Here is a 127402-nt window from a genome sequence, read left to right as displayed (position 1 = left end):
CATTTTGTTTTTTCATTTTTTAAATAATATTTTAAATAAAAGAGTCCAACATTTTTTTCATTTTTTAATAATATTTTAATGAATATTGAAATTAAGTTATTTTTAAAATAATAATACTATTTATTTTTAATAATATTTGTTGTAAAATTTTAACAAAATTAGAAAGATATTGAATTAATTAAAATTAAAAAAAAAGAGTAACTGGACTGTGAGACCCATAAATAATGAAAATTGATATTAAATGAATGTGAGTGTGTGTTAATAATGAAAAAGTGTTAATGTAATGAATATGTGGCTCGTGGACCCCATAATTTTTGAGGAGATGGAAAGTTAATAACATAGATTAATGTGGACGGATACGGATGCCCTAATAGGTAAATGAATTTTTCTTAATTAATTAGAAAATTTTCAACAAATGTGTTGAATTAATTAAAATGTTTTCAATATAGTATGTCGATAAATGTTTTTCCATATGAGTTAATGATTGAGTTCTTACAAACATTTAAAAAAATGTGTCTTTAGTTATAGTAACAGTGTCTTATAATTTAAAATATTAAATTAAACAAATTATCAAGGTAAAAAATTAATTAGGAAATTCAAGAATATGTGATTACTCAATTAGTTTAATTGACACGCTCTTTAGTTTGCTGATTTAATAGATGTTAAATCAACAATCACTGAGTTTGGCAAGAATTCTTGTAGAATAAAATACATTTATAATAAGTTACTTGATTGTATATGTAATAAAATTTTGTATATTTCATATATGTTTGATTTATTTCATTTATAAAATTGAAATTTTATATATTACGATATAAGATTTGTTATGCATCTTAACATCGATAAATTCACTAAAAATTTATATATTAATTTTCGCTATCATATAATTTTGGTTTCGCCTCAGACTTTTGTGTATTCGTTTGTTTGAATTTATTATTCATCGTTTCACCAAGACCCATAATATGTCAAACATAAAATTGAATATTAATTTAAAGAGATGGTAATATTTATATATTGTAATAAACATATTTACCCCTCGCGATATTGATAAAACTAATTTAAAAATAATATGTTGACGAACATATTGTCATGAATCTAAAGATACAACTCAAATGTCAACTTTCACATTCAATTTTGAGTGACTGCCAAAATGTCTCAACAACCCACAATTTTTAGACAAGATATTAACATCACAATTTTGAAATAAAACTGATATTTTCATTTTATATCAAGATTTCATGATTGAAAATCGATAATATTAGATATACAGATATTTAATATAAACTCGTGCGAGCTCATTTAGGCTCACCTTTAAATGAGTCGACAAAATTTCAACCCAACCCACTTAAACTGTTTTGCGGTACAAGCCAAACCGATAGACCCAACCCAAATTGACGCATCAAATCACAACGATCTTTTACCGTATTTTATTTAAATAATTTATAAATATAAATCGCAATAGCAAACTGTCACACGAGGACATGGAAAAAAATTAATAAGACACCAAAGAAAATTCACAATTCGATAATGAGTTATTTCTAAATTTTAATTAATTTAATTTACATAATGAAAAGATAGATAAAAATCTAAATCATTGGATTAAAAATAACTTATTATAATGTGGGTAGACATAAAAAATTAAATATTAATAATCACACATATTTAAAATATGAATAAGGAGAAAGAAAAGACACATTTTAATAAAGTCATAATAATTAATAAGGGTGTGATATCTATTATATATAATAGATAATGAAGTCACAATTAATAAGGGTAAGGGTAAGGGTGTCAAATAAAGTCACAATATATAATAAAGTCATAATAATTAATAAGGGTGTGAAAGTAAATTCACAATTGAAGTGACATATTTATATATATAATAGGTAAATGAATTTTTCTTAATTAATTAGAAAATTTTCAACAAATGTGTTGAATTAATTAGAATGTTTTCAATATAGTATGTCGATAAATTTTTTTTTCCATATGGGTTAGTGATTGAGTTCTTACGAACATTTAAAAAAATGTGTATTTAGTTATAGTAACAGTGTCTTATAATTTAAAATATTAAATTAAACAAATTATCAAGATAAAAAATTAATTAGGAAATTCAAGAATATGTCATTACTCAATTAGTTTAATTGACACGCTCTTTAGTTTGCTGATTTAATAGATGTTAAATCCACAATCACTGAGTTTGGCAAGAATTCTTGTAGAATAAAATACAGTTATAATAAGTTACTTGATTGTATATGTAATAAAATTTTGTATATTTCATATATGGTTGATTTATTTCATTTATAAAATTGAAATTTTATATATTACGATATAAGATTTGTTATGCATCTTAACATCGATAAATTCACTAAAAATTTATATATTAATTTCCGCTACCATATAATTTTGGTTTCGCCTCAGATTTTTGTGTATTCGTTTGTTTGAATTTATTATTCATCATTTCACCAAGACCCATAATATGTCAAACATAAAATTGAATATTAATTTAAAGAGATGGTAATATTTATATATTGTAATAAACATATTTACCCCTCGCGATATTGATAAAACTAATTTAAAAATAATATGTTGACGAACATATTGTCATGAATCTAAAAATACAACTCAAATGTCAACTTTCACATTCAATTTTGAGTGACTGCCAAAATGTCTCAACAACCCACAATTTTTAGACAAGATATTAACATCACAATTTTGAAATAAAACTGATATTTTCATTTTATATCAAGATTTCATGATTGAAAATCGATAATATTAGATATACAGATATTTAATATAAACTCGTGCGAGCTCATTTAGGCTCACCTTTAAATGAGTCGACAAAATTTCAACCCAACTCACTTAAACTGTTTTGCGGTACAAGCCAAACCGATAGACCCAACCCAAATTGACGCATCAAATCACAACGATCTTTTACCGTATTTTATTTAAATAATTTATAAATATAAATCGCAATAGCAAACTGTCACACGAGGACATGGAAAAAAATTAATAAGACACCAAAGAAAATTCACAATTCGATAATGAGTTATTTCTAAATTTTAATTAATTTAATTTACATAATGAAAAGATAGATAAAAATCTAAATCATTGGATTAAAAATAACTTATTATAATGTGGGTAGACATAAAAAATTAAATATTAATAATCACACATATTTAAAATATGAATAAGGAGAAAGAAAAGACACATTTTGATAAAGTCATAATAATTAATAAGGGTGTGATATCTATTATATATAATAGATAATGAAGTCACAATTAATAAGGGTAAGGGTGTCAAATAAAGTCACAATATATAATAAAGTCATAATAATTAATAAGGGTGTGAAAGTAAATTCACAATTGAAGTGACATATTTATATATATAATAGGTAAATGAATTTTTCTTAATTAATTAGAAAATTTTCAACAAATGTGTTGAATTAATTAGAATGTTTTCAATATAGTATGTCGATAAATTTTTTTTTCCATACGGGTTAGTGATTGAGTTCTTACGAACATTTAAAAAAATGTGTATTTAGTTATAGTAACAGTGTCTTATAATTTAAAATATTAAATTAAACAAATTATCAAGATAAAAAATTAATTAGGAAATTCAAGAATATGTCATTACTCAATTAGTTTAATTGACACGCTCTTTAGTTTGCTGATTTAATAGATGTTAAATCCACAATCACTGAGTTTGGCAAGAATTCTTGTAGAATAAAATACAGTTATAATAAGTTACTTGATTGTATATGTAATAAAATTTTGTATATTTCATATATGGTTGATTTATTTCATTTATAAAATTGAAATTTTATATATTACGATATAAGATTTGTTATGCATCTTAACATCGATAAATTCACTAAAAATTTATATATTAATTTCCGCTACCATATAATTTTGGTTTCGCCTCAGACTTTTGTGTATTCTTTTGTTTGAATTTATTATTCATCATTTCACCAAGACCCATAATATGTCAAACATAAAATTGAATATTAATTTAAAGAGATGGTAATATTTATATATTGTAATAAACATATTTACCCCTCGCGATATTGATAAAACTAATTTAAAAATAATATGTTGACGAACATATTGTCATGAATCTAAAAATACAACTCAAATGTCAACTTTCACATTCAATTTTGAGTGACTGCCAAAATGTCTCAACAACCCACAATTTTTAGACAAGATATTAACATCACAATTTTGAAATAAAACTGATATTTTCATTTTATATCAAGATTTCATGATTGAAAATCGATAATATTAGATATACAGATATTTAATATAAACTCGTGCGAGCTCATTTAGGCTCACCTTTAAATGAGTCGACAAAATTTCAACCCAACTCACTTAAACTGTTTTGCGGTACAAGCCAAACCGATAGACCCAACCCAAATTGACGCATCAAATCACAACGATCTTTTACCGTATTTTATTTAAATAATTTATAAATATAAATCGCAATAGAAAACTGTCACACGAGGACATGGAAAAAAATTAATAAGACACCAAAGAAAATTCACAATTCGATAATGAGTTATTTCTAAATTTTAATTAATTTAATTTACATAATGAAAAGATAGATAAAAATCTAAATCATTGGATTAAAAATAACTTATTATAATGTGGGTAGACATAAAAAATTAAATATTAATAATCACACATATTTAAAATATGAATAAGGAGAAAGAAAAGACACATTTTGATAAAGTCATAATAATTAATAAGGGTGTGATATCTATTATATATAATAGATAATGAAGTCACAATTAATAAGGGTAAGGGTGTCAAATAAAGTCACAATATATAATAAAGTCATAATAATTAATAAGGGTGTGAAAGTAAATTCACAATTGAAGTGACATATTTATATATATAATAGGTAAATGAATTTTTCTTAATTAATTAGAAAATTTTCAACAAATGTGTTGAATTAATTAGAATGTTTTCAATATAGTATGTCGATAAATTTTTTTTTCCATATGGGTTAGTGATTGAGTTCTTACGAACATTTAAAAAAATGTGTATTTAGTTATAGTAACAGTGTCTTATAATTTAAAATATTAAATTAAACAAATTATCAAGATAAAAAATTAATTAGGAAATTCAAGAATATATCATTACTCAATTAGTTTAATTGACACGCTCTTTAGTTTGCTGATTTAATAGATGTTAAATCCACAATCACTGAGTTTGGCAAGAATTCTTGTAGAATAAAATACAGTTATAATAAGTTACTTGATTGTATATGTAATAAAATTTTGTATATTTCATATATGGTTGATTTATTTCATTTATAAAATTGAAAGATTTGTTATGCATCTTAACATCGATAAATTCACTAAAAATTTATATATTAATTTCCACTACCATATAATTTTGGTTTCGCCTCAGACTTTTGTGTATTCGTTTGTTTGAATTTTTTATTCTTCATTTTACCAAGACCCATAATATGTCAAACATGAAATTGAATATTAATTTAAAGAGATGATAATATTTATATATTGTAATAAACATATTTACCCCTCGCGATATTGATAAAACTAATTTAAAAATAATATGTTGACGAACATATTGTCATGAATCTAAAAATACAACTCAAATGTCAACTTTGACATTCAATTTTGAGTGACTGCCAAAATTTCTCAACAACCCACAATTTTTAGATAAGAAAATAACATCACAATTTTGAAATAAAATTGATAATTTTCATTTTATATCAAGATTTCATGATTGAAAATCGATAATATTAGATATACAGATATTTAATATAAACTCGTGCGAGCTCATTTAGGCTCACCTTTAAATGAGTCGGCAAAATCTCAACCCAACTCACTTAAACTGTTTTGCGGTGCAGGCCAGACCGACAGACCCAACCCAAATTGACACATCAAATCACAACGATCTTTTACCGTATTTTATTTAAATAATTTATAAATATAAATCGCAAAAAAATATTTGTTGCAAAAAACTTTAAATTAAACACATAAATTCTAGCAAACTGTCACACAAGGACATGGAAAAAAATTAATAAGATACCAAAGAAAATTCACAATTCGATAATGAGTTGTTTCTAAACTTTAATTAATTTAATTTATATAATGAAAAGATAAATAAAAATCTAAATCATTGGATTAAAAATAAAATATTATAATGTGGGTAGACATAAAAAATTAAATACTAATAATTACACATATTTAAAATATGAATAAGGAGAAACAAAAGACACATTTTAATAAAGTCATAATAATTAATAAGGGTGTGATATCTATTATATATAATAGATAATGAAGTCACAATTAATAAGGGTAATGGTGTCAAATAAAGTCACAATATATAATAAAGTCATAATAATTAATAAGGGTGTGAAAGTAAATTCACAATTGGAGTGACATATTAATGAAGTCACAATTAATAAGGGTAAGGGTGTCAAATAAAATAACAATATATAATAAAGTCATAATGATTAATAAGGGTGTGAAAGTAAATTCACAATTAGAGTGACATATTTATATATATAATATAATAGATAGATATATATAGTGTGGGGACCCGGACGCTAATCATCTTATTAATCGTCATTGGGACTATTTTAATTAATTATAATAAATAGGGTCTAAATTTTTTTATTTTTTTTTAAATGCGGAACGTAATGACATACATCTTAACATACACGTCAGTATTAAAAGTACAAATCTTGCACTATATACAATCAGTCTCAACTAAGGTTTAACAACTATATAACAAGTGTTTAAACCCTAACTCTAGTCCAAGTCCGTAGTCTCCACTCTAACTCGATCTTTCTTCACCTCTGTGACCCTGAACCTGTCCCACCTGTTGCCATGCACACATACAGACAAGACAACAGCTGGATAACTCTGGTGAGATATAAATATCCCAGTATAAACAATGTATCAATGCAATCATATAAAACATATATAAAAGCATAAACAATCATTAAAACATGGATCCAATCTGACTACATGAACCAATACGAATCTGTATTTAAGTCAATGACTTATTATCTTATCTCAACTTATTTCTAACCTAGGGATCCCGATCTAATTTAGACTTTGGTATGCTGTATCGAATGTCTACAATAGACGTCGATCTACATCTAAGCTCATCGATACACCGTAAGTCTAGAGTCTTCGCGGTTCTGACAAAGACTCGGCGGTTCTGCCCTAGCTAGGCTGATCTGCCCTAGACTCAAACTCTGGCTCTGCTATAATTCAATAGACTAAACATATCAATCTGATAATCTGCAAATATCAATGCAATAAAATAAAGTATGTGATTTTGGGAAACTCAAGTCAAACCTAACTCGAGTTGTGCAGTCCCGAATCAACATTTATTTATACCTTTTATTCTGTCGCTCTGATACAATTGAAGTCTCGACTCAAAGCCTGTCAATGTTCAATCTGGCAATGACAATATCAATATACTGTATCAATATTTTATTCAAATCAAAACATCCCCGTCTTATCAAATTCTGACGGTACAACAGTACAATCTTGCGATACCGGTGATACCACACCAGTATATACTAATTCCAATAACTTATAATCAACCACCGTACGAATCTGACATCACATCTCAGTCAATTTAACTCTGAAATTCATAACAATTCCATAATCAATCTGTTTCTTAATCTGACTTTGATTCTACGATGTCTACTATGTCAAGAACACTATATATGAATCGTATTTGATTCTGGACATAGCATAATTTCAAATCTTAACAAAACATAACAAAACTTACGTCCTGTAGTAGCTGTCGTTGCTAGGAACACGGTGTCCTACTCGGATTCAAATTTGGACGGCCGGATTGATCATAAATCAAACTCTGAAATCAACAAGCAATTCCCCCTCAACATTCGTTTTTTCTTTCTTCTGAGGAAAGAGTTGCATGTGTATATATATATGTATATATATATATATATAATATATATATATACCAACGTTGCATAATACACCACATGTCGATTTTTCCTTTTGCATGACTCGCGCATATACGCGGCATTACTGGCGCATATACGCGAGACCTACTGCTCTCGGCCTTGGCAGCTCGCGCATATGCGTAACATTACTGGCGCATATGCGCGATGTCTTCTGGACCTCAATTGCATAGGCTCGCGCATATGCGCGACATCTTCCGCGCATATGCGCGAGGTCTTCTGCCTGTTTGGCGCATGTGCGCGCATCCGGTCGCGCATGTGCGCCAATGCTACTGTCCTCGCACATCAATTTTCACACGCGATCTCATTTCGTGTCTCGGTTAGCCCTTTCATAATTATCTCGATTAAAAATCAATAATCGTAATTTAACACGATATAAAATCTTGGGCATTACATATAGACACATACAAGTTACATGTATTACAAGGTCTGTGGGGACCCGGACGCTAATCAAGTTCATAATCGTCATTGGGACCATTTAATCAATTATAATAAACAGGGTCTAAATTTTTTTTTTTAAATGCGGAACGTAATGGAAATCATACTCGTACACATATCAGTATAACATGAGGTACAAGTCCTGTACAGCATACATTCAATACAGACGAAAGTTCAACAACTAGCTATCAAGTGTTCAAACCCTATCTACAGCAACGTCAAAGTCCGTGGTCTCCACTCTATTCATGATCTCTCGTCATCTCCTCGACCCTGATCCTGTCCCACCTGTTGTCATGCACACATACAAACACGACAACAGCCGGATAATTTCGGTGAGAATATAATCCCAGTATAAATCAACGAACATGCAATCATATGATAAACATAAAAGCATGGACATATAACAGCAATATGTATCAAAATCTGAAACATAATCAATATAAAACTGTCAACAATGCTCGTGACTCCACGACTCAGACTAGACTCAATCCTAGTCTAGGGATCCCGGTTTCCAGACGTTGGCATTCCTATATCGACCAACAGTAATAGAAGAACTCCGATTCTATCCACGTCGATATAACCAAACATCCAGTGTCTTGACCTATCCGTCACAGACTGTGGCACAATCGCCAACACACTATCTCGTGACATCGTGCAATGTGCCCGTGGCGATCCCACCACAATCAGGCACTTATATCACAAGATCACTCGTCTAATAGTCATCTATTACATGCTTCCTATAAATCAATAGAACATCATATAATAATCAAATCAATGCATATAATAACAATAAGTATGTGATTTCGGGAAACTCAAGTATATCCTACTCGAGTCATTCTCCCAGTACCACATTGACTTATACCTTTCTTTTATTGAAATTCTGATGTCGTTCCTGTATGGAATTCAAAGTCTGTCAACCCTCAATCTGGCAATGACAATATCAATAGTACCATATCAATATACTATTCCAATCAATACCAACTCTGATCAATCTGGATTTAATTCAAAATCAACTGCATAACGGAACAATCTGAATATCCCCGTCAATACAATCTCAACATATATTAATTACAAATCATAACTCATGTCCAATACCATCTGTAATCAATCCGTAATTCAAATCTGTTCAATTCTCAATCAATATGATCAGAAAATCATAACAATTCCAAAATCAACTTGTTCTTCGATCTGACTTCGATTCTACGATGTCTCGTATTCCAAGAACACATAATAATGATCAAATAATAATTTCTCCAATATCATAATTTCAAATGATAACAGAGCTCAATAAAACTTACGTCCAGTTGTAGCTCGTATCGAGAGGAGTACAGTACTATGTCCGGAATCAAAATCTGATAATCGAACTCACACAATCAAAATTCTAAAGAAAATGATGCTTTGAGGGAATCTCAGAGAAATTGTCTCGTTTCTTGCTGGAGGAAAGTGAAGGGATTGAAACTTTTATATGTCAAAGCATGACAAGTGTCCCACTCAAGTCATAATTGCACTTTAGCCCCTGCATTCTTCACTATTTGCAATTTGGTCCTCAAAACTCTTTTTAATTCCATTTCAATCCTAATTAATTACAAAAATCATGGAATTTAATTCATCATTCCAAAATTCATAAATTAAATAATCTCGGATTAAAATGGTAATATCTCGGGCCTTACAATTCTCCCCCTCTGAGACATGATTTCGTCCTCGAAATCACAGGCAATCAAATCGTATCAAATGCAATAATCAGACAAAATTAATGGAAACTGAAAATAGAAGACTCACATCAGTGAAATAGCGCTGGGAACTCCTGCCTCATATCTGATTCAGTCTCCCAAGTAGCTTCTTCAGTTCCATGACGAGTCCATTGCACTTTCACAAGAGGAATAATCTTTGTTCTGAGTTTCTTTTCTTTACGATCAATAATCTGTATCGGTTTCTCAATATAACTCAGACTTTCATCAAGTTCGGCCTCATCTGGCTGAATAATTTGAGAATCATCAAGGAGATACTTCCGCAACATATCTACATGAAAAACATCATGTATTCCAGATAAAGAAGGCGGAAGGACAAGTCGATAGGCACGATCTCCTATCTTCTCAAGAATCTCATACGGCCCAACGTATCTTGGAGATAACTTTCCTTTCTTGCCAAATCGGACAACTCCTTTGAAAGGTGAAATCTTCAGAAATACTCGGTATCCAACCTCAAATACCAACGGTCTGCGTCGAAGGTTGGCATATTTTGCCTGTCTGTCCTGAGCTGTCTTCATTTTCTTCTGAATCAGCTTTACCTTCTCAGTCATATCTCTGATCATGTCAGGTCCAATCTCAGGAACCTCAGAGATATCATCTCAATAAAGAGGGGATCGGCACTTCTTTCCGTACAATGCTTCAAAAGGTGTCATCTCAATACTCGTCTGATAGCTATTATTGTACGAAAATTCACAGAGAGGCAATGCATCCTGCAAACTAGTGCTAAAATCAAGCACTACAGCTCTCAGCATATCTTCTAATGTCTGAATCGTCCGTTCTGACTGTCCGTCAGTTTGTGGATGATATGCGGTACTCAGATGTAACTTCGTACCGAGAGCTTGCTGCAGGCTCTGCCAGAAGTACGAAGTAAACCGAGGATCACGGTCTGAAACAATCGACTTCGGCACTCCGTGCAATCTGACCACTTCTCTGACATATATCTCAGCCATCTGGTCATATCTGTACGTCATCTTGTACGGAATAAAACATGTGGATTTGGTCATTCTATCAATCACCACCCAAATCGCATCAAAACCTCTGGAGGAACGCGGTAACTGCGTCACAAAATCCATGGAAATGTGATCCCATTTCCATTCAGGAATAGACAAACTCTGTAACAGTCCTCCGGGTTTCTTTCTTTCCGCTTTCACCTGTTGGCAATTCAGACATCTGGAAACAAATTCTACAATGTCAGTCTTCATCTGTTTCCACCAAAACTGTCCTTTCAGATCGTTATACATTTTTCTGTCACCAGGATGGATACTGAATCGACTGCTGTGCGCTTCAGTCAATATCTGCTGTCTCAACTCTGAAACATTCGGCACAACAATACGATTATTCACATACAGTACATCCTCACGTACCTGAAACTCTGATTGATGACCTGATCTGACCATCTCAATCGATTTCTGAACTTTCTGATCAACTTTCTGAGCCGCTTTAAGTCTTCAAAATCAGCTCTGGTTCAGCTTGAATAGCATATAATCTCAACGGTCTACAATATGTCTCAAATACCAATCCAGACAAACAGCAGTCTTCAATCAAATTTGAAACACCTATTGTCGATAAGGATAAAGCACATACCTTTCGACTCAATGCATCCGCTGCTGCATTGGACTTCCCCGGATAGTATTTGATTTCACAATCGAAGTCTTTAAGCAAATCAAGTCATCTTCGCTGTCTCATATTCAACTCTGACTGTGAAAAGAGATATTTCAAGCTTTTATGATCAGAATAGATTTCAAACTTTTCACCGTAAAGGTAGTGTCGCCATATCTTCAAAGCAAAGACGATGGCAGCCAATTCAAGATCATGAATTGGGTAACGAGTCTCATGTGGCTTCAGCTGTCTCGAGGCATAAGCAATAACATGCCCTCGCTGCATCATTATACCACCCAATCCTCGATGAGATGCATCACAATAAACCACAAAATCATCTGTACCTGATGGAATCGTCAAGATCGGTGCACTGGTCAGTCTTTTCTTTAATTCAAGAAAACTGGTCTCACATTCCTCAGACCAAACAAATGGAGCATTCCTCTGAGTCAACTGTGTAATCGGTTTGACAATACTAGAAAAATCTTTGATGAATCGACGATAATATCCTGCCAAACCCATAAAACTACGAATCTCTGGCACTGATGTCGGTCTCGGCCAAGAAATCACAGCCTCAACCTTGCTGGGATCAACTAATATACCATCTCCGGATATGATATGACCCAGAAATACTACATGTCTCAACCAGCACTCACATTTTGACAGTTTAGCATACAATTTCTCAGTTCTCAGAATTTTCAACACAGTTGTCAAATGTTCTGCATGCTCAATCATATTCTTCGAATAAATCAAAATATCATCAATAAAAATAATCACGAAATCATCGAGATATTTTTGAAATACACGGTTCATCAGACCCATAAACACAGCTGGCGCGTTGGTCAAACCAAACGGCATGACAATAAACTCATAGTGTCCATACCTGGTTCTGAACGCTGTCTTCGAGATATAAGAATCCCTGACTCTCAGCTGATGATATCCAGATCTCAGATCGATCTTGGAATAAATAGAAGAACCCTGCAACTGGTCAAACAAATCATCTATACGGGGCAATGGATATTTATTCTTTACTGTTGCTTTGTTCAGTTGCCGGTAATCAATGCAGAGTCTCATTGAACCATCTTTCTTCCTCACAAACAACACGAGAGCACCCCAAGGAGATACACTCGGTCGGATGTATCCCTTGGCCAATAAATCCTCCAACTGATCCTTCAACTCTTTCAGTTCAATCGGTGCCATTCTCTACGGAGCTCTAGAAATCGGAACTGTACCTGGCATCAACTCAATGCTGAAGTCTATCTCTCGAATCGGAGGCAATCCAGGAATCTCGTCTGGGAAGACGTCAGCAAACTCACACACCATTGGAAAGTCCGTCAATGATGGACTCGACTTCAGTAAATCAACTTGAATATACAAGGAATCCTTCCGCTCCTTTCTGCAATAATCGAGTCATAGATAATACGGATATCAAAGGAATTCTAGCTCTCGAACCCTTACCGTAAAATTTCCACTCATCAGCCATCTCAGGTCTGAATCTCACTATCTTGTGGAAACAATCAACTGTAGCCCTGTACTTGGTCAGCATATCGATACCGATAATACAGTCAAAATCAGACAGCCCAAGCACAATACAGTCTAGCTCAATCTCATGCCCATCATACCGCAGTATACAAGATCTAACAGAAGTCACTGATACAAGACCTTTCCCCAAATGAGAAGAAACAGATACTACAGTAGATAGGGACTCAACAGGTAATGCATGCATCAATGCAAATCTCTCAGAAATAAATGTATGTGATGCACCAGTATCAATCAATACATAAGCAGGGTAACCAGAAATAGAACAGTTACCTGCAACGACATCATCAGGTGCATCTTGTGCCTGCTCCTCAGTCAAAGCAAAAACTCTGGCCTGCTTTCTCGGAGGCTGGCTCACTGTCTGGCTTCCTTCTGGCCTCTGCTGTGACTGGGTAGACGGTGCTGGCTGGAAAGAATGGACACCAGATGGTCGTCTCCCGGTCTGAGCCACTGATCCAGATGACTCTGCTGCCTGGGATCCCTGTGCACCTCTCTGGGGACATACTCGGGCAAAATGTCCCTGCTGTCGACATATACGACAAGAGCCAAACACTCCTCTGCACTGCTCTGTGGAATGCTTCCCTCCACAAGTGCTGCAATAGGGTCCGGTATAACTCTGGCCCTGACCAGTCTGTCTCGAGCCACTAGAACTGGAAGAACTGGTGCCAGACTTCTTGAACTGCTTTCCCCTAGCTTTCAGGAAGTCTTTCTTTCCACTACCACCGCCACTCTCGAATCGAGGAGGTGGTTGTTCTGATCTCGGTGCTGGAGGCACAAACGAAGCTCCTCTCTATCTAATCAGACCGACTTCGGCTCCCTTTGCTCTGTTCAGGGCGTCAGCAAAGTTGTTTGGTCGCCCAGTGTTCACCAATGTAAATATCTCCGGATTCAAGCCATTGATGAACTGATCAGTCACCGCTTCTTCATTGTCGGCCACATGTGGAGCAAATCTCAGTAGTGTAGAGAATTTAGACACATATTCCTCAATGTTCAACTGCCCTTGTCTCAGATTCGCAAACTCAGCACCTTTATCCTTTCTGTATGACACATGGAAGAATCTCTGATAGAATTCGGTTTTGAAGACATTCCAAGGTAATAGGCGTACCTCGATGCTCCAAGGCCCTCTTGGTCGTAATCCACCAGTTCTTGGCAACATCATGCAACTGGTGTCCTATCAGTTTCACTCTCCGCTCATATGTGTAGTCCAAAGAGTCAAACAGCATCTCTATGTCGTCTAACCAGCTCTCACAATCTACCGAAGTCTCAGTACCCTTCAAAGTCGGTGGATGGAATGACTGAAACCTTTTCAATAATGTCTTCATAGGAGTGGCTGTAACGTCCATCGGAGGATTCGAAGTACTACCCTGTTCTGGTATTCTTCTCGGAGGCATATCTGATAATCAAAAGGATTAGTAACCCCAAACAAGAATCTATTTCAGTCCTCCTCCGATCATCTTACTGCTGATCCAGAATCGGTGCTGATTCAATCTCAATAAAACATATTACTATATCAAATCAGATAAGCAAGTAACATGTATTAAAGCAATAAGACATGCTAGCATTCAAAAGCAGGAAAGAAAACTCAATCTACCCCGCTCACTAGCTCCTATCTCAATCTAAAGGATCTATCGCTCTGATACCACCTGTTGTGGGGACCCGGACGCTAATCAAGTTCATAATCGTCATTGGGACCATTTAATCAATTATAATAAATATGGTCTAATTTTTTTTTTTTAAATGCGGAACGTAATGGAAATCATACTCGTATACATATCAGTATAACATGAGGTACAAGTCATGTACATCATACATTCAATACAGACGAAAGTTCAACAACTAGCTATCAAGTGTTCAAACCCTATCTACAGCAACGTCAAAGTCCGTGGTCTCCACTCTATTCATGATCTCTCGTCATCTCCTCGACCCTGATCCTGTCCCACCTGTTGTCATGCACACATACAAACACGACAACAGCCGGATAATTCCGGTGAGAATATAATCCCAGTATAAATCAACGAACATGCAATCATATGATAAACATAAAAGCATGGACAGATAACATCAATATGTATCAAAATCTGAAACATAATCAATATAAAACTGTCGACAATGCTCGTGACTCCACGACTCAGACTAGACTCAATCCTAGTCTAGGGATCCCGGTTTCCAGACGTTGGCATTCCTATATCGACCAACACTAATAGAAGAATCCGATTCTATCCACGTCGATATAACCAAACATCCAGTGTCTTGACCTATCCGTCACAGACTGTGGCACAATCGCCAACACACTATCTCGTGACATCGTGCAATGTGCCCGTGGCGATCCCACCACTATCAGGCACTTATATCACAAGATCATTCGTCTAATATTCATCTATTACATGCTTCCTATAAATCAATAGAACAACATATAATAATCAAATCAATGCATATAATAATAATAAGTATGTGATTTCGGGAAACTCAAGTATATCCTACTCGAGTCATTCTCACAGTACCACATTGACTTATACCTTTCTTTTATTGAAATTCTGATGTCGTTCCTGTCTGGAATTCAAAGTCTGTCAACCCTCAATCTGGCAATGACAATATCAATAGTACCATATCAATATACTACTCCAATCAATACCAACTCTGATCAATCTGGATTTAATTCAAAATCAACTGCATAACGAAACAATCTGAATATCCCCGTCAATACAATCTCAACATATATTAATTACAAATCATAACTCATGTCCAATACCATCTGTAATCAATCCGTAATTCAAATCTGTTCAATTCTCAATCAATATGATCAGAAAATCATAACAATTCCAAAATCAACTTGTTCTTCGATCTGACTTCGATTCTACGATGTCTCGTATTCCAAGAACACATAATAATGATCAAATAATAATTTCTCCAATATCATAATTTCAAATGATAACAGAGCTCAATAAAACTTACGTCCAGTTGTAGCTCGTATCGAGAGGAGTACAGTACTATGTCCGGAATCAAAATCTGATAATCGAACTCACACAATCAAAATTCTAAAGAAAATGATGCTTCGAGGGAATCTCAGAGAAATTGTCTCGTTTCTTGCTGGAGGAAAGTGAAGGGATTGAAACTTTTATATGTCAAAGCATGACAAGTGTCCCACTCAAGTCATAATTACACTTTAGACCCTGCATTTTTCATTATTTGCAATTTGATCCTCAAGACTCTTTTTAATTTCATTTCAACCCTAATTAATTACAAAAATCGTGGAATTTAATTCATCATTCCGAAATTCATAAATTAAATAATCTCGGATTAAAATGATAATATCTCGAGCCTTACAAGGTCCGACTTAGATCAAGTGTTACAAAATACAAATACTAAAACATCAACACATATCAACTTGGGGGTGCCTTACCTGCCCATAGATGGTTCCAGTAGAATTATTATGTTCATTTGAATCCTTTTTTTTTTTTTAAAATTATCCATTCTTTCGTTTTAACTACATTTTTTTTAATGTATGACAATAAAAATCCTACTAATGTGCTGGGTTCTAATAACACTAGACCTGATTAGGATCGGGAGTTTCGTCTTGGAATGCCTGTTTTTTTGTTTGTCTTATTTACTTTTCTCGATTACTTGATCATCGGAATTAATTATACGGTTTTATTTTCCAGAACTTCTGCGGGAAAATAAGAGAATGCTTGATAAATCAATTAGGGAAATAGAAAGGGAGAGACAAGGGCTACAAAATAGAAAGGGAAATAGAAAGGGTTTTATTTTTGATGCTTTGTGTAAAGAATTGTGTGATTGTATTTGTTTGCAGACTTCTTCCCCATGGATATTTTGAATCTGATTTTTTTCCTTGGACTTGGTGGAAATATGAACGGGACCAACATCCATATTGTTGTTCCATTTTCACCTTTCTGTTGTTTATGCGTTCTGCACCTTTGGGGATCATAGTTGCAGAGAACTACATGCAACTGAGTGCAAGTTGTATTAGGCCAACTACTCATTTGATTTGTAAATTGTAATATAATTGGTATAGGGAGCTGTAAAGGTGATGGCCAAAGATCTTATTAGGACTTGACATCAGATTGAAAAGTTCTACAAGCTGAAATCTCAACTTCAAGGCGTGTCCCTAAGAATTCAGGTCCGTATTCTGAATTGATTACTCTGTATAGATCTCCATATCTTTAGATATTTGGTCAATTTTTTCAGATGGACTTGATTTTGGTGAAATAAGAACTGTTTTAAGTTTCCATCAAATTTCACTTCTTTGTTTGTGGCTCTACTTCCTCTGGAAGATGTGGCTTAGTTTGATCTGAAACTTCCTGCTACTGACTTTAACTGGGGCACGTATGTTTCAAGTCAAAATAATGTAGATATTGCATGATTTCACAGCATATTCTTGCTTTGTATTTTGCAAGATTGCACCAGCAAATGCTTTATGAAATGTTGTTTGACAAAAGTCACTCATCGATTTCACTGATGAATGTAATTATATTTAATTTCAGACATTAAAATCGACACAATCAATGGGGGAGGCGATGAAAGGCGTCACCAAGGCAATGGGGCAAATGAATAGGCAGATGAACCTTCCATCACTGCAGAAGATAATGCAAGAATTTGAAAGACAGAATGAGAAAATGGAACTGGTTAGTGAGTTGATGGATGATGCTATCAACGATGCATTGGAAGGAGATGAGGAAGAAGAAGAAACGGAAGAGTTGGTAAATCAGGTTCTTGATGAAATCGGCATTGATACCAACTCTGAGGTACAATTTTACGTCTTTTAGTTCAATCCTTTTTTAATTGTATGCGCACAAACTCCTTTATATTGATTGCTGAACTGACACAGATCCTACTTATGTTACAGCTTGTTAATGCACCTTCTGCCACAGTCGCTGAATCGAATGCAAAGAATAAGGTTCCACAAGCTGAGGCGACAGGAGATGATGATGATGGAATAGACAGTGACCTACAGGCCAGGTTGGACAATTTGAGGAAAATGTGATTGGCCTGTAAAATAGGATTCTGTGAGATTGGTATTGTTTTGTGGCTATGTAACATATGTGAAGATACTAAAACTTATGGTTGGATACGGCTTGGATTCTTCCGATAAAATTGTTTCGGGCTATACATTACGCGTTGTTTTTTAAGCTGAGTCAAGCTGCGTGTGGTTTTGCTCTTCATTAATGGAGCCATAGGTTTGAAAGTTAACCTACAGGTTTATCAGTACAGTTAGTGTGTACAAGTTCGTGTTTTTGCTTTTGGCCATCGTTTTTATGCAATTTTCTAAATGACTTCTTGTAGAAGTTTAAGGGTTGAATAAGCTCCATGCTTATTAGTTGAATATATTTATCTTTAAGCTTCAATTGCATTAAATATAAACTCTATATACTAAAAAGACTTGAATCAAGAAAGTTAAGTATCATTAATTTTTTATGCGGTATGTTCTCTCTTCCTTCGCCAGTTGGTTGCGCAATTTTTTTGGTATTATTCGAACCAAAAAATGAAAGGATAACGGAAAATATTGAAGAAATGGTACGATGAATTCGATTATTGCCTCGTTGTGTCAGTCGTCCAGTGGTGTCAATCACTTTGTAGCTCAGTAAAGAAACTCACAGGGAAGATGATAGATGAATTGCTCTCGCAAATATTTTTAATCAAATTTCACTGTTTAATAAATTTCTGCCTGTGACAGTGGACACGAACACAAACACATCAATTGTTATAAAATACATGATATGGGATTGCTTGAAAGTATCAGAAACTTACAGTTTACCAAGCTTCTTTAGAGGATTATACAATCTGTCGGAATATTAATGGAGATGAACACAGGCCTGGAATCGGACAACCCAGAAAATGGCGAATGAAGTGATGTATTGAGGTTAACAGAAGATCTATATAAAGATGGAACATAAAAATCTCCAAAAATTTCAGGTGCAGGTCTTCACAATTTGGTCACGAAGATACTTCACCGTTAGGGACGCTATATGTTCTTTAAGATTGTATTTGGATTGATTGAATTCAAATTCATGAATTTCAAATATATTTTTGTTGACGGACATGTTTAAAGGTGGAAGCAATTCTAACAAAACCGGATAATTAATCACTCTATTCACCAAAAGTAGCACATTACGTCCATACACATTAGAAAAATAACAACGTACTACAAATATCGCTTCTCAGCTCCGCTTGACAGGATCAAAGTTGGATACACCAACCACCGCCCCAACTATGGCAAATAGGACAACACCACCAGCCACAATGCTCAGCAAGAAGTTCTTCAGTGACGGCGAAACGCCGCTAGCCGCCTCCGCCACGTCGGGTACGACCATCGAAGCAGTCAAAGCACCTGCTGTGAATCCGGTTGCCACCTTCTCCTTCCATGAAGCATTCAACTCAAATTTCCCAACTCGCTTCGACACCGTTGCACCATTTGATGATAGTTTCAACGGCAATGGCTTCAAGAACCCATCGGCACTTGGCGGCTGTCTCTTTAGGGTGGCACCAGTGAGTGGCACCGCCATCGACAAGGTGGAAGTGGAGGTGGAGGCCATTTTTTATTTTATTTTTTTGCAGTTGATTTACTAGGGGAAGTCTTCTTTATCTCTGTGATTCAATGAGTATATGTTCTGGATTTGAATGTTATTTGCATAGATCAGAGGATGAGGGTGTCTTGTAATTTTCCGACATGGCACCTCGCCACTTGGTATTGGTGGATAACGTTATCTATTTCACAGCCACAATTTCCTATATCATCTGATTGTCTAATCCAAATTTTCTAGCATTTTGAAAAGTTCATCATGCTTTCGAGTGATTTTAATTAAAAATTTTATCTATGGTCCATATCATATCATCAAACTTCAATCGGTTTTGAACGCTCTCACAAAACTATAATTATTAATAATATGTTACAAATATATTCAGAAATTATATAAGTCATGACAATCTTTTGTTCGATACAGGTCAATTTTAAGCTTCAAGATGACAACGGGAATAACTCATTTTTTTTTATTTGGAATCTCATCAATAAAATTCAAGCTCAATGAAAAATACGAAAATTTTACTTATTTTTTTAGCTTCAAAACTAAATATTTAAAGAACTTTATAATGCAGATACATCCTCAGTGATCTGACAACCAATGCAAGCATGCCAAATGAGAACGAGAACAATCGTTCAAATCAAATGCTGACAAGAAAATTACTCGATGGAAAACAAAACTTTAGTATTGTGACATGAAAACAGTTCAACACAAGTCTCCGCGGTTTTCATCTGTCCAAGGACGGCTGATGCGCTCAAGAAAAGTTGAGAAAAACCACTAAAAGGTTCAAACTTCAACTTCGGTTGTTTGAACTGTGGCTGGCCTGAAAACTTCTTCTTCCTTTGGTGGATGAATTGTGACAAGGTCAGGTAGAGGAGTCATAGGACCTTGCTTTCCTTTTGGATCCCAGTCGAGCATGATTTTAACCTTGATACCGAGTACACCCTGAGCAATCAGAAGTCCAAAATTTTTATTAAATTCAGAAAAAGATTCCAAGATAATGGAACCAAACATAATCGCGATAATTCTACTCTAAAAGCATCACCAAAAGAAGAACCGACTCATACCTGTCTAAGCAGAACATGTCTCACAGCAGAGTCAATGTATTCTTTGACTGGCTGACCAGATGAAATCATGTAGCCATCTTTGAACTTCATGGATTTAGCACGTTGAGCCCTCAATTTTCCACTAACAATTACCTGAGACCCATGACAACAATCTCATAAATATAACAAATACCAAGCAACGAAGTCTGAAGAATTAAGAGAGTACATTAGTGTACCTCACAACCCTTTGCTCCACTCTCCATAACAAACCTTAAAACACCATAGCACGCCCTGATGAATGTAAACATGAACTGTATGACTTTCCAGACACACTATCGAACATAGAAAAGAAATGAACAGGAACTAACTTTTCAAATAATGACCCCTTCCCTAGTCTCCACAGAATATATTTCAGAAATTTAAAAGGTTCAAAAAAATATAATTTTGAGAACTGAAAGAAAGATAAAATTGTAGAGCTCGCAAATTATACAAGATAAACTTAGTTGCTAACTTAAAAAATCACTTAAAACCCGTGACAAACTTTTATCAACAAACATGCAATCAACTTAATTGGTGCGCCACTTTGTTTTATGGATAACAGAGAAGCATTTAGAATTTTAAAATGGTTGATTACAGAAATATAAAATCTTTCAATCCTTAAATGATAGACTTGAGGGGATAGAGAACCATCATTTGATGTCTCATCTCTATCATTTAATGAGCTAACCAATCTTCAGAAAAGAAATATAAATCCGAACAAACAGAACGTGGCTGTAGAGAATATTAACAGTGGAAAGACATTAGAGTAAAATCCTTAAACTTAGCGGCTACTCAATAAGATCATCCATCATCAAATAGCATCTTGGCGAGTTAAGGAAGATGATAAAAGCTTACTAAAGCTCATAGCTTTCGAAAGCATCAATCAGATTTACTGAAAAAAAATGCACATAAGATTCACAAAGAAATCACTAAAAATACAAAGAACAAGAAAATACAGGCATGTTGACTATTTTTTAGGGGAAAAGACTTGTCAAGAATGACATATTCATTCATACCGCCTGACAGCAAGGCCACCAAGGAGCTTATACCGAAGGGACTCGGCCTGCGCAATGGCACATAGCCCCCTGTTGTTCACTTTCTCAGCATACAGCTCAACGCTGTTCTCTGGAAACTTGAACCTCTTCTGTACTACAGAGGTGAGCTCCCTAATCCTCCTCCCCTTCTCGCCTATCGCGTTAACAGCAAAAAATTCCAATTAACTTCCCATAAACACAAATCAAATCAACCGTATGATAAATAAGGAACAGCCAATCAAATTCTTCAAAGAGGAATTGTCAAACAAGGAACTTTTTCATATCTTAAACGTGCACACCGCACAACATAAAATAAACCATGATAATACATAAATATCACCAAGAACATTCTGTGTGCGTGTTGCACGGATGATAATCTCCGTCCTCATGGGAGTAACTCTGACCTCTACCCCAGAATATCCATCCTCGGCCAGCTCACGCATCAACACCTCGTTGAGCTCCGCAAAGAACACTCCATCAGCCACAAACTGTACCCAATTCAATTATCACACAATAAGACATAAATTACGCAAATATTAGAGACTAGATCGAACGAAAACCTTTCGCTTTTTGCTCATCTGAGTAGCCATTTTCGTGTTTGCAGAGGACGATCAAGATCTGCTGTTTAGTGAGGCTGCGTACGTCAGGAATTTAGGGTTTTCGTGTTGTTTAAACGGCAGATTATAAATGATGGGAGAATTGATCCGACGATTGAAATTGGTGCGATCAAAATGGGCTTCCATTGTCGTTAGACCATCATATAGTTATATTTATTATATTTTTATATTATTACTTTTTATATAGTATTTGAAAAGAAAAATGTGTGACATGCCAAACATAATTTATCCTTTGATTATATCTTTTTTAATAATATTGTGCATACAACTGTTGAGTTTTGATTTTTTAGACTAATGTTATTAGTAGATATCTATTCAAGAAATAATATTTAAGTCAAAGAGACCCTATATAAAAAAGAATAGAGGCTGCAAAATTAAGAGTGGGAGACGTAGCAAGTGAGATGGAGCATGGTCAGGAAGCGATGATTTAATCTAAAAAAATCAAGTGCTCGAGTCGAGGCGTATTGCTATGTTTCCAATGTTGAAGAAACTTAACAACACCTAATCGAAGTGTTGGTTGAGAGTTGTTTGTTGAAAAAGATTTCGGCTTCATAGATTTTGCATTCATAGTTGTTTGATTATTTTGGTGAGATATATTTTGGATACACTTTGTTCCCTTATTGTGTTAAGAGACTTAGATTTTTGTTAATACACTAGTATTTCATTAATGTAAACTGACAACATTTTTTAGTGAATCTTTTGCCCTTAACCATCACCGCACAATCATGTTCACTTGTACATAATTCTCCGCGGCTTGATTTATTTACGTAAGTTTTGCGTATTGAATTATTTTCTTGCACGTTGTGTTAGGTGCTACAACATCGCGCTCAACATTTACATGTAAACATACAATTTTTCAATTAAATAGTACTTTTCTGTTAAAAAATATCATTTCAGTATTATTTAAAAAAAATTAAAGATTCATATATAAAATAATGATGGTACAAAGGCACATCCATTAAGTCTTAAGAGGGACAATAAACTAGTCGCGAATTCTGGCGGAAGAAGAGGATTTGATTTGATTTTTGATGTTATAGTAAAGTAGTTTTGGAAAGTATTTTGTATATCTATTTTGGTATTAAAATTATTTTTCAATTTTGAAATATAGTGTTCAGGGTGGTAAAATAATATAGTATAATGATATATATAATTATAAAAAGTGATACAAAGTTAAAGGAGTAGTTATTTGTGAGACGGTCTTACGAACATTTATCTGTGAGACATGTCAACTCTACTGATATTCACAATAAAAAGTAATACTCTTAGCATAAAAAGTAATATTTTTTCATGGATGACCCAAATAAAAGATCTGTCTCACAAAATACAACCCGTCAAACCGTCTCACACAAGTTTTTGTCAAGTTAAAAATGATTAAAAACTTGATGAAAAATGATTAAAATCATTCGTATTTTCGAAATTTTAATATAACCATGTGACTGCATATATACATGTGAATTCTGATTGTGTGGTTGAATGTATACTATGAATATGAAAGTGTAAAGTATGGGGAAGTGAGAGTATTAGGGAATTTCTCAGTCAAATAAACTGAGTAGTGGACGACACGAGATAATTTGTAAAATCAATAATGCCATCATGATTTTGAAAGTGATGTCTTTTAGGAACGTCAATTCAAAGATACTAAAAGAGCAATTAAGAGATGCTCGAATTGATGGAGTAAATGAGATTTTAATCAATAATTAGCAGTTTGATTCTCTTTATCAATATTTTCTCGGACGAGTTTGTCACACATGACTTGTCAAATGTGATTTTTCTCGGACGAACTAATCACACAGAGTTTGTGCAACGTGATTCGGTAGATATTGTGTTAATTCAGAGATATACTCAATGCACATCAAAATATAACGGCTACTGCGGATTCTCACGTCATAAAAAAAAATTAGGAGGAGATTCCATATTTGGAATGAAGAGGGCTAAAATGAATTATTGAAAAATTAATGCATAAAGGCACTACCCCCAACTCGATGTCATTAATGTGGATCAAATGTTTTGGTTAGGTCCCACCGGTTTGTTCGACACTACCCACATGAGTAGTGTCCCAAAACCATTGAGGAGTTGACATTTGTCAAATTTTGACACGTGTCAACTCTTCATTGTATGGAGTTGACAAGTTTCAACTCTTCAATGATTTGGGTACACTACTCATGTCAACTGGTCTTACCGACAAAGTCACTTGTTCAATCAAAGAGAGTGTGATTTAGGAACAAGTGTGTGGAGCACGATCAGACAATTAATATAGGAACCACTCTAGGAAAAAGCTTATTTGGAGAAAGAGAATAAAAAGAAGTTAGATATGTATAGCAAGCTATATTTATATAATCGGTTACTGGTATTTTACGGCAGGGTATTTATTATTCTCACGACATATCTCACTAGTAATTTACAAACCACTACAAAGTTTGAAAATGGCGAAAACTGTTCTACATAAAATTATAATTTCCCTATACAATTGTACTTGAAAGTAAAAACCAGAAAAGATCACAAAAGTAGAGATAACAGGAAGGGATAAGAAGAACACAGTGAATAAGTTGAAGAACTTGCTTAAAATGGGGCCCTTGTTTAGGTTGGTGGAGTTCACTGTTCAGTACATATTTGGAACTGATTGCTTTGTTTCTTGACTACTCAAAAGTAGAAGTAGAAGAAGAGGAGGAGGAGGAGGAGGAGGAGGAGGATTCAAGGGGAAAGAGATCATGAAAATCTGCAAAGATACATTTTTGAAATCAGCCGTTGATTTTGACAAACAGAAAAAGCATTTAAAGCTTCCTTTCATCAAAATCTAAGTAATGGGACATCAAATTCTACACACACAAGGTAGAAAATAGAAAGGAAAGATGTCAGAATCTTATTTTGTATTTCACATGAATAATTAAGCAGTGGTAATATTCGGCATTTTCCACAACCCTTTTCCATGATGCGAAGAAATTATAATCCAGAAGATTATAAAAAGACTCGGGCTTTTACTTTCTCCAAATAATCTTTCATGTCTGTTTCCGAGTTAAGCAAGTTATTCCCAGCTCCTCTTCCATTTGATTCTCCTTGATCAACTGAATTAATCTCGGTCGTTCTCGTTAAATTATTCGAGAGATTGGAGTAAAGATCAACGACACGTCTGACGTTGTCGTTGAGTTCTCGAATCAAACGCGCATTCCTGTTCAGATCATCAGGAATCTTGGACTCCTGGTTCTGACTAATTTCATTGATCAGTAGCTTGTTTTGATCCAATATGTTCTGAACTTGCACGATGCTCTTTTGAAAAGTCTGCAACATTTCGCCATGTTCAGATGAAAATGCACCCCCCTCCATTTCTGGGATCTCGATCAACTGAAAAAGTTGCTCGGGCAGATGGAGATGCAATTACTGGAGGAGACTTGACTTCAGATTACAAGGGAGAAAGAGGAAGACTTGACATCGAAGAGATGTGTGATAGTGAGGTATGGGAACTTATGGAGAAAAGATGCATGTGAATAACGAGAATTAGAATGTAAATATCGTTGATTTTAATACCAAAAGGAATGCCCATCCTATCATGTTTTAGACATACAATATCTTCTTGAAATAAATTTACCGAACAACATATTTTTGTCAAAAAGTATTAATACAATGGAAGCCCGAAAATTATATTTTTGGTCGTAGTCAGGTTGTCGGTTGATTGATGATCTTAGTCTAATCTTAGCCGTTTTTTTATGGGAAAGTTGGTGAAAAATCCCCAATCAGAACATTTCTTTGGGTTCACTCCCTACCCACAAAATTGTGGTACTATGTCATACAAAATGTGGTACACTTCATATGGAAATGTGGTACTAAAAAAATACCCAGGAACTGAACTCAAAAAAAATCGATAGGCCGGAGAACTGAAGGCCAATTTCTCCTTTTTTTTGTTGGAGTGCAGATGAAAATCCTGACACGGCTACACACATTGCCAAAAAATGACTAAAGTTGGAGAGAAAAAAGGAACCATAACTTAACCGGTTATAATATTAAAAATGAAAAATATGTAATTTACAATCGAAAAAAAATATAAGCTTCGGTATAGTACTCATTAATGTGTAAAAACGTGTCAACCATAAAAAAAAAACATAATATTTGGTAAAACATTTATTATATTTTTTAAAATATATTTACAAGGCTAATTGTATCACTGTTTTAACAGTGTGGCTTTATTTATTTATTTATTTATTTACGAGGCTTCACGTGAAAATAGCAAATTAATAATGTTATGAATTCAAGAATTGAGTTCCAGAGCACTGTTGGCCTTTTTATTTCCTTTTTCTTTTCTCCCGCATGGGATTAAGCGTAGATTCCATTTTTTCTTTTATTATTATTATCAATTGTAGTGATTATCAGATTTTTAATTTGCATTGGGTGATCAAGATCAAGACCAAAACCTCACTGTAGTATCTCATTAACAAAATCAAGATCAAAATATCTTGTTCGAGACGAAATCATCTACTACATTTAATGTTTCAAACCTTGTTATGCTTTGCTCAAACTGATGCTCTTGAAGCAAAAATGTAACCGTAATAATGAATTGAAATGTAAAGAAAAGTGTGGTGCGTGTGTGCGCATGTCTGCCTGTCTGCACTCACGTTATTAAAAATCTTGTAAAATACATTAAAATAGTCATAATTATATCAAACCATTGGTAGTTGGAAAAACATAATTTGCTGGTGATTTTAATTAATAAATTGTCATTGTTTTTGGAAGAGGACAAAAACTGCCCAATATCAATATATATTAGGGCGAATTTAGTTAGAAATTTCAATTTGATTGAGACACGAAAACTTTTATCGACAAAATATATTTAGATTTTTTTTTATGGATTAGGCACAATATTTAATGCGTATGGACCCATGGTACTTGCATGAGTTCCTAGAAGAATGGTGGCAAACTTGAGATTGTAATGGCAAACTTGGTTGGTTATAAGTGACACTATACACTTACCGATCATAGTTTGGGTTATGACTTATATATTAAACTATGGTTTTGGCGTATTAATTTTTAATTTATGATTATTTTGAGTTTATAGCTGACGTGACATCAGATATGTCAATATTTTTTGGTGTTGTCATATAAGTATTTTCTGATATCATATCAGCTAAAAAAATCAAAGTTATGTAATGTAACAAAAACAAATTTTGAATAATTATTATACCCAAACCGAAATTGTGATATTTAAGTGGAAACAAAATATTTTTCCTTAATTTTAATTGAATATTGACCAAACTAAGCACAAATTTTCGTATTAAAAAACCCATGAGATAAATTTTTTACAAAACAATTTAATTTATTTGACTTTAAACCAAAAGTTGTCATGTTCAAGGCCCAAGCCCATGCAATCTCGATCTAGAAATATTTTGTGAAGAACGTACAAATTTTTTTTTTGGATTTGTCCAAGATTTTTAGAATTCATTTATTTATATCCGGGATGGCTTACTTTGCTTTTGGTGCATTTCGTGTAATGTGCTTGTATGGTCTTAGAATATGAGTGTCCGATCCTTAGGTCTCAGTGACCAGACCCGAGGGGTCGTTTACCAAAAACACATGTTTTCGTAAAGTCGTAAGACCATGTATGGGGGTTGACGCCTACCCAGGGAAGTTGGTGACTGATAACAAAGAGCCGGAACTTCTATTCTGTTTTATCGATATAATAATTAATTTGTATTGATCATCATTTCGAAAAAGTTATTAATCCAACTGCTGTAAGAGCTCAAGAAAATCTCTTATATAACATATAATTTTCCTTGATGTGACCTAATTATTTGATCCACCAGTGCAAAAAATATTGAGGTGATTTCTACAAGTTTTAAAAATCGTTCTCGTAGTGTAGCATTTTCTCTCCATATTCTGACTCCAATACCATAGTATCACTACCCTCGCCCAAGCTTGTGCAAGCGCCACACAAATGAACTTTTATAACAACTACTCCATACTCATCATTGCTTTATAAAAATTGTTAAATAAATTTGCTATATATATGAGTCAACGGAAATACTTATAAACATTTTAATAAAAATTGTTAAATAAATTTGCTATATATATGAGTCAACGGAAATACTTATAAACATTTTAATAAAAATTGTTAAATAAATTTGCTATATATATGAGTCAACGGAAATACTTATAAACATTTTAATAATATAGTTTCAATTCATGTGGGGAATGACGTACTACAAAATTAATCTCATTTCGTCAAAATAATTTTTTTTTTCTTTGAATTACTTTGGCATGTTTAATATAAATTTTATTTTATCATTATTCTAATATGATATAATATTGATTTTGCATTAAAATTATTTATAGTTTGGTAATTATTTTAACTTTAAAATGTTTTATGCAAGTATTATATAGTTATTCACTTCACTGTGAATATGTTAGACGTAAGTTAATTAAGAATTTGTAATTGAGTTTATTAATTACTTGAACATATTTTCATTCTTATTTATCTTCAAATAAGAGGTACTACAAACGCAACTTATAGAGGGGGTTATTATTTTGCAGTGAGATATCCGCTGAGCAAACGTTATCGAACATTGATCTGATAGTGATTCGATTGATTCTGATACATACTCAATGATTGTGCATGAAGGGAAATAATATTTTCAAAATTAATTGATATAATTCCTTAGAGTTAAATTATTTCCCTAAAATCATCTTTCCCTTGTTAAATTGATTTCATATACTATCTTGTGAGATTTTGTCTTTCTAGATAATGAGATAATTATACAAATATATTCTATATATGATATTTATAATAATGATATGATATCAATGTTTAAACAGAGTTTATTTCTAATTAAACTTTTACATTCCTTATGAAATATGTTTCCTTATGGAGATAAAAGTCTACATCTTTTGATATCTTTTTTTGTGTAAGAGGCCTTGACAACTCCTATGTCTCTTTTTGTACATATTTATCAGTTCTCGTCTCAACATCCAAGGCTTAGCTAAATAGCTTGAGATGTTAGTCGATGTGTTTCGCTTAATCGATGGCGGTTGTGAGACAGATATATTATTAGTAACCTCCAGTAGTCGAGTGCAGGCAGGCTGGCCTATACTATATTATACTAGCTAGCTAATGTAGTTCATTTCTAGACATATAACTCCTAATAAATAATCATACAAATATCTAGTTAATTATATAATTACCAAAATATATGATTTTTTCATTTATTTCTTTTTTGTTAGTGATCGATCTATATTTAAAACGAAAAACAATATTTTAATTAAAAAATAATATTTTCAATATGCATCGAATCGGATCGATAAATTTATTTTATAAAATGAACAGTTTAAAAATCTAAATTTTTTGTATAAACAAATTAAGATTTTGCCAAATGTCTGTACACCTCTCTCTCTCTCGCATTGCGTGTGTGTATATATATATATGCACACACGATTACGTATGTTTTACTGTGTAATTCTTCATGTGTATATCAGTCGGTTTGATCCAGGGCTTCCATTTTGTGAAGATTAAGGGCTGATTCATTTGTATACTGTGATTCGCTTTCAATGCGCAGTCGAATCGCGTTTTTGGATTCCAATGACGTCAGCGGTGGGAGCTGCGGCACCTGCTGCGCCGCCACCACCACCACCGAGTCATCGCTGTCTCCGCCGCGTGTTCTTCCCCCGGATGTTGCCGCACTTTTAAGCGTCTTTCCGACACGCTAGAATCGATCTGCTTCCACACGTCATCGCAGCCGGACTTTGACTTTTTTGCGGACGCGAGGTTGATCGCTGCATCTGGCAGGGAAATCCCCGTCCACCGGTGTATATTGGCTGCTATGAGTCTTTTTTTCAAGAATTTGTTTGTGGATAGGGAGAGAAATGCGAAATTGAACCTCAAGGAGGTGATGAAGGAGTATGATGTGGGATACGATGCGTTAGTGACGGTGCTCGCCTATGTTTACAGTGGAAAAGTTCGGACTCCGCCCAAGGATGTGTGCGTGTGTGTGGATGACGAGTGCTCCCATTTGGCTTGCAGGCCTGCTGTGGCGTACATGGTGGATGTTTTGTATGCATCCTTCGTGTTTCATATTAAAGAGTTAGTTGACAGGTTCCAGGTATTGATACGGTTTCCTGTGGTTAATCCTTTTTCTCTATCAAGGAGATTGTTTTATTTTATTTTTTGAATTGTCACGTTATTCATGTTCATAATGTTTGTGAGTGACCTATTTGGTTTCGGTCTAAGGTTGATGTTGTCATGACATTGGATTTATATTGGGAGAATTAGGGAAAAGTGTGATTTTTTTTAAAAAAGATCTATAAGTAAATTTACCTTTATGTCCCAATGTTTTAAGTTTAAATTCGTTAAACACACGATTAAATCAACAGATAGCATAAATCTTTGCAAAATTGTAACACAGAACCCTCTCTCCCACCCTAAACCCTCCGTTCCCAGAAAAACCCTTCCCTCGAGGCTACGCAAACTCAATTGAAGGAATGACAAACGAAAATGTGGTAATTTTCACGTTTATGTCGATTTGTTGCTTCTGGGTTTTTGTCGATTTATGTTTGCTGCGTGTGGTGTGTGTCGTGTTGAAGATCGACAGAAGCTAGATCGACTGTGCTTTTATGGTCGACCTAGTGGAAGAATGAACGCTTTGGTCGACCCAATCTTTTTGGTCCGACCCAATCTTTTTGGTCGACCAACTTTTTTGGTTTGGTCGACCACATGCTTCGAAATTCTCCATTGATTTTCCTAACTTTACTAACGTATTTATTTTTTGTCACAGGTCTATTTGCCGAGAAAAATATGCAAACTGACAATTCAATCGAGATATAAAGAGTTTGCGGAGAATATTCATCGTTATTTGAACAATGATGAGAGAACCCATTTTTTCGAGCAGTCGCCTTTTGGTAATTTGGTTAGGTATTATAGAGATTTTAACATTTCCAATCAAATTCTATGGTATTTAATGAGTAATCAGATAGTTGATAGTAGTAGTGATGATTTGTGGATGGTGGTGCGCAAAAGGCCGGTTAGATTTTCTTTATTAGAGTATTGTTTAATAACGGGTCTTGATTGCGCTATAGAGCCCGAAGATTTACCAGATAGAGGTGTATTTGGCACCACACACTTTGCCGGTAAGTCTGAGATTGTTTTGAGTGATTTGGAGGGAAAGATTATTGTCCAAGAGCAGAATGAGACTGGTATAGACGTGGAGTAGATAAAGATGGCTAGTCTATACTTCTGTTGTGCCGTATTCGGTGAGGCGACTAGGAAAAAGACGACGAATATCGACCCTAAATACTTGAGGCTTGTAGATGATTTGGATAAGTTCAACCATTATCCCCGGGGTAGAGTAGCCTATCGGGATGCGGTCCGCTGTTTGAAGAAAGACCTTTTAGGGTGATATAATTACCTCACCGAGGCACAGGGTTGGAAAGAAGTTGACGGCAGCTTCCTTGTCGGTGGTTTTGTTCTGCCTCTGTAGGTATATTATTTTTTGAATGTTAAAAAGTGGATTTGTTATCTTTATTTCTACTAGTAACATTGTTTGAAATTTATGTTCTTATGAATGTTATCCGAGCGTGGCACAAAAGTTTGCAAGTAGAAGAGATGCGGACGGTTTGATGTTGCCCATGATGTTTCAGTGGGTGACTAACACGTGGCCGTCAAACCGTGCCCCAACTGCTGTTGATATTACTGCAGCCTTTGGTGATTGTGCTATAGATGTAAGTAATATGAATTGATTTGATATAATAACTGTGGACATTAATTTTAATTAATCTGATCTTTTATTATTTATATGCAGGATTGTCTTGGATTTTTTACTCCTACTCCTGAGGAGCTAGTTTCACCGTATTATACGACCAGGCTTTTTGTTGATTCTGCGCCTGATGCGGTCATCACTTGGGTACTCGAGCTCTGGAGGCAAGGTCAAACAGTCATATGTAGCGAGCACCCTCTGAAGTCTCCCTCAGTCCAGCACACGCCTTCTGCACATTCAACTCCGGATGTTTCCGGCACCGTTTATGGGGATATCAGTAGATCAGTCCAGCACACGCCTTCTGCACATGCATCTCCGGACGTTTCCGGCACCCGTTCTGATGATCTCAATAGATCCAGCTCTAGCACCAGTTCTCCTATGCGTACGGGTCCTAGAGTCCACTTTGGACTCAATCCTTCCCGCCACCCATCACCCTTGGAGCATCGTTTCGAGAGGCGGTTGACTGCCTTGGAGGATTCCGTTACGTCTATGCATGTTAAGATGTCAGCAGGATTTATTGAGACCAGGGCGTCTATCAGGAATATAAATCTGGCTTTAGATGAATTGAAATCGAGTTTTAATCTTGGTCTCGATGAGTTGAGATCGAGTTTGACTGAACAGATTAGAGCTGGTTTTGCTGAGATGAGGTCTAACATGCCAGTGCATCAGGACAAAGATTATAGCATATCCTATAGCAGAGGGCGGAAGAGGAAAGCATCCGAGGCAGATTTTGGTGAGTTAATTTTATTAATTATATTTATGTTTATGTAATAGAATGATTTAGTAGAACTGTCATTATTATTTTAATTTGTTTAATGTACGCTGTTGGTGTGGATGATAATCTGGCTAGGAAAATTGGCAGTAGTAGCCAGACACAACATATATTTGAGCCTAACCTTGCAGTCATTACAGAAGAGTCCTCAGAAAGTGAGGTAATGCACTTTTTTGATCTCAACTCATCCAGACCAAGATTAAAACTCGATTTCAAGTCATCTAAAGCCATATTTATATTCCTGATACACGCCCTGTTCTCAATAAATCCTGCTGACATCTTAACATGCATAGACGTAACGGAATCCTCCAAGGCAGTCAACCGCCTCTCGAAACGATGCTCCAAGGATGATGGGTGGCGGGAAGGATTGAGTCCAAAGTGGACTCTAGGACACGTACGCATAGGATAACTGGTGCTAGAGCTGGATCTATTGAGATCACCAGAACGGGTGCCGAAAACGTCCGGAGATGCATGTGTAGAAGGCGTGTGCTGGACTGATCTACTGATATCACCATAAACGGTGCCGGAAACATCCAGAGTTGAATGTGCAGAAGGCGTGTGCTGGACTGAGGGAGACTCCAGAGGGTGCTCGCTATATATGACTGTTTGACATAGGGATGGCAATGGGTAGGGTATGGGTCGGATTTCATACATCCATCCCCATACCCATTTATTAAATTCATCCCCATACCCATCCCCATACCCATCGGGTATTGAATTTCATCCCCATCCCCATACCCATCGGATTATCGGATACCCATACCCTACCCAAATACCCTATTATCATATACAATTGAATTTTTTCAAATTTAAATTGTTTCAATGAAGTTATGAATATTTAAAAATTTATTTAAATGAAAAATAAGAAAAATTATTAATGATAAAAATTTGCAAAATAAACTTTGTAGAAAAAATAACAAAACATTAAAAATAGCCCAAGTTAAAAAAAAAAAAACCAAAACCAATAAAAAAACAAAGTCACGTACATTCCAAACTCCCAAAATTAATTGGTTAAAAAAACCCTAAAATGAATTGGGAAATATGCAAACAAAAAAGGAATACAATGAACCATAATCAAGAAATAAAGTATTTTTCAATTTTTGAAGTCAAACATTGAATAAACTTACCAGTGGAGAAGATAAGAAATTGAATGCAAAATAAAAGAGTGGTAAAATCTTGAAACGTAAAAGTGAAAGTAAAAGGGAAGAGAAAAGAAAAAGTACCGATTTACTTGGATTTGAGAAGATGAATTTTTAATATAAATAAATATAATTAATATATATATACATATATACATACATATATATCTATATATATATATATATATATATATATAAAATTAAACGGGTATTCGGGTCGGGTGTGGGTCGGATTATGTCAAACCCTCCTCCATACCCGAACCCGAAAATCCCCATACCTGATTACCCAATTATTTAATCGGGTCTAAAAATCCCTCCATACCCTTTTCTATTCGGGTCGGGTATCGGATCCTCCAACGGGTTCGGAGGAAATTGCCACCCCTAGTTTGACATTGTCTCCAGAGCTCGAGTACCCGAGTGATGACCGCATCAGGCGCAAAATCAACAAAAAGCCCGGTCGTATAATACGGTGAAACTAGCTCCTCAGGAGTATGAGTCAAAAATCCAAGACAATCCTGCATATAATTAATAATAGATCAGATTAATTAAAATTAATATCCACAGTTTTTATATCAAATCAATTCATATTACTTACATTTATAGCACAATCACCAAAGGCTGCAGTGATATCAACAGCAGTTGGGGCACGGTTTGACGGCCACGTGTTAGTCACCCACTGAAACATCATGGGCAACATCAAACCGTCCGCATCTCTTCTCCTTGCAAACTTTTGTGTCACGCTCGGATAACATTCATAAGCGAGGATCTGTAACATAAATTTCAAACAATATTACTAGTAGAAATAAAGATAACAAATCCACTTTAACATTTAAAAAATAATATATTTGCAGAGGTAGAACAAAACCATCGACAAGGAAGCTGCCGTCAACTTCTTTCCGACCCTGTGCCTCGGTGAGGTAATTATGTCGCCCTAAAAGATCATTCTTCAAACATCAGACCACATCCTGATAGGCTACTCTATCCCAGGGATAATGGTTGAACCTATCCAAATCATCTACAAGCCTCAAGTATTTAGGGTCGATCTTCGTCGTCTTTTTCCTAGTCGCCTCACCGAATACGGCACAACAGAAGTATAGACTAGCCATTTTTATCTTCTCCACGTCTATATCAGTTTCATTCTGCTCTTGGACAATAATCTTTCCCTCCAAATCACTCAAAACAATCTCAGGCTTACCGGCAAAGTGTGTGGTGCCAAATACACCTCTATCTGGTAAATCTTCGGGCTCTATAGCGCAATCGAGACCGTTATTAAACAATACTCTAACAAAAAAAATCTAACCGGCATTTTGCGCACCACCATCCACAAATCATCACTACTACTAGTCTACTATCAACTATTTGATTACTCATTAAATACCATAGAATTTGACTGGAAATGTTAAAATCTATATAATATCTAACCAAATTACCAAAAGACGACTGCTCGAAAAAATGGGTTCTCTCATCGTTGTTCAAATAACGATGAATCTTCTCCGCAATCTCTTTATATCTCGGCTGAATTGTCAGTTTGAATCGAAAAATTGCATCCCTGCCTAGTTTTCTCGGCAAATAGACCTGTGAAAAACAATAAATACGTTAGTAAAGTTAGGAAAATCAATGGAGAATTTCGAAGATAGAGTTCAGTCGAACGACATGGTCGACCAATCATTTTGGTCGACAACAAAAGTTGGTCGACCAACTTTTGTGGTCGACCAAAGCGTCCATGCTTCCACTAGGTCGACCATAAAAGCACAGTCGATATAGCTTCTGTCGATCTTCAACACGACGCACACCACACGCAGCAAACATAAATCGACAAAAACCCAGAAGCAACAAATCGACATAAACGTGAAAATTACCACATTTTCGTTTGTCATTCCTTCGATTGAGTTTGCGTCGCCTCGAGGGAAGGGTTTTTCCGGGAACGGAGGGTTTAAGGTGGGAGGGAGGGTTCTCTGCTACAATTTTGCAAAGATTTATGTTATCTGTTGATTTGATCGTGTGTTTAAAGAATTTAAACTTAAAATATGGCGACATAAAGATAAATTTACTTATGGATCCTTTTTTTTAAAAAAATTACAGTAGAGTCCCTTTTTCCTAATTTTCCCACATTTGAGGTCGCATGCGGTTACTCTTTTGAACTTTGAGCACAGACTGCTCAGGCCGTTGATTACTAAATTTGCTCCTGCACTGTTCTTTTAGTTGGATACCTCATGCATTGTTCATAAGTTTATTGTGTCGAATCAAGTGTATCCTTTCAGGGGAACCTGATGGATATTATTGACAAGGCTGAGGCAGATGATGTGTTGATGGTTATATCCATTGCGAGCTTGTGTGGCGCAGCTTGTGAGAGTTTGCTTGTGAGGTCCATTGAGAATATTGTCAAGTCTGTCATTACTCTTGATAGAGCATTGGCCCCTCACCTTGTGAAAAAATAAATGACTCACGCATGGAGCTTGGCCTACAATCACCCAAGGACAACGGTTTCCGTGATAAACATTTTAAGAGAATACACAGAGCTTTGGAGTCCGATGATGTTGAGTTAGTTAGAATGCTACTTAAGGAAGGGCATACCAATTTAGATGACGCGTGTGCTCTTCATTTTGCTGTTGCTTATTGTGATGCTAAAACCACCACAAAACTTCTTGACCTGGCAATCGCTGACATTAACCACAGGAATCTGAGGGGATACACTGTGCTTCATGTCGCTGCAATCAGAAAAGAGCCCAACATCATCGTGTCTCTGTTAACTAAGGGAGCTAGGCCATCTGATCTTACTTCAGATGGCAGGAAAGCCCTTTAGATTTCAAGGAGACTTACGAAGGCTGTTGATTTTAAAAAAAGTACTGAGGAAGGGAAAGCCACTCCAAAGGATCGGTTATGTATAGAGATTTTGGAAGAAGCAGAGAGAAGAGATCCCCTATTAGGAGAAGCTGCAATGTCTCTAGCTATGGCCGGTGATGATTTGCGCAAGAAGTTATTATATCTTGAGAATAGAGGTAAATCTTTCCGGCACTTTTCATTCTGTTTAGTCTTGAGATTTGTTGCATGCTTTTGACACTCGTCTTTTAACTTCTCTTTTGAACAGTGTAAAAATTAGTTCTGCAATCTTTGTTGCTCTAAAATCACTCACACATTCAGTCAGTCTCTTGGATTAAATGGTTCAGGCACAGAGTTTAACTGGTGTGACTAGGAAAAATTATTTATTTCCACACAGGTTTCAGCTGAAAAACTATAGGAAGTTGTGGCATATGAAACTGGTCTGAAGAAGAAGTAATTCATTTGAAGTATGATACGTTGGGTCTCAAAAATATGCAAATGAAATATTATCTATTTTATTGGTTTTTTTCTTCTTTTTCCTCAGAAATGATGTTTTCTTCACAAGGCAGACTCAGTGCTTGAAGTGTGTCTGTCATTCATTCTCCTTCAAAATAGTTTCAGTAAGCAGAAATTCTTGAAGTGAGGCATAATTCAATTTTTAAAGCATATCATAACATTCACGAAATGCTTAGAAGGAAAATTTGGAGCATAGCTTATCTAATTTTACCTTCTCTTTTGCGACCAATCAGCATTTATGCTTAGAATGCCTTGAGATTGGCTGATCTGGTTCCAAATTCATCAAATAATGAGAGATGCTTCGGTATAATCTTCAACACTTGCTTCATTTGTTGAAATGTAGACGAGCTATTTATAGTTTGTCCATGTTTGGACTTTCAAAGGTTTAAAACAATTGTCTACAACATCGTGGTTGAATTTTACTGGTTTTTTACCTTTCAGTTGCGATGGCCAAACTTCTATTTCCCAGGGAACCTAAAGTTGCCATGGATATTGCTCAAGTAGATGGAACTGACAACTTCCTTTTAACTGGTATGAACGAGAATATGACTGATGCCCAGAGAACATGTGTTGACTTGAATGAGTCACCTTTCAAGATCAAAGAGGAGCATTTGAATAGGTTGAGAGCTCTCTCAAAAACCGGTACAGAAGCTTTTTGTGTTTACTTGTCTTTTGGCCCTTTTTCTTGTTTCACTGGGTGTGAGTGTATTAAAAAGTTTTCCTAGTATTAAGAATTTTCCTGCAAAAGTTAATTTACTTGAAAAGCATTAGGCCATATCCTCATTTACCAGAAGTCAGAACAAATATTATCTACTTAGAACACGCTAGTGCATTGGAATAGTTGACTGAATTCGTTATACAGTCAGATATTAGAGACAGGGACCTGCTGAAATCAAGTTTTCTAGAGTCACAGCATTTGTATGCGATCAAGTATTCATCTTATCATCCACATCCTCTATAAGTGCGACTGACACAAATGTATTTGACGCCAATTTTTCAAATGTAATAACTGCTAGTGCACAAAGTCTTCATCTTCCCCTATGTTCCCAGAGAAAAAAGACTTCATTTCAGATTCCATTTTGATAACTTAGATGGTAAAATTCTTAGGCTTGCATTAAATTATCATTAAAAGTTCTCCACCGAGTCTACCATAACATGATAATGGAATTGGTGTTACATTAGCAAGTTTTGCTTTTAATTGAATTTGTCTGACAACTTATTTTTGTTGTGATGACAGTGGAACTAGGGAAACGCTTCTTCCCTCGTTGTTCTGCCATACTAAACAAGATTATGGACGGGGATGATTATCCCGAGATAGCTAAGCTGCAGATTGATTCTCACGAAGAGCGCCCTTCCAAAAAGCAAAGGCGGATGGAAATTAAAGAAGATTTTAGCAAGGCGTTTACAGAAGATAAAGAAGAAATTGACAGTACAATCAACTTTTCATCATCTTCGTCATCGTCATCTATTGGATTGATGAAACCTAATGGTAAACTTACATTTAGAATGTAAATTTCAGGAAATTGATTGGGAGAATTATATTTTACAAGAACTGTATACATCAGTTTTCCAACTCTTTTTTACAGGTGTACCATAGTTTTGTAACTTGGTTGATTTACATGAATATGAACGATTACATTTATTGTGTTGTAATGAATATTGGGAAAATAAAGAAGCTGTAGGTTCTGGGTTATATCCCATTTGTTTGAAATATTTTTGGTTGAATGGATGGATGCCTTTATTAAATGAATTAGTAAGCTTGAAGAGTTTTACTCCACAAAATATTTTCTATTTAACTTGGCAACGTGCTAATTTTAGATTATACCAGATGAAAATATATTAATAGAATACAGGTTTGTACAATCAAAGAAAATTGAATGGAGTCGGGTTATATATTCGGCTCAATAAATTGGATGGATCAGGTAGAATATATGATTCATATAATACAAATTTATATTACAATTAAGTAATATTTTTTCATAAGATGAATCGGATCAGATATCCATTTTACAAAATTGAGCTGTGAGATGTTTTCACATGAGTTTTATGTTATATAAAATATATTGTGTTATAAATTATCTGAGTTTTATATATTTTATTTATAGATACGGAGAAAAATGTATTAAATTTATAGTTAATATATCTACTACAATATATTAAGAAGATATTTGATAGAACAGAATGAGCTGAGAATGAAATGAATGTTTTCATCTCATTTCTTATACATATGATTCGTATGACATTGAAATGAGAATGTCCATTTCAATGAGGATAATTATTCTCATATAGATGAAAATAGTCATTCCATCCATTTTAGTTATGAATTGTTATTCTCATTCTTCATTTTCTACATTTTAAAAATATTTTTTTATTTAACTTAACCAGTATAAATATCTATATCTTCACCACAACAATAATAATAATAACAATAATTTATTATAGTTATAATTAAAAAAATTAAATACCAAAATAATAATTATGAAAATAATATATTATCGAAAAAATCACTATTGTTTATATATATAAACTAATGATAATAATATTAATAATAACTTAATGATCATGTAATATAAAATAAAATAATTTTTAAATAATAAGAATTATTATAAAATTTTATTGAAATTCAGTTATTTAGTAAAATACTAGTTATGAAAATAAAATTAAGATTAATAGTCATATTAGTTTTATGATAACGATAATTAAATATTAATTAATAGAGTATTAATAATTTTATTATTTTTTTAATAATAATAAAAAATAATTTTGAGCATTTTGGAATTTAATAATCCACAATTCATTCTCACGATCGTTCAATCTCATTCAAAATCATCCAAAAAGAATGTTTTGATAAAAGATCCTTATCAATTTTATTTTTATAAAATTCTATTGAATTTATATGTTTATATTTTGTGGACATTCGTGGCGTGCGGGTAGGACTCTTGTGAAACGATCTCTTTATCTTGTGAGACGGATCAACCCTATCGATATTCACAATAATAAGTAATACATTTAGCATAAAAAGTAATATTTTTTCACATATGATCTAAATAAAATATCCGTTTCACAAAATACAACCCGTGAGATCGTCTCACGTAAATTTTTGTCACACGTGAAATGATTACGTGGTATCGCTACGGTAAATCATTTATTAATTTGACTGTTTATCTGTAAAAAAAATTTATCGTCCTTTCTGTATATTTCATTCTTGGATTGGAGTGCTTAAACCTTTGAAAATCCTTGCTCCTCCACTCTCTGAATCTGCAGAACGCTTCGTCTTTCACATGTTTTGTCTCCACAGCCACAGCCTGCAGGTTTCTTTCCCTCAATTTGGGCAACTTTTCATGATGTCCCCCCACCTCCCTTGTTTTCTGATTTCATGTAGAGGATGTATATGTGTGCATCATTCAATATTATCATCTTAATGAAAATTTATGATCATTTGTTTGTTGTGTTTTTGGAAGCACTTGTACATAATCGTTACCAGAACTAAGAATTAGAGGCGCCCAATTTAGGAAAAGCCTCGTTGGATAATTTAATATGTGGCTTTTTTGGATGATTTGTTTGTTGGTTAGTTTTTAAAAATTATTTGGTCTGCGACTTTCCTTGAAAATTTGAGGAAACCAACCTCATAATTAGCATCATGGTTTTATCTTTATGCTTTTATTGTTCATTTTTGTGCAAGGGTTGGAATTTGGTTTGTAGGTTATGAAAAGGTGTCACAGTACTTTCTTGTCTTGTTCTTTTTCTTTTTATATTTTTGGCAGGAATTTAGGAGAGTAAAAGGTGCTGAGTTTCTGTAAGACGATGTCAGTTCCTGCGTTGCCAATGATTCATCATCAATGTTCCGTTGTTTAATGGTTGTTTTAAGTTTAAGGAAATCGGTTATCATGGAAAGATAAGAGTTTGATTGTTGATATTGGATGACGTGCAATTGTAATCTGAGTGGTTAATCTGCAGGATGCAGCCTCTAGTCATCTAGTAACTCTATGGAATTCAGTTGGAATAGGAAGACTTTATCATTGAAATCTTGATTGATAGCATTTATATTTATGATGGCATGCAATCCACATTTCTGATTGACGAGGTTTGGTGCCCTGATCATTGTTGTTTGGCTGTTTTGTGTTATAACTTATAGTACTAGTTTCCCATTCTTTAGAGCTGCAATGGATATTTTGGCTAGAATTGCGTATCATCTCAAATAAGCAGAGTTCATATCCACATATACATGAGTACAAGAGTTCTAATAAATATAATTGTACGTTTATTGAATTGATTTTATTATCATGTATTTGAATATGTAGAAAGTCGATATTTACACTTTATGGTTGCATTTTATGATATGCAATATGCTGCCATAGGTCAAGCCATGGATAAAAGATGGATGGATGCAAAAGGGTTATCCAGTGCAAGAAACTTAAACTTATACGTCAAGAGCCAGAAAGTTGTGCTTGATCATCTACTTCTTAGTGGAATAGACAGAGAATACACTGGATGGATATATCATGGTGAATGATACAACCGCAAAGTTCCAAGTGGCAATTTTGATGATGATGTTACAGATGATGACTCAACCACGATGTTTTTGACTGATGAGGTGGTTAAAATTTTGCGAAGAAACAATAATTAACTCAACGGAAAGTCCTATCAGACAGTTGATTAATCTCAATTGCCTTCTTAGAGACCTCACTCGAGCGGGCCAATTTTCCGACTCCCTCAATCTCTTCCAACAAATTCACTCATCCCATAACTTGAAACCTGACCAATTCTCGGTGTCGACCACCCTAACTGTGTGTGCCAACATCCATGATGCGTTGATGGGTTCCCAACTCCATGCGTACTCCATTCAGTCTGCCCTGAACTTATTTCCTCATGTCAGTAATAGCCTCCTTTCATTCTATACGAAGTCTCAAGACTTAGTTTCGGTCAAAAAGGTGTTTGATGAAATAAAGAAACCTGACATTTACTCGTATACCACATTGATCTCAGCTTGTGCAAAGCTTGGAGAATTTGATTATGCTCTTAGCCTTTTTTGCCAAATGCCACTTGAAAATGTGCCTGTATGGAATGCCATAATCTCCGGGTGTTTAGAAAATTGGCATGATGAAATTGCATTTGATGTGTTTCACAAAATGCATAGCTTGGGTATAAAAGCTGATAACTATACTTATGCCAGTGTTTTGAGTTTGTGTTCTTTAAAGGACTTTGGTTTCGGGAGGCAAGTACATTCTGCAGTTGTCAAGACTGGATACTTCGCAAGAACTTCGGTAATTAATTCATTGCTTACCATGTATTTTAACTGTAAATGTGCTGAGTGTGCTTTTGCTGTATTTGAGGAATTGGACCACGTGGTAAGAGATGAAATAACATACAACTCAGTAATAGCCGGTTTAGGGAGCATGGAAAGAGAAGATGAGGCATTACTGATGTTCAAAGATATGCAAAATGTTGGCCTAAAACCTACTGACTTAACTTTTCTTAGTGTTATGGGTGCGTGCATGTTCTGTAGAATGGCTGTTCAAATACATTGCCAAGCAATAAAAATGGGATTCGAATATTTCACTTCAGTCTGTAATGCAACGATAAGCATGTATTCTCGTTGTGAGGAATTGAATGCAGCTTGCTTGGTTTTCGAAGGATTGGAAGCAAAGGACGTGGTGTCATGGAATGCTGTTATAGCAAGTTACTCTCAAGAAAATTTGGGTACAGATGCCATTTTCGCTTACATGCAGATGCAAAAGAATGGCATTGAACCAGATGAGTTTACGATTGGAGGCTTACTAGCAAGCTTAGAGTGGGGAGTTTTGGTTGAGATGATTCAAGCCGTTGTAATAAAAAACGCACTTATCTTGAAACATGAAGTTTCAAATGCCTTAGTTTCTGCATTTTCAAGCTGTAATGAAATAAGCCAGGCTAACAAACTCTTTTGTGATATGTACTCCAGGAACTTGATATCCTGGAATGCCATGATTTCTGGATATCGGTTGAATGGATTGCCAGAACAAGGTTTGCAGCAATTTTTTGAACTGCTCCATTCAGGAATGAGACCAAACCACTACACACTTAGCATTGTATTGAACATTTATGCAAGCAAGTCAGATCTTCGGCATGGAAAACAGATGCATGCATATATTCTGAGATTCATGCATTTCTCCCACGTGCTAATTGGTAATTCTCTCATAGCATTCTATGCTCATGTTGGAGCTCTACATTTGTCTCTGAGAGTGTTTCAAACTATGGTCCACAAAGACGTTGTATCTTGGAATTCGGTGATATCTGCATATGCACAGAATGGAGAAGGCAACAAAGCTATGAACAGTTTTCATGATATGCAGTTTTGTGGTAAAATCAGACCCGATAAGGCCACCTTTACTGCAGTACTCACAGCTTGTAGCCGCTCTGGTTTAGTTGCCGAAGGCATCCAGATTTTCAGCGTGATGGTAAAAGATTATGATATGGAGCCTGATACAAGCCATTTTTCTATCATTGTTGATCTCTTAGGTCGAGCTGGATATCTTGACATAGCCGAGGGACTAATCAATAGCAAGGACATCAACGTCGACTCCTGTGTGTGGTGGACGTTGTTCAGTTTATGTACAACACATGGTGATTTCCAGTTGGGAAGTATTATCGCGGGATATCTCCTGGAACTTGGGAATGAAGATCCAGCAGTTTATGTTCTTTTGTCGAATATCTATGCCAATGCTGGAAAATGGGAAGAGTCGGCTGATGTGAGGGAATTGATGAAGAAATATGGGGTAACGAAGCAACCAGGCAGCAGTTGGATCGGAGCATAAGTCTGGTCACACACTCAACGTATTTTATCTTCTAAAATCGAACATTTTGCACTGAAGATAAGATTAATATTCAACTTTGCGCCTCACAGAGAGTGGAGAGCAATTTGTTCTGTATTTCTAGTTTAAGGTATTGTTTTTGGTTACTCTCATTTGGTTTGAATCATTTTTGAAAATTAATATTAAAATTTTGTGCTATAAAAGTTTAAGGTATTGTTTTTGGTTACTCTCATTTGGTTTGAATCATTTTTGAAAATTAATATTAAAATTTTGTGCTATAAATTCAAGAAAATGATGAACAGAGAAGATATTGCATGCATTGGAATTTGTATATCAAATAATTATTAATGGTGCACTGCACACGAAATGATTTTTTTTTTTTAATGTAAACTACTTGCATAGTTTTAATCGTACTGAAAAATGAATAAATTTCAATATTTAATTTAATTTTTTTTATTAGTGAATGAATAGTAACTTACGCTCGAAGTATAAATCTATAAACACATAAAAATAAAAAAAAAATTCTTTGGGTTAAAGAATAGATTATACCTAAAACAGAATGCCAATTAGATAAAATATATATATATATATATATATAATCCATCTATTAAATTTTATAAAACTGTTATAATATATTTTAAGTGAAATTTGTTTTCAATTTGGACCATTGGATTGAATAGAAATCCTTTTATTTCTAACGTAATCGAATTATTATTTTATATAAACGTATTAATTTTGTAGTGTTTTAAGAAAATAATTTTGACTACAGTGAATTTTGGTCTCTCAATATTTTTTGCTTAGGTTGACGAAAAAGTACTTTGAGAAAGAAGACTATTCAATCCAACTTTAGACCACTACACACCGGAGAGTTGAAGCGAATTTCGTGTGTAAAATGGTTGATGATGTTAGATTATCTGACAATTTTCTTTGTTTTTCTGCTTCTCGCTTAACCTCAGTCTCCTTGTCTTTAAATTCTGTGCGTTGGTCAAATACGAGGATTGTTCCTTTTTCAGAAGTATTACCTGTTGGTTTTAATTTCATTCCTCCAATTTCCTTTACTACCCGCAAGCAACTGACATCTTTTAAGGTAAAGTTGTCAACTTTCTTGAATTTAATATATTTTTGGATATGGGAATGTGCTTTATTTAATAAGTGCTTTTGCTTGCTGATATTGTGGAAAAACTCAACCAAGAATTGTTTCTCGAAGCTTTTGATTTCTATTGTTGTTCCCTCGCCATGTATTTGATTACTGAATTTGAGTTTGATTGACAATATTGGACTAGATTCTTGACTAGGTGAATTAAGTTTAGGGGCTTGGAATACGATGAAGTCGTCATTGTATTCCTCTGGGGTTTCCTAGGAAGTTTTTTGGTTCTACTCTCTTATGTTTGGAATCCCAGGAATCGTGCAATACCAGAAGGGATTAAATAAATGGAACTTTTAAATAAGTTAACTGATCAACTTAGAATGTCATGTGACACATTTACTGTCACTGGTTCTTGTAGGATCTATTGGTTCTCCAACATCTAGAGAATTGTGGCCATTGTTCGGTGTTTAGGTGATGACAATTTTGTATTGTGATTTAGGGATGTTCTTTTGTGGTACATTGTTAAAGTAATCCTTAAATCTGACCGATTCATCTGTCAACCCTGTCCATCTTTTAAGATCATAAACAAGTTAGAACTCAGAAGATCAAGTATTTCAAGATAAGTACAGCACAACGCTTTCTTATGATGAAAAATGACGGAAGTACTCACCTAACATTAAATGATACTGGTTTCTAGCACATCATCAAACTTTCTATCTTATTACAATTTCAAAAAATGTGTTAATAAATTTATTAATAATTAATCAAAGTAGTTACTCACTCTTTGGTCCTTTTCTTCTAAACGGTAGTTTCCTTAGGTTAATCATTTTCGATCTGAGTTTAGTGAAATATCACTTCTTTTTTTGATACTTGGTTTCCAACCTTCGAAATTTAACACACGGCGTCATTGAAATATGGTTATTTTCTCTTCTGGATCTAAACTTGAGTGGCATTTTTTAATCCATCCAGACTCCCAAAGATCTGGGAGCCAATAATTTGTTTTGATTATAATTTTACTTGTTCTGATTCATTTATTCTCACAATACTCTATATCTGGCATAATAATGTGTATATAGCGTGGCAGACGATACTCAGCAGCAAATTTGTTCTTTGGGACTCTTTGAACAAGTTAATAATACTAATTTTTGGGAATAGAAAAATGAAATAAAAGGCTTGCTGTTGTTTTTGTCAAAATATTCTTTTGCTTTGTTCACTGCATGAATATACACTGTATTTGAGTAACTAGTAAGTCTGATATTCTTTTTTATCCAGTGAACAAATCACGTTGTCTAAAAAGATTATGATTTTTGCAGTTTGCTATTCTGTTGTTCAGTTTTTCCCTCATAGAAAACTGCTTGTTGAACTCTGTTTTTCTGATTCATCAGCTGATATTTGGTATTAGATTCATGCGAAAGTAGCTGGGACTGAGCCGCCCAAATGGTGGGAAAGAAATGCAGGCCCAAATATGAAAGACATTCACTCCACACAAGAATCCTTGAGTGCCTTGAGTGAGGCGGGAGATAAATTAGTTATCGTTGGGTTCTATGGAACATGGTGTGCTTCTTGCCGAGCATTATTTCCCAAGGTGAGTTTTTTATTTTCCAGTTCTTGTATTACCTGATTATCAGATGGTCTACTGAAAGATTATTTAATGGTCATCGTGTTAAAAGTTCTCCACATCGAGGTACGTGCCATTGATGTAAATGATCTGAATACCAAATACTTGTTGCGTGATACGAACAAAATTTCTAGCGACTCGAACACAAATAAAACTCACAATTCAATCCAATAATCTGAGTATTTCTACTCAGCCAAGAGTTTAATCCCTTTACAAGAGAGATGGACTCTTGGCCCTAGCACAAGCTAGTCTAACAACGAAATAAGCGTGAATGCCCTCTCCTTAACAACTCCTCACTATTTATTCCCTCTCCTCAATCTCGACTCTTCCAATTGTTTTTAGATAAGGGACTGACCCTGCTTTTAGGGTTGGTTTGGTTCATAGTTGTCAAAGGCGAGAGGCGAAAGGTGTTGCGCCTGGGGCAATCCCAGGCGCAACAATTTACAAAGGCAAGCCCAGGTGCGCCTTGGAAGGGCTCTCGGGCGCGCCTGAGATTGCTTTTTTTTTTAAATTCAGTAACAGAGAAATTGCATTTGGATGATTGAAGAATTTTAATCGTGTTACTTATTATTATGAACTTATTAATTATTTGTTGTTTTGTGTGACATTGTGACTTAATTATTTCATATTTTAATATATTATTCTAAGATAAACATATTTTTTAAAAAAATTAAAAACGTGCGCCATGCTTCGGTAAGGCGCGCGCCTCGCCTTGCGCCTTGCGCCTCAGGCTCCAGAGCCCTTGTGCGCCTCGGTGCGCCTTGCGCCCTTGACAACTATGGTTTGGTTTAAGCCCAATGTAATCGTGTCCGTTACATTGCACGAAAAAAGCTTCATCGAACACAATGTTCGATGATACACAGCAGGAAAGGAAATTTAGACACGTAGCGGAGAAGGAAATTTTTGCTGAGTTAAAGCTTTGTCACATCATCGAGTACTTGGATTTTTTAACAACATGCTGAACATCACAGGGCATTTTGTTGCCAATTTGGGTTTCTGCTATTTTTGAATATCAGATTTCGGCCAGAGAACATTTTACTCTGTATCGGTGGCACATAATGAAATATACAGTGAATATATAATAGAAACAACATCTAATGTATACTTCTCTCAGTTTCAGAAAATAAAAGATGCCATTGAATTACATAATACAGCTCGCTGTAGCATCGGCTTCCCGAAAGGCGTTGGAGATCTCAAACTTGAAGGCTCCACGGCTCCGAAGGAGAAGTAAGCGAGATCGACTGGAACGTAATTCATTAAATCCTACCAATTGTTTATCGCTACGGATTTGTTGTATTTTGCTAAGGAGGGATCCTTTTGTAAAGTGCTTGTACAGCGGTCGTAAATAGCGATAAAGTTTCCTTAGAAATTTTACGAGTTTGGAAGAAAAAATTAGTTTGACAATCTGAAGTTTAGTAGAATTACAGTTACTCCTATATGTTCTTGGTTGATTTGAGAGAGTTTTCTTGTGACAAAAATGAAATGGCAGAGCCATGATAGCTGCTGTAAAAGTAAATTATAAACAAATAATAAATGCCATAAAGCAAATAAATAAAAAACAAAAAATTAAAATAATCATATTAAAGTTATGTAAAATCAAAAAGGAAGTAGGACAGTCTATAAAATATGTAGAGTGACGAACTCTCCACTTGGGAAAAGTCTCTGATGATTTAAAAAAAATTAAAACAAATCTTTACTCACCATATATCACTGTTTGGATATGCTGAATTATCAAAGAGCCAATTTATTACTTGCAGAACATTGTATAAATTTATTATTTTGAGAGTAATTTTTTCCCCTCTGAATATTTAATGCACTAATATAACACCCTGACCCGAAGGCCGAAGTGCTCTCTCGGAAAACAAACACCGACTCACAATTTTTCATACTTTACGTATTCATGCAACATGGCAGTGACCCTGAATTTCGTAGCCTTGATGTGCTCCATCCCCATAATCTCCTCCGGCATATGGCTCGCTTCTAAGCCAGGTGACGACTGCATCCACTGGATTTGATGGCCTCTCCTTTTCATCGGAATCGCATTCTTAGTTGTGTCCCTTACCGGACTTCTGGGTGCCAATAGGAAAAAGGAAGATAGGAAAAAGGAAGGCTTGTTGGGAGTGTACTTGGTATGCATGGCTATGCTCATAGTGGTGCTTCTCGTCCTCCTTGTGCTGGCCTTCGTGGTCACACACCCTGATGGAGCATACTTAATCCCCCAAGTGGGATTCCGCGAGTACAAGCTGGAGGGTTTTTCGTCTTGGCTTCGGGATCAGGTTGCAGGCAATGATAATTGGGGGAAGATAAGGGCTTGTCTGGCGCATACTCAGACATGTTCTAAGCTTGCCAACAGATATTTCTCTGCTGCTGATCGAACAGATATTTCTCTGCTGCTGATTTCTTTGCTGGTCATCTGTCTTCTATGGAGGTATTTAATCGAGTTCATTAGTTAATACTCCATATAAATCTAGTATGGGACTCACGTATTTGAATGCGTCCTAGCATATAAAGTCCATGTTTGTTGTTTGTTCATTAGTTTATTACAGGAGAAAAGAAGAATATTTTAATTCTTCTTTGGTGAAAAAAACAGAGAAGATAGTGTGAATTGACATTTTCTGATGTTAATTATTTTGCAGAGTGAGATTGTAGGAGTTAGTTAATTAGTTCATCGAGATGTAAGAAAACTAGCATGACGTGTTGTGACATCACAAATTAAAGTTGATTTGAGCTATGAACAGTGGGATGAATGAAATATTTAAGGGGCAGTAGTGTTGATTACTACACAAATGGATGCTTGTTCCCTTGTTCTCTCTCAATGTCTTCATATATACGGACTACAGTTTAGTGTTTCTTTTTAGTTGGTGGAAGGCGTGACTAGAACCGAACTGCGAACTAACCACTGACCATTAGCATTGAATGCAGTTGATTGGCCAGAAGATGGGTCGAATGGACTCAGACTAGAATGTAGTTTAGGGGTTAAGGCTCGAGGGTTTTGCTGAAATGAACTTCACTTGGTTTATGAAACACTTTCTATCATTATTTGTTTGTTTTCTTGACTTTGATATAACAATGAAAACCATATATAAATTTATGAACTTCATATCCCCACTTTGGGTTACCTATCGAATACGGGGTGCAGTTTGTTTTCTCCTACTTCTGATCAATTTTTGAAATTTCGATGTTGTTCAGAACATTCTTTTTAATCTACAGATGAATCAATAAAGTGTTCAGAAATGTTTGCCTACTAATCCTTATACGATGAATTACAGTCAGGATGCTGCAAGCCTCCCATAATACGTGGGTTGCAGTACTCGAGTCCCACGACTTGGATCGGATCCACGAATGTAGCAGCAGACGCGGCGGATTGTGCTATTTGGAACAATGATCCGAGAACATTATGCTACAACTGTGATTCTTGCAAAGCTGGTTTGCTCGAAAACTTGAGGCAGTAATGGAGGAATATCAGCATTATACTGATCATATCATCGGTGTCTCATACAGAAATGTTAACAATGAGTCCCACTAGAACTATTGTTGATCATTATTTTGTCAAATGTCGCCTTTTAGTTACAAAGTAATTAGGAATATTTAATAATAAATATTATATATAGCTCAAACCTATGAGCAGAGTTAGGCAATTTGTTGTCCTGTCGAAAATTCGATTTTGGTCCCAAGGCCAGCATCATGGCCGCCTGATCAGTGATCAGTCCCATTTGGTAAAACTTGAGCCTTCAGATATAGCAGATTAGGGATTACAATTTTTCTCATGGGTCCTGAACCCTACGAGAAAAACCGAAACAAGGACGGAGATTTCCGATTGTTTTGGGTTAGGTTTTGTGGATGTTTTTTAAATCATCTAAATATTTCGAAGCGGATATGAGGATATTATCCACCTCTATGAACTCATCTCGAAAATAATAACATTAATATTATCATTAATAATAATAGTATAATAGTAAGTTTGGGTTCAAGGAAAACTCGCCCCGCCCATCGCATTAATATTTTGAAAAAAGAATGGAGGTGGGATGTGAATTTGATCTTCATGGATTCGAGTTCGAGAATTCTCCAAACCCGAAAAAGTGGATAGGAAAGCGAGTGTGAAATTTTAGGACGAAAGTGGGGATGACAAACCGACCCCACCCTGTCCCGTTGTCATCCATTCGGCATATGGGTGCAGCATTGACTTTTCCGTCGTAATATGAGCATGTGAAGTTACTACAGGTGAAAGAAGAATAAAACAACATTGGAACTGCATGAAACTTCCAACATTTCATGTTGTATTATTATGAAGTTCGAGTGTTTGGGTAGGTATGTTTTAGAGTGTTTTTGAATCAACTTCTAAAATTTTTAGTCAGACGTTAGAAGTAAGATTGAAATGTTTTTTTATTATTATTTTGTAATCGTTTAAAATTATGGTTCACTACAACAATAAATGACTATTGTCACGGTTTCAGATTTGTCCGGCCGCTTCTCATCTCCGGTAAGTTCCGAATCCGGTGTTTTGTAAGAGATTTTGGTCACGGTTTTTTATAAGAGTGTTCGATTCATTGAGAAGAGGTTTACGTGATTCGCTCGATTGATTTATTGAGAATAGAGGAGTGTTCGATTTGGGTCACAATTTTTGTGATTACAAAGTTGATTCATAAAATAAATATTGTTCTGTGTTCTTCTTTGTCGCTAAGTTCTGTTATTCGCTTGATTGGTTTATGATATCTCGTTGTTACTTGCTTGAATTCTCATTACTAGATCGATAATCTGCAGTATGTGATAATTCTTTGTCTAAATATTTGAATATATCAGATGTAAACACGGTTTGGGTCTTTGATTTTCTGGATTGTATTCCTTTTTTTTTTCTTTCTAAAGGACGTGTAGTTCAGCGTTGTAAATCTGAAAGAACACAGAGTTGTGAAGACATTCCAATACAATAGCTCAGAACACAAAACAAGAATTATTTATAAACTTACTTTCCTATACAGAGCCATGAGGTTGGGCTTGTCGAAAGGAAAATATCCAGCCATTAAAACAAAGAGAATAACTCCGCACGACCATACATCTGATGCAGTACCATCATAGCCTTTATCATTGAGCACCTAATGAAAAGGCATCTTAAATAATAGCAACAACAACGTGCGACATCATGGTTCCATAAACCGCAAGTGGTACCTCTGGTGCTACATAATTTGGTGTGCCACAAGCTGTGTGTAGCAACCCATCTTCCTACAGTAAGAATATTCATCATGAGATTTCCTTTGTTTTTCCTCAAGAGAGGAAAAAACAAATACTAGAAATGAATGAAAAAACAAACTTTTGATTCCAAACCCTTTTTAAAGTACTCATGCAAATAATTTATTTTGTACAACACACGGTTAATAAAGATGGATTAATTATAACAGCGTGCGAATCCCAAATCTCTCGCGTTCAAATGATGGAAAAACATTCAAAAGCAAACGTGTCTTTCAAACTTGGCACAACAAATATTTTATTCAAAAGCCTACATTTTTTTTAATCTTCCCACCAAGTAAACGTTTTACTTCTTCCTTTGGTTGGGAAGAAGAACATGTTGAAATCAAGAAGAGCAGTTCAAAAAACAGGCCAAAGTAAATTCAGTAGGTTTCAGTGTTTGACAATCAGAAGACAACAAAAAAAGTTGTTCACATTGAAATCGTGTACATAAGATAACCCATCACACATCGACAAATGATGGAAAAACACGCCTAGGTAATGCAAAAGAAGATCAATGTTTTTTAAAATATAAATAATTAAACCACAAAAAGATGCATTTCATTTTAAAAACAAATATAAGAAATACCGTTGTATTGCATCCTCTTATCTGTTTACATAATTCTAAGATCTAAAGAAGCATGTTATTTTTGAGTCATTCAAAAAAATAGTAAGAATAACAAGTTATACACAATGAATACAAGATAGATATATGAATTGAAAATACAAGAATAAAACATTCAAAAAATAATTACAGAATGCGTAAGTACCATTGGAGGAGATAGAGGTAGACTGAAGCTGATCTGCTACTTTATCAGCATGTTCCGCACCAGCGTCTGAAACAAAAACAACATATTTAAAAAAAAACAGCGCGAAATACGTCCAATTAAAGATCATATACGTGCAATTAGGGTTTATAGGGACACCTTTGACAAGATCTGGATAAAGGTCGGGGGCGTTTTGGATCAACCATGGCTTGCATTTTTCGAAATCGAATCCAAACTCACAATACTCAGCAGGTAATCCGCAAACCCCACAGTATAAAACCCTAACCGGGTCAGGATTCTCGGAAATAACTGCAAACTTTTTGGCACTCGCGACGGTTATCGTCTGTGGTATCCTCAACGTCACACGACGACGTTTTCAAAAGGCTGTGATATATGGCTTTAAAAAGTGAGGGAGGATTTATAGGTCAAGCCCCATCAAAAATATCAGAAATACCTTTTGCTTTTTGTCGCGCGACCGCGCGCACACATGCATGGCCAGAGGAGCAGCACCTAGCGCGCCACCGCGCGCACCTCTCGGGTCATCTTCTGCTTCTGCGCGTGCGCTGGTGCGCGAGATGTCGCGCGACCGCGAGCAAGCTTCTGCCCTTGTGCATTATCTATGCGCGCGCGGCTGCGCGTGAAGTGGTGCGGTCGCGCGCGCCCTTCTGGTCTTGGCAATATTTAAACTCGCGGCTCGATTCTGTTTTCTTGGTCCACTTGGTTTCGTGTCCACTATTTTCTTCATTCCTGAAATGACAACAAAAAACAAACCAAAAACGCGTAATTCTGTTCGAAACAAGCATAATTCAAAATGAATTTAAATGTAACTTAAGTGCAAATCTTGCATTTATCACTTTTATTTTTTTTTCCCATTTTTTATATTAATAATATTTGAATCTTAAAATATTATTAATTATTAATTTATAGAAATATTATAACGTCCCGAAAATTTGAAGGTCCACGTGGACCATATGCATGCAAGTTATTAAATTTTTTTAGTATTTGATTTAATTATTTTAAAGCATTAAATGCATGTTTATTTCATTAATAAGTGTTTTTAAGTCATGGTTTGTTTAAAGTTCATGCATTAAGAATTTAAGTTGTATTTCGCGCTCGAACGAGGAACGGAGGTCGGAAAATTATCAAGAAAATTATTTTTATTACATGATTAAATTTTATTAATTAATATAAGATGCTTTAAATGTATATTTCAAGAAATGGGCTTTATTGAGTATTTTTACCCGTCAGAACATAATTTTTATCGGTACACGAATTTTATCGAATCGGGAGACTTTTTAAGTGTTCGGCTAATATTTTCAAAATATTTCAAACAAAAAATATTTTTCGGGAGTGTGTTTGGAGTTAATGGCCCCACTTTTAAGCTTGTTGAGCTTAAATATCTTTTTTTTTACCTTAATTATCAATTAAGGGCCCATTAGTTAGATTTTTAACTATTTAAATATTATATGATTACTCCTAAACCTAAACTAATCCCACCCAACAGCCGACACCCTCCCCCAGCTGCATATTCTCTCGGCTTTCAGAGCATTCATCGAGGAAAGCTTCGGTGGTCAATTATTTTGCAAAGGAAAATGATACGTGTCAAATGTGCCAAATATAGGTGTAATATATTTAACCGAATACTTGGTCAATGGAAGTTGAAGACTTGGTTATTTAATTTCAGCAGTTGCTTTGTATTAGTTTCCACACTCATCCAATCGTGTACATAGTGGGGGCTTAGTGGGAAGAAATGAGTGGATATTATTTTTAGACAATTTCTTTGCTTGTAAGATGTATAAAAATGAAGAATGTAATCAGAAAGGGTTATGCGAGAAAAGTACAAGCTCTATCTCCCTCTAATTCCTTCTTCTTGGTTGTCCTCTTAAAATTATTCTTATCATTTGGTGCGGTGAACGTGGAACTCAACCATGGACGCTCGGGGTAAAACAAATGCAGAATTCCGAAATGAGGTCAATGAAATTTTAGCACGACATGAGTCAAGCTTTGATCAAGTAAATGCTACCTTGCAAACCGTGTTGACAGAGCTTCAAGCTCTAAGGGCCTTTCGAAATACACCACCGGGGCATTCGGAAATCAACCCTTTTGCCGTTGGATCATCATCTTCTTCATTCAACCACCTTCGCTCAAACAACTCCGACCAACAACACCAGCATCTCAAATTGTCTTTTCCTAAGTTTAATGGGGAGGATCCTACAGGTTGGATTTACAAGGCAGAACAATATTTTGAATTCAAAAATATCACAACCGGCCAACAAGTTCAACTTGCTTCTTTTCATCTAGAAGGGCTAGCTTTACAGTGGCATCGGTGGTTAGCAAGGTTTCATGGCCCACTTACATGGGATGAGTTCACCAAAGCGATTCTTCACCGTTTTGGTCCAACCGACTACGAAAACCCATCAGAAGCACTATCCCGACTTAAACAAACTTCAACTGTGGCTGCCTACCAAGAAGCTTTCTCACCAAGTTGACGACTTACCGGAAAATTTCCTCATTGGTTGCTTCATTGCTGGCCTTAAAGTTGAGATACGCGTAGATGTGAAAATTAAACAGCCCCGAAGTTTAGCGGATACGATAGGAGTTGCTCGCTTAATTGAAGAACGAGATCAATTAACAAGGCGACCCACTCAACTTCCTCGTTCTGAAATAATACCAGCGGTACAGAATTCGGGCCTTAAATCAACTGCTGGATTGCTTGGCCCCCCACCAAATCAGAGAGGGAATTCTAGAACCACCCCAACGACATTTCGACGAATCACCAATCAAGATGCACGAGAGCGTAGAGAGAAGGGCCTATGTTATTACTGTGATGAAAAATTCATTCCGGGCCACCGCTTTGAACGTCCACAACTATTTATGATCGCAGATTCTCCACCTCCATCCTATGACAATGATAATTCTGCTCGACTAGAATCAGATAGGAATGAAGCACTGCCTGAAATTTCTTTTCATGCGATTGCAGGAACCAATCATCCACAAACAATACGTGTTATGGGAAGGCTGAAAAATAAAAATATAATTGTGCTCATAGATGGTGGAAGCACCCACAATTTCATCAACCAAGCGACGGTTACTAAATATGGGTTACCGGTGATTCGGAACAAGAAGCTTCAAGTCACAGTGGCCAACCAAGAAAAAATAGTGTGGGGGTCAGTGCCCATCGCTTACCATCATTATTCAAGGTCATTCCATCACTGCGGATTACTATGTTCTTCCGGTTGCAGCATGCCAGTTGGTTTTGGGTGTACAATGGCTGGAAACGCTTGGACCTATTGAGATGGATTATAAGCAATTAACTATAACCTTTAATGTTGGAGGAGTTTCTCACACTTTGCAGGGATTGAAGAATGCAGACATGGGCCCCCTAACAGAAAGAGAATTCAACACTATTCAAGGTACTGGATTTTTCTTCCAAATTAATTCCATAGTAAGAGATGGTGAACCCAGCCCTTACCCATCAGACGTGGCCCATCTTCTTGCTGAATTTTCTCAAGTTTTTGCACCAACTACCAGTTTGCATCCAAGGCGCTCACATGATCACCGCATTCCATTACAACCAAATGCGGAACCGGTGAGTGTGCGGCCATATCGATACCCGTACTACCAGAAAAGTGAAATAGAAAAAATGGTGAAGGAGTTTTTACAATCTGGTTTGGTACGACCCAGCAACAATCCATTTTCCTCACCAGTTCTTTTAGTAAAGAAGGCAAATGGGGATTGGCGATTTGTGTTGACTATCGAGCCTTGAACAATATTACAATCAAAGATAAATATCACATTCCGGTGATCGATGAGCTTCTTGACGAGCTTCATGGAGCAAAATTTTTCTCAAAATTGGATATGCGGGCCGGCTATCATCAAATACGAGTGCATGAAGAAAACATCCCAAAAACCGCATTTCGAACGCATGAAGGGCATTATGAGTTTATTGTGATGCCATTTGGGCTTACTAATGCACCAGCAACCTTCCAAAGCCTTATGAATGACATATTCCGTCCCTATCTCCGTAGTTTTATTTTGGTTTTGCTTTGATGATATTCTCGTGTACTCAAAATCGTGGGATGATCATCTTTCACAATTGCAAATTGTTCTAAAGATATTATCTTCCAACAATTTGTTTGCGAAAGAATCAAAATGTAGGTTTGGAGTTTCACAGGTTAACTACTTAGGCCATGTTATTTCTGAACAAGGAGTCGCAGTTGATCCCGAAAAAATACAGACAGTACTTCAATGGCCTACACCCACAACAACCAAGGGTGTCCGTGGGTTCCTTGGCCTAGCAGGCTATTACCGGAAATTCATCCGGAATTTTGGGTGCATAGCTGCTCCTTTACATAAAATTTTGGCTAAGGATGAATTCACATGGGACGAGACCACTGAGTTAGCTTTCCAAAAATTAAAATAAGCATTGACATCACCACCGATTTTGAGCCTCCCAGATTTCTCCCAGTCATTTGTTATTGAATGTGATGCAAGTGGAAATTGGTATCGGTGCTATTCTTTCTCAACAAAATCGTCCCATAGCCTATTTTAGTGAGGCTTTGAAGGGATCAGCTTTATCTTTGTCAACTTATGAGAAAGAAATGATGGCTATTGTAAAATCGATTCGTAAATGGCGTCTCTACCTGCTTGGCAAACCGTTTATAGTCCGAACCGACCGCCAAAGTCTCAAATATTTGCTGGAGCAGCGAATCACTACCCCAGCACAAACTCGGTGGCTTCCAAAGATAATGGGTTATGATTATGTTATCGAGTATAAGAAAGGAACAGATTCTTTATCTCGTATGGTGGAATTCCAATTTTTGTCCATTTCTAAGCCACATTCAGATTGGTGGTCAACTTTACAAAAAGAAGTAGAACAAGATAACTTCTATGCTGACTTGGCAAAAACACCATCTCACCACCAGCTGATTCAACGAGATGGTGTGTGGTTCAAGAAAGGAAAAATTTATTTGAGTCCATCTTCACCTCTGATTCAGACCATCATCACAGAATGCCATTCATCACCCATCTGTGGACATTTTGGATTTCACAAGACTCTCGCCCGCATCAAGCAAAGTTTTTCTTGGTCCAATATGCGACAACTGGTGAGAGAATTCTTACGACATTGTGATATATGCCAGCGCTACAAAACTGATTGTATGAAGCCAGCCGGATTACTTCAACCATTGCCTATCCCTGTCCGACTTTGGACTGATGTTTCTATGGATTTTATTGAGGGCCTACCACCATCCAATGGACATACGGTTATTATGGTGGTCGTCGACCGATTAACAAAGTATGCCCACTTTGCAGCCTCGAAGCATCCATTTACCGCTATGACGGTTGCCAAAACATTTGTTACTACGGTAGTTCGTCTCCATGGTATTCCAACATCAATTGTCAGTGACCGAGACAAGGTGTTTACCAGCTCTTTTTGGCGAGCCTTGTTTGAGCTACAAGGAACCAAGCTTTGTATGAGCTCTAGTTATCACCCGCAGTCCGACGGCCAAACTGAGGTAATGAATCGTATCTGGAGCAATATTTAAGATGCTTTGCTGGTGAGCAGCCACGTAAATGGATTGATTGGATTCCTTGGGCTGAATTTAGTTATAACACTTCAGTTCATTCGGCTACCAAAATGACTCCTTTCGAGGCCGTCTACGGCATTCCACCACCAAACATATTGACTTATGTTCCGGGCACCTCACGAATCCAAGCTGTTGATGAGTATCTCCGTGACCGTAACTCCATTTTATGTGAGTTACGCCGCAATCTTTTACGAGCCCAAGATCGAATGAAAAGCCATGCCGACCAACACCGCAGCAAAGTTTCTTTCAATGTGGGAGACTATGTGTATTTGAAGCTACAGCCATATCGACAAACATCAATAGCTTTTCGCAAATCATTGAAGCTTGCCCCACATTTTTATGGTCCATATCAAATAATTGAGAAAGTGGGGGCGGTAGCTTATCGATTGGGCCTTCCCTTGGGATCTTTAATTCATAATGTGTTTCATGTTAGTTTGTTACGGAAACATTTGGGACCAATCACAACAGCAGTAGCTGAACTACCACCAGTCACAGATGCCTCTATGATTCTTCCACAGCCTGAAGCGGTCTTAGATCGTCGTATTATTCAAAAAGGAAAATACCGTCCGAGGTCTGAAATATTAGTCAAATGGAAGGGGACAGCAACTGAAGACGCAACCTGGGAAAATGAATGGCGCTTTGCTAAATCTTATCCTACTTTTTTCCTTGAGGACAAGGAAAGTCCAGCCGGGGGGAATTGATACGTGTCAAATGTGCCAAATATAGGTGTAATATATTTAACCGAATACTTGGTCAATAGAAGTTGAAGACTTGGTTATTTAATTTCAGTAGTTGCTTTGTATTAGTTTCCACCCTCATCCAATCGTGTACATAGTGGGGGCTTAGTGGGAAGAAATGAGTGGATATTATTTTTAGACAATTTCTTTGCTTGTAAGATGTATAAAAATGAAGAATGTAATCAGAAAAGGTTAAGCGAGAAAAGTAAAAGCTCTATCTCCCTCTAATTCCTTCTTCTTGGTTGTCCTCCTAAAATTATTCTTATCAGAAAATTCATCAGGGTTCCCTTGTGTCGTTCTTGCACTTCAAATCACCAAGGCACGCATTGTATCTATTGTTTTCTCATCACACATGTCTTATATACTGTTGAATGTGTTATTGTATGATAAAACTTTCGATCCAGCATGGTAAAAATAAGTTTTCGATTTTTGGTTCAAGTTCTTGCATCCTTTACATTTAACTCACGTTTTATGGCTTGGTTTTGCAAAAGAGGCTGTCGACTTGCACTATCAGGGGCTGTACACGACCAGGTTGGAAGAATTTAGGTGCTGGAACCACGGCTTAGTCGGGTGGGTTGGTTATAAGATGAAAAGGGCATCGGTGAGGCATGTAAGGAGTAGATCGAGGGTTTGTGCATGGGAGACTGTGCATGGCTTGATCCCAGCCAAGGAGCCGAACCCCTGGGGTCCGTGACTGGGCTAGGAGACGGCTGAGAGTGGCTGGTCCTGACCCCTAAGTGGTCCGTAGGATTTTTTTGGCTAAGTGTGCTCGGGTGGGGCGAGGAAGGGGTTTGTTGGAGAGATGCTCACGTCCGAGAGTTTGGTAGCTTAGGGTGTGTTTCGGCAAGTCCAGTGGTGAGCCCTCGAGTGTTGCACGGTCCAGCATGGGGCTGGTTCAGATCAGGTTTAGTCTAGAGGGGGCTAAGATCGCGTTGGCTAGGTTCGAGCTTAGGGTGCGAAGTGCTCTTAAATTTTTGGTTATGTCCAGCAGCTTTTCGGGCATTTCGGGGACCTTAGTGAATCTGGTATGCGTGGTTTAGGGGCCTTTAGATGTTTATAAGATGTGTTAGTTAAATAGTTGGAAAAAAATTGGGTAAGTTTCGAGTCGATTCGGGTTAAAACCGGGACTCCGGTCCAAGTTTTTAAAACGAATCGGTTAAGTTACAAATTTGGCTCGAGTTTACGTCTAGAGATGCTTTTAAAAAATGGTTTGGGACATTTTAAGGAGTTTGGTAAGCTTCGGGTCAATTTTAGATATCCAGGGGTGAAACAATAATTTTTAGGTTTCTAGGTGCAAAATGGTCATTTTGCACCCGGGGTGAGATTTTGGTCCTAGCAGCGCCCTGAGCACAAATTTATGATATTTTAAATGTTTATGCATCATGATCACGATTTTAAGATTTTATGAAGATATACGTCGCACGCTTGGATTTAAGAAAAATTGCATTGGTGCATGATTTTTATAAGTGATGAAAATGATAATGTTTTGAATGACGGTAATTAGTTGTGGCTATCAGAATATATGTATATGTTTAAGATGTATATGTAAATGCTGATGATGAGACCTAGGCACAATGGATAGGTAATCATGTCACTAAAATTTTTTTGCTTGACCATAAAATAGCAACTTTATATATCTCTAAACTAAACAATTTCCACGAATTGAATTGAATTTTAATATTACAAATTAAATTTGAAGAATTTTTTTTTTTTAAAAAAACTAGGAGTAAAATTCGTTTCGCACATAAGAAATATACAAAAAATCGAAACGCATGTGGAAATGTTTCATGTGAAAAACAAATTGTATAGTGGACAAAGTTTTTCATCAATTAAGAAACTAAAAAAAAGTATTGGACACAAATATTTTTTTCCCAATTTTATTAATTTCTACTACTTTATTTGGACATTTGCATTTTAAAACAATATCAAATTAAATTAAACATTCTAAACATGCAATGGCAACTCATTTCTATACCTACCATATATTAATTATTGAATAAATACACCAAACAAGGCGAATATATGAGACACAAACCCCGTGAAGTATTTGAAATTTAATTAATATATCCGGAATAATATTGAAACTTAATTTCTCAAATATATTCATAAAAATTTCAAAATATTTATATATCTCTCATCTCTATTAATTAATTAATTAATTATCTAGATCTGTTTATATCTAATGAACCCGAAATTCAACTTCGGCCTTCAACCAAATTTTCTTTATTTATCCAGATCCAAAACGCCCCGGACCTTTATCCAGATCTTGTCAAAGGTGTCCCTATAAACCCAAATTGCACGTATATGATCTTTAATCGGACGTATTTCGCTCTGTTTTTTTTTTAAATCTGCTGTTTTTGTTTCAGAGGCTGGTGCGGAACATGCTGATAAAGTAGAAGATCAGCTTCAGCCTACTTCTATCTCCTCCAATGGTACTTACAGTCTGTAATTATTTTTTTGAATGTTTGATTCTTGCATTTTCGGTGCATATATCTATCCTGTATTCACAGTGTATAACTTGTTCTTCTTACTATTTTTCTGAATGACTCGAAAATAACGTGCTTCTTTAGAGCTTGGAATTATGTAAACAGATAAGAGGATGCAATACAACGGTATTTCTTATATTGGTTTTTAAAATGAAATGCATCTTTTTGTGGTTTAATTATTTATATTTAAAAAAAACATTGATCTTCTTTTGCATTACCTAGGCGTGTTTTTCCATAATTTGTCGCAGTGCATTGGTTTATCTTATGTACACGATTTGAAAGTGGACTATTTTTTTTTGTTGTATTCTGATTGTCAAACACTGAAATCTACTGCATTTACTTTGGCCTGTTTTTGAACTACTCTTCTTGATTTCAACAGGTTCTTCTTCCCAACCAAAGGAAGAAGGAAAACGTTTACCTGGTGGGAAGATTAAAAAAAAGGTAGGCTTTTGAATAAAATATTTGTTTGTGCCAAGTTTGAAAGCCAGAAATGTATTTGTAAATTGTAATGATTGGTTGCATTGTTGGTTTTCTTTTAGATTTGTGCGAGGTCTTTTTGAATGGATGTTTAGCTTGGTTTTCTGCATTCAACTGCTGATAAAACGGTATAAAATCAGATTTGCAGGAAGACACCACCAAGATTCATACTTTCTTTCTTTTTTCTTTACTTTCTAGAGTAATTATGGAAATGTTCTCAAGTTGTATTTTTTGAATTGAGACTACTTTTGGCAGAAATTGATCTGAACATAATCTATTGTAGTATTTAATTACGATAAATATATCGGTATTTGATTAACATAGCATCTTGGAGCATATTGGTCCAGACATTTGAATTCCATGCACAGTGGAAGTATTGAAACTTATAAGTTCTGCAGGAGAAGCCGGAATTAATCATTGAAAAGATGACTCGTAAAAAGAGGAAATGCATCACCACTGTTAAGGGCCTCGAACTTGATTTTGTTATTTAGAAATTGTGAAATTTATTTTTCTTAAAATTTAAAAGATTTAATAAATCTATCTAATCTACTAAGTTTGTTTAAAAAAGGGGTAATCTATAAATATGTATAGTTTACTTGAATTTACAGTTTTATCCCTCGTGTGCTCATTAAACCCTAACCCCGCCATCCCCTTCAACCGCCTCTTCTCTTCAGTTTCCCTCCCAAATTAAAATATCAACAGATTCAGAACTTTCACCATTAGAGCACAATCCTGCGGCGCCCTCAGTATCTCCCTCTTGCATCTCCAAAGGGCGCTCCAGTTTTGCTTTGTCGTGGGTATCTCTATTTTATGATTTACACAGTCGTTTCCGGAACAAATCTCGTTGTAATATTCGGGCTTGGGTGTTCATGATGCGGCAGTTGGATAATCTGGACCTTGGAACAGATTTGACGAGGTTAGCTTTTAGTTGATGGCGGTATTGTTTAATTCTTTTTGTGTAATACCGGGTGAAATATAATATATTTTTGTGATTTGTAACGTGACAGGGCGGGATATGGTGGTGGAGATATTATCATGTTACCAGGAAAGAAAAAGAAAGAAAAGAGGGTGAAAAAGCAGGTGAATGCATTAAGCTTATTGATTATGTTCTGCATATCGGATTATATTTGGTTGTAAGTTAGTTGATGGGTTTTATGATGAATAAGCCTAAGGAGCTAAGCAAATGCCAGAAAAGAAAGTTAAAGAAGCTCGAGGTTCGTGTGCTTGTGTATTCCTTCTTTCCAATTATGTAGTCAAATGTTTGTTTTGCTAGTTATTGGTGGCGTTGGTTTTGAATGAGTTTAATTCTAATATGCAGGAGGACAAAGAGAAGGAAACGCTTCTCGAGAAAAGCATCGATATTTTAGAGTAACATTTTATTCACCCCTCTTTCATTGTTGAATATAACGAAATTAAATTTGATGTTGGAAAGTGTATTCTAATTGCTTTCTTGTATTATTTTTCTCTCAGGAGGTACAAGATTCGAGATGATGTTTATTCCCTTATGTGCTCTTCAAGGAATTTGGGTCAAGTTTGTGCTTGTCTTATGATGTATTCTATTTAGGTTAGAAAAAATATCCGAAATTCATGTGGTTAACTAATTGATCATAGGTTGAAACAGCTCTTGAAAAGCGTACAAGGGAAGCCAACTTTTTGAAAGCAGGTTTAGAATTGGCGGAGAGTGATCGACCATTAAAGAAGAGGACCAGTGGTGATCCATCTTTTCATGTTGAACAATGTGAGAATATTTTAATGCCACAACCAATCAACGACCTGAGCAATTTGAAGCGGTCAACAGCAGAAAAGGAGGCGATGTATGATGCTACTGTTTCAGCCAAGAAAATGGTTAACGAGACTATTGAACCATCTAGGACAGAACTTTCACAAAAACCTGTTGCTTCAAGTTGCAGCTATGAAGAAATTATGAAGCTTGAGTTAAAGCCTGTGGTATACTTGATAATCTTTATAATCTTGTTGTTTAAGTGTCATACTATTAAAATCTATGTTTTGAAATATGAAAGCATGTGTGGCTGTGTGCATTATTGGACGGTTCCTAGCCACTTCCCTTGATTATACATATTTATGTTTTTCATTCGAATACAAGTCATCTTGGATATCGTGCAGGATACACTGCACAGGGATCCAAAAAACAGTCTTGCTGGTCCAAGTAATCAAGACAACTGTTATTTTGTAAGAAGTCTCTGTACTCCAACTGTGGTGCATGTGTCAAGGCCAAAGGAGGTGGAAATGACAAGAAGGGATCTTCCTATTGTCATGATGGAACAAGAAATAATGGAAGCTATTAATGATCACAATAGCGTTATTATATGTGGTGAGACTGGTTGTGGTAAGACCACCCAAGTTCCTCAGGTTAGTATGTTTTAAAATTATTTCCTAATATTTACGTTAAAATAATTGTTTGTAGAGGGTTTATCATATCTCGCTTGTTTGATAATTTTCAGTTTCTTTATGAGGCTGGTTTTGGCCCAAACCATGTGCATACTCGTCGGGGAATTATTGGCGTCACCCAACCTCGCCGAGTTGCAGTGCTTGCAACTGCTAAGCGTGTGGCTTTTGAGCTTGGTCTTCGTTTGGGTAAGGAAGTAGGTTTTCAAGTTAGACATGACAGAAGGATTGGAGATAATTGCTCAATCAAGTTCATGACAGATGGAATCTTGCTTCGAGAAGTGCAGGTTTTTACTTTGTTCTTTTTTGTGATAATATATGGAATATTGCGTTTTTATTGAGAGTTTTATCGTGTGATTATTTGGGTTTTATAATGCAATAACATACACACCCTATTTAGCTAGTTAACAACTTGATGAAAATATATGTAATACTTGAAGTGTTAGGATGTTTAATTTTGCTAGATAGGTTTGCAAAATATCTGCACTGATAATTGCTCTTCTATTAACGAACATGTGTGTGTGGGACTTGAGTGGTGGGGTTGGCAATTGAGCCCTCAACTTCAATTGCATCTGTATATTAGAGATGCATTATTATTTTCAAGTTCTTTTGTTGTCGACAAATTTTCCATTACCATTTCTCTCTTTCTTTGTGACTTCATCTTATGCTAATTGCAGTTATTCTTTGTATTGTAGAATGATTTTCTATTGAAGCGCTACTCTGTTATAATTTTGGATGAGGCACATGAGAGAAGTTTGAATACAGATATACTCATCGGGATGCTTTCTCGAGTTATCAAAGAGCGTCAAGTAACCTCATCTGTCTTTCTATGCTAAATTTTGTGGTAAAATTTTTGGTGAAAAATTTATGCATGCATGATTAATTATTACCTTGTATTTTCTTGCAGAGGGAATTCGAGGAGCAACATAAGAGAATTATTTCAGGGGAAACTATTGAATTTGAAAATAGGATATATCCGTTGAAACTCGTTCTAATGAGTGCAACACTGCGGGTAGAAGATTTTGTGTCCGAGAGAAGACTTTTTCATGACCCCCCGCCTATTATTGAAGTTCCAACTCGACAGTATCCAGTCACCATACATTTCTCAAAGAGAACAGAGATTGTAGATTATATTGGTCAAGCTTTTAAAAAAGTTATGTCAATTCACAAGAAACTACCACCTGGCGGCATTCTTGTTTTTGTGACAGGACTGAGAGAAGTAGAATACCTTTGTCGGAAGTTACGTAGGTCTAACAAGACATTTTCTGTAAATGAAGAGAAACCTTATGAAGAAATTGATATGAAAGAGATCACTGATGCATTTGATTGTCAAGGAGATTTTGGTGATGAGACTCCTGATCATTTTAGCGTTCACATGGAGGAGAATCATGGCAACTTATTGGAAGATGAATATGATAACACCTATAATTCAAGTGAAGAGAGTGATCTGGAATTTTATAGCGATGATGAGAATTACTCAAAATCGACTTCTGCTGAATCTGATGGTAAGCTTGTGGATATTTTGGGAGTGGACGGAGGCATTGATTCTTTGAAGGCTGCTTTTGAAGCCTTGGCCAGGAAAAATGGTCCTTTACTGGACAATACAACCCAAAATGTTACCAAAACACTTGAAGGAGGCCCAAACCAATCTAGTTCCATTGCTGAGAAAAGTGTGGAGGACAAGGTTTTTTGTACTGGTGCACTTCGGGTTCTGCCCCTTTATGCCATGCTTCCTGCACCAGCCCAGCTTCGTGTATTTGAAGAGGTAAAGGAAGAAGAGCGTCTTGTTGTTGTTGCAACTAATGTGGCTGAGACCTCTTTGACCATTCCTGGAATAAGGTATGTTGTTGACACTGGAAGAGAGAAGGTCAAAATATACAACTCTTCCAATGGTATGGAAAGTTATGAGATACAGTGGATAAGTAAGGCTTCTGCAGCTCAGCGTGCTGGGAGATCTGGAAGAACCGGACCTGGACACTGTTATCGCCTATATTCTTCTGCAGTCTTCAACAATATGTTTCTGGACTTCTCAAGTGCTGAAATATTAAAAGTTCCAGTTGATGGTGTTGTCCTCCTTATGAAATCCATGCATATTGGCAAAGTAAGTTTTTTGTTGTATCAAGGGATTTGAATAGCTTTTTTTACTTGTTATTTTGGTCATCATTACGTAATAACCCTTGTAGCTTTTGGAATTTGTCATGCCCTTTATCGTTGTTAGAAAGCATTGCCATTTTATTTGGTTTGCCTCTTTGCCATGTACAATACAAAATCTTGGGTTTGTCTTCTATTTATTTGTTTTTACTCCTTATGTAGTTCTATGCTATCTATAATTCCAGGTGGCTAATTTTCCTTTCCCTACACCTCCTGAGACCAATGCTTTGGTTGAAGCAGAGAATTGTTTGAAGGTTCTTGAGGCACTAGATTCGAATGGAAGATTGACCCCTCTAGGGAGAGCTATGTCTCTCTATCCTATGAATCCTCGTCATTCCAGAATGCTCCTCACTGTTATTCAAACTATGCAAAAGGTGAAAGATAGTAGTCGAGCAAGCATAGTTTTGGGTTATGCAGTTGCAACAGCTGCGGCGTTGAGCTCGTCAAATCCTTTCATCATGCAGTTTGAAGGAAGCCATATTGATACAAATGATTCAAAGCATGCCGAGAAAGATGGTTCTGTAGAAAGTGAGAACATCCATGACAAAGGAGAGAAGGCAAGGAGAAAGAAATTGAAAGAAAGCGCCAAAGCTTCTCGTGAAAAGTTTTGTAACCCAACTAGCGATGCTTTGACCATTGCCTGTGCACTTCAGTGTTTTGAACTTTCTGAAAATCCGGTTGAGTTCTGCAGTGAGAGTGCTTTACACTATAAAACAATGGAAGAAATGTCCAAGCTGAGAAAACAGGTTCTTCAACTAGTTTTCAGCTCAAGTACGAGTGATCTGCAGCGAGACTTTTTGTGGACTCATGGTACTCTCAAGGACGTGGAATGTTCTTGGAAAATTCCCTCAAATAAACATCATCTTTTGCTAAATGAGGAGGACATCTTGGCTCAGGCTATTTGTGCCGGTTGGGCTGATAGGGTTGCTAGGCGCATTAAAGCAGCTTCTGTTGTGTTAGATGGAGAGAGAAAAATTAAATCAGTAAGGTATCAAGCTTGCATGGTCAAAGAAACAGTTTTCCTCCATCGTTGGTCCTCTGTTTCTAAATCTCCCCCTGAATTTTTGGTTTACAATGATTTACTGTATAGTAAACGACCATTTATTCATGGTGCCACAAGCGTGAGGTCAAATTGGCTTCTTAAGTATGCCCAGCCACTGTGTAGTTTCTCTGCATCCCTTTCTGATCCAAAACCATATTATGACCCAATAACCGATCAGGTCTTCTCTTGGGTGACTCCTACCTTTGGTCCCCATCTGTGGCAGCTTCCTCTGCATGGTTTACCCATCAAAGACAATTTTAATCGAGTGGTGGTGTTTGCTTGTTCTTTACTCGAAGGGCAAGTTTTGCCATGCCTAAAGGCTGTCCGTAAATACTTAGCTGTCCCACCTTCAAGCATTTTGAAACCAGAAGCATTGGGCCTTAAACGGGTGGGAAATTTGTTAAGCAAAATGAGTTTGAGAGGAAGAGTCATTGACAGTTGTACTAAATTAAGAAATTTGTGGAATGAAAGTCCAGCAGAGTTATTTCCTGAAATTAGAGATTTATTTCAGGAAGGATTCCATATGCAGTTTGAAAAACTCTGGGTTGAGATGCTCCATCAGATCAACTTAGATCAGGAAGAAAGATTCCCTGTTAGAGCCAAGGGGGAGAAAAGGAAGAAATTGGACTTTCAGGTAATAAAACCGATATTTGTGTGTCCATGATCCATGATTTGTTCTTTACTGATCTTTTATTCGATGCTTTTTTCTTTTTTCGTTATTCTTATTCCTTCTTTCGAAATGATATTTATAGTAGTGACACTCAAAGATTGAAACATTTGTGTTCCCTTTGGAAACATTTGGGACGTGAAAAACTTGACGAGTCACCTTTGGAACCATGCCACTCACTGATATCTCATATAACGGTACACTTCTCCCTTTTGCAAGAATGATATTTACATTTCTGCGTTAATGTTATGCAATACTAGAAGCTTCTGTGGTAATGTAACTAAGGTTGATTTATTGATTATATAACGTCTCAATATTTAATGATAAATTTAATTCTACTCCAGAAAATAACTTTGGATAATTATGAGAAATCACGAGATCAAATGCAAATTATGACATTTTGATAAATTTTAAGAGAACAATTTTTTTATAAATCTTTTCTTAAAAATGAGACAACAACTCTTACGTGTATTTGTCATAAAGATTCTTTGTATCCATTATTTGAAATTGGAATTTCATATATGGAAAGCACCCCACATCCCATTAGACCGAGCTCAACACAAAGGCAGGTCTAGGGCAAGTTTCTGGACTTGCAAGAGGACTACGAGAACCCACTCATCCATTTCTTTTAGCTGGGGAAGGAGTTTGGATTTTTAACACTAAACCTTGTCCTAAATATTGTTTGATGTCAAATGGAATACAAGTCATCAGCCCGATTCATCAATTTTGAGAGCTTTTTTGAACCATCGAAATGTTTAATTTTAGGTTTTGGTACAATAATTTTAATTTTCTTTGTTTTCAGTACTGTTTCAATGGAACATTGATGTTCCACCGAAAAATACTGACATAACATCTAAAATTGCTTACGTATCCAGTATTTTATTTTTTAATCTCGGTCAACTTTTTTTTTTAAGAAAATGACTCGTCAAGTGTATTTCAAAGACACTTAAGGAGATCATTTTCTTAAAAAAAGAGTTGACCGAGGTTATTTAACCAATTTACCTACTTTTTATTATTCTTGAATTATATATTCGAAAACAACAAGTCTCAAAAGAACAAATTTCAGAAACAATTATATTCATTCATAATATCGAAATAAATTGTATTTACAACATCTAAATCAATAACAAAAAAATATAATCTAACAAACGTAGCTGATTAACATAATAATATAAATTGAACAATAGAATTAATCGAACTTCCTTCACCATTTTATTCATGCATGTTCATAATATATATTCCTATCTTATGTTCATAAATTTCAGTACTTCAAACATCTAGATTTCAAGAATCATACTTTAACATATAAAAAACAAGCTGGTTGGTTTTAATTCGTGTTTCACAAGTTAAAACATATGTTTAATAAAGTTTGAGTTGGTGTTTGAAAAAAGTCTACTCTTGCTACTGGAATGTCACTCAGAAATTAACATTACCAGCTTGAAAAAAAGGTTACTCCTTCCTCGAATTTTAAGGTAATTTGTTCATAATTTTGTATGACAATAATTCAGAATTTTCATGTGATATTTATATGATAAAATCTGATTGTTATTCTCACATTTACTGTCATTATCTGTCTTAACTTTAAAATAATACATCAATTACAAGATTTGAAATAGCTGTTGGGTTGATATGCTGAAAAATGAGAATTCTTAGTCTTGCTGAAATTGGAGTTCTTACCATATTAATGTATGTGTGCATGTCTATATATATATATCTCTTTTATATCGTGACAACTCTTGCTCCCCCACCTTTTGGCATGATGGGCCCTACTATAAATAGAAATTGGTAGTATCCTTTCTTCCAAAAATATTTCCTATCTCCATCTTTATTGAAACTATAGATGAAAGAGGCAGAGAAGAGGGAGTCATTTGTGGAATCGGTCGCTAACCCATCTTTTTGAGTCCATGAGAAGAAGAGTCATTCCCAATGTGTGAGGAATAATTGCTTTCGTCCTAAGGCTTCATGAGAGCCTGAAAACTGTGGTTTGGTTCATGACTTATTTTTTTATTTTTCCTTTCGGGCCGGATCGGTCCATCGGTGATGTGAATGGACAAAATATTTCATATATTATTGTATTTTCCGTTGGTGGAAAAAAAAAATATTATACTACTCAACTAAGTTCCTTCTTCTTTAATTGGTAGTTTCCAATTCAATCTATCGCCGGCCTCCCTTCAATTCTTTTCTAAACTAACGAAGGAAATATTTTTATGGTTGTCTTTCACAACATTTGACACCTCTATTATTCTAGCTTCATGTATTTTAATAAAAACATCCTCTATTTTTAATTCATCGGCCTTTATACATTGTTGTAACTGCGTTAAGTTCAACTTCCTCTATTTTTTGTTTCAAGGGTGCATACAACGAATTACAAATTATCATCATAATTTACAAGAAAAGAAGATAAGAACTTGTGTGAGACAGTCTCACGAGCCTTATTTTATGAGACGGATCTCTTATTTGGGTCATCTATGAAAAAATATTACTTTTTATGATAAGAGTATTACATTTTATTGTGAATATCGGTAGGATTGACTCGTCTCACAGATAAATATTCGTGAGACCGTATCAAAAGAAACCTATTCTAAGAACAAACTAGCTTTTAGGTGCACGCACTATCCAATTAGATAATGCTAAGTTATTTGGATGAAGCTCAAGTCAACTTGATCATGGTACATTTTATTATTATTATTATTATTATTATTATTATTATATAATATATAATATAATATAGTAAAGTTTTTTTTATTTATTTAATACTTCATAGGATGTTTTTTTAATTAATTTTACAAATCTTTTGTCGCGATTTCTCAATTTGTAAATTAATATTACAGATCCACCAACTGAACCCCGTTGCATATGGACATATAGATAGCGTCGTGTATGACTTACCTGCTTGAGATTTTGTAAAAGCGATTTATTGTGATTATGTATTTTTAATTTTTTTTAAAAAGATATTCTAGATCGAGTGCATTGAATAGGCGAGGGTTTCAAAGAGTAGGTATCTTGTGATGGTCTTATGGGTTTTTATTCTTGAGACAAGTTAACCGTGTCTATATTTACAATAAAAAGTATTGCTTTTGGCGTAAAAAATGATATTTTTCGTTTGTGCCCCAAATAGAATATTTGCCTCATAAAATTGTCGCGTGAGATCGTCTCACATGAGTTTTTGTGTTTAAAAAATGTTAATAAGAAATCTTCAGAGTTAAGAATTTTGACCAAGTATTAATTTTTAAGTTGGACACATTTTTAGGAGAGAAATAACAAATAAAAATCAGTTGGGGGCTATATTAGTTTTAAAAGAGCAATATGAATAGCACAAGAAATTTGTGCTAGTTGAAAGTATCATTATAATTACAAAATTCAAGAACTATAAAACCCTAAAAATCCAGCAAGGCATGGTGCATGCATTCCGTATGCACGAACCCTCGCACCATACGAAACCCTTAGCCATGCACCATCCACTGGACTTCACAATATGAAACCCTTAGCCAAGCACCATTCCGTATATCTCTGTTATTTTTAGTTGGGGAATATGTTTGTTACAATTGAATCTCGAATCTGAGACTGTTTTAAATTTGAGACTTTAGTGTCAGATACCAACAACTTGCATCATAACATTAAATTCTTGTGCACATACCATGCCTTTAGAATCTCTAGAAAACATGATTTTCCAATTCAGTTTTTGGAAATTCTTGTCAAACATTTAGGATGTGTTTGGATAGTATGATTTGTATTTGTCGGAAATTTTCAAATCAAAGGATTTGAAACTGATGAACTTCAAATGACTAGGTCGGGGAATATATTTGAAATAAAAGGAAAAAATATAATTAGGCAGCTATCAAATCTTTTATTATAATTTTAAGCCAAATAGATACATTGTATTTGAGGTGTGAATTTGAAATCAAATAATTCACTCATGTTGAGTTTGGGATAATGGAATTCAAATCTATATATTTCAAATATATTTAATTTTATTTTTTAAGTTTTTTAAAAACAAGACTGTAATCTTCAAATTCACTCATTCGATTTTTATATAGTATTTTATGTTAGTTAAAATAAATTTCAATTTCACCCAATAAAAGAGATATTTGAAATTCATTCTAGTGTTTGTCACTATTATGTTAATAAATAACGTATCAATTTAATAATACATCTGTTGTTTCGTTGTTTTAAAAAATATATAATCGAAATCTATAGATTTCAAATTCATTCATTTAAATACAACAAATCATTCAATTCAAATGCAACTCAAAATTAAAGATTATCGATAGTACGATTAATCAATATAGGCCGTCAAACTTTCATAACGAGCTCTATGTATCGTATATATCTAAGAACACATTTTACTTTTTCTAACAAAATACGTAAACTTAAGAAAATCTTTCATTCGACAAACTGTCTTGTTCATTAACTTATCTCCGAGTTTACCTTTAATTAATTCAAAGTCAATCAAGTAGGATCAAATATCCATCAATGACGACACAAAGATAAGAAATATTTTTCTAGCTAGAAAATAAATTTATTTTTTTTAATGATCCTGGGTTAATAATTATTTATACTAGGTAGAGTGACCGCTAAATTCGGTTGGGATTAATTCTAGCTAGCGGACTAGGTCAAGTTATAGTAAATGGACGAACAGTCCAAGTATCGATCCCACAGAGACTATTATTTAATTACTAAGATTCGATTATTTTATTTAATCTAGGCAAACAAGAACGAGCGATTGATTATTATTTCAACTAAGTGAATTTTTAAATGAATTTATTCTAATTTAATAACTAAATCAATTACCAGAGAAGCTTGGAACGTGGGGTTTTTTTTCAAATTTAAATAGAATGACCAGGAGCACACAACGGTAACAAACTCTGATCAAATTCAAGCACGAGAATTATTCGACTAGCAATTATTCGTAGTCACGATGTAATCCTCTAATTTAATTATAAATCTATTTCTAGAATTTATAATCCTATTTTCATTTAACAGTCCAATTATTTCTAATTGAATTTAATTAAACAAAAACGCATGCATCAACGATAGAATTACAGCTGTCACCTAAAATCGCACACTGAAACCGAATACTATTTCTAGTCGGTTTAACTGTGTGTTGATTAATATTTTTGAAGCTAATTCCAATCTATTCCCTTTCGAGTCAAGATCGAACAACAAACATGCAATTAATTGGCCAAATCAAAAGCACGAAAATTACGCAAACATTAATCAATAACATGAAATAACTGATGAATTGAATGATCCAACGAATAAACCAAATCAGTCGTTTGTCCCTATCGTGGTCCCGATCACAAGAAAAACTACTCCATAAATTCAAAACTAAAATCAAATTTATTGTTTGAATTCATGTCTAAAAATAAGAAAATAAAAGAGAAGAGAAATCTCAATGATGGTACGCGGATCTTGCGTGTAAATTGCACTGTCTTTTTCTCTCGTTTCTCCCAAGTCTTTGCCGTCTTCAAGAGTCCCAAAGTCGCCCTTTTTTTTTCTCCTCTAAAAGTCGGCTCTCTTCAATTCTGAAAAAAAACCCCCCTTTTGTCTCGTTTTTTTTTTCCTTTTATTCCTTTCCAGATCACGAGCAAATCTTCGCCAAAATCTCGATCTGATATTGCGCACACGGACCCCGTGCCTGCATCCGGAGAGGGGTCCGTCTGGAGGTCCGTGCAAACACTGTAAGTTGGGTTCTTGGCAATTGAATGGCACGGACCTGTCTCCGGGGTCCGTGTATAGGCCTTTGTTTCCCAAAGCCTTTATTTTCTCCCCTATTTTTTCGGGTATTTATGATGTGGCGTTGCGAGGTTTGACTTTTCTTTCATTTCTTTGGTTTTCACCCTCTTTTGGTCAAACCTGCAAACAGCCATAATGAGACGAAATAAGCGCAAAACTCGGAATAAAAATGCCAGATATGCACGAATACGACAAAATAAAATCCCTAAAATGCTATATAATTCGTGCTTATCAACTCCCCCACACTTAACCCTTGTTCGTCCTCGAACAAATTAGACAATAAATAAAGATGAAAATATTTCAGATTCAGAACTCAAGTACCACAATCAAAACTTCTCAATTTGTTAAACTCTTTCACCCCCGGTCAAAAGATCACACTTCGCATATCACAAGGTTCGTTTTCGTTGCAATTCAAGATTCAAACATTTACCCAGTCAGGATCAACAGAACAAGATGTGTGTAGTGTGTAGGTCTGACTCGTACTCATCTCCAGCTACTTGGTTTCATGATCACTTATTTTCATTTGTTATCGAAACGCCCCATATGCTTGACTTTCATACCCCTCTCTACTAAATGTTGAACGACAATGACCTGGTTAATAGGTCTTTTCAAGCTTATAACGTAAGGCCAAGGCTCACGGCTACAATAAAAGATAGGGGAATCAAAAGTGAGATACAATAAAAATTATTCCTGTAGCACATTCATTCAACTTTCAACTCGTCAACAGTTACTATCTTTTCATCATTTTCAGAGCTCTAGCGTCTCATTTTCTTTCTCATTGTCCACCAACTTTCACCCACAGCTTATTTTATTTTATTTTTTTTTAAGTTTACATGAACAAAAATTCATCGACTCCTTCACTCAATTCTTCAATCCATTGGCGTAATTCAAACATTCCAATGTGCACAGGAGTTTTATTTCTCACACATATAGGTAGGAAAAAGTGTATAGGCTAAGATTCAGGTAGTTGATGTGGGACACTGAATAACTGACGAATAGGGGCTGACTGTGTGTCATTGACACACACCATTCGATTTTTTTTTTCAGGCTCAAAAGGGGTTACTAGGGCAATGAATGATGTATCGGTCAGGCTTGAAAGGCTCAAACGGTCCAAAGATCGCCTAAATCATCCCTAAGTCACCATCGTTCGTATTTTCGCTTCGAGGGCTAATCAGACAAGTTCTAGGGATCGTTGTTCGATTAATCTATATATATATATTTTTTTTTAAGTTCACATTTCACCAATTCACCAATGAGTAAAAGTTTGACCACGTGCATTGAACAAAATGTTGATACAGAACTGGTTCATGTTAGACTCTCTCCTTGAAACTACGACTCCTCTCACTCAATACTAGGCATGAACCAATTTTCCGGGTGATCCAAAATCTAACAAATTGATCTGATTATCAAGTGAAACAAGAGTTCTTAGTCTAAAAATAGTTTCATCCTACGTGAAAAGTGTTGTTAAGTATTGTGCAACGATGTGTAACAAGACTGACTCACCCCCACACTTTGATCACGACACTTTTCTCAGTGTAAAGCAATAGAAAAGGAACGATCAAGACAGTTAAAGCAAAAACACTTCCCTGGATAAATTGCGAGTAAGTGGTGAAAATGTGGTAGAAATCAGCAACTCCTGAAAAACACGACATCGAATACACAAGGAAACGTAAAAAAGAATAGGAGAAACACACAAACACACGATCAAAATTCAAATAAGAGTAACGATAAAGATCAAGTCTGAAAACGTTGATAACAACATAAAAAGGGCGAAATCTAGAAAAAACAATAACATCCTCCACACATCCTAACAGAATAAATTACTGCTCGTCCTCGGATCCCAACTCTAAGTCCATGAATGCCTCAAGCGTAGCTCTTTCCCAGGGTGGGGCATAGGCGTCGGGAGACTGTTGCTCGATACGAGCTAAGCGGTTTCGGATGTCGTCCATGCAGTCGAGTATGGATGAGTAAAAGTGGCGCCGGGCTTGCGAGTTGCGCGGTCTAGGGGGTACGTCAGCTCTAGGGCCAGCTCGGGCATCCAATGCCGCTTCTTCCTCCCCACGGGCATCCCAGGCGCGGTCATCGATGGCAGGGGGAGGCACCGGTGGGTGTTGCTTAATGGAGTGTTAGAGTAGGTGATGGAGGTGTGTTTCAGGGCGGCGGGAGAGGTGGTGAGGACGGCTGTGGTGCGGCGGCGTGAGTGATTGTGGCGGTGGTGCGAGAGAAGGAAACGATTTGAGGTTTTAGGGATTTGGAAGAGGGGCTGCGCGATTTTATTTCTGTGATGTCGCGAAAGTGAAGAACACGGACCCCGGGTAGGGGTCCGGGATGAGATCCGTGCAGACTCGGGAAATTGGCACTTCGAAGAATAAGTAAACACGGGGTCCGGGGGCGGGTCCGTGGAGGCTCGGTATAAGAAAACCAATTTTACAATTTTTTTTTTTTTTGAAAAATATACGAACCAACCCAAATGTGATGCCATGCATGTACAATTCTATAGATCTAAACACGAAATTTGAGGCTCAATCAAGCACACAAGATGCAAGAATTGTACAGACACTTCCCTGGTCAATTCGTGGTTTTGAAGCCGATCGCCCTGATAGATTCTCCCACACTTGAGAAATTCCACCGCTAGTAGATAAATTACCTGCACCACCATTCACTGAGATTAACTCACGAGCAATGCTAGAAAAACAAAAAGAAAGTAAACTAGAACGAATAAAATAAACTAAAGCATGAAAGAAAAATAAAAATAAACACTAGGTTGCCTCCCAGTAAGCGCTAAATTTAGAGTCGATAGCCTGACTGTACTCCCTTGATTTAGTTTGGATCTTGTAGATCCACTGTGGTCGGCTCATTGGGTATGGCACCACCATGATAAACCTTTAGCCTATGCCCATTTACTTTGAAAGCTCCGGTTGTTGCACTCGTGATCTCCACTGTTACGTAGGGAAAAACTTGTGTGATAGTGTATGGTCCTGACCACCGTGAACGCAACTTACCTGGCATCAGTTTCAGACGAGAATTATATAGTAGGACCAGTTGTCCTACCACAAATTCTCGATGGACGATGTTTTGATCATGCCAGCATTTGGTTTTCTCTTTGTAAAGCTTGGCATTCTCGTAGGCCTCCAACCTGAACTCGTCCAATTCATTTAGCTGCAGCACTCTCTCGTCACCTGTGACTTTAGCATCAAAATTCAGAAATTTAGTAGCCCAATAAGCCTTATGTTCAAGTTCTACAGGTAGGTGACACAATTTTCCATATAACAATTTGAAAGGGGACATGCCAATGGGGGTTTTAAAAGCGGTGCGGTATGCCCATAGTGCATCGTCGAGTTTCCTAGACCATTCTTTCCTCGAAGCACCGACAGTCTTCTCAAGAATGCGTTTTAGTTCTCGGTTCGAAACCTCGACTTGACCACTAGTTTGGGGGTGATAAGGTGTTGCCACCTTATGTCGGACCCCATACTTATCCAACAGACTGTCAAACTGACGATTACAAAAATAGTACCCCCATCGCTGATAATGGCTCTAGGTGTGCCAAGACGTGAGAAAATGTTTTTCATAAGAAATTGAACGACAACCCTAGAATCATTAGTTTTGCATGCACTTGCTTCCACCCACTTAGACACGTAGTCTACAGCCACCAAAATATACTTGTTCCCAAAAGAAACCGGGAACGGACCCATGAAATCGATACCCCACACATCAAATAATTCACACACAAGAATGTTATTGAGAGGTAATTCATGTCTCCTAGAAATATTACCTGTTCGCTGACAATCTGGACATTTTGTGACATATTTATGCGCATCCTTAAACAAAGTAGGCCAATAAAAACAAGACTGGAGGACTTTGGACGCAGTTCTAGTTGCCCCAAAATGGCCTCCAGCCGGACCAGCATGACAATGAAACAAAATTTCACTTACATCTTCTTGGGGAATGCATCTACGAATTATACCGTCTGCACATATTCTAAACAAATAAGGGTCCTCTCACAAATAGTATTTTAAATCTGAGAAAAACTTTTTCTTTTGCTGATATGTAAAATGGGGGGGAATGAACTTACTTGATAGATAATTAACAAAGTCAGCATACCACGGTAGATTGGTGATCTCAAAGAGTTGTTCATCCGGGAAATCGTCGCGAATAAAATCATTACCTTGAACGTGATTCTCCAGACGTGAAAGATGGTCAGCAACTTGATTTTCTGTGCCCTTCTTATCGATTATCGTCAAGTAAAATTCCTGCAGAAGAAGAATCCAACGAATTAGCCTTGGTTTTGCATCTTTTTTAGACATTAAGTATTTCAAGGCTGAATGGTCTGTGTGCACTACAACTCTGCTCCCTATTAAATATGATCTAAACTTATCCAGAGCAAAAACAACAGCAAGAAGCTCCTTCTCTGTGGTGGCATAGTTTAGTTGGGCGGCTGACAATGTCATACTAGCATAGTAGATGATATGAATGCACTTGTCTCTCTTTTGTCCCAACACTGCCCCTAACGCCGTGTCGCTTGCATCACACATCACCTCAAATGGCGACCCCCAGTCAGGTGCTATCATCACAGGTGCTGTGATTAATTTCTCTTTCAGAACCCGAAATGCCTGCACACACTCAGCAGAGAAATCAAAAGGCACATCTTTTATCAGTAAATTAGTCATGGGCTTGGCAATGCTAGAAAAATCTTTTATAAATCGTCTGTAGAATCCCGCATGCCCAAGGAAACTACGCACTCCTCTAATGTTGGTTGGGGCTGGAAGTTTCTCAATTACTTCAATCTTTGCCTTATCGACCTCAATCCCATTTTCAGAAATTTTATGCCCCAACACTATTCCCTCTCTCACCATAAAATGACATTTTTCCCAATTTAAGACCAAATTCGACTCTTCACATCTCTCCAAAACCTTAGACAGGTTAATTAAACAAGTATCAAACGAGGAGCCAAATACAGAAAAGTCATCCATGAATATCTCAATGAAATCCTCAATCATATCATGAAAAATTGCCATCATGCATCGTTGAAAGGTTGCTGGTGCATTACATAGACCAAATGGCATCCGTTTATATGCAAATGTCCCATAAGGACAAGTAAAAGTGGTTTTCTCCTGATCTTCAGGGTCGATGAGAATTTGCATATAACCCGAATAACCATCCAGAAAACAATAAAAAGAATGGCCTGCTAACCTTTCCAACATTTGATCAATAAACGGGAGGGGGAAATGATCTTTACGGGTGGCATCGTGAAGTTTTCTATAATCGATGCAAACACGCCACCCTGTAACAGTTCTCGTGGGAATTAATTCATTATTATCATTTTTCACAACAGTGATCCCACCTTTCTTTGGAACGACTTGGACTGGACTGACCCACCTACTGTCAGAAATCGGATAAATAATACCTGCGTCCAGTAGCTTAATCACCTCTTTCTTTACCACCTCTTGCATGGCTGGGTTTAAACGCCTTTGGGGTTGAGTAGACGTCTTGTGATCGGCCTCCATCAGAATCTTATGCATACACATAGAAGAGCTTATCCCCTTAATGTCTGCAATGCTCCAACCTATGGCTTTGATGTCATCCCTCAAGACTCGCAGCATCTTCTCTTCCTCCATACCTGTCAAAGTAGATGAAACAATTACTGGCAATTTATCATTATCAAGCAAAAACAGGTATTTTAAGTGCGAAGGAAGAGGTTTCATCTCTAGGATCGGGGATTCTTCGATGGATGACTTTAACGGTCTTGGGACATGCCCAAGCTCCCCAATCCTAGAATTTACCGTCTTTGAAATTGGTCTGCCTGCTTCCAAATAGGAGATACATTCATGAAGCTCTTAATTTCCCAATTCTTGCGGAGATGAATGAGTTAAGCAGACCTCCAAAGGATCGTCACCTATCAATTCCTGTAAAACACACTCAACAAACTCGTCCGTAGCATCAATTCTAAAACAAGCAGATGTATCATTAGGATATTTGATGGACTGAAAAACATTAAGCACCACACTCTCATCATTCAGTCTCAGCACCAACTCACCTTTTTGTACATCTATCAGGGCTTTCCCAGTGGCTAAAAACGGTCTTCCTAAAATAAGGGGAATCTCACGATCTTCTTCCATATCCAACACAACAAAATCGACCGGAAAAATGAACTTGTCAACCTTAACTAACACGTCCTCTACAACTCCCCTAGGATATTTAATCGATCTATCAGCTAACTGTAGGGAAATTGTAGTTGGCTTCACTTCACCTATTTTCAGTTTCTCAAAGCATGAATATGACATCAAGTTAATGCTTGCACCTAAGTCACACAAAGCTTTACTGAAATTTGAAGTTCCAATAGTGCAAGGGATAGAAAAACTACCTGGATCCTTAAGCTTCGGAGGGAGTTTATTTTGTAAAATCGCATAACACTCCTCCGAAAGCTTAACTGTCTCAAAGTCAACCAATTTCCTCTTGTTTGATAAAATCTCTTTAAGAAATTTGGCATATGAGGGCATTTGAGCTAAAGCTTCTGCAAATGGGATATTTATATGCAACTTTTTGAAAATCTCAAGAAATTTTGAAAATTGAGTATCCAATTGCAGTTGCTTTGCTCTTTGGGGAAATGGGAGTGATTTAATATCAATATTCGAGTTCGAGTTCAGAGACTTACCTTTCTCCCTTGCGGCATTTGACCCTTGCTTTGCTGGTTCCCTTTCCTTCACATCACTTTCAACATCGACCACCTCCTGCTTTATGGGAGACGTCACCGTGACAGCATTGACACCTTTTGGATTCTTTTCCGTGAACTAGGTAGTGTACCCGGAGCTCGTGTAGCCATTTGTGTCGCTAACTGCCCTAGTTGCGTCTCCACTCTTTGCATCATGGCATCATGGTTTTGCCATCTCATCTCATTTCCAGCGATGTATTTGGCAAGCATGTCCTCAAGATTCGACTTGCTATCCTGTGGCTTGAAACCGGGTGGCATCGAAGGTCCAGCACCTTGCGGCGGTTTAGGTGGTTTTTGAGGAGGTCTTTGCTGTGTAGGATGTTGTGGCGGATTAAACTGTAGTGGCTCAACAGAAGTTTCGGGTTGCCTCCATCCAAAATTCGGATGATTCCTCCAGCCGGGGTTATATGAAAAACTGTATGGATTGTATTGTGGACGACCTTGGTTTCCCACATAATTCACCGAGTCCCCTCCAAAGCACTTGTATCTCCTCACAAGACATATCTGGCATGAATGGCATGTCACTAGATGAACCACCAACCATTTCAGCACTTCCTTGAATCTGATTCACTGGTTTGACTGGTATTGATTTATTTGCCTGTAACTGTGCCATCTGATGCGTCAATCCATCAAGTTTCGCTGTAATTGTTGTCAGAGCATCCATCTCTAGAAATCCTACCTTCTTTTCCCTGCGGTTGTCTTGCCAACCCACATTGCTCTCTGCCATATTAGATATGATTTCCAGCGCTGCGGTTGGCGTTTTCCTGTACAAGCTTCCGTTTGCTGCCGCATCGAGCATAGATCTCACCGAAGGGTCTACTCCATAACAGAATGTCTCAACCTGTTGGCCTATTGAAAAGCCATGTCTCGGGCACATCCTTAACATTTTCTTGAACCTCGCCCATGCTGAATTCAGTGATTCCCCATCTCTCTGTCTAAATGATGTAATTTCATTTCTTAACTGTGTAATCTTAGTTGGGGGAAAATACCTGTGCATAAAGAACTCGACCAATCCTTCCCATGTCGTGATAGAACCAGCTGGAAGGTCTCGAAGCCACTCCATAGCCTCTCCTTGTAGGGAGAATGGAAATAATCTGAGTCGAATGGCATCAGTACTCACCCCATTGCACTTGATTGTGTCACAGATTGACAGAAAGTTCTCTAGATGTGCATTAGGGTCTTCAGAAGGTGATCCTCCAAATTTGACTTGAAGTTGGATCATCTGGATGATGCCCGATTTAAGCTCAAATGTATTAGCCTGTATTGTGGGACGCACATACTAGACCCATAACCTCCGAATGCGGGTCGATGAAGTTCCATCAGCGTACGATTATCCTCTTCTCCGGCCATTTCCTCAACCTCTGGTTTACGGTCTAATTCAGATTCTGCTTCAGATTCAAACTCCAGGGTCAAGTCGTTGTTCCTTCGAGCTCTGCGGATACTGCGGAGAGTGCTTTCAATCTCAAGATCAAGTGGTACTAGATTCCTGACGTCTTGAGCACGGCTCATATAACACGAGCTAACCCCTGAAATCAAAAATTAAAGTGCAAGATTTAAGCTCCAAAAGAGTATGAAAAGCTAATACAAAGTTAATCTAATTAAAATGCTAAAGAAAGAATGAAATATTTAAAATTAAGAATAAAAGCCTAGTCTCAAATGAATAATTTATCCTAATATCAAATAAATAGTCCCCGGCAACGGCGCCAAAAACTTGACCGCTAAATTCGGTTGGGATTAATTCTAGCAAGCGGACTATGTCAAGTTATAGTAAATGGACGAACAATCCAAGTATCGATCCCACAGAGACTATTATTTAATTACTAAGATTCGATTATTTTATTTAATCTAGGCAAACAAGAACGAGCGATTGATTATTATTTCAACTAAGTGAATTTTTAAATGAATTTATTCTAATTTAATAACTAAATCAATTACCAGAGAAGCTTGGAACGTGGGGTTTTTTTTTCAAATTTAAATAGAATGACCGGGAGCACACAACGGTAACAAACTCTGATCAAATTCAAGCACGAGAATTATTCGACTAGCAATTATTCGTAGTCACGATGTAATCCTCTAATTTAATTATAAATCTATTTCTAGAATTTATAATCCTATTTTCATTTAACAGTCCAATTATTTATAATTGAATTTAATTAAACAAAAACGCATGCATCAACGATAGAATTACAGCTGTCACCTAAAATCGCACACTGAAACCTAATACTATTTCTAGTCGGTTTAACTGTGTGTTGATTAATATTTTTGAAGCTAATTCCAATCTATTCCTAATATTTTTGAAGCTAATTCCAATCTATTCCCTTTCGAGTCAAGATCGAACAACAAACATGAAATTAATTGGCCAAATCAAAAGCACGAAAATTACGCAAACATTAATCAATAACATGAAATAACTGATGAATTGAATGATCCAACGAATAAACCAAATCAGTCGTTTGTCCCTATCGTGGTCCCGATCACAAGAAAAACTACTTCATAAATTCAAAACTAAAATCAAATTTATTGTTTGAATTCATGTCTAAAAATAAAAATAAAAGAGAAGAGAAATCTCAATGATGGTGCGCGGATCTTGCGTGTAAATTGCACTGTCTTTTTCTCTCGTTTCTCCCAAGTCTTTGCCGTCTTCAAGAGTCCCAAAGTCGCCCTTTTTTTTTCTCCTCTAAAAGTCGGCTCTCTTCAATTCTGAAAAAAAAACCCCCCTTTTGTCTCGTTTTTTTTTTTTCCTTTTATTCCTTTCCAGATCACGAGCAAATCTTCGCCAAAATCTCGATCTGATATTGCGCACACGGACCCCGTGCCTGCATCCGGAAGAGGGGTCCGTCTGGAGGTCCGTGCAGACACTGTAAGTTGGGTTCTTGGCAATTGAATGGCACGGACCCAAATAAGAGATTCGTCTCATAAAATACGACCCGTGAGACCGTCTCACACAAGTTTTTGCCCTAAAGAATTTGAAAGATTCAAATTAATTTCACATAATATTTGGCAATTATTGACTTTGAAATTGCCCCCTATACCAAAACATGCAATATCTTGGACTGAAACTATGCAAATCTTTGGTGATGTTCTGGTTTCGTTTCTTGCTTGTTCATGTGAATCTCTGACCCTAAATATTTTAATGAAATGATATGTCATAATATCATGATCGAATCTATAATTCATTTATTTCAAAGATTTTTTGCGTGACCCTAAAATAGCAACTTTATATATCTTTAAACTAAACAATTTCAACGATTTAAATTAAACTTTAATATACAAATTAAATTTGAAGAAATTTTTTTTTAAAAAAAACTAGGAGTAAAATTCGTTTCGCATCTAATAAATATACAACAATCGAAACGCGTGTGGACATGTTTCATGTGAAAAACAAATATATATATATATATATATATATATATATATATATATATATATATATATATATATATATATATATATATATTAGTGCTTTTATTGCAAATATTATTGGACAAAGTTTTTCATCAATTAAGAAACTAAAAAAAAGTATTGGACATAAGTATTTTTTTTTCCCAATTTTATTAATTTCTACTTATTTATTTGGACATTTGCATTTCAAAACAATATCAAATTAAATCAAACATTTTAAACATGGAATGGCCAACTCATTTCTATACCTACCATATATTAATTATTGAATAAATACACCAAACAATGCGAATATATGAGACACAAACCCCGTGAATTGTATTTGAAATTTAATTAAATTAATATATCCGTAATAATATTGAAACTTAATTTCTCAAATATATTCATAAAAATTTCAAAATATTTATATATCTCCCATCTCTATTATTTAATTAATTATCTAGATCTGTTCGATCCCAAACAAAATAATAGTAAACACGTCATAAATCTAATCCTTTTTCATATCTATAAAATTATTAATTTGCATCAAAGTCAATGGTCTTGTTTATATCTAATGAACCCGAAATTCAGCTTCGGCCTTCGACCAAATTTTCTTTCTTAATAATAATAATAATATTTTTTTAATATAGGCTATTAATTAAGTGCATGCAAGCCCAAGTCAATTTTTTGTATGCATATAAATATAGCCTCTTCTAACTAGAATATATATATATATATATATATATATATATATATAAATAAACACACACACACACACACTATGTCATAATACAAGTTAATCTCTTATATATATACTATGTCATAGTACAAGTTAATCTCTAAGTAGTAATCAATAATATACGAATTGGATTAGTTTCTCCTCAACAAATAAGCGCTTGGTCCACTAAAATCCTGCCTAATGGATAAAGATTTTATTAAATTAAGGTTTAGATCTCCTTGTAATATGACAACCCATTGTCCCAACCGGCCTTCGCATTTCATTTTCTTTATAGTGATCATCACATTATTCGATATTGTAATTTGCATTTCAGCAAAGCCAATCAAGCCATTGCAAACTGCACTTTGCAAAGATCAAATCCTTCCCCTTGAAATCAGTAAGAAGATTCGAACCGACCCTGATACGATCGCGAAAGCTTCTAATGATTATGGAAACATCGTTCACAAGATCCCTTCAGCGGGTTTCTACCCTTCATCCATTAAAGACATCATTAAACTTATCGAATACTCGAACAATTGTTCCAGTACTCCATTTTCTATTGCTGCCAGAGGACAAGGTCATTCGGTGAGGGGGCAGGCCATGGCATACAAAGGAGTGATCGTGGAGATGGCCTCTTTGAGTAGAAACGGGAGTGGGGTTAGGGTTTCTTGGAGCCCTTCTTCAGGGTTTTATGCAGATGTTGGAGGCGAAGAGCTTTGGATCGACGTTTTACGCGAGACGTTGAAACATGGGGTTACTCCTGTTTCTTGGACTGATTATTTGTATCTAACTGTGGGAGGAACACTCTCTAATGCTGGAATCAGTGGGCAGTCATTTTTACATGGCCCTCAAATCAGCAATGTCCTTGAACTTGATGTTATTACTGGTAAATTTGTTTATATATGATAATATTGTTGACCATACCCCGTGAATTCGATGTTTCAGAAAAATAATTTTCTTTATACATATGATATTAAAGTAGAGATCATAAATTAGATATCTTTCCAATACCTTTAAATTCATTAAATTGATCATACATTTGTAACTAATGGAGTTTGCTTGTCTTTTTTTGGCTATATATATATATAGGTAAAGGGGAGCTTATAACATGCTCAAGGAAGGATGAATCAGAGCTGTTCTATGCGGCTCTTGGAGGTTTGGGACAGTTTGGCATCATAACAAGAGCAAGAATCGTCTTGGCCAAAGCACCAACAAGAGTAAGTCTCCTGTAACACGATCTCATATATTTTTATTCGTGAGACGGATCAACCATGCATATATTTATAATAAAAAATAATATTTTTGATATAAAAAATAATAATTTCTCATGGTGATCCAAATAGAATATTTGTCTCACAAAATTGACTCGTAAAACCGTCTCACATGAGTTTTTATAATATACACATAATCATCACATTTATGATCTATATATCCACTATATTAATCTAAAATTATGTTGTTACACAACTGTTCTGCATTATATCTCTTCTAACTATTATGTAGGGGAAATGGGTAAGGTTACTCTACAGCAATTTCTCCATCTACACAAAAGATCAAGAAAAACTTATCTCATCAAAGGTTCCAAACTATGTGGAAGGCTTTCTTATCACAAATGAGACTATTCCAGATAGCTGGAGGTCTTCCTTTAACTCGTCTTCAAACCAAGATCATATTACTTTATTGTTGAGGAAACATGGTCTCCTCTACGCTATCGAATTAGTCAAGTACTACGACGATCACGATGCTGATACGGTTAATAAGGTATATACTTGTATTAACTTAAATACCTTTAAATGAACATACATAGAAAATCAAAATGTGATTATTATTAGATTAATTGATTCCACGATATATATTGGCAGGTAGTTGAAATGCTGCTGAAAGAGATGAACTTCATTCCTAGTTTAAATTTCAGCGCAGATGTCTCCTATTTTGATTTCCTGACAAGAGTCTCAAGGCTGGAAGTACAGAATACCCCGCAATCACCGACTCATCCATGGCTGAATTTATTTGTGCCAAAGTCTCGGATTCTTGATTTAAATGCTGGAGTTCTTGTCAATCTCATTCCCAAGATTAACACTGAACTCATCCTCTTGTACCCATTTAACAAAGACAAGTAATCAATCACTCCATAATTCACATTCTTCTCTCTACGTGTGTGTGTGTGTTTTTGTATACGGTATATGTGCTATATATACATCGTTTCATATAACTTAAAATTTCCAGATGGGATGAACGAATGTCTGCAGTTATACCAGATGAAGACATCTTCTATACTCTAGGACTACTGCATTCTAGTAGTCCCAACGAGACGAAGATTTACGATGCAGTAAATAATGAAATACTACACTTCTGCCGAAAGACTCGTATCAAGATTAAACAGTATCTTCCGCACTACAAATCAAGGGAAGATTGGATCAAACATTATGGCTCCAAATGGATCAATTTTCAAGAAATGAAAGCCAAGTTCGACCCAAGAATGATACTATCACCCGGCCAAAGAATTTTCAATTAATAAGTCATTTTTAACATAGGCCTTTTAGCTTGGTTCGATTTGTTTACTCTTTAGGACTCAAAGGACGATTTGCTTTAATTTCTTCTAGTGTTTGATAACGATATCGCGAAGGTACTACTCCTGTTAAACAAGTCTACTTCAAGAAAATAGCAGACTTCTTTATTTTTCTTCATATTATTTATATTTCTGGTGTATCATGAATTTATCATAAATTACACATTTAACAGCTAATTTTACAAAATATAAAAATAATTTTGTCAAAAAAAAAATATCAAACTCCTGCTTAAACTTGAATTAACTAACGCTCCAGAAAATCAAACTTGCTGAGCCTAAAGTTAATCAAAATTTATCCAAGTCGAGTTCCAGCCTGAAAATCTAGACTTGATCAAACCCGAGCTAGAATTGGAGTATTTACTTTTAATCTGAGTCGAGCTCTAATAAGGTGCCACTTGAGCTACATTCAAGCTACATCTACATCTCTAACAAACCAAAGAAAAAGGTTTACATAAAAATTAGTATTGTTAGTCCTAAAGGCTAAAGCTCATCAATAAAGGTTAAGGTATGTAATATTTTTGAAATTGGTATAAAACCACAGCAGGTCGGTCAGTTCCAAAAAATTGCATCACAATACTAGTCCTTTGTTACATCTACACATGAATACAGTGACATTTCTAAGGATTTTTGGCTCACGGAAATTTTAACTGGATCCAATCCTAGCAAATAAATGAAACCAGCAGCATTCCAGATTCAAGTATGAAAAAAGAATTCATGCAAAAACAGCAATGGTTATCGGAATACCACGCAGAAGTGTATCTCAAAAACAAACACAAAAGCACATCATTATCAAATAATTTCCTAAGAAAAAGTTTGAAAGGCTAGTCCCTAAAAAGTGCAAGAGACAGAGGCAGACGAAAAATGTGTAGCCTTCACAAGTTTGAGGCATATAAACAAAAAGAACGTGTCATGGAACAGGTATGATCTAGGATCAAAATTTCATATTTAATTTGTCTAAATGAGCATATAAAATATCAGGATAGATATTATACATAACAATTTATAACATAAGCATGTTTCTGAAATGCAAGATCACAGTGCCGTGTGTAATATTATACCACAATCGTGACAACATTCAACACATTGCGTATGTCCTGCATCTCCAAAACTTCGGAGGGAAAGCCAAAATATTTCATAATTTCCTTCCATTTGTTAAGTCACCAAGATGATGCAAACATTGTTCACAATTAAACTGCTGGAACCTTTTTTCCATCCTCGATAAAGAAGATGGCGGTCTCTGGGACCTAAAACAAACAAGAGGATAAGGCCTTCAATCCATTTCACAACTGGTGTAAAAACGTTGAGTTATATTGAGAAAAGAGCACAAGTTGCAGTTCATTATAAAGAATTATAATAAAGAAAGGACTACATAGCCAATGACATACGCAAAAGAACCATTTTCACAAAAGCGATTCATGGCAAAAATTTTCTTAACATTTTAAAAGATGAAGAACAAATTTTAATAATGAGAATAAAGTTGTCTTTGCATTAGAAACATGCAAATTGTTCTTTCATGTTCATGAATTTATTAAAGCTGCATATAGGCACAGGAAGTAGAGTAATTAAAGATATCTTTGTTCGATGAATGGAGCTTTCATCCAATTTAGGTCTCATTGATTATTTTGCATGAGATGACACCAACATACACACACAAAAATTGCCACACGTGAACAAATACATACAGTACAACCTAGGCACCGTTGAAATAAGTTTCAAGCACAATAATTGTTTAATACTTAGCAGCAATGGAAATTTGATTTGTGCAAGTAAAATTATAATCTACATGAAGCATCAACTGAGAAATAATATCTTCCATGGGCTTTCCACATGAGCTCAGTTACCTCAATCCAAAAACCAACTCAGGAGTGCATTGCTAACCTAAACTAGTCAATTTTTTCAAATTTCGCATACAACAATGGACTTGAGGAATAACAGTGTAATATAATTGGCTTATATGGATAATATATAAACTGTAACTGACAAAAGCATGTGTTCAAGTATAAAACTTGAAGTAAACTACACATAGAATTCACCAACGCTTCAGTTATAAACAATGGCATCATTTTAATCCAAATATGCAAGGCAAGCAAAGGAATTGTTACTTGAAAAGAAAATAAAGAAGGCATGAAATTACATCTGGCCAGGTGTCAGTAATAAACTCCACAATGTCATAGGCTATGTCTCCTTAAACATCAATTTGCTCATTCTCGGTGGGCCCTATTAAATAAATCAGAAAGGAGGAAAAGCAATATGTGGTTAAATACTTATGTCGAAGGTTTATGCCACCAATGCAATATACCTTGACAACAGAAGCGCCAGTGACAAATTTTTTACCAAGCTTCTTTGATGCATCATTCAGTTTAACACCTAAATTTTGAAACGTGGGACAAGATGGTTATAGAATCTTCACCCAAGAGTATAATATAATAAAAGTAAAATATATACAACACACCCCCCTACCAAAAAGTTCGAGGCCTTTAACAGTGGTGATGCATTTCCTCTTATTACGAGTCATCTTTTCAATAACTACTTCCGGCTTCTCCTGCAGAACTTATAAGTTTCAATACTTCCACTGTGCATGGAATTCAAATGTCTGGACCAATATGCTCCAAGATGCTATGTTCTCCATGTAATCAAATACAGATTAATTTATCGTAAATGAATACTACAATAGATCATGTTCAGATTAATTTCTGCCAAAAGTAGTCTCAATTCAAAAAATACAACTTGAGAACATTTCCATAATTACTCTAGCAAGTAAAGAAAAAAGAAAGTATGAATCTTGGCGGTATCTTCCTGCAAATCTGTTTTTATACTGTTTTATCAGCAGTTGAATGCAGAAAACCAAGCTAAACATCCATTCAAAAAGACCTCACACAAATCTAAAGAAAACCAACAATGCAACCAATCATTACAAATACATTCGTGGCTTTCAAACTTGGCACAAGCAAATATTTTGTTCAAAAGCATACCTTTTTTTAATCTTCCCACCAGGTAAACGTTTTACTTCTTCCTTTGGTTGGGAAGAAGAACCTGTTGAAATCAAGAAGAGCAGTTCAAAAAACAGGCCAAAGTAAATTCAGTAGGTTTCAGTGTTTGACAATCAGAAGACAACAAAAAAGTTGTTCACTTTCAAATCGTGTACATAAGATAACCCATCACACAACGACAAATGAGGGAAAAACACGCCTAGGTAATGCAAAAGAAGATCAATGTTTTTTAAAATATAAATTCTTAAACCACAAAAAGATGCATTTCATTTTAAAAACCAATATAAGAAATACCGTTGTATTGCATCCTCTTATCTGTTTACATAATTCTAAGCTCTAAAGAAGCACGTTATTTTTGAGTCATTCAGAAAAATAGTAAGAAGAACAAGTTATACACAGTGAATACAGGATAGATATATGAATCGAAAATACAAGAATAAAACATTCAAAAAATAATTATAGACTGCGTAAGTACCGTTGGAGGAGATAGAAGTAGACTGAAGCTGATCTGCTACTTTATTAGCATGTTCCGCACCAGCCTCTGAAACAAAAACAGCATATTTAAAAAAAAGAGCGAAATATGTCCAATTAAAGATCATATACTTGCAATTAGGGTTTATAGGGACACCTATGACAAGATCTGGATATAGGTCGGGGGCATTTTGGATCAACCACGGCTTGCATTTGTCGAAATCGGATCCAAACTCACAATACTCAGCAGGAAATCCGCAAACCCCACAGTATAAAACCCTAACCGGTTCAGGCTTCTCGGCCATAACTGCGAACTTTTTGGCACTCGCGACGGTTATCGTGTTGTAGCCTCAACGTCACACGACGACGTTTTCAAAAGGCTGTGATACATGGCTTTAAAAAGTGGGGGAGGATCTCGCTACTGAGTGTGATTTAAAGATCTCTCAAATGCACAGCTTACCTATTTATCCAGTTATATCAGACTTTTTTTTAATAGTGCAAACAGTCACAAGGCCATAAGAGAATCTCAGTTTTGTCAGGTTCATAGTTACATATATCAAAATTTTATTGGACGTAACATTACTCTTAGTCATATTAGGCGATCAGCAAATGCAGTTGTCCATTCGATTGCTGTTTTTATTATTTCATCCTCGTCTCACTTCGTGTGTGAGACTGAAGATTTTCTTTTTTGGTTAATTCATCTTGTAACGAAAGACATCTTAACTTTTCAATAAATTACAAGATTTTGATCGTAAAAAAAAAACGAGGGAGGATAGGATATATATCTCTGTATTTATAGGTCAAGCCCCAAAGGAAATATCAGAAATAAATTTTGATTTTATTTCTTTTTATTCCCATCGATAAATTTTTTATATTAATAATATTTGAATCTTAAAATATTATTAATTTATAGAAATATCTTAATCAATAAGTTAATAATTTATATTGTAAAGGGCATTTTTTCGATTTTTATTAAGTTATTAAATTGTGAATCGTTGTTTCATCTACCGCATTACAGGTCATTTTCTTCATCATTACACAACATATCTATGGCAACATATCACATGGAATCGTTATTAACACCGATTTGTTATATTAAAAAATCCAAATGAAGTCTGATGAAGCCAACATTATATAATGGAATAAATAAATACATTTAAACGAACAGAAATTATAATAAACAATTATTTTCGTTAATTCCCACGTTTGAATAACTGAACCTTGACGGTGCTATAAGTACACTGAATTTTTGTAATATTGTGAAAAAAATACATATTACAACTACTTGGATTCGAAAATTATGTGGAAAAATAAATTTGCATGTATAACAATGGACAATTACACCACAAACAACGCTTTGGTAATGCATGCATATCACTTTTCAGGCGGTGATTCAGTGATTCTTCTTCAGTGTTACGTTGCCTACACCCCGGAAAATTTTCAGATCTTTGGCCAGCCGACTATAATGAAATACATCCATCAATTCGTTGCAATCTGAACATTGGAAAATCCTGCACGCATTTGTTGGAACTATGCTAAGTTCGAAAAATATCAACGCATGGGAGGTTGCCGCCGAGGAGGGTCGGGATCTGCAAAGATTATGAGAGAAATAATGAAAAGCAACGAGGAACCACACACCTTCATGTAAGCATATGCTATTAAAAATACTTGGTAGAACAGTGTTAGGCTGAGAGTCCATGCTGAGAAATTAGAGCTACTAACGCTGTTTAGTCAGTATAAGGCTGAGAGTCCATGCACAAATGTACTAGTTTCCTTTGGTACTGTCCATAATATTCACCAACTGCAATGACATCATCGTTTAGGGGGTTCAGCCCAGGTAAGTTTGACAGCTTATCTTTAATTGAAGACGCCTCTTCCTCAGAATCCAAGTTAGAGAGAAATTTGGCATGGATTTCACGGCAAACAAGTATGAACATTGCTGCTGTGTCAGGCAGCTGCGCTTCCCGAAGTGCAGCCAGTGCCTCTGGCAAGGCACCAGCTGCAACATACAAGATCAAAGCCCTACATTGAAACATGGTTGCGGTTGCATTAAAATGAAATAGTGACATCGTTCTAGAACGACCGATTTTTTAAGAATGATACCTCCAAAGGTTATGTTCAGCGTACAGAACTTGTTCGGCCCATCTATGCAATACCCTGTGGATTGTTTCACATACATACAAGCTACAGTCATTTAACCCTTGAAGAATCAACTCTTGAAAGATTTTACAAGCATTATACAAGGATTCTTTCCCTTTGACCAGCTATTTCTTACTTATTCTTCCGCTTTTTTAATGCTATCATAAGTTTTGTTTTGGTAGATCAAATATAAGGTCCAAACAAATCAACAAAGCATGAACATATATTGTTAAGAATACAGTGGAAAATTGTGGGCAATGTGTATTTGCATTCATTTCCAAGCCCCATTTCAATTGTAAAACCAAGTGTAACAGTTTTGCTTACATTTCTTCTCAAAATTCATTTCACCCATTTTCAGACGTAACAACAGAATCATTATATTGAATATAGCATTACATCACTCACCAAAAATAGTCTACTGTTATATATATTAGATTAGATTTATATTATCTTCTCTTCCAATAATATCTTAAAATTTTATGACACTCTCCACAACATTAAAATAGATACGTGAAATTACATAACCGGAGGGGCAGAAATCGTGAGAGTCCAACACAAAATAAAGAAGAGAAAAATAATATGGCAAATTTGGGCCAGGATGCAATAACAATGCCTTCTAGTTTGACAGGATATCACATAACATTGTGGCACTCTGAACAAGGAGTTGACGCACATGAAGTATAAAAAGGGTAATTAATCATATATTGTTGAGCAAGAGCCAAGAAAACGATATGGACAGTTTGGTGGCGGTAGCTTGGTGATCCAGTAGAGATGCCGAGGAGTGCAGTAATTAGTAGAAAACTGGGATCAAATGGGAAAAACCTGGTTTGGTTTACATCGTGGGTTGTTGAGCAATGTCAGTTACAACAATAAATGCATTTTGTTATGTTTTTCAGTGGCTTTAAACCATCATAGGGCTTGGTACTAGAGAGTGAAACTGGGGCTTTTTGAGAAAACAAAATTGGAGTTATCCCTAAAAAAACCTAGAGAGCAGAACCGAGGTTTAAACGAATTTTCTTTTTAAATTCTACTGTGTTCCTACTAAAAATAGAAAGCCATCTGTGTAAATAAGCTTGCAACATTAAATGAACAAAATGGTATTCGTGTACAGTTCTAATAAAGTTGGAAGATAAACTTGATTCTGAACTTAAGATGGAACACACCTTGCATAATCAGATCCTTTTAAATGTGTAGCAGCTAGTGTCGCAGCATCAGTCCATCGTCCAGCATCCTGCAACTGAGAAGAGATGGAACTACATATAAGCAAACATAAGAATAGCATCCCTTTCTTTCTTGATCTCTTTGACTAGTTTTTTCCGAAATTTTTGATATCAGTTACAAAGGTTTATTCTGGTGCAGCTGGGTGAGCTCATCGTGTAATTAAAAGGGGTCACGGAGAGAGAGAGGCAAGAGAGCTGGGCATAATCCATAGCAAGAGGCCCAACAAGAGAGGACAAGAAGAATAAACAAGCCAACATAAATAGCCCTGAGTTAGATCTTAGTAAGCTTTAACAATCACATTTTGAAATGCACCTTGAGAGAACAACTGGAAGCAATGATAAAATGTATTTCATAAGTATTGAACATGCCGCCTTACTGGGTGTAACCAAGGTTCTAAAAGCGCAAAGTGCGCCGAAGCGTGAAGGTCGAGTTTCAAGCTTTTCAAGGTCGAGTTTCAAGCTTTTTCACGCAAGCGTAAAAAAAACATTTCATTCCAAAAAATGAAATATTGTGTTCTAAAAAGTGGTTGTTCAATCAATTTTAAGCCCATAGAAGCTTAAGGGAGAACAGTGGTTGAACTGGATCCCCAAGGCACAACTTGCATTTGAAAAGAGTCATAACACGTACTGTGCGTGTCATGGTGTACATTGGAATTATGCATAATAAAATCAAAATCATAGCCGGGTAAAAAGCTCGTCTTTAATGTGTGTGTGTGTGTGTGTGTGTGTGTGAGTGCACATATCACACAGATAAAATGCTACCTGAGAGCAAGCTTCCTGGTATCTCCCTACAGCACAAAGCAGATGTGTGCCAGATAATGATCTATCAGACCTGACCATGTTGGCTGCAACTACCTAATCACAATTCACAAATATCAAATCAATAAATATTATGGGCGTCAACAAAGTAGTTCAGAAGAAACAAGTACATACCTTCACAGCCAGTTCAAGCAGAGAACTGGACACAGCAGAAGAAAGAGCAACAGCTCGTAAAGCATTTGCATAGAAGTAAGAGCTCTCTGGAGGAGTTGAGAGCAATAAACTAACAGCAGCTTCCAAGTTACCAACTGAAACAAGTCTGACCATCAAGAAAATAAAATTTACTTGGATCCAATGATGTGTAACATACATTGAGGTTCTGTATAATTCATTAAGAATGTCCATTAACTTGAGTGCAAAACCATGAGCACACATTGCACTTAAAGAAGGAGCAGTCAACACTAGACACATGGAGTGCCTCCGAGCTTCAAAGGTTTTCATTCAATACTTTATATATATATATATATATATATATATAGATATATATATAAATTAAAAAGAAATATAAATTTGATGTCTTTTTAAATTTGAATTAAATGAAAAGTTCAAAATGACTCTTCCTCCACACACTTATCACAATCATCTTTAAGCTCTGCAACTGTAAAGAACATTGGGTATTAAATTACATTTCTCCAGATCCAAAATCTAAAAGTATTAGGTATACAAATCATGTTCCTCTTGTAACTACCAACCTGGAAATTCGACTACCATTTTGTGATTCTAAGGCATCTAAACCTGGCTTCTGTCATGCAATAACATCTATTGCAGATAGATACGAGCATGTTTATAAATCTGTCCAGAACTAATCACAAATCACTGTCTAAACTTGATTAAACTGACAAACATATCTATTAGCACCATCACTCCAGGGAGTTCAAGGAATATTTCATGTATCATAAAGCAAGTGAAGTAACAAATTCAACTTAACTATGCAGGAAGAATAGAACTATTAAACATAATGATAAAAGGAAGATGCCTAATCTCAGTGACCTTCCATCCTATTATGCTTAGATCAAAATAAAGGGTCCAAATCAAATTGGGATATTTGGCGGAATAAGCGAACTTCATTTTTAAAAAATACTCTCTCCAAGTATATTTGAGTGTTTTCAAATTTGGATGTTTTCAAATACACACGAGAGAGTCATTGTTTTTAAAAAAAGTTTGACCAAGGTTATTTTCTAATTACCCCAATCAAATTCACATATCATGTTCAGTACTTTCTGACTAAAAGCAAATTGAATTTAATACGTCACATTCTATTTATGAACAAAAAATGAAACTATCAGATTATTTACGAATATTTTAGCTTCACAGTGATGAACAAATGTGCCAAATCCAATTAGCCCATAGCCACTTAACCAAAAAGCACTAAATCTTAAATATAGCTGAATATATCAAATAGAATAATGCACAACACGAACATGACTATGGTTTAACTGTTAACTATCAAAAAGGCAATTGCTATCTGGATCAAAAAATAAATGTAATTGAAGAACTGTAAACCTCCAAAGTTTTTTTTATAGGAAACGATTGTAAACCTCCAAAGTTGGTAATAGAATTCTTAAATACAGTTCATAGAGGCCATGGCTAATTTTTTTTATAAAAAAAAGCATGTGATATGGCGACAATGCAAACAGCCCATTGACAGTTTCAATTGTCTCGTAACTGAAGGATAATTTTAGAGGAATAACTCACTCATGTACACGGTTTTGAATTGCCTCTTCATCTTCTAATTTCTCATGCCAAGTAATCCGTTCGGTTGCACGCTCGCACAGTTCTTCTGGTTGAAAAGCCATAAGTCTAAGTTGGCCATTAATCTGGTCATGAGAAAAGTACCTAAGAAAATTCTCAAGTATAGCATATGATATATGCATTGCCACAGCATGACTCTTATCATACAAACAAAAAGGCATCATAGCTAAGTTGATATCAACAACGATGAAAACTAACCAACAAATTCTTTTTCCCCGATCCAGGCCCTGATTTCCCTTTAGACGATATCCTACTCAACATTGATGCCTCGTCTATCTCAGGAGTTTGAGCTGATGTTGGGACTTTTTGTGGAGACTTATTGGCCATTTTAAACATCAAGTGGTTGAGAGCATGAGGCAGTTGTAGCCAAAATAGTGATTCCATGGAGTCACCAAAGACAGCAGCAGCAAATGCCAACCTCAACGACGAGTCTTTTTGAACAACTTTAGAGTATAGTCTAACTTTATCGTCATCAAGCAGGCAGCCTTAATAGAAAACAAAGAGAGATAAATGTTATTAAATGCTTAAGATCCAAGAACTCTACATGTTGGTAAACAAGAAAGAAACAGACCTTCTTTACGGTAAGGCTCTAATACTTTGAGAAGCATCTCTGGAACTACCGTGTCACCAACACGCGGTGAATCCATCATATAACCACGAAAATCTCCATCAGATGGGGTTCTTGGAGTATGTGAATCTACGATAGTCATTGCTGTATTAAAGGCATCAAACCATGCAGGCTTTACACCCAACTGTATGATCATCCGCAACGCCTTTAATGAAGAAATATCTAAAATCAGCAATATAGAACCTAGAGGACATTACCACCAACATGAAACCTCCAAGTCATCAGACTATTGAATTATACTAGTATATATTATCATGAATCAATGCTCAGTGACAAAAGAACAAAATGCAATCCATCAAACTGCATAGGATTACAATCTCTCTCTATTGAACTACCAGGTCAAGAATCGGAAGATACCAGGGCATGTGGTGTGGGGAGCAATACAGGAGAAAGTAAAGGTACGGGCCGAAATCTTTCCTTCATGGACCGGGATTGAGCGCCAATACCCCCAAGTTTCACGTCACTTCTGCATGTGAAGGTATTTGCCATCACATATTAATTCCAAAGCCAAGTAAAATGTACATAAATTTATAATCACAATTTAAAAATGAAACGGGGTTATGCCCAAACATACAGTAGATATGACACATAAACAGTTCGCTTTCAATAGCCATCAATTATCCAAGTATAGGATAAAACTGAACCCCCATTAAGAAGGAACTGATTTTATTTACTAGTGACCACAGTTACATGTCCATGTTTGACCCATTTTCTCATAAAGACTGCTCTGATGATATCATGGATGGCTTGATCCAGGAAAAAAATCCAGGGGAAGATTTAAACTAAACGATGGCAATGTGGAAATCTATAACGGTGATTCTTAATTTCTGTGACCCACGATCTTCACTTTTGACGTGCTTTTTCCATTCTTGGTTCACTTTTTTCATATTTCTATTTTACAGTTTGTAATCATCTAAACCGACTGTGCACTAGTATTCTTACAAAGATCACAACAGTTCTGATGAAATAGGACCAAACAATATTTATGTCTTATGACAAGTTGATAAGCAGATATACAAAATTTGGCCGATTGCAAAATTAAAATTACTGTCAGGGGAAGAAGTTATTGTGTTGTTCTGGCAGCTTAACATTCAGACATACAATCCCAAATAAGATCCAGATTTTCTCATGGACAGCCACTCTGGGTAAGCTACCGACCTCGGAGATGATTCAACAAAGATGTCCTGGTATTACTTTGAGTCCCAACTGGTGTGTTTTATGCAGAAATGAAACAGAGACTCAAGATCATTTGCTCATTCATTGTCCATTTTCCGTATCTCTGTGGGCTAAAGCGTTGCAAGAGCTGCGATTGGTTTGGGTCACACCAAAGTCAACAAAAGAGCTATTCAATATGGATTTGGGACAGCCAAATGGTAATAGAGGAAGAATTTTTTGGCAAACTGTGGTTCACTGCATTTGTTGGACGGTTTGGTTAGAAAGAAACCGAAGAATTTTTGAATATATTGAGGCAAATTCAGAGGATTGCGGGGAAAAAATCAAGATCAACATGGCAATGTGGATTGGAAACCACAAAGCCTTCACTAATGTCTCCTTTTTTGATTTGATGAGACATTGGGAATATGTGTATTGCTAGATTATTTAATTTTTATTTTTATTGGATTGCGCGACATTATGACAGTGGACTACTAGTCCACTGATGTACTCCTTTTACTTTATTATTATTAATAATTAATCGTTTCCTATCAAAAAAAAAAAACATTCAGACATACAAAATTTGGCCGATTGCAAAATTAAAATTACTGTCAGGGGAAGAAGTTATTGTGTTTTTCTGGCAGCTTAACATTCATTTTATGAGCATAAAAATGAGCATTTTAGTTGTTCAAAATATAAAACATCAAAACTTGTGCCAAACTTGAAGGAACATACACAGTAACTTCAACAAGACGGAAACTACTATCAGCTCCAGCAATGCACAGCACCAACGGATCATTCTTATTTGTTCGCAATGGCATCCAATCAAGTTCAAGTACAAGTGTTCCAGGAAATTGGGGTTGCAAAAGAGAATTAGCCATTGGATCAGGTGAGTCCTATAAATCACCAACAAAATTAAAAATATCAAAATCAAAGAGAGAGTTATTCAAGATCCACATGAGAAAAAGTGAATCGAAGCTTGACATTTGCATGGCCTTTTAAAGTACTTTAATTGATAGAACCAGGGAAGAAATGGCTTCCTAACTCAAAAATTTAAAACAGGTGATTCGGGAAAGTGGAAATTATTTACAAGTGTATGGGTGATTTTGCTGACAATACCATAAAATCATTTATGCCATGTCTTGCATCCATTTTCTACCCCTCCACGCCCAAAAAATGAAACCAAATTTTACAGTTTCATTTTAATATTCTACCTCCATAGTATATTTACTTCCTCCATCCATCTCAGGACTCAGAATTTAATCATATTTTTACTTTAATTTTACACAAACCTTCTAAAGTATTATGTTATGGACCCAAACTCATTGGGCCCAGAGACTTCTGAGTTAGCAAGCCCACGGAATGAAGAGACAAATAAACAGAGGCCCAAGATTGTAAATGTATATTCTAGAAGAAGGAAGGAGAGAGGCGGGTAGGAGGAAATGTATAAAAAGAAGAGGGAGGGTAAGCTAGAGGGCATTCAGTTAGATAGAGTGATGAGTCACTAACAATTTGTTAGTGTGAGAGAGAGAGTGATTGTAACAGGAAGTTGTTATTTCCATTTCACATTATAATACATTTTCGGTTACTAATCGGAGGTTGCTAACAATTTGGTCCGACCTGCCGGATCCGCTCGAGCTGAAGAAAACATGGCCAGCACACGATCAGAAGCGAAGATGGATAGCATGGAAAAAACGCTGATGGGGATGCAAGACAACATGATGCAAGTGCAGGGTCGATTGGACAAAATCGACAGGGCGGTGGAAGGATTACTGGGGCTGAGGGAGATGATGGAACAAATTATTAAGGCACAAGGGGGAGCAGCAGATGCAAGCAATGAAGGTGGCGAGCAACATGGGATTGGGAGTGATATGTTAGGGAAGGATGAGAGTGTGCGCCAGGAAGGGAGACGAAAGGAGGGTGTAGAAGAAGTGAAGTTGGCACTGAAAAAAATTGAGTTACCGGGGTTTGAAGGAGAGGACCCGTTGGGATGGTTGGGGAGGATGGAGCAGTACTTCGAGGTCCACGAAACACCAGTGGAGTGTAAGCTCAAATTGGCTTACATCTGTATGCAGGGGACCACGGTACATTGGTTTCGATGGATGAAGGTGAGAATTCCGAACATGGGGTGGAATAGGTTTGCGGAGGAGCTGATCAAACGTTATAGTGGATATGACGCCAACCCTTTCGAACTCATGGCGTCATTAAGCCAAGGCCAACAGTCAATAGACGCTTACATCGAGCGTTTTGAGATGTTGGTCGCACAATTGGGAGACGTCCAGGAGGACCAATGCTTGGGCTACTTCCTGAGTGGATTGAGGGAGGAGATACGACGGAGGATGATCGTTCACGATCCTCGAACGGTAGATCGGGCGATGATGTTCGCCAGGGGGTTGGAGAAGGAGTTATATGGGACGGCGGTAGACAGGGGAAGAAATAAAGTTGGATCGGGCCTGGGGTATACACAAAAATCGGTAACTAACATGGGTTGGGCCAATCCATACCCAGTACATGATAGGGACCGTAACAAAAATCTTTCAGGGCCCAATGTTAACATGGGGACTGCTGGTCTAGGGGAGCAACGAATGAGAAACCCAATTTCGCAGCAATCCTACGGCAGTGGGCCTCGGGGCATATCAGGAGGAAGTAGCGGGGGAGATCGCGGTGGGGTGGCAGCGAGGATACCACCATACCAAAAAAATCGAGATGGTAGGGTGGTATCTCACCAAGAATTCTTACATCGACGAGAGAAGGGACTGTGCTTTAAGTGTGGGGAACCTTACCACCCAATGCACAGATGTACCAACAAAAGCTTGAGGGTGACGATTTTAGCGGAGGAAGAAGGAGACGAAGGCGAGTGGGAACAGGCGGAGTCAGTGGGGCATAAGGATGAGGTGATACGATAAACGGGGGAAGGAGGGGAGCCCGACGTTGAATACAATACTCTGGAGCTACCCTTGTATTCTGTAAATGGCATCAACCATCCACAAACATTGAAAATGAAGGCGAAGGTGGCAGAGCGAGAAGTGATAGCAATGGTGGACAGTGGAGCAAGCCACAACTTCATCTCAAGAAAATTAATCACGGAGTTGGGGCTTGAATGGGACAGGAGCGTTTTTTTTGGAGTATGTCTGGGGGATGGCTGTCGAGTGTCTTGCCAAGGGGTGTGCAGGGGATTAGAGGTGGATATGGGACAATGTCGAATTCAAATTGAAGGGTATTTGTTTGACTTAGGAGGAGTTGATCTTATTTTGGGGGTTGATTGGCTTCGCACATTAGGTGATGTCCTGCTAAATTGGGGCAAGATGGAGATGCGGTTCAGCTGCAATGATCAAACAATAGTCTTAAAGGGGGATCCATCCCTCAGAAGATCATCATTAATCTCATTAAAAGGGATCTCCAAAGTGAGTGAGGTAGAGTTTTGCGGAGCAATATTGGTCAAATGGAGTGAAGAAAAGAAGGGAGGGGCAGACAGGAAGGGAGGAGGCCATAAGTGAAATCCTTGCCAAGTATGAGGTGGTATTCCGAGAAACCAGTGGATTACCCCCTTGTAGGCAACAGGATCATGCCATATGTATTAAGGAGGGATGTGGACCAGTATCCGTCAGACCTTATCGATATGCCCATCATCAGAAGGATGAAATCGAGCGAACTGGTGAAGGAGATGCTTACATCAGGGGTGATACAGATCGGTAACAGCCCCTACTCGAGCCCGGTAATACTAGTAAAAAAAAAAGACGGAAGTTGGCGATTTTGCATAGACTATCGGGCATTGAATGATATCACTGTCGCTGACAAGTATCCAATTCCGGTGGTGGAGGAACTATTTGATGAATTACATGGAGCAATGTTCTTCTCAAAGCTGGACCTTAAATCTGGATACCACCAGATTCGAGTCCGAGCCACGGACGTGCACAAAACAGCGTTCAGGACACATGAGGGCCACTACGAGTTTTTAGTCATGCCTTTTGGACTAAAAAACGCTCCGGCCACATTCCACGCAACCATGAACGAGGTATTTCGCCCTTACTTGCGAAAATTCGTGTTAGTTTTCTTTGACGATGTTTTGATTTACAGTAAGGATTGGGAAGGTCATATGCAACACGTCAAAGTAGTATTGGCATTATTACAACAACACCAGTTGGTTTTAAACAAAAAGAAATGCCAATTTGGGTTGAGACAAGTTGAATACTTGGGGCATATCATCACGGGCCAGGGAGTGAAAGTGGATCCCACTAAGGTTGAAAGTGTGGTACAGTGGCCCCAACCACAGAACACAAAAGGACTAAGGGGATTCTTGGGACTAACCGGATATTATCGGAAATTCATTAAAGATTACGGGAAGATTGCAAGGCCACTCACTGAGCAACTAAAGAAGAACAATTTCGGGTGGAATGAAAAAGCTCAAGAAGCCTTCGAGTTGCTGAAGCAAGCAGTCGTGACCACTCCGGTATTAAAGATGCCAGATTTTTCGAAAGAATTCATAATAGAATGTGACGCATCAGGGACTGGAGTGGGGGCAGTGCTAAACCAGGAGGGCAGGCCTGTTGCTTTTTATAGCAAGGCTTTGGCGGACCGAGCATTAACCAAGTCAACCTATGAAAGAGAGTTGATGGCATTGGTCTTGGCAGTTCAACACTGGCGTCACTATCTGTTGGGACGGAAGTTTCTAGTGGTGACGGACCATAAACCATTGAGGAACCTGCTGCAGCAACGTATAACCACGCCAGACCAGCAATATTGGTTGGCAAAGCTACTGGGGTATGAGTTTGAAATAAAGCATAGAGCGGGAAATGAGAACGGAGCAGCAGACTCTTTATCACGAAGAGAGGACATTGGACTTTTGGCTGCTATCATCAGGGCAGAATGGGTGGGAATACGAGACATCAGACGGGCCGTGGAAAATGACCCAGCATGTAAAAAGATAATGGAGGGGATGAGCACGGCCCAAGGCAGTGGCAAACACTACTCAGTGGTTAATGGTTGTTGACTCTTTAAAGGGAGGATAGTTATTCCACGAACCTCGCAGTGGGTCTACACATTATTGAGAGAATTCCACGTTACTCCGGTAGGGGGCCATTCGGGAGCCTTGAGAATGTATAAAAGAATAGCAAGCAACTTCTTTTGGCCTGGAATGAAGAAGAATGTGTACAAGTTTGTGTCCGAATGTGAAGTATGCCAAAAACAAAAGTATGAGGCTGCTACCCCGGCCGGCTTATTACAACCTTTGCCTATTCCAGAAGCAATTTGGGAGGATTTGGCCATGGATTTTATTACAGGACTACCGAAGTCAAAGGGGTTCGAAGTAATTCTAGTGGTAATTGACAGACTGTCTAAGTATGGGCTATTTCTACTCCTTAAACATCCTTACACGTCTTGCTCAGTGGCCGAAATCTTTGCACGTAATGTGATCAAGTTGCATGGGGTCCCAAAAACCATTGTCAGTGATAGAGACGCAGTGTTCATGAGCCTATTTTGGTCCGAATTATTCAAACTACAAGGGACTCAACTCAAGATGAGCACTGCTTACCATCCAGAAACGGATGGGCAAAGTGAAGCATTGAACAAATGTGTTGAAACCTATCTCCGGTGTTTTTGCTCGGAGTAGCCCAGGGGCTGGTCGCAGTGGGTGCACTGGGCGGAGTATTGGTACAATACCTCTTTTCAAACGTCAGCTGAGATGACACCTTTCGAAGTAGTGTATGGAAGAAGACCCCCAACTCTCATTAAGTTTCTTCCTGAGGAAACTAAGGTGCCAGCAGTAGCCCAAGCATTAGAGGACAGAGATGAGTTATTAAGGCAGCTGAAATACAATCTAGAAAGGGCTCAACAACGCATGACCAAATATGCTAATAAAAACCATCGAGAGGTTCAATACCAAGAAGGTGATGTGGTGTACCTGAAGTTGCGACCACACCGCCAAAATTCAGTTAGTACGAGGGTCTTCCAGAAGCTGGCAGCAAGGTACTACGGACCTTACAGAATTTTGAAGAAAGTGGGACCACTGGCATATCGCTTGAAATTACCGGAAGGGTCCAAGATACATCCAGTATTTCATGTATCTTGTCTAAAAAAAGCAGTGGGACATGACCCTAATGAAGTTAAGTTGCCAAGAGAGGTGGACACTGACTTGTTCCTCACTTTTGAACCCGAGGAAGTTGTGGCTGAAAGAACTAAAAGCAAAGGAGGGCACTTGATCCAACAGATACTGGTGCGGTGGAAGGGAAGAACAGGGGAAGAAGCAACGTGGGAAGACAAAGAAGATTTCACAGCACAATTTCCAGAATTTCGCCTTGAGGACAAGGCGAATCTTGAAGAGGCCGGGCATGTTATGGACCCAAACTCATTGGGCCCAGAGACTTCTGAGTTAGCAAGCCCAGGGAATGAAGAGACAAGTAAACAGAGGCCCAAGATTGTAAATGTATATTCTAGAAGAAGGAAGGAGAGAGGCGGGTAGGAGGAATGTATAAAAAGAAGAGGGGGGGTAAGCTAGAGGGCATTCAGTTAGATAGAGTGATGAGTCACTAACAATTTGTTAGTGTGAGAGAGAGAGTGATTGTAACAGGAAGTTGTTATTTCCATTTCACATTATAATACATTTTCGGTTACTAATCGGATGTTGCTAACATATTATACCTTTATTTTATTTCTTAATTCGATATATAATATATCTACAATATGATATCACGAACTAATATTGTATGACATCTACTATAAAAATATCCCATTCAAATAAAACCATAAGTAAATAGCATTCTTGTCCAATTATTTTAAGAAAATAATTTTTTGGCAAACAATGAAAGAAAAACAAATCGTTGCCTCGGTCTACCACACGCTATCATCAAGATAACTTCCAAAGAGATATGTGTGAAGACAGCATAACATGCGTGAATATTATCAATTAGTGTCTTGTAAACTTACAAGGTCAAACACAGAAAATGTGTTGTCATAGAATAGAACAGCAATGCGCCCACGGCTCCGGTCTCCAGGAACAACCGGTGAGAACTTAATTCTCTTAATACCATCCCTGTGAGTGTTGAATGAGGATGATTGGCCAGTAGTCACATCCCACCAGCGTATGTTCCCTGACCTGTCCCCCATAACCTGAGATGGGGATGCAAAGCTTCTAATATGAAATTTCCAATTAGGTAAAAAACATGTAAACTCAATATTGGTTAATTAGTCTGAAATGGTACATACTACATGAGGCAAGCGATAGGCCATTGCCGTAATTAATCCATCCGAGGAAACAAAAGATGAAGATGGCCATTTAGGTCTGACATGATGAAAAATTGAAAATGGTAACAGGAGTCAGAGAGCATTCATGATGTTGAGAAAATGGTAATATAAAGAAAGAAATCCATGATATACCACACATCCGCAATACAATATGGTTACTTGGTAAACATAGAGGAGAAGTAAAATGCATATGAGATACTTCTGGATGATATTAATAAGAATGTCGAAAACTGCATAAAAAGTTTTTGGATACTCGAAGCATTTTTATACAAAAAGTTTCTTAAGCAAACAATAAAAGTCTTATATAAGATCAAATTTTTTTTAGTGGAGAGAACCACTTTAAATGGTCTCAAAATTTTGCCAAGATGTTCTTTTTAGGTTTTGGCATGTATCTATATAAATGTGATTAACAAAACAACTATCCCATTTCAAATAAAAACTCTCATACTATCCAATTGTCAAGGAATAAGATCAATCACCAATGTGATACCTGTGATTTCAAACGGATTCTTACTAAAACCCAATTGAGTCCAATGTGCATAGATGATGTAATTGGTCTACTAAAAATCACATCTTTAAACAATTACAAACTGAGGAAGAAAATAAGCATGCCTGAAATCTCTGATTCTTCGTCCATGAACCTCAAAAACTCCAAGTGCACCATTGACCAAAGCAAATGCAAAGCTTTCCGAAAATTCATCTTGCGATCCATCAGCTCCTTCTGCAACAGATGAACTATTGCATGTAATTGTGATGGAATCTAGAACAAAGAAGGATCAGAGCCAAGGACTGATCAATATATATAACTTCTCCAGCAAAAAGCAATATCTAGAACCTGATGAAGGGGCTTTAGTAGGAGAAGAGGTCCCAGATGGAGGCATCCCAACACGGTCTCTGGATAAAAATGACGAGGTTCTTGAAGGTGTACTTTGAGTTGGCCTTGGAACTGTGGGAAGTGTCCATTCAAGAACAGTGAATGGCAGGGCTAACGACCGCAGCTGCATGATAAAACAATAAAAAATTCACTTTTACCGCAGATTTTCAGGTCAAAGAATCAATAGTTTACACAACCAATAACAATTTTTATTCGTTGTGTCAAAGAAAAAAAAAATTCTGATTTAAAAAGTGGAAGCAAAGGACTTTCAAAACAGCTGCATATGGTGCAGAAGATCAGGGATATAATTCAAAGATGGAGCTATCTCAAATATTCTATAAAAAAAGCTCCATGGCTCATTAAGAACCACTGCATACAGCCACATATGGAGGAAAAGTCTTTAAATGGACACAGCGAAAAATTGATTAGCAGTCTGATTATTTACCACAAAACATCTGAACCTTAAACTGTTGAAGAATGAATTGGTTATCAAAACATCCAGACACACTTAGTCAAGCAAAAGAAACAATGTCTTGCTAAAATCAAGAATGACAGAAAAATAACCAAAATTGGCAAAACTTCCCATTATTGGAGTCTTTGTCATTGCCCAAACCTCTACAGGAGCATCTCGAAACAAGATCAAAAGATATCTGAAAGAAATTGCAGCCATACCATGGAAGAACAAATTGCATAAGATAGCATGACAAGGAAAGGAAGCAAGCGTCAAACAAATGCATGCAAGCAAATCACTTACACTTTGAATGATAAATAAGCATTAGGGTTGAGTTTGGTATTGGAAGAAGAGGGTACTGCTATGGCTTTAAATCCCAAGGACAATATTCAGCAAACCTCATGTTTTTCGGAATTTGTATGCATAAAAATGTTGGGAAACTATTTAATGACTGATATGTGATGTAAATATTGGTTATTATCACGTCCCTTTTCTAAAGATAGTCTTCTTGTGCTAGAGAAGTAATATATTTCATTCTCATCGAAAAGAAAAGTCTTGCTTGCGGAGTATTCTAACAATGTCATAAACTTATCGAAAGAAAATTTCAAAACATTCATCCAACTCTGCCTAATATAAAATTAAAAAATATCTTTTTCAACTGACTCAATATGTTATTGATGATAAAATCTTAGGTCACATCTGTAACGGGCACAAAAGCCTGAACTAGGGCTCATAACTATCCAAACCAGCTCAACGAGGATATCAACCAGATTCAGTCAAGGGATAACGATGACCAAAATTAAGGATATCAGCCAACTTTAATCATGGAATAAAGATTTCAACCAGCTCTAAAACCATAGGATTCTAGTTTCCTAATTTATTGTGCTTTCTTATTTTTCTTGCATGATTAGTCAATGGTTTCCTGATTGAAATAGTGTCCTATTTGTATTTAAGAGAGAAATGAGTGGAATAAAATATCCGAGTGAATATTCCAAATTCTTGAGCAACAAGATCGGGAGGTTCTCTTGAGAATATGAGTCTCTAATCTTATTTCATCCAAAATAGGTAGAAAAGGCAGAAAAAGCCACCAACAAATCAACCTTCTAAATGACCAACCGCTCAATCACCCTATAAATAGATCCTTTATCAATGCCATAACATCCCTCGCGTCTGTAGACGTGAGAAAATGGAGTGACTGAGACCAAAAAATTAACATCTCATATTATTCACTGGTACTATTACGCTAACTACCGCAATCCCAGAAATCTTACAGGAGTGAGGGCCCAATCTTATTGCTTCACACCCTCTTAAATCGTCCTCCTCAAAAACTTCAATTCCTGACCCTTGTAATGTTTAACTGATGGATTTCCAATCACAAAAACTCTTAATTCCTTCGGATGTATAACTTATGTTCTCACGAGTCAAACAAACTTTACAAACCTAGTGTAATATCACCCTTGCTAGCCTTGGATACTAGCAAGGATATGTAGATCATGCAACTTTCATCAACATAGGAGGATGAGAGGTGATCCATCTTAACAATTTATGTGGATTGTCTAATCACTGAAGATGATACACGTTAAATCCAAGAGTTTAAATAGCAGTTGGAGACAGGATTCTAAGCATAAATTTTGGAGAATTGTAAGTGGTACTTTGGAAGAGAGATTTAAAAAATGTGCGATCGAATTTTCATTTCTCAATGGAGATATATACTCAATTTACACGAGGAAAAGGGGAAATTAAGGCGCAAACCTGATTGTGACCCTACTGAAGAAAGGTGGTAGTAGATTATCCTCCAGTTGACAAATGAAAATACAAGTGTTAGCTAGAAAATTCTCTCTTTCTTGAATGACCTGACATACACTTGTGGTTAATCATTATAAATTAGTTCATGCACTCTAGAACTTAGCAACATCTATAGCAATCTGACAAAATTCTTTAACATCTCAAAGAAACTCGATCTAAAGTGTTGATGCTCAGAAAAATAAAGTATCGATATTGAAACCTTTGCAGACTGTTGATAGGCCTTGGAGTTGAAGATAATTAAAAAACTGCCAGGTATCGTACAAAATCGTGTTGAATTTAGTCATGTGGGAATGGTGGAAGCAGAATTTAAAGCTATTGTACAGGGTATATGTGAAATGCTTTGGCTAGAAAGGCTCATGGGAGATCTGTAATGCCCATCTTTGCAGATCAGAACTTCACGAATGTAGCAATTAGCGAGGCCACTACCAGTAATGTAAGTCGTCTAACTCAATGTGATCAAATAAAGCAAGTAAGAATCAACCAACCTCCTGACTAAGCTTTCCATCTTCCCCAACCCAATCACAACCAATGTCCAATACCACCAACACCAAAGAGAAATGGATAAAAAATGACTGGATAAAAATAGAAATTGAAAGGGAAAAGGGAGAAAGAGCAGAAACCGATGGTCACAACATGAGTAGAAAAATTGGTTTACTGTACCAATGTTTTCCAGTTCTAACTATCCGTGTTTTTTACTAATTAAATAGCTAATCAAGCATGTGTAAATACTGTTTTTGACAGCTTCTTTTAAATTGTGAAGTAGCAAAGTCATGACTAAGTAATCAACTGGAAGCCTTCGTATAAGTTTATTTAAGTTGTTTTATTTTGACAGGCAATAAGATCTTTGTGGGTTCATAAAAACAAATCAAACTTTGAAATTCACATAAATGAAACATGGGTCTTCAACTCCCTTGCTTTTTCGAATTTTACAACAAATGCAAAGAATTGATTTTTAGGGCTAGAGATAGATTATCATGCTTGTTCAGCAAGAGACAAAAAGACAGAGCACTTATCAGTTAAAGTAGAAATGTGAAAAAAAGAGCAAATAAGTACATTATAAAAATCAGCGAACCTTCCAGAAGATGAAGCCCTCAATGCTCTAATTGGAGCTTTCTCTGGCTTTTGCATAGTTCGAAATGTTCGATTAAGGCCACTTCTTAAGCAGGTAACAACTAGCCTATTAACATAACCTCCTGTTTTTTCGGTTACCTAACTCCACAAACCGTGTTAGAGTGAAAACTGCAGTATAATGATAATATCTGAATGCGTGACAAAGATTGAGGCATATAACCATAAAATAACTTGGGCAGTTCCGACCTGTGAATAAGAGAATGACACCAATCTTGAATTTCCCAGCCAGCGTAATCCCCTGACCATATTACTATGAATGGAAAAACTTGCAGCAACAGCATTTGCAGAGATATCAATCACGTCAACTGTGCCACTTTGAGTTCCTAAAGCAACTAGCGGAACAGCTACAGCAGGAGAATTTCCCCCACCTTCATGCATCGGATGGATGATTAGTTGACACAAAAAAAAAAGTTCGCCAATATCTTGATAAACTCACTCTATATTTTGAGGATCAGAAGACTTTCCACCAGGGTCGAAGTGAAGAAAGGATTATAAGGATCACATAAAAGAATGAGAGAACTCACGTGCCAAAGTAGCTGTAAGCGAAGGAGATGGTACAGCCAGCATAGTCACTGTTGACGAGAGAAGATGCAGTTGCCCAACTAGGTTAATCTGCGTTAATATTATAGCAAACACAAAGACAAAGGTAAGGGCTTGTTGTTTCTAGTGAATTGCAGGATATTACATACCGGTTCCCACCCAAATCCAAAATAAACATATAATATTGTTTCCTGCAATCACTGGAAACCTAAAAGAATTTGAGTTTGAAAACCTCAACAAAAAACAGCAAAGCAGAATCAAGTACCTACAAAATAGTAAAATTTTCAAGGGGCTAAGCCCAATATTATCCAGCAATGCCTCGAGCATTTTTTTCGACCCAGTTCATCGTAAAGCTTAATGAAGTAAATAGTTATGAACATTGAGGGTGACACCATGAGATAGAATCAAAGCCCTTATTTGTTTTGTTTTCAAATTGAAATTTTTCTTCTATTTTGAAAAGATGGTTCAACTCATTTCTTCGTTTTCTCTTCACAATCAAATGGTTTCATCTCTCTTTCGAAGGTTTTTATTAAAAAGATTTTCAAAACCCAAATCCCTTCATTTTTCCACATAATTGATTATATTCGCACATCAATCGTCAACTCAAACAAAATATATTTTCATCCACCTATCACCAACAACAAAAAACAAAATAAAAAAACGAAATATCATCTCGAAATTACTTTCAAGATTTTGCAAAACTTTGATAAATGTTTTACATGTAAACAAGAAAGTCAGAGATGAAAGCCTGGAAACTCTTCAAATTGACCATACCAGTAGAAACCATGCACCAATCATAACATCTAGAAGCTACCATGCCTCAGATATCTGAAATTTGTTCAGTGACTCGTACGGAATCCACTAAATGATCTGATTGTGGAAATTAAAGCCTTCTTGTTATTGCCAGGTAGATAACCTTGATTTACTGACAACTAGCAAATTTGGAAAATAAAAAGATGATGTTTAATTTTTATTCCTTTGATCCTTTCACTTGGTTTCTTCTCATGCTGCCAGTGGATCTTCAAAAGATTATATTCAAATTAATATGAAATATTTAAATACCATCAAATCTATCACAGCAAAGTTTGACATGAAAGAGATTTAAAATCTACAAAAAAAATACTAGCTTCGCGCATTAACATACTCTAGACAGCCTACCTTATATAAAACTTCATCTGCGGCAATGGTACGTCTAGATTGGCAGTTCTTTCTTCTATATTTATCATCTTGCTGGTTAACTGAGCTAATTGCATATTCATTAGCTGAACAAGCTAACTGGGATTCAATTTCTGGAACTGGAACTTTACTGGCTTTTACAATTTCACTAACAATCTCTATATCCTTCAGAACAGCGCTGGATTCTTCAGCAGTCAGGCACCATTTCCACAGTTTCCCATCATCCGAAATTGATATTAAATGAGTTTTAGAAATGATAGAAGATTCATCAACAAAATCAAATGGACTATCAAAATCTATATCAAGTGAAGTCGCATCCGAACAAAGCTTGCCAATATCTTGGAGTGTTGAATCTAATTGGGAGATGGTAACAGCCAGAAGTGATGGAGAAGGAACAGATGTACCGATTAAGGGAATCAATTCGTCCATTGAACACATAATGTGCACCTGCTCGCCTCTGTGGTAATAAACAAATAAATATGCATAATTACATTTCAAATCTAGATAACAGAGATTTTTCTAATTATGCACATGATGATGGCGTACGAAAACGAATTATCAATCAGACAATTTATTTTGCTTTATGGCATTCTGCTGTACAAAACTCTATTAGCAAGAGCAGAAATAGCAAGCCAGTAATAGAACTTAAATCTCCTAAAATTAAGTTTTTCATCCTTTCAAATAGATACATACGCATCACTGCATTACTAACATTCATAAGATCAGAATAATGAAAAAATCACATTTGTTTAATCATAAAACTTTGAACATCGTCAACATATATTATGGCTCAATGCTTATGGATTAATGCGTACACGGAAACATAAAGTTAGAAATACCCGGAACTGCAAAGATGCAGAAAGGGGTTTTACTTCATAACTAGATGCAGTAACCATTATCATTTCCTTTCGTTGTTTCACAAATTCTAGAACCCGTTTCTTTCCACAATCCTACCAGAATAAACCTTGAAACTCTCATTAAACTTCAGCTCCATTATTCGAAGATTGAAAATACGACAAAACAGCTCCAAAAGAAAGAAAAAAGGTGTGTGCCGCACTCACGAAGGACTGTCAGTGATATACTGGAGGAAGGTGGGGATGACCTTTCAGCTCAAATTCATTCTCATGTCACATAGCAACTATAAGAATGATGGAGAGTAAGCATTGAGTCCCGACATCTTTGCTCAATCAATTATTGTCACACAAACAAATTCAGCATTTAACTCGACCTTACAATAACTTTATTGGAAATTAAGAGCCGGTCATTGTGCCTTTTTTAGCACTATATATAATTCAAATTAAACATCACCATAGCCATGTGACTTTTAACAACCTATTGTGCTGAGTACTCACTCTTTGCATCGCCAAGTAGTGAGCTTCCCATCCATATGAACACAGTAAAATATATCCATACTCGCATCTGGCAACACATCTAAAACCTTTCCGCATCCCCTTGGCAGGCCCGTTGCAAACAAAACAGATTCATACTGCAAGTCAAACACCACGAGCTCCCTAGGAAAGCCTACTAATAACACATGCTTCCAGTGTGGCGAGAACGCAAATTTCACCAGATAATTTGGGAAAGCCGCCGAAGCTGGCGCTCCACCATTGCTAGGAGAATCCCTCTCCAGTCTCTGCAATTCCGAGGCCTCAGTACGAATCTGAAGCTCCTTCATCACAACGTCGGTCTCTGAGTCACCAAGCAATTTCACCGAGAGTAAGAAGCCCTTGAGGCCCAGAACACAGAAATGACGTGAATCAAAGGGGTCGCGGCGGAGACAGGAGAAGTACTCTGGTGAAGCGTCATACTTAAAGAAGCATCTCCCCGTAGCGGTATTGTAAAGAGAGAGCAATGAAGGGCCGGAAATGGCGGCGAGACCCCAGGAGTCGGAACGGGTCTGAACCCAACAGAGATCCTGAATGCCCAATTTAGACGAATTAGAAGTATTGCTGTCCAAGAACAGTATCGGTGATTTCGATCGGAAATCTAGGATCGAAATGCGTCCATGGCGATCACCCACGGCGAGAAGAAGGTGAGGGGATGAGTTCTCGAGGAGGAGATGAGGGAGTGAGAGCGGAGACCATCGGACAGCAGTTATGAAAGGGGAGACAGCAGAGGGAGAGGGCGGGGGCATGGGCATGGTGGAGACGAGCTGCATGGAATGGGTGTCGAGAACGGTGACGGAGCTGCCGGAGGCGTAGGCGAGTAGGCCAGCTGAAGATAGATCAGCTGATCCACCGTTGTTCTTGGACGGCGGTCCGGGGAGCATGCAGTCCCATGAAGAGGAGGAGGTGGCGGGGGAGGCGGAGGAGGACAAGAGTTGATCGCTCTGCGACCGAGGTATTGACATTGTTATTGGTCGTGCACTCAAATTTGGGAGATCTGAATCATCATCGTCTCTATATATATAATAGGCCTCCGCCTAAATGTTGCAATATATGGGCAGCCCACTTACCAATGTTCATACTAATGATATTTAATTATTGGAAAACCTATTACCTCAACTAAGAACACATAAATATATATATATATATAGTAAGTATATAATATATTGAAATTATATTGGTAAGTTTTTTGTGGTAAGGTGTCATGGGACACGGATCAACTATATAATATTTACAATAATAAGTCATGTATTTAACATAAAAAAATAGTAATTTTTTATGAGTGATCAAATAAGATATCTGTCTCACAAAATTGACTTGCATCTCACAATTTTTTTAAAAAAACTTATCTATCTATCTATCTATATATATATATATATATATATATATATATAATAATCATTGGTTTTATTTTATACATAGTAAGAAGCTCTCCTTTAAGTTACTTATTAAAAGGTAAGCATTATAATTGTACCAATATAAAAAGGCAGGCCATGACCAGCGCTAACACGACAGCCACCACTGCCTTTTCATCCAACTTTTTTTGCACATTTAAAAGTTTGCTTCACATATATATAATTAATCACCGTGTTCTTCACCCGTTCTTTCCCAGTTATGGTAATTGCGGCAATTTTAATGTTTATAAACCAACATTGCCTCTGTATGAGTCCGGGATCATCAATATCGTCTGTCGTTGATGGTTTCGCCCCTGCTGTAGCAACATGGTATGGGAGCGCGACAGGACCAGGAAGTGGTAATAACTTTTAGCTTTAATGTATATAACAAAAGTAAACAAGAGATTAGCTACACATACTTGCTTGGAAAGACATGCAGTATGTCAATAATATTACAAGATTAATTACAAAAACAATGCAACATTTGATATTATAAAGTAAAGGAAATTAAAGGGACTACGTAAATCCTTGGATATGCTTTCATGCAAAATCATGATATATGATGCGATCCTGGTGAAATGAGTGAGCAGGGTCGGGTGTTCCACCGGATCTGCTATCAAAATGATGAAGGAAATAAGAGCAATGTAGATATCTGAACCAGAAGCTTCTTCCCCGGGCGGAGAGGATTTCCTGCACTCAAGAAGGTAACCACGTGAATGGGTGTCGGAGGGGTGTCCGGCGTGGCCACTCTGATGCTTAAGTCAGTGAATGATTCAAACCAAGAACCAATGTAACCAAGTGATGGTTGTGATATTGGTGTGAATAAATGAATGTAAATGTAAAGAGAGAACCTGGTATTTATAGTAGGAGAAGTAATTATGACCTCGTTCTCCGTGCTACCTACTAATTATAGTAGGACGGCTGAGCACACCCTATATTTTCTGACATGTCAAATCTCATACTGGTCACATCCAGCCCATCTGATTTTGTCAACTCATCGGCCTAGTGTCAGAGATGGGACAGTCGCCCACATCCTATTCTGCTAGTATACTCGAGTGCGGTGCTCATACCGAGGTGGCCCGGGTAGAAAGTTCCCGGGAGTTTGAACGAGAGCCCGGGCGTCCGGTGGCCCGAGGAGGAGACGTCCCGGGCATTCACCTGCCCGGCTCCTGATGAACCCTTCCTGTCACGCCACCCTAATTTTCCATCAATTCACATCAATAGGATTCAGTCAGGTGCGCTTCTCGAGACAAGATCTTATCTTCTAAACCACTCAAATGCGGCACTGTTAGCGAGGTGCCCGGGTAGAATGCCTCCCGGGAGATTTATACAAGAGCCCGGGCGTCTGGTTGCTCGGGGAGTAGAGCATGAGCTTGCACCTGCCCGGCTCCAGAAGAATCAATCTGCAGATTCACTCGGATTTGGAAATCTTTTTGATATTCCGGGTCATGGATGACCCGGGCTCTTATGGGGTATCATCACACATCCCTTAAATAGTCGGGCTAGAGTCATACTCGCTGTCCTGATCAGTCATGCTTGGATTCCCAAAGAGATAATCAATCTTGTTCTATAAAAGCATCGGGGGCTTCATGTCTCCCAGAAATGGGATGAAATGCCGGAGTCTCGTGTCTTATGGACTTGAGATAAGATGCCGGGGCCTCGTGCCTCCCGGTTTTTGCATAAGATGTCGGGACCTCATATCTCCCGAACTTAAGTATAAAATGTTGGGACCTCATGTCTCCCGGGCTTTAAATAAATTGCCGGTACCTCATATCTCCCGGACTTAAGAATGGTCGAGGTGCGGAGCCCCGAGCCAGGTTTGAGAACCCTGGGCTTATGAATAACCAAGATGCGGAGCCTTGGGCTGGGGAGCATGTCCCGGATCTTGGGAGTGGTCGACGTGCGGAGCCCCGAGCCAGGGTACGGATCCCTGGACTTAAAAGATGACTGAGGTACGGGTCCCTGGACTTAAAAGATAACCAAGGTGCGGATCCCTGGCCTTCATGAATGGTCGAGGTAAGGAGCCCCGAGCCAGGGTACGGATCCATGAACTTAATAGATAATCAGGGTGCGGAATCCTGGCCTTCATGAATGGTCGAGGTACGGAGCCCCGAGCCAGGGTACGGATCCCTGGACTTAAAAGATGACCGAGGTACGGGTCTCCGGGCCAGGGTACGGGTCCCTAGACTTAAAAAATAACCAGGGTGCAGAGCCCTGGCCTTCATGAATGGTCGAGATACGGAGCCCCGAGCCAGGGTACGGATCCCTGGACATAAAAGATGACCGAGGTACGGGACTCCGGGCCAGGGTACGGGTCCCTGGACTTAAAAGATAACCAGGGTGCGGAGCCCTGGCCTTCATGAATGGTCGAGGTACGAAGCCCCGAGCCAGGGTACGGATACCTGGACTTAATAGATAACCAGGGTGCGGAGCCCTAGTTTTCATGAATGGTCGAGGTACGGAGCCCCGAGCCAGGGTACGGATCCCTGGACTTAATAGATGACCAGGGTGCGGAGCCCTGGCCTTCATGAACGGTCGAGGTACGGAACCCCGAGCCAAGATACGGATCCCTGGACTTAATAGATAACCAGGGTGCGGAGCCCTGGCCTTCATAAATGGTCGAGGTACGGAGCCCCGAGCCATGGTACGGATCCCTGGACTTAATAGATAACCAGGATGCGGAGCCCTGGCCTTCATGAATGGTCGAGGTACGGAGTCCCGAGCCAGGGTACGGATCCTTGGACTTAATAGATAACCAGGGTGCGGAGCCCTGGCATTCATGAATGGTGGAGGTACGGAGCCCCGAGCCAGGTTTGAGAATCTCGGGCTTATAAATAAACAAGGTGCGGAGCCTTGAGCCGGGGAACATGTCCCGGGACTTGGGAATGGTCGAGGTACGGAGCCCTGAGCCAGGTTTGAGAACCCTGGGCTTAGATAATGTGTCAGGGTCTCGTGTCTCCCGGGCTTAAGAGATTTTGCTTTACTTGCTGTATGAGTTTTATTAAAAATCAAATCACTAACCTGGAAATATTGAATCCGAATTCATTTTCCGTAGAGTAAAACTTCTCTGGTTGAGCTAAATTAGGTGACTAATATAACTGTATATTACTGAGTGCATAGCAAATGATCTTCATGCTAATCCGGGATAGCTGCTGAGCTTTGAGCCCATATGAAATCCACATATAAGATATGAGTGCCGAGCGGGTCGGACTTGTATGTTTGCCAAGCAGAGTTGGGCTTATTTTTGAATGGAAACCATATCTACGTCTTGAGCTCAATTTCCCACAGACGGCGCCAATGATACGATCCTGGTGAAATGAGTGAGCAGGGTCGGGTGCTCCACCGGATCTGCTATCAAAATGATGAAGAAAATAAGAGCAATGTAGATATCTGAACCAGAAGCTTCTTCCCCGGGCAGAGAGGATTTCCTGCACTCAAGAAGGTAACCACGTGAATGGGCGCCGGAGGGGTGTCCGGCGTGGCCACTCCGATGCTTAAGTCAGTGAATGATTCAAGCTAAGAACCAATGTAACCAAGTGATGGTTGTGATATTGGTGTGAATGAATGAATATAAATGTAAAGAGAGAACCTGGTATTTATAGTAGGAGAAGTAATGATGACCTCGTTCTCCGTGTTACCTACTAATTATAGTAGGACGGCTGAGCACACTCTATATTTTCTGACATGTCAAATCTCATACTGGTCACATCCAGCCCATCTGATTTTGTCAACCAATCGGCCTGGTGTCAGAGATGGGAAAGTCGCCCACATCCTATTCTGCTAGTATACTCGAGTGCGGTGCTCATACCGAGGTGGCCCGGGTAGAAAGTTCCCGGGAGTTTGAACGAGAGCCCGGGCGTCCGGTGGCCCGGGGAAGAGACGTCTCGGGCATTCACCCGCCCGGCTCCTGATGAACCTTTCCTGTCACGCCACCCTACTTTTCCATAAAGTCACATCAATAGGATTCTGTCAGGTGCGCTTCTCGAGACAAGATCTTATCTTCTGAACCACTCGAATGCGGCACTGTTATCGAGGTGCCCGGGTAGAATGCCTCCCGGGAGATTTATACAAGAGCCCGGGCGTCTGGTTGCTCGGGGAGTAGAGCATGAGCTTGCACCTGCCCGGCTCCAGAAGAATCAATCTGCAGATTCACTCGGATTTGGGAATCCATTTGATATTCCGGGTCATGGAATGACCCGGGCTCTTATGGGGGTATCAATATATATGTATGTATGTACTTGCAGGTGCAGCTTGTGGATTTGCAGATGATGTAGCAAGTGCGCCATACAACGGTTATACAGCTGCAGGAAACAACAATCTATTTAAATCGGGAAAGGGTTGTGGGAGTTGCTACCAGGTGCTTATATTCTTTAACATTGTTGATAACCTCAATAGGGTCCACAACAAACAAGTTGCGATTTTAATCATTTATGTTGTCAAGATCGGTTATTCATGCTATATCTTTCTATATTTTGGCTATTTTAGTCCGCCATTTTTTTAATATTTTTTTAATGGGAATCATAATGTGGCATTACTTCCAGGTGAGATGCAGCAAACATCCTTCTTGCTCAGGTTCTCCAATAACTTTAACCATCAACAATGAGTGTCCCAGTGACTGCAATATCGTCCCTTATCATTTTGATTTGGGTGGAAAAGCTTTCGGGTTGTTAGCAAAACAAGGGCAAGACGATGCAATGAGAAAAGCTGGAATAATCGACGTCGAATATCAAAGGTATGACATGACCTAGCCATAATTTTATCATATATAATATATCGCATTTTCCATGTTGGGTGTTTTTCGTCTTGTTTTTCTCTATATGTGTAACTTTTTTGCATGTGTGCAGGGTGCCATGCAGCTATAAATCAAACATAATATTCAAAATTGACGAGGGTTCCAACCCTAATTTTCTAGCATTTGCAATGGATCGGAGTATATCAATGGTGATGGAGACATCAGTGCTGTAGAGTTGTTCCCTTCTGTCGGCAGGAGCATAGCATTTATTGCATGAATTTGCTGAAAAGAAAAACGTGTGGTTGGCTGGAAATTTTCAGAGGAGAAAACGCGTTTTTATACGCGTGTTCACACGGACAAGGGGCTCTATAAATAGAGCTCTCCCCTTCATTCTGAAATCATCTCTTCTTCGAGTTCTCTCATCCTATTAGTTCTATAATATTTGTGAGGTGTTTGTTCTCCTGTATTAAGAGGGTGTGTGTTCTCTTTGGAAACACAGTGAGTGAATTGTACACCGTAAAATATTATAGTGGAATTCTTTTCATTTTGCCCGTGGTTTTTATCCTAATAATTTTTAGGGGTTTTTCATGTAAATCTCGGTGTCCAATTTATTCTTTATTTTCGGGATTTATTATCTCAAATTCCGCACATGGGACCAACAAGTGGTATCAGAGCCTTGGTTTAAAATTTCTTAAAATTCTGAGTATGCTCTGTGGTTGTAGCCTAGACTGATCTTCCATATCAGAAAAGATTTTTTGAAATTTTTTATTTAAGGCGGGATTATTTTGTCCGGTCAACTAAAATTGTTGTAGACATAATGGCGGGAAGGTACGAGATAGCAAAGTTCAATGGAAGCAATTTTATGCTGTGGAAAATAAAAATACAAGCAGTTTTAAGAAAGGAGAATTGTTTGGCGGCTATTGGAGATAGACCGGTGGAGATTACGGATGATGGAAAGTGGAATAGATGAATGATAATGCTATTGCAAATTTACACTTGGCTATAGCTGACGAAGTTTTGTCAAGTATCTCTGAGATAAAAACAGCCAAAGTTATCTGGGATACTCTGACAAAGATGTATGAGGTCAAGTCGCTACACAACATGTTTTCCTAAAGAGAAGGCTTTATACTCTTCGGATGGCGGAATCCTCATCGATGATCGATCATATCAATACACTAAATACTCTATTTGCCCAAATCACTTCCATGGGCCATAAAATAGGGGAAAATGAACGTGCGGAGCTTCTACTTCAAAGTCTACCAGATTCATATGATCAACTTATCATCAACATTACCAACAATATTCTTATGGACTTTCTAAGATTCAACGATGTCTTAACTGCGGTTCTCGGAGAAGAAAGCCGGCGCAAGAATAAGAAAGATAGGTTGGTAACATCAAAGCAGGCAGAGGCGTTACCGATGATAAGAGGAAGATTTATGGACCGTGATTCCAGTGGGAGTCAAAGACGAGGTAGATCAAAGTCAAGAAGTAAAAAGAAAAATATTTACTACTTTAAATGTGGCGGTAAAGAGCACTTCAAGAAAGAGTTTACGAGTATCGATAAAAGTTCTCAAGGAAATGTGGCCAGTACTTCAGGCAGTGGTGAAATATTATTCAGCGAAGCAGCAACTGTTGCAGAAGGCAGACACAAATTTTGTGACACATGGATTATGGATTCAGGAGCGACGTGGCATACGACGTCTCGGAGAGAATGGTTTGATCATTATGAACCAGTCTCAGGAGGATCTGTATTCATGGAAAATGATCATGCCTTGGAAATCGCTGGGGTCGGTACTATCAAAATTAAAATGTTTGATGGCACAATTCGCACCATAAAGGAGGTACGACATGTGAAGGGACTGACGAAAAATCTTTTGTCCTTGGGGCAATTGGATAACATTGGGTGAAAACACGGATCGAGAACGAGATCATGAAAATTGTGAAGGGAGCGCTTGTTGTTATGAATGCGAAAAAAGTTGCTGCAAATCTGTATGTTCTTTTAAGAGAAACACACAAAGAGGCGGAACTAGCTGTTGCATCAATTGGTTCAGGAGAAGAATTAACAGTGTTATGGCATAGAAAGCTCGGGCATATGTCAGAACGGGGGTTGAAAATTCTCTCAAAACGGAAGCTGCTGCCGGGACTTACAATAGTGTCACTACCCTTTTGTGAGCATTGTGTTACCAGTAAATAACATAGATTAAAGTTTGGCACTTCTACTGCCAGGAGCAAAAGCATATTGGAACTGATTCATTCGGATGTTTGGCAAGCACCGGTTGTATCCCTAGGAGGAGCGAGATACTTTGTCTCGTTCATTGATGATTTCTCTAGGAGATATTGGGTGTATCCAATCAAGAAGAAATCAGATGTTTTCCAGATTTTCAAAGATTTCAAAGCGAAGGGTTGAACTTGATTCTGAAAATAAAATCAAGTGTCTGAGGACTGACAATGGAGGAGAATATACCAGTGACGAATTTGATGCATATTGTCAACATGAGGGCATCAAAAGACAGTTTACGACGGCTTACACACCTAAACAGAATGGAGTGGCGGAGCGGATGAACAGAACCTTGTTGGACAGAACAAGAGCTATGTTGAGGACCGCAGGTCTAGAAAAGTCATTTTGGGCAGAAGCAGTCAAAACCGCTTGTTATATTATCAATCGTTCTCCTTCAATGGCGATTGATCTGAAGACTCCGATGGAGATGTGGACTGGGAAGCCGACAAATTATTCTCATTTGCGTACATTTGGAAGTCCGGTGTACTTTCTGTACAATGAGCAAGAAACATCAAAGTTGGATTCGAAATCCAGAAAATGTATCTTCTTGGGATATGCTGATGGAGTAAAGGGGTTTCGCTTGTGGGATCCTACTGTTCACAAGCTTGTCATCAGTAGGGATGTTATCTTCGAGGAAGATAAAATAAAGGGAGACAAAGGCACACCGAATTCAGAAACTACTATTTTTCAGGTGGAAAATAAGACAGACGAAGATCAAGTTTCTTTTAAAGCAGTACCAGAGCACGAAGAACAAGAACATGTTAAGTCTGAGGTTTTCAATGTGAGGCAGTCAACTCAAGACAGAAGACCACCAGGTTGGCTTTCAGATTATGTCATTGAAAGCAACATTGCATATTGTTTATTATCAGAGGATGGTGAGCCATCGAGTTTCCAAGAGGTTACTCAAAGCTCGGATGTATCCTTGTGGATGATAGCAATGCAAGAAGAGTTGGAGGCATTAGACATGAATAAAACTTGGGATCTTGTTACACTACCACGAGGAAGGAAAGCCATTGGAAACAGATGGGTTTATAAGATCAAGCGTGATGGTAATAACCAAGTGAAGCGGTATCGTGCTATGTTGGTGGTAAAAGGGTATGCTCAGAAAGAAAGCATTGACTTCAATGAGATATTTTCTCATGTGGTTCGGCTTACAACAGTCAGAGTAGTGTTGGCATTATGTGCGGTGTTTGACCTACATCTAGAACAGCTAGATGTGAAAACAATATTTCTTCATGGAGATCTTGAAGAAGAAATCTATATGCTCCAGCCAGAAGGTTTTGCGGAAAAAGGCAAAGAGAACTTGGTTTGCAAGTTGAACAAATCTCTGTACGGTCTCAAACAGGCGCCGAGGTGTTGGTACAAGAGATTTGATTCCTATATCATGAGCCTTAGATACACCAGACTGAGTGCATAGCCTTGTACATATTTCAAGAGGTCTGGTGATGATTATATTATTTTGCTGTTGTATGTGGACGACATGTTGGTAGCATGCCCCAACAAATATCAAATCCAAGGATTGAAGGCACAAGTTGACTAGGAAATTTGATATGAAGGACTTGGGACCAGCAAACAAGATTCTAGGGATGCAAGTTCATCGAGACAGAAGTAACAGAAAGATTTGGCTTTCCCAGAAAAATTATTTGAAGAAAGTCTTACAACGCTTCAACATGCAAGATAGTAAGCCAATTTCAACCCCTCTTCCTGTTAACTTCAAGTTATCCTCCGAGATGTGTCATAGCAGTGAAGCAGAGAGGATAGAGATGTCTCGATTACCATATGCATCAGCAGTGGGAAGTTTGATGTTCGCCATGATCTGTACAAAACCGGACATTGCTCAAGCAGTAGGAACAGTTAGTCGGTATATCGCGAATCCTGGACGAGAGCATTGGAGCACTGTTAAGAGGATCCTTAGATACATTAAGGGTATCTCGAATGCTGCATTATGTTACGGAGGATCAGATTTTACACTCAGGGGCTATGTCGATTCAGATTATGCAGGTGATCCTGATAAGAGTAAATCTACTACTGGTTATGTGTTTACACTTGCAGGAGGAGCAGTAAGCTGGGTTTCAAAACTGCAGATAGTTGTGGCGTTATCTACAACAGATGCAGAATACATGGCAGCTACTCAAGCTTGCAAGGAGGCAATATGGATTAAAAGGTTATTGGAGGAGATCGGGCACAAACAAGAGAATGTTCCTTTGTTTTGTGACAATCAGAGTCCCTTGCATATTGTAAGGAATCCAGTCTTTCATTACAGAACGAAAAACATTGGAGTACAATTTCACTTTGTGCGGGAAGTAGTAGAAGAAGGAAGTGTGGATATGCAGAAGATTCATACAAAGGATAACATAGCTGATTTTCTGATCAAGCTAGTGAACACTGATAAGTTTGAGTGGTGTAGGTCCTCAAGTGGTCTAGCGGAAACGTAAGCAGCAGGAAATGACAAGATTGAAAAGATGTGTGGAGATGTGTTTGATTCTCAATCAAATCTCCAAGTGGGAGAAATGTCGGCAGGAGCATAGCATTTATTGCATGAATTTGCTGAAAAGAAAAACGTGTGGTTGGCTGGAAATTTTCAGAGGAGAAAACGTGTTTTTATACGCGTGTTCACACGGACAAGGGGCTCTATAAATAAAGCTCCCCCTTCATTCTGAAATCATCCCTTCTTCGAGTTTTCTCTCATCCTATTAGTTCTATAATATTTGTGAGGTGTTTGTTCTCCTGTATTAAGAGAGTGTGTGTTCTCTTTGGAAACACAGTGAATGAGTTGTACACCGTAAAATATTATGGTGGAATTCTTTTCATCTTGCCCGTGGTTTTTACCCTAATAATTTTTAGGGGTTTTCCACGTAAATCTCGGTGTCCAATTTATTCTTTATTTTCGTGATTTATTATTTCAAATTCCGCACGTGGGATCAACACCTTCGAATTCGAAAGAGACAACCATGGAACAGTCATGGGGTGCCACATTGAAAGCAGGAATACCAGCGGGAGTAAAAGGTCCTTATTCGGTGAAGATAACTACTATTAAATCAAGAAAATCAGTGGTTGCCAAAAATGTGATTCCTGCTGATTGGGCTCCTCGGAAATACTATAATTCAAGTGTTAATATCCAAAGCTTCTGATTAGAATACTAGCTAGCTAGGATTTTCCTTTTTATTTTGGTTAATTATAATGAATAATTGAGCCCTTGTACAAGTTGTACGTGTGGGTATTTTCTATGAATTTTTTTGTAAGATTTATTGCTTGATAATCCGAACAAGTCCGGCTCATTGTAATAACATTAAATAAGATGCATGTTTCTATTGGTTTTTCTGTATTTTTAAGTTATATTATATGTCATAGTCTTCTTCTAATTTTTGTTTTTCTTCTGTTTTTACATATAAAATGAGATAATTGTATTTTTTGTTATTTATGTTTCTCTCTTTGCGATTTTGATTATCTATTATCTCATATTTCAGAATAATAATTATGTTCATTTTTCATTGGTAGTATTGATATATCACTACACACGTCAATATTGTATTGATTTCATATCAGTGGCACATCGGAGAAAAATACTAAAATGTCTAAAAAAAAAGATATTACACTAAGACTAAGGTTTGATAGACAATATAAATAACCAAAATTGTAAAAATACAAATATATAGGACCAAAAAAGCAATTTTCTCTTATAAAATTAAGCAAAATAATTTTAAACGGACCTACAAATAGCTTTGGAAATCAATCATTAAGCTCTTGAAGTTGCATATCTAGCATGCCATGAACAGTGTCTAACTTTCTAGGAGGCCAAAGAGAGCCCCGGAAATAAGGATGGCAATGGGACGGGACGGAGGCGGGTTTGCCATCTACATCCCCGTTCCTGGATTCCATCCTTTCCCCCATATCCGTCCTGATCCCCGCTTTTTTCGGGTTCAGGGAATCCCTAAACCTGAAATTTCGGGGATCAACTTCTTATCCCCGCCCCCATCGCCAGTTTCAAAAATATTAATATGACAAGACGATGACAGATTCAGATATTTTCTCAAACCAAAAATTATTATTATTTATTATTATTAGTTATAATATTAATATTAATATCAATAATAATAATAATAATATTATTGATATTATAAAAAATAATATTATTATTATTATATTGTTGATACTAATAATACTATTATTTTATTATCAAATATTTATTGACTTGTTATTGATGTAATATATTTTTTTATGCCGTATTTATGTATTGATTATTACACTCACTATTTTCAAACAAAATTTTATGGTTATTTGACAGCCTATTTTTTAGGTTTCACATATACCTCATCGAACGTACGTACGAGTTTAGCCACAAACTATATTAATCACCAATTTGTATATAACCGAGGGCAACAAGATTGGTTGGTTCAAAATTTATTTCCTTGCTTAGTAAATTATTTTGCCATAATTTTCTTTAACTCTTTTTTTTCCTGATATCCTCTTCATTTGCAAATTTTTTGAAAAAGAGTGCAAATGAAATCATAAACTTATTTTCCACTAATGGAAAAATACATGAAAGTTATATTTTAAAAAATTTAAATTGAAGGTTTAAAAATGAGATTGTTTAAGTGGAAAAAACATGATTTTTTTGAGTGCAAGTGAAATCATAAACTTATTTTCCACTAATGGAAAAATACATGAAAGTTATATTTTAAAAAATTTAAATTGAAGGTTTAAAAATGAGATTGTTTAAGTGGAAAAAACATGATTTTTTTTTAAAAAATTAGTTATTGGAGATTTTTTTCAATAATAATAAAAAAAACACGAGTCAGTGTTGGGGCCAGACCCACTGCTATTTGAGGAGTACTAGGTCTCTTGTGAGACGGTTTCACGAATCTTTATCTGTGAGACGGATCAATCATATCGATATTCACAATGAAAACTAATACTCTTAACGTAAAAAGTAATATTTTTTCATGGATGACCCAAATAAGAGATCCGTCTCATAAAATATGATCAGTGAGACCGTCTCACACAAGTGTTTGACTATTTGAGAGGGTGTGTGGGGCATTATTATTTTTGTTTTTGGACCCAATGCAATGATAGTCGATCCTCAAATAAATGTTGGAGTTTGCGCTATTTTATTTAATTAGGTAGAACTATATGTATGTATACAAAGTGGTTTAGTCTCAAAAAAAATTTAAACTCGATTAATTTATAATTTATGTAATGTTAGTCAAAAAACTCGACTGAATCTAGGCATAGACATTTTGTATATTGTAGCATAGACATTGAATCTAGTCTAGGCATATATTTTGTAATTCTTGCCTTACAATATTAAATAATCATCTCTCTAGTAATCCACATTCGCGACGTGGTCAATTTCATCTTCTTCTTAATGTTCATTACTTAACACACGCAACGAGTTTATGCACAAATTAATTTTGAGCAGGTCTCTTGGGAGACGATCTCACGAATTTTTATCTGTGAGACGGATCAATCCTACCGATATTCACAATAAAAAATAATAATATTAGTATAAAAGTAATATTTTTTCATGGATGACTCAGATAAG

At 36.7% G+C, this 127402-nt stretch overlaps 10 protein-coding genes, 1 long non-coding RNA gene and 1 pseudogene across 33 annotated transcripts; 7 read left to right on the top strand and 5 right to left on the bottom strand.

Moving 5' to 3' along the window:
- Positions 1-17090: 17090 nt before the first annotated feature.
- LOC142528238 (vacuolar protein sorting-associated protein 2 homolog 1-like) lies at positions 17091-18642 on the top strand. Its single transcript, XM_075633268.1, has 3 exons — positions 17091-17424; positions 17789-18049; positions 18151-18642. The coding sequence occupies exons 2-3, from the start codon at positions 17810-17812 to the stop codon at positions 18286-18288; spliced, it is 378 nt and encodes a 125-aa protein (XP_075489383.1). The 5' UTR covers positions 17091-17424; positions 17789-17809; the 3' UTR covers positions 18289-18642.
- Positions 18643-19363: 721 nt separating this feature from the next.
- Positions 19364-19905, bottom strand: LOC142528239 (uncharacterized). The gene has a single exon (XM_075633269.1). It carries the CDS (start codon positions 19835-19837, stop codon positions 19463-19465), a length of 375 nt encoding a protein of 124 aa, XP_075489384.1. The 5' UTR covers positions 19838-19905; the 3' UTR covers positions 19364-19462.
- A 459-nt stretch (positions 19906-20364) lies between these two features.
- On the bottom strand, positions 20365-22656 carry LOC142528237 (small ribosomal subunit protein uS3x). Its single transcript, XM_075633267.1, has 6 exons — positions 22502-22656; positions 22282-22429; positions 21924-22095; positions 21105-21159; positions 20890-21021; positions 20365-20767 (listed from the first exon to the last, which is right to left on the bottom strand). Exons 1-6 carry the CDS (start codon positions 22529-22531, stop codon positions 20609-20611), a joined length of 696 nt encoding a protein of 231 aa, XP_075489382.1. The 5' UTR covers positions 22532-22656; the 3' UTR covers positions 20365-20608.
- Positions 22657-29948: 7292 nt separating this feature from the next.
- On the top strand, positions 29949-39258 carry LOC142529345 (BTB/POZ domain and ankyrin repeat-containing protein NPR1-like; annotated as a pseudogene).
- A 1405-nt stretch (positions 39259-40663) lies between these two features.
- On the top strand, positions 40664-44527 carry LOC142528848 (pentatricopeptide repeat-containing protein At3g49740). Of its 5 annotated transcripts, XM_075634084.1 has the most exons (3): positions 40918-41617; positions 41690-41788; positions 41892-44527. In XM_075634084.1, the coding sequence occupies exon 3, from the start codon at positions 42123-42125 to the stop codon at positions 44325-44327; it is 2205 nt and encodes a 734-aa protein (XP_075490199.1). In that variant the 5' UTR covers positions 40918-41617; positions 41690-41788; positions 41892-42122; the 3' UTR covers positions 44328-44527. The 5 variants fall into 5 exon arrangements, with proteins under 5 accessions (XP_075490198.1, XP_075490196.1, XP_075490199.1 ...); XM_075634083.1 differs by lacking the exons at positions 40918-41617; positions 41690-41788 and adding an exon at positions 40664-40844; XM_075634081.1 differs by adding an exon at positions 40664-40844 and having other exon boundaries at positions 41298-44527.
- Positions 44528-45098: 571 nt separating this feature from the next.
- Positions 45099-49077, top strand: LOC142530029 (thioredoxin-like 2, chloroplastic). 3 transcript variants are annotated; one of them, XM_075635780.1, is made up of 4 exons: positions 45099-45411; positions 46814-46996; positions 48144-48256; positions 48944-49077. In XM_075635780.1, the coding sequence occupies exons 1-4, from the start codon at positions 45217-45219 to the stop codon at positions 49011-49013; spliced, it is 561 nt and encodes a 186-aa protein (XP_075491895.1). In that variant the 5' UTR covers positions 45099-45216; the 3' UTR covers positions 49014-49077. The 3 variants fall into 3 exon arrangements, 2 of the variants coding, with proteins under 2 accessions (XP_075491895.1, XP_075491896.1); XR_012816013.1 differs by lacking the exons at positions 48144-48256; positions 48944-49077 and adding an exon at positions 47823-47838 and having other exon boundaries at positions 46814-47412; XM_075635781.1 differs by lacking the exons at positions 48144-48256; positions 48944-49077 and adding an exon at positions 47896-48086.
- A 2824-nt stretch (positions 49078-51901) lies between these two features.
- LOC142529541 (uncharacterized) lies at positions 51902-53675 on the bottom strand. 3 transcript variants are annotated; one of them, XR_012815924.1, is made up of 6 exons: positions 53471-53675; positions 53176-53400; positions 53020-53085; positions 52193-52246; positions 51994-52119; positions 51902-51916 (listed from the first exon to the last, which is right to left on the bottom strand). It is a non-coding gene; the product is annotated as an uncharacterized LOC142529541 (long non-coding RNA). The 3 variants fall into 3 exon arrangements; XR_012815925.1 differs by having other exon boundaries at positions 51910-52242; positions 53471-53669; XR_012815923.1 differs by having other exon boundaries at positions 51910-52246; positions 53471-53668.
- A 7893-nt stretch (positions 53676-61568) lies between these two features.
- Positions 61569-70575, top strand: LOC142529172 (ATP-dependent RNA helicase DEAH13). 10 transcript variants are annotated; one of them, XM_075634623.1, is made up of 14 exons: positions 61569-61616; positions 61708-61773; positions 62207-62268; positions 62979-63220; positions 63312-63384; positions 63447-63518; positions 63623-63672; positions 63775-63835; positions 63916-64251; positions 64429-64674; positions 64767-64997; positions 65406-65519; positions 65618-66811; positions 67047-68908. In XM_075634623.1, the coding sequence occupies exons 4-14, from the start codon at positions 63174-63176 to the stop codon at positions 68565-68567; spliced, it is 3945 nt and encodes a 1314-aa protein (XP_075490738.1). In that variant the 5' UTR covers positions 61569-61616; positions 61708-61773; positions 62207-62268; positions 62979-63173; the 3' UTR covers positions 68568-68908. The 10 variants fall into 10 exon arrangements, 7 of the variants coding, with proteins under 7 accessions (XP_075490738.1, XP_075490739.1, XP_075490742.1 ...); XM_075634624.1 differs by lacking the exon at positions 61569-61616 and having other exon boundaries at positions 63007-63220; XR_012815845.1 differs by lacking the exons at positions 61569-61616; positions 61708-61773; positions 62207-62268 and adding an exon at positions 70411-70573 and having other exon boundaries at positions 62882-63220; positions 67047-68537; positions 68656-68767.
- Positions 70576-85326: 14751 nt separating this feature from the next.
- Positions 85327-87801, top strand: LOC142529286 (cytokinin dehydrogenase 2-like). The gene is made up of 5 exons (XM_075634787.1): positions 85327-86000; positions 86204-86331; positions 86618-86875; positions 86977-87230; positions 87341-87801. The coding sequence occupies exons 1-5, from the start codon at positions 85361-85363 to the stop codon at positions 87627-87629; spliced, it is 1569 nt and encodes a 522-aa protein (XP_075490902.1). The 5' UTR covers positions 85327-85360; the 3' UTR covers positions 87630-87801.
- An 808-nt stretch (positions 87802-88609) lies between these two features.
- Positions 88610-91560, bottom strand: LOC142528212 (translation machinery-associated protein 22-like). Its single transcript, XM_075633238.1, has 7 exons — positions 91302-91560; positions 91149-91214; positions 90656-90716; positions 90144-90225; positions 89983-90050; positions 89818-89900; positions 88610-88927 (listed from the first exon to the last, which is right to left on the bottom strand). The coding sequence occupies exons 1-4, from the start codon at positions 91447-91449 to the stop codon at positions 90210-90212; spliced, it is 291 nt and encodes a 96-aa protein (XP_075489353.1). The 5' UTR covers positions 91450-91560; the 3' UTR covers positions 88610-88927; positions 89818-89900; positions 89983-90050; positions 90144-90209.
- A 735-nt stretch (positions 91561-92295) lies between these two features.
- LOC142529161 (uncharacterized) lies at positions 92296-114470 on the bottom strand. Of its 6 annotated transcripts, none has more exons than XR_012815842.1 (21): positions 113424-114470; positions 112054-112528; positions 110880-110967; positions 110542-110723; positions 110297-110433; positions 107552-107617; positions 106929-107092; positions 106706-106853; positions 106055-106130; positions 105776-105958; positions 99590-99750; positions 98060-98168; positions 97646-97847; positions 97273-97559; positions 97018-97139; positions 95437-95581; positions 95266-95358; positions 94447-94520; positions 93248-93301; positions 92783-93166; positions 92296-92655 (listed from the first exon to the last, which is right to left on the bottom strand). XR_012815842.1 is itself a non-coding variant. In XM_075634598.1 (21 exons), the coding sequence occupies exons 1-20, from the start codon at positions 114419-114421 to the stop codon at positions 92872-92874; spliced, it is 4056 nt and encodes a 1351-aa protein (XP_075490713.1). In that variant the 5' UTR covers positions 114422-114470; the 3' UTR covers positions 92296-92733; positions 92867-92871. The 6 variants fall into 6 exon arrangements, 5 of the variants coding, with proteins under 5 accessions (XP_075490713.1, XP_075490712.1, XP_075490715.1 ...); XM_075634598.1 differs by having other exon boundaries at positions 92296-92733; positions 92867-93166; positions 98060-98165; XM_075634597.1 differs by having other exon boundaries at positions 92296-92733; positions 92867-93166; positions 113424-114469.
- A 600-nt stretch (positions 114471-115070) lies between these two features.
- LOC142528496 (expansin-B6-like) lies at positions 115071-124991 on the top strand. Its single transcript, XM_075633544.1, is given in 7 exon segments — positions 115071-115209; positions 119095-119207; positions 119392-119582; positions 119695-119776; positions 119779-119829; positions 124124-124139; positions 124804-124991. Coding segments are annotated over 7 exon segments (780 nt in total).
- The last annotated feature ends 2411 nt before the right edge of the window (positions 124992-127402 follow it).

This window comes from Primulina tabacum, chromosome 16 (genome assembly GCF_025594145.1).
Source record: "Primulina tabacum isolate GXHZ01 chromosome 16, ASM2559414v2, whole genome shotgun sequence".
In the NCBI taxonomy this organism is placed as follows: domain Eukaryota; kingdom Viridiplantae; phylum Streptophyta; class Magnoliopsida; order Lamiales; family Gesneriaceae; genus Primulina; species Primulina tabacum.
This window is presented reverse-complemented; position numbering and strand designations above follow the sequence as displayed.

What these genes read in the sequence shown, in the direction of transcription:
- LOC142528239 (XM_075633269.1), bottom strand. Translation starts at nt 19,837, where the DNA reads ATGGCCTCCACCTCCACTTCCACCTTGTCGATGGCGGTGCCACTCACT.
- LOC142529286 (XM_075634787.1), top strand. Translation starts at nt 85,361, where the DNA reads ATGACAACCCATTGTCCCAACCGGCCTTCGCATTTCATTTTCTTTATA. An exon ending in TGAACTTGATGTTATTACTG is followed by an intron (nt 86,001 to 86,203) that starts GTAAATTTGTTT and finishes ATATATATATAG; the next exon opens with GTAAAGGGGAGCTTATAACA. An exon ending in ATGCTGATACGGTTAATAAG is followed by an intron (nt 86,876 to 86,976) that starts GTATATACTTGT and finishes ATATATTGGCAG; the next exon opens with GTAGTTGAAATGCTGCTGAA.
- LOC142530029 (XM_075635780.1), top strand. Translation starts at nt 45,217, where the DNA reads ATGGTTGATGATGTTAGATTATCTGACAATTTTCTTTGTTTTTCTGCT. An exon ending in AGCAACTGACATCTTTTAAG is followed by an intron (nt 45,412 to 46,813) that starts GTAAAGTTGTCA and finishes ATTTGGTATTAG; the next exon opens with ATTCATGCGAAAGTAGCTGG. An exon ending in GCCGAGCATTATTTCCCAAG is followed by an intron (nt 46,997 to 48,143) that starts GTGAGTTTTTTA and finishes TACTTCTCTCAG; the next exon opens with TTTCAGAAAATAAAAGATGC.
- LOC142528237 (XM_075633267.1), bottom strand. Translation starts at nt 22,531, where the DNA reads ATGGCTACTCAGATGAGCAAAAAGCGAAAG. An exon ending in ACGCACACAGAATGTTCTTG is followed by an intron (nt 22,096 to 22,281) that starts GTGATATTTATG and finishes TTAACGCGATAG; the next exon opens with GCGAGAAGGGGAGGAGGATT. An exon ending in GTGGAGCAAAGGGTTGTGAG is followed by an intron (nt 21,022 to 21,104) that starts GTACACTAATGT and finishes CATGGGTCTCAG; the next exon opens with GTAATTGTTAGTGGAAAATT.
- LOC142529161 (XM_075634597.1), bottom strand. Translation starts at nt 114,421, where the DNA reads ATGTCAATACCTCGGTCGCAGAGCGATCAACTCTTGTCCTCCTCCGCC. An exon ending in AGGGCTTCATCTTCTGGAAG is followed by an intron (nt 107,618 to 110,296) that starts GTTCGCTGATTT and finishes AATTTCTTTCAG; the next exon opens with ATATCTTTTGATCTTGTTTC. An exon ending in TGCTTGAACTGGCTGTGAAG is followed by an intron (nt 95,359 to 95,436) that starts GTATGTACTTGT and finishes AATTGTGATTAG; the next exon opens with GTAGTTGCAGCCAACATGGT.
- LOC142529172 (XM_075634623.1), top strand. Translation starts at nt 63,174, where the DNA reads ATGATGCGGCAGTTGGATAATCTGGACCTTGGAACAGATTTGACGAG. An exon ending in AAAAGAGGGTGAAAAAGCAG is followed by an intron (nt 63,385 to 63,446) that starts GTGAATGCATTA and finishes GTTGTAAGTTAG; the next exon opens with TTGATGGGTTTTATGATGAA. An exon ending in AAAAGCATCGATATTTTAGA is followed by an intron (nt 63,673 to 63,774) that starts GTAACATTTTAT and finishes TTTTTCTCTCAG; the next exon opens with GAGGTACAAGATTCGAGATG.
- LOC142528848 (XM_075634083.1), top strand. Translation starts at nt 42,123, where the DNA reads ATGAGGTGGTTAAAATTTTGCGAAGAAACAATAATTAACTCAACGGAA.
- LOC142528212 (XM_075633238.1), bottom strand. Translation starts at nt 91,449, where the DNA reads ATGGCCGAGAAGCCTGAACCGGTTAGGGTTTTATACTGTGGGGTTTGC. An exon ending in ATATCCAGATCTTGTCATAG is followed by an intron (nt 91,215 to 91,301) that starts GTGTCCCTATAA and finishes TTTTTGTTTCAG; the next exon opens with AGGCTGGTGCGGAACATGCT. An exon ending in TACTTCTATCTCCTCCAACG is followed by an intron (nt 90,717 to 91,148) that starts GTACTTACGCAG and finishes TGATTTCAACAG; the next exon opens with GTTCTTCTTCCCAACCAAAG.
- LOC142528238 (XM_075633268.1), top strand. Translation starts at nt 17,810, where the DNA reads ATGGGGGAGGCGATGAAAGGCGTCACCAAGGCAATGGGGCAAATGAAT. An exon ending in GCATTGATACCAACTCTGAG is followed by an intron (nt 18,050 to 18,150) that starts GTACAATTTTAC and finishes CTTATGTTACAG; the next exon opens with CTTGTTAATGCACCTTCTGC.